The following is a 135,518-nucleotide window of genomic DNA, read 5'->3' on the forward strand; positions in this document are numbered from 1 at the left end:
GCCACTCCTGCTGGGCTATCCAGAGCTGGCCATGGAGGGTGAGTGACTCATGGTCACCTCTGCTCACTGCAACACTACTGGCAGTTCATTCCACCCTGTCCAACCCTTTTTGGAAATGAATGCTGAGGCAGGCAATTCGTCTTCAAGAGAAAGAGTGCAGCTTTTGAGACTAGCTGTATATTGGGGGCTGAGATGCAATGAGCAGAGAAGACTGTATTTGGGGGTGCAGAATGTGTAAGCCTTTTAGGAAGCAGGGTGCAGTATTACATCTTACATTCTTACACCGCGATGCAATACTTCTGGGGTACAGCAGGGAAATGCTTGACTACCAAGCAGAGGGTTGCCAGTTCAAATCCCCGTTGGTACTATATCAGGCAGCAGTGATACAGGAAGATGCTGAAAGGCATCCTCTCATACTGCACGGGAGGAGGCAATGGTAAACCCCTCCTGTATTCTGCCAAAGACAACCACAGGGCTCTGTGGTCGCCAGGCGTCGAAATCGACTTGACGGTACACTTTACCGTCAGAAGAAGGAGAGATTGAAAATAGGGCTGTATTCTGGCTCTGCCCACCAATAATTGTTGCTCTAGGTGACACCTAGGTCCGCCTAGTGGACACATCATCACCTGAAGGGCAAAAGCCACAGAAGCCCCCAAGTTAACTGAATTATTTTGGAGGGAAAGCACCACTCAGCAGCTGCCCAAATTAATCTCTCCTGCACTCAAGGGTTGAGGAATACTTGTCTGCTCCTCCACTCGTTCAGCTCTGTGGTGGTTTTTTAAATGCCACTGAGATCTGATGGGCCTGTTGAAGTTGGATGCTGTTGAATACTGAAAGGGCAGCCAGCCTGTGTGGCTGAAGGACAGAAAGGAAACAGGGTTTCCTTTGTCATGCGAAAGAGGGCCATTAGTTCAGTGATAATCGACACTTGGAATCCGCTCTGCAGTTGCAGTCAATTATTGTCTGGGGGCCTGGCTGTGTGCAGGAAAGGATCATAATATCCTCTTTGTGTCTGTGAAATAATCTGTGAACTAATAAGTGATTAGCACTGTCTGGATTCCACATTTCCTCACTCAAGCAAACCAGGTATGTATACCTGGCAATCCTTGGAAATCAGAATGTAATGCATCTCCCCGCACACGCACCCTCCCCTACAGCAACCTATTAGGATAGGAGTATTTCGGAATCAGACTATGGTTCCTCTGGTCTAGAGGCTCACAAGCACAGCATGAAGGCGAGTCCCCAGAATTTGGTATTCAGTTATATTGCCCCTATCCTTGGAGGCTTTAGTTTGCTATCAGGCTAATAACTGTTGCTAGCCTTATCTTCCTTGAATTTGGCTAATCCTTTAGACACGTTGATAGTGCTTTGTTTTACTAAGCCACCTGTGCTTTTAAGAGTTGTAGGGCAGGCAGAAATTCAACCAGTGTAGCATTTCCCAGCACAGATGAAATGCTGTGAATTTCAGAAATTCAGCTATTGAATTTCTGCCTTGGCAGTCAGCAACAACAGTGTTTAAAATACGAGAACCCTGAAGCAGAGAGTTAAATAATAGGGATGCACAGGCCTCTGTTTAAGAAGTCTGTGTTTTATGGCAGTTACTATTCTGTCTGCAGATAAATGTCCCCTGCTAACTGAGCAAAGAGGCACTTTCTGAAAGTGGTGATTCTCTTTATTGAGCAGGGGGAGAGAAACTGGCCCAATCCATCCCCAGCACAGCCTCCCTTCAGTGTCTCTTGCTAGTGACTATCTTATGTTTCTTTTTTAGATCGTGAGTCCTTTGGGAACAGGGAACCTATTTATATGTTTATATGTAAACCACTTTGGGAGCTTTTGCTGAAAAGTGGCAAATAAACATTCATCATATTCGTAAACTGGACATAGGAGATAATGCTGAGAAAGCAGTTTGGGGAAAGTTGGATAGAATTGGAGGACAGGGTTGGAACATAGGAAGCTGCCATATACTGAATCAGACCATTGGTCTTTCTAGCTCAGTACTGTCTACACAGACTGGCAGCGGCTTCTCCAAGGTTGCGGGCAGGAGTCTCTCTCAGCCCTATCTTGGAGATGCTGCCAGGGAGGGAATTTGGAACCTTCTGTTCTTCCCATAGCGGCTCCATCTCCTGAGGGGAATATCTTCCAGTGCTCACACTTCTAGTCTCCCATTCATTTGCAACCAGGGTGGACCTTGCTTAGCTAAGGGGACAGGTCATGCTTGCTATCACCAGACCAGCTCTGCAACCAAGAGGTTGCCTTGGTTGGTTATCTGTTCTAGGAACTGGAAAGGAAGGTGTATGTCCTTGTTGATACTGCTGGACTCCTCAACACCTCTCAGTACCATTAACCAAGGTATTCTCCTGGAACATCTTCCTCTGATGAGTCAAGGGGTGGGGATGTTACTGTGGTTCTGGTACTCCATGGTAGGTAGGTTGCAGAAACTGATGCTGGGGGCATGATGCCACCACGTGCAGAGTTCCCTTCTCTCCCCCTTATTATTTAATGTTGTAGGACTACAATTCCCATCATGGCCATTGTGGCTGTGGATGATGGGAGCTGTAGTCCAACATCATCTGGGGATCCAAGTTTTAGAATCCCTTTTTCTACTATTCTAATTTTATAAAACATATTTTAATTGTATATGAAAATTACATGTCATACATTATTATTGTAATTGTACATTTCCCTGCCTCTTTGGGAAAAAATAATTACCTTCCTATACCCATATTATGGGTTTTACCATAGAACATATACCGTATTATATGGTGTATACTATAACACCGCCACCTAATGGTGCAGCAGGAAAGCAACCTGCCTAGACAGCAGGTGGCTATTGGTTCGAATCCCCGCTGGTGTGTTTCCCAGAATATGGGAAACTCCTATATCGGGCAGCAGCAATATAGGAAGGTACTGAAAGGCATCATCTCATACTGCCAATGGTAAACCCCTCCTGCATTCTACCAAAGAAAACCACATGACTCTGTCACCCCAAGTCGAACCAACTCGACGGCACAACCGTTCAATTATAACACCACCAGTGCATAGTATACAGTACTTGAATGATACCTTTTTGAAAAACTTTATGGATCACAGCACTCCTACAGAGAATAAATCAAGCTTTTGCTGCCCTCTCCTGCCTGAACAATTAAATACATCACTGACCAAACCCCATGTTTTAACAAAAGCATGAATTGTGGGGTGTAGGAGGGCATGCAATCCTACATTTGAAGGCATCATCCAGTAAAGCACCATGCAAAAAAATAGCACTAGATAAATGAATACATGAATATATCAACATAACAATTCTTGGGAGGTATGTACACCTGTAGGGAGATTGGAGCAAATTCACTACAAAATGTGTTTTTTTCCTGCTGTACAGCAGAGATGGGAAGACTTCCGGGCTGTGGTATCGGCTTAAAAAAAAAAAGAAAGAAAGGAATATTGAGGTCCACCAATTGGAGCAAAGCTAATATGGAACTTACACTGGAAAAAAATGTAAGTTCAATAAAAAAATTTTAAAAAATCAATAAAATAAATAAGTTGTGCTCCTGAAGTAAAGGTAAAGTGTGCCATCAAGTCACACCACTGACTTGAGGGGTTCACCATTGCCTCTTCCCATGAAGTCTGAGATGATGCCTTTCAACACCTTCCTATATCGCTGCTGCCCAATATAGTACCAGCAGGGATTCAAACCGGCAACCTTCTACTTGCTAGTCAAGCATTTTCCCCCTGTGCCACTTAAGGTGACTTTCCTGAAGTACTAGTTCACAACTTTAAGTAGTAAGTTTTTGCACTCTTGCATAAGATCGCTGGTGCTTCCTGAGATGCCTGCGTGACTGTGGGCTGATCGAACTCCAGCAGGTCTGCAACATGTGGACCAGGGGCGTAACTACTATTAGGCAAGGGGAGGCGGCTACCTGGGGGCCCCCATGCCTCGAGGGGCCCCCCAGAGGCAAGTCACATGACTATATATTGTGAAGTGTGTGTGTGTATCTGCGAGGGGCCCATTTAAAAATTTTGTCTCTGGGCCCACTCCAGCCTTGTTACGCCCCTGATGTGGACTACTATCTGCATCTTGAAATCTCACCTGTAGATATTCTCAAACGAATTTGGAAGATGCGGAAAGGGACTTAAAGACTTATTATGAAGATTTTAAGACTTATTAATTAAAGACATTTGTTTGTTTGTTTGTTTGTTTAGTTAGTTGATTTATATACCGCCCTTCCAAAATGGCTCAGGACGGTTTACAATTTAGAAGAGATTAGGAAGATCATTCAAAGAATCAGGTTTTTTACACTGTTTAAATTAGTACAATATAATGACAGACAGGCAGTGAGATTTCAAGATGTGGATAATGTACTTTCTGAATTGAGTTCTAATGAAGATATAAGTGAAGCACAGGAGCAATGGAAAGACAGAGAGGGAAGGATCCGGCCAAACCTGTGTGGGCCAGAACAGCATTTTAAGAAGTCCCACTATCTTGAACTAACTGCCCCTGCTTAAGAGAAATGCTGATGACGTCCAGTTTACACAAGCAGCAGCAAGACATGGTAGAATTGACTGTACCACTTCAGATGGCCTTGTGGTAGCAAGCATGCATTGTCTCCTTTGCTAAGCAGGGTCCAGCCCTGGTTTGCATTTGAATGGGGGATGTGTGAGCACTGTAAGATATTCCCCTCAGGGGATGGGGCTGCTCTGGGAAGAGCATCTGCATGCTTGCATGCAGGAGGTTCCAATTTCCTTCCTGGGCAACATCTCCAAAATAGGGCTGAGAGAGACTCCTACCTGCAATCTTGGAGAAGCCGCTGCCAGTCTGTGTAGACAATACTGAGCTAGATGGGCCAATGGTGTGACTTCCTATATTCCTAACTCCCTGAAAAAAGAAAACCGGCATGGTAGGCAAAGGTAGAACCTTTCTTCTAGGGATGTACGAAACGTTTCGGATACAAAATGTTTTGTACCCAAAACAGCCTTTCGGGTGTTTTGTAGACAAAACAAAACACCCACTTTCCAGATCCAAAAGTTTTGTATACAAAACAAAACGTCCCTGTTTCGGCTACAAAACGTTTTGTTGTTTCGGACCTCCATTTTGTGGTGATCTCTGAGTCAGGCTCCATTTTGTGTTTGACATCTCTTTGAATTTCCCACCCTTCCTGCCTTCTGATCAGTGACCTAAATCATGGGCTGACCTGCTGACAATTCCCTCCTTGTTCCCCATTGGCTCTTTTACTTCTTCCCACTCTTTACTGACCCCACATTGGCCAGGGGAAGGGTTGCTAACCTATGGGGTGCTGGGTTCTGCTGTTTCTGTGGTGTTCTGAGTGTAGATTCTCTGGTAGCATATGAGAGTGGATTCTTGTTTTTCACTGGAAATCTCATATGCTACCAGAGAATCTACAATGAACACCTCAGAAACAACAAAACCCAGTACCCCACAGGCTTGTGGGTGTGGGGGTGGTTGGCACCCTATGTGCACTACACAACCCCTCGCTCTGGGCAACCCCAGTGCCCCCCAAGTGGAATTATGGGGCTGCTGAAACCTCCATTATTCCCCATGGGAGAAATCTTAAAGACGCGTAAACTTCAACAAATCACAAAAGATCAGCCCTTTGCCCAATTCCTTTGAAATAATTCTGGAAGTTTCCTTGCCCCCATTGGGCACTACCACCCACCACACTCTGCTGTGGGTCATCCCTTTCCCCTTGATTTGAAACGATACATTTGCTGGAATCCCCATTATTCCCTATGGGAAAATTCTTAAAGATGTGTAAACTTAAAAAAAATTCACAAAAAAAATCAGCCCTTTGCCTAATTCCTTTGAAATTTGGGTGGTAGCTTCCACCCATTGGACACTACCATCTCCACCCACTCTTTTTGCCCTGGGACCCTTTTTAAAAATCCAAATCGATTTGGAAAATTTGGCTACAAAACAAAAAAGGGCTGATTCGGATTCAGAAAATTTGGGTACAAAACAAAACGGGGATGTTTCGATTTGGATACAAATCAAAACAAGAAAATTCCAAAATGCACACCCCTACTTTCTTCCAATGGGCAGGTTTTCTGTTTGCAGGGAGTTATAAGGGCTAGGAAGCAGTTAAAAGATAAATGCACCACCTGTAGCTTGAAGTGGTACAGTGCTTTCCACATGTGTAGACCTAGTCTTAAAGAGTAAGATCCATCTGAATTTGGCTATCAGATAAGATCGCTCAATAGAGCTTCCATGTTCATGGCAGTATACCTCTTTGATCCAGATGCTGGGGACAAGATGTTAAATGTGAGCTCCCCAGTCAACTGTATGTGGAAAGTCCCAGCCATCTATCCACTTCTCTTCCCATTAAACAACATGAAAGGCTGTTGTTGGACCCACCTGAATAACTTTCATCAGCCTCTTGCCATTCCTGAACAAGTTGTAGGAGTGCATAGTGGTGCCTCAGCTTCAGACTCTGATTGCTTAAACCAGGGTTTCTTAACCTTGGCCCCCCAGATGTTGATGGACTACAACTCTCATCATTCCCAGCCATGTCCATTGTGGCTGGGGGTGATGGGAGTTGTAGTCCATCAACATCTGGGGGCCCAAGGTTAAGAAACCCTGACTTAAATTCTTCCAGTCCAGCTTCTGGCTGATACGAGATGGAAACTGCCTTGGTTACAACCTATGCTAGGAGATAGGCGTCTGTGACCCTACCGATTCTCCTGGACCTCCTCAGTGGCTTTCAACACCATCAAACATGGTATCCCTTTGGGTTGGCACCACTTGGGGCTGGGAGTTGAAGGCACCGTTTTGTGGTGGCTCTAGTCCTACCTAGAGGACCATACCCAGAGAGTTGAGGGGCGCCTGCTCCACTCCTTGGCCATTGGCCAATGGGGTGCCGTGGGACCCTAATCTTTTCCCCATGCTGTTCAACATATACATGATACTACTGGAAGTGGTCATCCACAGGTATGGACTTTGGTATCATCAGGGTGTTGACGACACCCAGCTCTACTTATCTTTTAAATCAGCCGATACAAGGGAAAGAGTTTACATCCTGTATCCAGTTCTGTTCCGGTAGGACCATGAAAAAGTCCTGAAGCTTAGTCCAGATAAAATAGAAGTGCTGTGGGTCAATAAAACCAGTAATCTAAATAGTAACTTTGGTCTTGGATGGGTTCGCACTCCTCCTGAAAGACCGAGTTTGCAGCTTGAGGGTCCTCCTGGACCCAACACTGTGCCTGGAGGCCTAGGTGGCAGCAGTGCCCAGGAGCGCCTTTTCACCAGCTTTGGTTGGTAGGCCCATTGTGGCCCCCTTGCCTAGAGAAACCAGACCTGACTTCTGTTAGCCATCCAGATTGGACAACTGCAGGGGCTCCCAACCGGTGGTACTCCAGACGTTGCTGAACTACAACTCCCATCATCCCCAGCAACAAGTTGTAATTTAGCAACATCTGGAGTACCAGTAGTTGGGAGCTCTTGGACTATTGCAATACTCTTCACACAGAGCTGCCTCTGGAGATGTTTCAGAAGTGAGTCGGCTGCTTCAGAATGCTGCCGCGTGGATACTTGTGGGCCATAGTTGCTACACAAGCATTACACCTATCCTGTGGCAGCTTCCCTGGTTGCCAGTTTGTTTCCAGGCTAGATTCAAAGTGTTGGTTTTTAACCTTCAAGGCATGTACCTGTCAGGCCGTATGTGCCTGCATGAAATCTTTACTCTTCCTCTTCCAAGAGGAATTTTAAACCTGGCTTTAATCGGTTTTTCAGTTATCATCCATTTTAGTCTTTACATTGTTGCTTTTAATTTTTGTCATTTGTTTGAATTATTGGTTTTTGTTGCATTCTTGTTTTTATGAGAACAAGCAATGTGTGCTGGACAGGCAGGGTAGTATTTTAAATAAATGATACATATGTGCGTATTTTGCATGTCCTTTGCTTGCTTGGAGAGATCTAGTTCTATTGAAGGTCAGGTTGTTTGCCCACAGAAAGGTGGCTCGGGGGAAAAGCAAGAGTCGTGAAGGTGCAAAAGACATCATGGGAATCGTCATTCTGCTACAGAAGCCCAGAAGAGGAAGGAACTCATAGCTGTGACTTGTCACCTAAGGGAATATGGAACCTGTTCATGACCTTGTGGTAAAGCATAGAGCACAGAAGCGGGTTGATATTTTAATACCTGCAGGAGTAGCTCATTAAAAAAAAAAAAAAAGCAGGTGATTGGGCTGAGAGCAGGTAACCTTTGAGTCCTTGAGTTGCATTCTGGGGCAGTGTTCGGAGTCAAGGACCAATACAGTGAACTTCATGGCTGAATGGGGATTTGAACTTGGGTCTTCCCAGTCCTAGTCCAACTAATACTCAAAACAGAGATTTCGGGACTTTAGGACCATAGGAAGCTGCCTTCTACTGAGTCAGACCATTGGTCCATCCAGCTCAATATACACAGACTGGCAGCAGCTTCTCCAAGGTTAGAGGCAGGGGTCTCTTTCAGCCCGATCTTGGAGATACTAGAAAGGGAACTTGGATCCTTCTGCATGCATTTGCTCTTCCTAGAGCAACTAGACAGGGTTGAGAGACAGACTCATGCTAGAGATGATGGGTGTTTTAGTTCAACAATTGGCCAGGTTTGCTCACCCCTACCCTAAGGGGAATACCGTACACGTACAGTGCTCACAGAGTAAACCTGGCTTACAAATGGGACAATGCATGCTTGCTACCACAAGGCCAGCTTATCAACTTAATTGATGATAAAGCTTAAAACGGGAAATCTCATATAGTGGAAGTCTGGAACCAAACATCCAAAAAACCTCCAATCAGTACACTCACAACTAAAACATGCAGCCCTTGAAAAAGTAATGTTATGGTAATGCACTTTACACATAAACATGGCATCCACATTAGAAAAGCTTAACCCTTCACACCACAAATTCATATACAGGTTTTTACAACTGTAATGATTTTTAAGCAGAAGTTTAAGGAGAAAAAGTGCTATAGGGGTTAGAAACATAGGAAGCTGCCTTATACCGAGTCAGACCATTGGTCCATCTAGCTCAGTATTGTCTACACAGACTGGCAGTGGCTTTTCCATGGTTGAAGGCAAGAATCTCTCTCAGCCCGTTCAATTAAAAAATCTTGTCCTATTTTTAAAAAATTTAAAAAAATCTTGTCCTATCTTGGAGATGCTGCCAGGGAGGGAACTTGGAATCTAAATGCTCTTCCCAGAGAGGCTCCATCTCCTATCGGGAATATCTTACAGTGCTCACACTTCTAGTCTCCCATTCAAATTATTATTATTATTACATTTATATCCCACTCTTCCTCCAAGGAGCCCAGAGCAGTGTACTACATACTTATGTTTCTCTTTCACAACAACCCTGTAAAGTAGGCTAGGCTGAGAGAAGTGACTGGCCCAGAGACACCCAGCAAGTCTCCTGGCTGAATGGGGATTTGAACTCATGTCTCCCCGGTCCTAGTCCAGCACTCTAACCACTACACCATGCTGGCTCCAGGGTGGATCCTGCTTAGCTAAGGGGACAAATCATGCTTGTTGTCATAAGACCAGCTCTCCTCTCTGTACCCAACAAGAGTGAGAAAACATTTAATGGGTTCGTTCTTCATCCTGCTTTCCCTCCCCTCCATTCATCATTTCATACCTTGCTTCCCCCAGCCCTCACCCCACCCCACTTCCTCATGATCTCCTCCTCTTCCCCCCCCCCCGGTTTTCTCAATTCACATACACACACATTGCACCAGTTCTCTCTCCTGCCTGCATGCTTGCTTTTAAAACTCCCAGTTTATCTTCATCTCCCTTTTGCTGAGACAGTAGCCACCCCAGCCACCCCTTTCCTCATCTCCCTCGTTTTCCCCATTTGGTTTCTCAGTTCACAGTTTACCTTGTATCTGTTCTCTCCTGCATGCTTGCTTTTAAAAATCCCATTTTATTTTATCTTCATTCCCTTTTGATGGGTGGGTCAGTGATCAGCCTGCCCCTCACCCCCCACCCCCTTTCAGTCTCATTTCTCCCTCCCTCGTCCTTTTTTGACTACTCAACACTGTTGCTTACTTTTATGTTGGTTCTTATCTTTTGCCTGCCTTCTTTGTCCTCCTCCTCCCTAGTCGTCGGACTCAACACAGCAGTTAACGTATGCCGCACTCCAGGCGCCAGCCCAGTCCACCACTCCCTCTCGCCTGCCCAGCCCGCCCGGCTGCCTGCCTCGTGTATCTTTTTCACGGGGATGGCTGCATGCAGACTAGTGACCCCACTCACTTTCATCACGTGAGAGACTGGAGAGATTGGCTGGGAGCAACAACTGGGCTGCCTGGGACTGAGGAGGAAGGCAGAGCCCTGCAGCGAGGGTTGCCTGCTTAGAAATGAGCTCCAGAGAGTTCCCGGTGGCCCCCACTGGCTCAAAATTGTGTGTGTGTGGCCGGGGGGGGGGAGGTTAATTCCTTAGGGACTGGCACCGCTCTGCGGACCAGTGGTTGAGAAACACCGCTCTGGGGGGCCCTTTGCCTTTCCTTTGTGCCACCACACAGTTCAAAAGCTAAATAACCTTAGGCAGATTCTGAGGACAGAGGTGGCCCTCTCCTATGGCCTCGGTGGAGAGGTCTCCCTTATCTGGTTGGCAGGATTCAGCCAAATGTTTGCAGACGACATTCTGTTCCACCCAAGGGCCAAGTGATTTTATATGGGAAAGACCAATAGAAGCCTCTCCCTCCCATCTTTAGTTGCTGGGAGGAGAAACCCCTGGGAGCCTCTAGTTCCCTGTTAACAGGTATGGACAGTGTGTCTGAGAAAGCCACACACAAGTTAATTCTGAAATCTTCAGCAGAAACAAAAGACTGGTCAAAATCAAGACGGTCTAAGGGATACGATTTGTTATAAATTTATTTCATCTTCAGTATTTCAGCTTGCACCTTTGCTCCAGCACTTTTTTTTTTTTAAAATAGAACGTTTTACCTATGGCAGCAGATGCCAAGTTTACATTGAGTCCCAGTCAATGTTCTTAAAAGAGGCTTAGCTTTAATCCCATTAAACCATGTTGTGTTTGGTGTTGCATATGACTAAGTTGACTTCTGAGTTTGTCTGTTCCCCCCCCAGAATTAACAGTGTCAAGTTTTTACAAAGCCGTTGGGTTTACAACATCCATCTGCAAAGACTTGTATGTACAAACTGTGACCTGATAATCCCAAAGCAGTAGTCAGTCAGAAAGGGGATTTCTCTCCCGCTCTCTCTCTCTTTTGGCCTGGAAACAAGAAAACCTCAAATTCTACCAAATATTTAAATGGCAGGAAGAAAAATATACAAGCTTGTATTTATACTGTACTTCTATCAATGGCAACAGGTTGTAAATTCATGTTTGCAACTATCACAAAAGACTCATGAACACCAACTCAGCTTTATACTGTAAATACTGCTGGATCAATGGTTTAGGATTATCAATTCATTGTTGTCGTATGTTGTCTATAACAGTTCAAAAGCATCCTGGAGAAAAATCCTGAAAAACACATACCTTACGGTATATAATAATGCACCTGCATTAGCTAAATATATACTGTACACAAGTCTTATCAGCATTTTATCTACCAAAGATGTGAGATTCCACTTTTAAATACAAAGCAGATAGCCAGTAATGTATACTTATAATACAGCCCTCTTTTTTGTTTTGTTTTTAATCTTAAACAATTTGGTCACAATGCACCTTTGATATAAAATCATTTTAAATTTTATTATTAATACTCAGGATATTAGGATTGCCAGACTTGGGATAATCTTGTTTTTCACCCCTCAGTAGCATTTTTAGGACCACTTTTGGTAACAAATACAGTAATTAGGAATGAGCATTCAAGTTCAGAATGCTGAAGTATGTTATCCAGAATCCATTCCAGCTCAAAACCAAAAGGATGTTGCTATGATGAAAAAATAGTATTAGACTAAGTTGCAAAAACACCACAGCATCTTTCCTCTTCAGAGGCTACACCCTTTTTTCTTTGTTGCTGGAATGTTTAATAAATACTCATTAGAAAGGTAAGGCAACAACTTCAAACAATCCAAACTGTTTGCTCAACTCCCTCCCCCACCCCCTTTAGATCCATGATGACCATATGAGATCAATTTCATAGATGTACTCTTTAGCTTTTTTTTTTTTAAATTCCAAATGGCCTAAAGAAAATGTATAGCAATACAATAATTTAGTTTCAGTATTACTAACACAAATCTGGTCATATTACCAATGGTGTACGACTAATACTGGTCGGATACTGAAGTCTGCGCTGTCGCCACTGCACACTTTGATAAGGATTGGTGAAATGATCTTGGATTTGCAATCAACTGATTCGTTGATGAACCCAAAGCACACTTCCCAATTCTGTTTATAACTTTATATTTACTCGTAAAGTTCACACTGAAAGAGCACCAAAGCTAGTCTGGTTCTCTAAAGTTGCTTATACCAGAACAAACTCGTAGCATTAAGGACCTCTATTTTTTTTCTTTTTCATGGCCCTGATCTGTATAAACATTCAACTCATGAAGATGTGCAAAAAGGAAAAAAACCAAAGTCAAATTACATCATAGTTATCCAGAGGAGAAAGATGTTACACAAACTCATAAGAAAATGACAATCTTTTTTTTTCTCTTTTACTATAAATACATTTAACAGTTTAGCAGAAAGACAAGCTAAATTTAAGATTGTTCACATTTGAAGTTGTAGCACTCTCTGCTAATGATAAATAAGGAACAGGTCCTGACAATGGAATTTGGACATAGCAATTTTCATCAACAGATCTTTTGAAGACTGGTTTAAAGAAGGGTTAAAACAATGATTATTTTTGCAGAGTTCTGAGAAGTCCATCTGTTGTCCAAACTTTGGATTGAAGTCCTTATTTTTTTTCCTTTACTTAGAGACAGATATATACAGTGCTCTTGTAATAATGAAACAAATGTGAAATCTACTGTAAAGTTGCACAATACAGAAAACTGTTGCTCCATCTTCTACTACATACATGTGTGACTCCACAGGTTAATTAATGCTGCTTTGTTTCTTTTTGTTAAGTTGGAATTATTCCATCGCGTCTAAGACCCCGCTTTAATTCCAAATCCTCCAGTTTCTTCCATAGCTCCTCACGTTCCTTCTCCTTTTTCTTCTCACTATCAAAGGGGGGGGGGGGAAGCATTAATGGCAAAGTAAGATTTTCAAGAGCTTTTTTTCACCCTGTTTGCAATAGCACAACCAAAAGAACACTGTGATGCACTACGTATTACAAGGTTTTCATTCTTTATGAAATATTCCAACACTAAAAAACCCACAGCAACTCCATAGGGCCATGCATCCACAGTACAACCTAACTGGCAGTGCCTTTTAGTACCCAATTCTAACACAATCTTAGCAACTCTTGGCAAGACTTCAGAGTATGTGTGATTCACACTGCTTGCTCAATTTGTTAGTTGTTCTTGTCCAGTACTTACTGCTTTATCCGCGTTAATAAAATCTGCCTTGTGCAACAGAACAACTCTGCAAAGTTTTGGGGGAAGGGTTATATTAACCCTCCTATATTTGAAGTAATTAAAACTATATTGTCCATTTTGTTACTTCCAAAATTACGAAGAGGGTCACACTGAAGTGATTGGAGTCTCCCTTGATAATTTCTTGTCCATACCCAACACACTACTTTTTAATGCAGGACTTCATGTGTTGAATGTTACATTCAGTTTTTGGTTCTCTCCTTTGATATCAGTTTCAATGTTTTATTGTTAATTGTAATCAACATCCAATCATTATGATCAGACTCAGTTATACCACTGGAATTGTGGGCAGCTAGTGAACAAAATTCCAGCCCCCCAAATTGTCACAAAACAATTTAGTTTATAAACTTTATTTCTGCATTATTTGCAACCTGCTAGAAACCTGATGCTGTACAACTCTGGCCCTCCTGCAGATGCTGGACTACAATCCCCATCATCCCTGACTATTGACCACTGTGGCTGGGAATGATGGCTGTTGTAGTCCAAAAGTAGCCAGGGGGCCAAAGTTGTGCAGCCCTGAACTAAGGCCTAGTTTTCAAATTAGAATATATTTGAGTTTTTTAAAACCCTCCCTATATTGCTTTAGTGGTAATAAATATGACACATAGTGAAGACCTGTGATCAAATGAATTCAAGTACAATCCCAGACTGCAATCCTACAGCTACTGATTACAGAGTAAGTCCCAAGGAAAACAATGGAGCTTACTCTCCAGTAAATACTCTGGAATGTGCTCTCTACAGAAAAGAGCCTCCCCATCTCTGACAACTAAAGTACTTTAAGATCTCTTCACCCAAGCATTTTTAATTTGACTGTAGTTTTAAATTGTTTTAAGGTTTTTTATTTTCTGTGTTTTAACTTGCTTTATATTGTTGTAAACAGCCCAGAGACAGACGTTTGGGGTGGCGAACAACTCTGACTGATAGATAGAGAGATAGATAAAATAAAGTGTACTTTTCTAGAGCTATTATGGCTGGGACCCAAGAATTCTTAATCATACAACTACTTCTGTGAAATCAGGAAAAAGGACTTTGGGCTTGTGTTGCTTTAACAGTCCTCATTCCGATGGCAAAACAATTTTGAAACTGAGGTGACCTTCAAAGTTGATTATGAAGTGGGTATGTGCTTTTCAAAATCAAAATTCCAACAGGAAATATATAAGCCCCGCAAAACCTCTTTGGATCCCATCCTCCAGATTTCTAGGTGAAGCTTTATTTTGACCATTTGAGGTTAGCAAATACCAAGACTCCTGATCCCGCCAGGGAAATTCAGCTACAATCAATGAATGCATCACTAATGTTCTAGAGTTCACCAGAGTCTTAATGAAACTTGCATAACATTTGCAATCAGGTCTACATTATGTCAAAATCAACAGCAACCCTCTGATTTCCAAGATGGCCCTTATACAAGCTGCCGAGCCTGGTTTAAATGGAATGTTATTACATCAAGCAGAAACCCCGACTGTGTATACCAGGCAAAAAGAATATAAAAGTCAAGGGCAACTTGGTACTCCTCCAATTACATTTCTTTAAAACAAAAAAGTTCAAGCAACGAGCTGTGAGCCTGGTGATGGAACTGAACAATATTATGGCCTCCAAAAAAGTGTGAGAGGCTATACTAACCTAACAAGGCTTGATGACATACAGTACCCTTCGCTTTGCTTGTGGGAACCCCGAGTCTCACAAAAGACACGACTTTCACCAAGTCGCAAACTGCCCGGAGTTCCCGAAGTTTCCTCATTAGTTTCACCTGCTGCTTTGGATAAGCTGAAATTTCAGACAAAAGATGATGCACTATAATTGGAGAAGGATGATTAGGGAAAAGACAGAGAAACATTTTAACTAGGGTGCAACTAATGACTGTATGGATGGCACTTCTTCTAGATCCTGCAATGTCAAAGCCTTGGATGTATCAAGGTATCTGAAGAAGGAAAGCAAGAAAGACTGACAAAGATGTCACTTTGCTTAGAGATTTCAATAAGATCAGCTGCAAGTCATGAGGGTTAATGGCAAAGGTTGTCCCGACTTGCCAAAAGGTCCTGTGTATTCTGGACACCATCTTCAAGCAAAGTGATGGCTAGATTTTTTTTAAATTTCATTTTTACTACTGGAACTCTTGATACATTTAAGCCTTTAAGAACATAGAGCCAAAAGAAGTTCTGTGAGGAATGCAAGTTCACAAGCTACGCAATGGGTACTGTATCTCATAAAGGGGGGGAAACAACCATTTATACATCTTGCAAGGGCCAGGCTAATGAGCATGCAGGGGGAAAAATATGAGGCATTGCAATTAATTGTGTGTGGAAATTATGCAATTACTGCAAAGTGTAAAATAAAGAGAGAACCAAAACCAAAAACAGTGGGTTTTATGCACAGCTGACAAAAAAGCTTTAAAAAGTTACCGCTGGCGATCTGACTTGTAAGTGGCTGTCAGCTCGTCAAACATGGTGCTGTTCATTTCCATAAATGCCTTCAGCACGTTGTATACTAAAGCCACAATAGCCCTGTGAAATATGAAAGAAGAGGGAAGAGTGCATTAATATGCAGCTCAAAGAGAACGTTCTGACAAATTCTTGTTCTGAGCTCTCAGACTTGTGATGATCAAATTCCATTGCTAAGAAAATGATAATCCTGGCATATCATCACATTTAAGCAGTTACAGCAGTTCCCAGTCCTACATATTGATGCTAGGAAGCTGCTACGTATACTTGCAGATTGTCTAATCTATACAGTATGTCACTTTAGAGTACCCCCCCTTCCCATCCAAACGTACCATGTAACCATAACAGGTCCCATGGTTCCTATAGTTCACAAGTATCCTTGTGCTGTGAAATCATGCCAGCAGTAAAAATCCACAGGAGACATAGTTCCCATGGATCCTGATGATCCTTCAAAGATGAGAACTGTCACTCCCACAGATGCTTGCATGTCTCAGGGCATTGACAGAGCACTGAAGATCTAATGGAGGCTTCCCTGTATGCCAAGTAAGTTTCTGGAGAGGCTTCCAGGCCCTGTCACACTTTTGAAGACATTATCAGGCCTTAGTTCAGAATGGGGCTAAAGTTCAATGTGTTTAATCTGTGCACCATTCAAATCAAGTCCAAAGAAAGCATTCAAGGTGAGCCTAATTATGAACTGAGAGAGGAGAAGCTTGTCCATTATTATTTTTAGTGTTCAGAAACTTATAATATGGATACTTTAAGACGCATACCAAATGGATAGCCTTTTGAGAATAGATGCTTTAAAAAGAGCTTTTTTGTTTTGTTTTGTTTTGTTAAGGTATTGATACTTGAAGCAATGCAACAGCTTCTGCTAACAAAACACTGCATATCCAGCTCAGTGACACTCCTTGCCTCCCTCCCTAAAAAGAACAGAACTTCCCAGAATAAAGACCACTTGTTCACATGTTAATTTACAGGTAGAACTCTTAAACAGTCTCTCACTTGAGCAGAACCAGATGCAAAAGCTAGAGGACAACATGAGCAGCTAAGAGTGCACACCTAAACTCCAAGACCATTGTAACTTTCAAGTAAAGATAGTCAGACATATGAGAGGTTATTTTTGATAAGCAGCTCAGCTCAAGCCTCCAACAGGAATTCTTTTGTCTGTGCTAAATGACTGCAAACATAGCAATGCAGGTCAAGAATATACGTTCTGATCATTCACAGGAACACCCCCTCTCTGCAGTTCTGAAGTCTGTTTTTTAATTTCTTACATTTCCATCTCAACATCCTTTAAGAATCTCAGTGCAGTGTCTCTGGGTTTATTCTACTGTACAATACAGTACTGTCAAGCTAGTACTGTATAGAGAACAACCTTCCCATTTGTAGTATGTTATATCATAAACATGTCCCCTGCAAACAGCACAAATAAATATCTGAACTGCTTTCATACACACTGCTAATTGCATACTTCCACACTGAAAATGATTCAGTGCCAAGTTTAGTTATGCCATAAACCTCGGGAGATGGTGTGTTAAGGACAAAATATAGATTTTACAATGCAGATTACAGTATTCTGTCTTCAGAATAAGCAGCAATGGCAGCAACACAACAAAACAGATTTCTTGTTGTAAACCACCCAGAGACTTAAGTTTTGGGCGGTATAAAAATATGTAAAATAAATAAAAAATAAAATTAAAATAAATAAAACAAAAAACTTACGGATTCCAGTGTTCTTTGGAAATCCTGTACAGACTGGAAAACATGATGGGAAGTATTACATTGGAATTCTCCTCTATCAAACTCATGATGTATTCATTATTCCAATAGTACAGAGCTCTTTCAGCCACCTTAGAGGAAAGGGGAAATGGTACTGCGTTATTTTAAAAAACCTGTAACATTTTCAAATGTGCGCACGCGCACACACACACTGACCATGGAGCAAAGATTTTCTGGAGGCAAGATAAAAAAAGTTCAAAATGCATGAAGATTATCTATGAGATAAAAAAAAGTTCTTAATTCGCTGTGTATTTTTAAAATTCTTGTGAAAGCTGAACCACAGATATTTATTTTTCTTCAAACAGGTAGTTAAAAGCAGCACCATGGGGGCACAGATTTCTAGATATTTACAGTGCAAATAATTCATGCCAGATTATGTATAACTCCAATATCTAATAATCTAATTACTACCTAGAATACCTCTAATCTTCAATACAAACTAGTGCAGACAAAGCCTAACCACAATTTCATTACATTTTTAGGTATATCCCTAAGAGGTTTTAGGCACACATTTAAAATGTGAAGTGTGAATGAGCCACACACATATTTGCCATCTCTTGAACTGGAACTATTAGTATGTATTTGTAGACATAAAATTTGAAACATGCTGCACAACACTATTTTGTATATCCTCATAATAAATGTAGACTAGATTAAGTGGTGCAGCAGGGAAATGCTTGACTAACAAGCCGAAGGTTACCGGTTTGAATCCCCACTGGTGTTTCCCAGACTATGGGAAACACCTATATCGGGCACCAGCGATATAGGAAGATGCTGAAAGGCATCATCTCACACTGTGCGAGAAATGGCAATGGTAAACCTCTCCTGTATTCTACCAAAGAAAACCACAGGGCTCTGTGGGCGCCAGGAGTCGAAATCGACTCGACGGCACACTTTACCTTTAGATCACTATTCCCATCTTACAAGGCAAACTCAAGAGAGCAGTATTGACTTGTTATACATACTAAGGGGATAACTGTTGCCTAGCTCCCCAAACCATTTCTTAATATAAGAAGCCACTTCAGAAGGGGGGAATCTATAGTGGAGAGTGGATGGTGGGAGTACTTGCCTTTTTCCCTGCCCTGCCATATCTCCACTCCAGATCACCCTCACAAATGACTTTCCCCATTGAAATATTCCAGTTGTAGGTTTCCATGCAAGTTGAATTTCTCAGAGGGGTGGGGGAGCCTATAGGAGGGCAGTGCTTTGGAATGGAAAAACCACCCCGGTAACTAAAGAAAGAGGCACCTTTTAAAGTGGTGATTCTCTTATACTGAGACTTGCGTTTTGGGTGGTATACAAATGTGTTAAATAAATGTGTTGAATAAATTATATTTAGCAAGGGGAAAACAACAGGCAATCCAGCCCCAGCACAGCACCCCTCCAGTGGTTATTTTATGGTGTCTACCATACGTTTCTTTTTAGATTGTGAGCCTTTTGTGGGGAGGCAACTTTTTAATTTCTTTATTTTTCTATGTAAATTGCTCTGAGAATTTTTGTTGAAAATCAGTATTTAAATATTTATAGTATAAGCAGCAGCAAAGTAGGGGGGGAAAGAGTCAAACAACCCTCTCTCCCCTAAGATGTTTTGCTGCTTCAAACTGCCCTTGCTTGAAGCTGAACATAATATGGATGTGCCTGAAGCATGGTTCGAATGGACACCCTGTGTGTGATGACAGTGCATGGGCTTTTTTGGATATGCACTGCTCAAGGAAGAAGCACCTGCTCTGTTTTCTTAAGGTTCCCCTTTTAATTTCCCTCAAAGTGCTTGAACCAGGCTTTGAAGCGGGCTTCAGGAACATCCCTAGAACATAAGAAGTTTTAATTTCTTATTTTAAATCAAGCTGTTCTAGTAAGAATTAATCTGCCTCCTTTCCTTTCACTATCCCTAAAACTGAACTAAATGATCAGAATCAGGCAGTTCACAAGTTACCCCACTTGTGCTTCAAACATTCATGAGTCTCACATCTTGAATTGGAGTGGAACTGTACCAAATTTGGCCCAAACTGGTTCCCACTTCCAACTCAAGTGTTCTCTTGTCCTCCATCTTGAATCAGAATGGATGACATCATTACAAGCTATGTGCTTGAGGTGTCCCTATGTGTCCCTACCTCTGTAGCAAATGTGGTTCAAATTGGTTAGGCAGTTCACAGGTTGGCCCAATTGCACCTCAAATGTTCATGCGTTCACCATCCTGAACTAGGGTGGATGACATCATCACAAACCACGGTATTAAGGTGTCCCTGTGTGTCATTCAGTATAACTGTACCAAATTTGGTTCAAATTGGTTAGGCAGTCCATAAGTTAGCCCTCTTGTGCCAAAAATGTTTATGCGTCTGCCATCTTGAATTGGGATGGATGACATCATCACAAACTATGCCATTGAGGTGTTCCTATAACAGTACCCGATTTAGTTCATATTGGTCCAGGGCAGGCATTGCAGAGTTGATTTGGGGAAGAGGGGCGAGGGGACAAACACAGAATGCCAGGTGATCTCATAAACCTGCTGGAAAGTAGACTAAAAATGATGTCAGGGCTTCACACTTTTTTTTGCAACATTAGTTAGTTTCTGGAGTTCTGGATGTAATACTGACCTGAAAGTGAGGGCTAGAGACACATTTAGCTATTTGCTTAAACAAAGGTTCTTGAATTTTGACAAATTGTGAAGGTTCAATCACATCCAATATCTCCTCCAGCTCCCCAAGGAACATGACCTAAGAGTAACAAAAGTAGGATTAAATACAAAACTCTTTTGTTATTTCCCAAACAAATGTTGAAGGAAGCATCAACTCCATTTCTAGTTGTGCAAATAAAGATAATGCAACAGAGGTAATAATATCTTTCTTTCACAGATACTGGTTACAATTACACACACACTTCTTAGGAAACAAATGCAATAAGTGGCATATTTTACTGACTTAAGAACATGTAAGTGTCAACTGTGTAGGAGTCTGCACCCCAAATTAACCACCAGACCATCAAAAGTCACACTTAAGAGCTTTTGGGTGGTGGCAATTTATAGAATAGCCTCCCTAGTGAGGCTTGCCTGGCATGGTCACTTTGTTTGTTTAGACACCAGGTTCTGTTCACTCAGGCTTTTAAAAATAATTTTTAAAATGGTTTTTAAAAAAAGTTTTCAAAATGTTCTTGTTCTGTACTGTATTGAATTTTGTACTTTTTGTTTTGTGCTGTGATTTGTTTGTTATGTTTCATCTATTTTTATTGGATGTTTTTTTTAATGCTGTGTTGTGAGCTGCCCAGAGGACAATTTGTTTTGGGGTATCTAACAAAATTGTTATTATCATTAAAAGCTGGTGCAAACATTTCCAATAGCTCTTTAAAACATTTACGCTATTAAGAATGAAGTAGGATGGGTAAGCTTACTTTTTCCGGATGGCATTAAGAATTTAACCATGATTTTACTCCTACAACAATGTGCAATGTACAACTGTTATTATTCAAAATCCCAAATTAGGCTTTTGTCAGACTTTGTGCAAAACAAAGGACTTATTACAAATGCCAAAAAGGTATGCATGTAAAAATGTTTAGCATGAATGTCCTGCTTTTTCATCTACACAGTTCACTGCTAAGTGTTCTGTTGCAGTGCGAAGAGCTACAGGTGTAGGATTCAGACCATTATCTATTATCATAATTTTATAGCACTTCTCAGTGATGTCTGAGTGCATTTATAGAGTGTGACACCTACTCCCAAAGAGGTGGATAGGATAACATTAATGGATGGGAGATTTTGTGGGAGAAGTGATGCATACTTTCTAAGCTGCTCATATTAATATGATATTACAATGATATGATTTCAATGTCTGAAGATGGCCCACAGCTCAGTGCCTGCAACTGGAGTACACAGATTGCAGAGACTAGGCCTTCACACACCTTGGCTGTATACATGCCAAGGATTCAACCTGATGCTGCTGGACTGCCCCTTCTTGGTCCAGATCCAGCTGAAGCCCATTAGGCTAACTATTCCTTCATAACTTACCTCTTTTTGACTGCAGGTTTTCGGCCAGAATTTCATTAAGCCTCTAATGACCTACATTAAAGAAGAGATGGTAAACAATTTAGATGGAAAATTAAAAAGCTCTGCAAAGTTAATGTTCATGGTTTTAAAAAATGTATATAGTTCATATATTTACAGGCTCTGTGAGTGAAGGGTCTTTCTCCAAAAACTGCACTATGCAATACGCCAACTGCAAAGAAAGAGGAAAACATGCACATTAAAGTGTTTGATTGAAAAAGCAAAGGGAATCAAAATATCATTAAGGTGACTAATCACAATTTTAGTCTAATCTAGATTTAGGCTTGGGTTGCTACTACCATGGGTGGGCTTCCATTCGCAGTATAGGGCTCTTTCACCACAGTCCAAAAAAGCTACTGCTGAGAATTTGGGGGTCCCTCTGCAATGGCACAGGGTGTGTGTGTGTGTGTGTGTGTGTGTGTGTGTGTGTGTGTGTGTAGAAACTGTAGCTGTGAAAATTAGGGTCCACTATTGCATAAGCAGACGTACCTCCTATTTGCACAAGACCAACTTTAGATCTAAGCCATATTCTTTTGGGAGCAATTTGCATTTTCAATAAGCACAGAAAGAGGTGAAGTTATCACAGCTGCAATTAAATCAAACCACTTAATTCCTCAGTATACCAGAACAATTTGAACAGGACTGTACAACTTCAGCCTTCCTTTTGGACTAAAGCTCTCATCATTCCCAGCCACAGTGCTCAATAGTAAGGTATGATGATAGTCCAACATCTGCAGAAGGGCCTAAATTGTGCAGCCCTAAACTAGATAAATGTAAGCTTGAAAACATCTGAACCACAGTACTGAATGCCTAATTGTCCTGTGGCAAAATGTAGAGCATGCTGCTTTCCTAAATCACGGGAATCTTTTCCCCAAGTCAACTTTCCCTAAGACAAAGAAGCACAGCAGTCCCGTGGGAAGACAGGTTAAAGACAACTAAGCAAGCAAGAATACCGCAGAACCCAAAATAGAGCATCTCATTCACAATTTGTGCAGATACTCAGAGCAGCAGTAGGCAAACTGCTACTGGGCCAGAACATGGGCGTGATCTGACACACGGGCAGTCACTAGCTGGCCAACTCATCCTTTAGAGCAAGTAAAGCAACTTTTAGTCCTAGGCAAGGGGTGGGATGAGGGCAGGACACTTTTGTACATACTTGGCAACAACCCCCGCCCCATGCTTTCTGCAGTGTCCTCCTCTACTATAAAGATAAGAGCATTTGCCTAGGGCATTTAGCACCAGCCAGCTGCAGGTATACTGGCAGCAGCAATCAAGAGAGGGAAAGGGGAGAAAGGCATTTGGCCCTAGTTTGGCTAGCAGGTCACGGATAGCAACTAATCCAGCAACTTCTCTCTTATAATATTGGTCTAACTGCTGACTACTGACTAGGAGACAGATACATAAGAGAGGGAATGCCAGGACTAGTACCATCAGTTATCAAATCTCATTCTATTCTGTCCCGCACTACCGAGAGCCCTATGTGAAACTGGTATTGGTATTTTCACAAATTGTAGAAACTTCTCAAGACAAAACTAATTGCTGCAGCTCTGCTTCAGACATCCCCAGAACTTTACTAGACTAGTTTCTTCTGCCCTGTGCAACAGGCAAGTTTAGTTAGCTACTTGATGGAATTCTTGTGGAATTCTCTGCCATGAGATGTGGTGACAGCCAACAACCTGGATGGCTTTAAGAGGGGTTTGGATAACTTCATGGAGGAGAGGTCTATCATCGGCTACTAGTTGGAGGGCTACCTAAAAGGCAGGATGCCTCTGAGTACTAGTTGCAGGGGAGTAACAGCAGGAGAGAGGGCATGCCCTCAACTCCTGCCTCTGGCTTCCAGCAGCATCTGATGGGCCACTGTGCGAAAATGGAGGCTGGACTAGATGGGCCTTGGGCCAGATCCAGCAGGGCTGTTCTTATGATTGTGGGTCAAATAAGAGAAATCACTAGAGATCCACATGATTACTTTTTTAAAGCAACTATGTGGGGGTGGCAATCGTATCATGGCTGCAATGCCGGGTGGTGGCATTATCCACTGCACCTCAGTGCCATTTCCCTAAGGCACGTCTTTCCCTTCAGCTGCTATTTGCTCCATTAGAGAAAACACATGTTTTTCCTAGTGGGCTAAATAGCAACTTGCAGAGGACAATTTATATCAACACAAATTTGAGCCTACCCAAGCATAATTAAGGAGGCAGGATTATTAAAACAAAAGTGAGAGAGGAGGATTTAACAAAAACAAGGGAGGAGAGCTGGTCTTGAGGTAGGGAGTATGAATTGTCCCCTCAGACATGTGAACGCTGTCTGCTGGAAGATATTCCCCTTAGGAAATAGGGCTGTAGCTCAGTGGTAGAACATCTGCTTGCATGAAGAAGGTTCCAGATTTACTCTCTGGCAGCATTTCCAGGTGGGGTTGGAGAGACTCCTGCCTAAAACCTTGGAGAGACTCTGCCTGTCAGTGTAGACGATAGTGAGCTAGATGGACCTATGGTCTGACTCAGTATAAGGCAGCTTCCTATGTATCTCCTCCTTCTCCTCCCACCCCAAATCCTTACAAAGTACTAACCAACTCAAGCGGATTGAACAGTTAGGAGAAAATCAAGGAGGTTGCTGCCAGAGAGTGGACCTGGAACCCTTCTGCATGCAAGCAGAAATCAGGGAGGCATCAAGGAGAGGCAGGGCAGTAATAATGGGTGACTTCAATTACCCTCACAAAGACTGGGTAAATTCACAATCAGGTAATTTCAAAGAGGTCAAATTTCTAGATATGCAGAAAGACTGTGCCCTAGAACAGTTGGTCTTTGAACCAACCAGAGAGAGCAACCTTGGACTTAATTCTGAGTGGCACCTAGAACCTGGTGCGTGATATCAATGCCATGGACCCTTTAGGGAACAGTGAGCATAGTGTGATCAAATTCAGCATAAATGCGGGAAGAAAATAACTAAAGAAGTCTAACACAGACACTGAATTTCAGCAGGGGGAACTTCTCCAAAATGAGGAGAATGGTGAAAAGAAAACTGAAAAGGAAAATCGGGAGAGTTGCTTCGTTGCAGAATGCATTGCGTTTACTCAAAACCACAATACTGGAAGCCCAGTTAGATTGTATACCCAAAAGAAGGAAAAGTACCACTAAGTCCAGGAGGCTGCCAGCACGGCTAACAGCTAAAGTCAAGGAAGTCATAAAAGGGAAGAAGACTTCCTTCCAACATTGGAAGGACTGCCCAAATGAAGAGAACAGAAAGGAACACAAACTATGGCAAAAGAAATGCAAGGTGACTATAAGGGAGACGAAAAGAGAATTTGAGAAACATTTAGCTAAAAGAATCAAGCGAAACAACAAAAACTTCTTTAAATACATCAGATGCAGGAAACCTGCCAGGGAGTTGGTTGGACCATTAGACAATGATGGAGTGAAAGGGATTATTAAGGAGGATATGGAGGTTGCAGAGAAGTAAAATTTTATTTATTTTATTTATTTATTGTTGAATTTTGTTATTGTTATTTTTGTTATTTTGTTGTTATTTAACTCATTTTAAAATGAGTTCTTTGCATGCATCTTCACGGCAGAGGATACGGAGCATACATCTGTTCCTGAAACAGGCTTTTCGGGGATGGAGGCTAAAGAACTGAGTCCGATAGAAGTGACAAGAAATGATGTTCTAAACTATCTGGAAAAACGGAAAACTAGCAAATCGCCAGGGCCAGATGGCACCCACCCAAGAGTCCTCAAGGAACTCAAATGTGAAATTGTCAATCTCCTTGCTAAAATATATAACTTATTCCTGCAATCAGGCTCTGTACCGGAGGACTGGAAAGTAGCCAATGTGACACCGATTTTCAAAAAGGGATCCAGGGGCAATCCGGGAAATTACAGGCTGCTTAGCCTAACGTCCGTTCTAGGCAAATTGATGGAAAGATTCCTCAAGGATAAAACTGTAAAGCACATAGAAGAACAGGCCCTTCTGGGAGAGAACTAGCATGGCTTCTGCAAAGGGAAATCTTGCCTCACCAACCTTCTGGACTTCTTTGAGAGTGTCAACAAGTGTGTGGATCAAGGTGATCCAGTTGACATAGTCTACCTGGACTTCCAAAAAGCTTTTGACAAAGTTCCTCTTCAAAGACTCCTGAGGAAACTTAGCAGTCATGGGACAAGGGGACAAGTACATGTGTGGATTGCTAACTGGTTGAAAGACAGGAAACAGAGGGTAGGTATAAATGGAGAGTTTTCACAATGGAGGGAAGTAAGAAGTGGGGTCCCCCATGGGATCTGTACTGGGACCGGTGCTTTTTAATTTATTCATAATGATCTAGAAGTTGGGATAAGCAGCAAGGTGGCCAGTTTTGTAGATGGTATCAAACTTTTTCGGGTAGTGAAATCCAAAATAGATTGTGAAGAGCTCCAAAAGGATCTCTCCAGATTGTGTGAGCGGACAACAAAATGGCAAACGTGGTTCAATGTTGGCAAGTGTAAAGTGATGCACATTGGGGCAAAACCCCCCAACTTCAAGTATACGTTGATGGGATCTCAGTTGTCAGTGACTAACCAGAAGATGGATCTTGGGGTCGTGGTGGACAGCTCGTTGAAAGTGTCGACTCAATGTGTGGCAGCTGTGAAAAAGGCCAATTCCATGCTAGGGATCATTAGGAAGGGGATTGAAAATAAAACTGCTAATATTTTAATGCCCTTATACAAAACTATGGTGCAGCCACACCTGGAGTACTGTGTACAATTCTGGTCACCACATCTAAAGAAGGATATTGTAGAACTGGGAAAGGTGCAGAAAATGATCATGGGCTTAGAACTCGATGACCAAGAAGATCAGGGGCCTAGAGCACCTTTCTTATGAGGCAAGGCTACAACAACTGGGTCTATTTAGTTGGGGAAAAGTGGATAGTGAAAAATTATTTTCCCTCTCACATAACACTAGAACCAGGGGTCATCCCAAGAAATTGAATGCCGGGAAATTTAGGACCCAACCAACCGAGGTACCTTTTCACACAACACATAATCAACTTGTGGAATTCTCTGCCATGAGATGTGGTGACAGCCAACAACCTGGATTACTTTAAGAGGGGTTTGGATAACTTCATGGAGGAGAGGTCTATCAACAGCTATCAGTCAGAAGGCTATAGGCCACCTCCAGCCTCAAAGGCAGGATGCCTCTGAGTACCAGTTGCAGGGGAGTAACAGCAGGAGAGAGGGCATGCCCTCAACTCTTGTCTGTAGGTTTCCAGCGGCATCTGGTGGGCCACTGTGTGAAACAGGATGCTGGACTAGATGGGTCTTGGGCCTGACCCAGCAGGGCTGTTCTTATGTAACTGCTCACAGTTCTTAAGGAAACGCCAGTCTCCACTTTGTGATATTATGTTGTTAATATACAGATTCAAATTTATGAGAGCCTACAAAAGTAGATGTTTGACATCTACAAGTTTTAGTTTTGAGGGGGAGTGGTTGATGGAAATATTTTCAGTTCAGTACAGAGGAACTGCACAGCTCTAACAAAACATGAGACACAGAAAATAACTATATAGGTTTCTACCTGTGCATGGAAGAGCGATAAACTCCTAACAGTATGTAGAGGAATCAGCACTTTCACCAAAAACTGTTTATGCTCTGCTTTAAGAGGTAAAGCAAAGCCATTGATAATACTGAAAACAAAAAAGAGAAACCTTTTTAGTATCACTATTAAAAACATTTTCTTGAGAAACCAATACTCTGTAATAACAATAAGACACTTGTCACATTATATTGCTCAGGCTGAACAGAAACTAATCACAACTATGTCAGAGTCAAATTTTGGCATAACTGAATACATAACTGAAGCACGGTCAAAAATCACTCAAAATCAGAGGTTATATTTTATATATTTATAAAGTAAATATATTTTATTGTATAAAATATACAATATTTTATATTATATTGTATCCCTAAACTGCCTCCAAGAAAAACATATTCATTTGATTTACTGATTCATGCAAACAGTGCATGATATGTATTAGTCTAGGGGCATTGCTCATAACAGTGCCATTAGAAGTGGGCTTTGGACTTGCATGCGTCCTCCCTTGCTGCAGCTAAAATACTTAGCATCTATTGGGTGTGTTCACATGAATTATCTTGGTATAATCCTTACAACCACCCTGAAATTTAAGTATTATCCACATACTTTTAAATAGCCTACATTGATATGACCTTGTATTTAAACACACACACGCAAAAGAACATAAGAGCTGTTTTGCCAAAACTGAATATCCAGTAAAATACAGACAGTCTGGCAACCTCCACTAACAGCCCAATCCTTTAAATCTATTTTTCCAGGGGTAACATAGAGACTTACACTAGCACAGATAAAGCAGCAGCCCAACCTTGGAAAGTAGTTTTGTCCTATATCTAAAAAACCAGTATCTGGCCATAACACCTGCACTCAGAATTGTGGTATTATTTGTGTTTTTCACAGCAGTGCTGTGTGCGCAGGGGAAATGGACAAGCAAAACAGAGCTGACAGCTGCTACTGTACTAGTGCTGTGAGTGGCAACCAAGCTTCAACAAACAGGTGCCCATCTTGCCAGAATCAAGGCTTCTCATTTGCAGCATCTTATATGCAACACAATAATTTGTACTGAGTTGTATGGCAAACATAATCATACTTTTTTGGAAGCAAGTGCTACTTCCTTTCAAGCAAATGTTTTGTGATTACCACAATGGACTCCGAAACTCAAATCAAAAATTTAAAACTCTTCCCGCACCATATGTTGAGTTCAACACCACATCGGAGTGTTTTATGTGTTATCATCAATACCTGCCAATCTACTGCTCATGCACTGACAAGCTGAAACATGGAACGAGTGGATTCAAGACTTTCACCCATTAAAACTGAGAGTTCATTACCTTCCTAATATTTCCAGCAGTTCAGCTACACCATTGAAGTGTTCAGTTTCATAAACAAACCTGCCAAAACCAATTAAATAGATTAAATGCTCACATTTATTCAATTACATAACCCAAGGCAGCTTACTTAAAAACAAACAAAACTAAGGGTGGGGGGAACTTACCGTAGAAAAATATTGTTAATCTGTTTTCTGATAAATGCTCTAAGACCAAGGAACTTGCCATAAATTCTGTGTAAGACTGTTTTTAGATAGTCCCGCTCTCGAGGGTCTTCACTGTCAAATAGCTCCAAAAGCTGTTTTAAGAAAGCACAGAGAGTCGAGCACTCAGATATGATGCCAAATTCTAGCCTTTGCATCTAAGGATCTGTTGTATGTGACCCTTGCCTCTTTGCTTGCTTACACACACACACACACACACACACACACACACACACACACACACACACACCTACCTCTCTATCATCTGTCCTGTATATTTGTCTCCTACCTACTCTGTGTCACTGATCAACAACACTTTCCTCCCAAGCACCAACCTACCAGGACAAAACTACCAGCATATTGCACATTTATTTATCTTGTTTATATCCCACTCTTCTTTCAAGGAGCCCAGAGCGGTTATGTTTATCCTCACAACAACCCTGGCTGGTTGTTTATCCTCACAACAACCCAGGCTGGTCTCTGGGTCATCTAGGAGAGACCATATTACTCCTGTATTGAAGGAGTTACACTGGATGCCGATATATTTCCGGGCAAAATACAAGGTGTTAGTTATAACTTATAAAGCCCTAAACAGCTTGGGCCTTGGGTATTTAAGAGAATGTCTTCTTCGTTATGAGCCCCACCACCCTTTGAGATCATCAGGAGAGGTCTGTCTGCATTTGCCACCAGCTCGTCTGGTGGCTACTCAGGGACAGGCCTTCTCTGTTGCTGCCTCGAGGTTTTGGAATGCCCTCCCTGCTGAAATAAGAGCCTCCCCATCTCTGACAATTTTTTAAAAGTCTTTAAAGATGAATCTGTTCACCCAGGCTTTTAACTGATACTGTTTTTTGATTGTTTTTAATGTTGTTTTATAATATTGTTTTTAAAATTTTAAATTGTCGCTTTAAATTTCTTGTTTTTGTTTTTAACTAATGTTTTTTCTTGTAAACGGCCCAGAGACGTAGGTTTTGGGCGGTATAAAAATATGTTAAATAAATAAATAATAAACAAACCCTGTGAGGTAGGTTAGGCTGAGAGATATGTGACTGGTCCTGAGTCACCCAGTGAGTTTCATGGCTGAATGGGGATTTGACTCGGGTCTTCCCAGTCCTAGTCCAACACTCTAACCACTACACCACATTGGCAGGCCTAACAGAGAAGTTGATTCAGGACTTCTGCACAACTGGAACTGGCAATGCGTTTCAGCACAAAGAGAAATGCTTGGCCTGCTGCCTCCAAGCCATCTTTCCCCATCTCTCCCTGTCTATTTCTGAGCACATAATTCAGAATGTCAGTATGGAGTTTAGGTGCTGGTTACATGACGGGACATTTGTTCCCACTTCAACTTGCTTGTGCACTAAGGTAATATTTGGATAATCTCTTCTGGATGCCCCCCACCCCCATCTGAGTTAAGACCGGTGGAAATGGGAGAGAGACCCTTCTTGGCTATGGCGTTTCACTTGTGGAATTTTCTCTCCAGGAGGGTCACCTGGCACCCACCCTGCTGTGTTTGCCTTGTGTCAAAAAGACTTAATCTCCCAGGGCTTTTAAACTGTTTCAACTGCTGCTCTGATTTAACTGTAATTGTGTCTTTTTGTAAAGGGACCTGGAGACACTGTTGAAGGGCAACATTAAACTTTTTAAGATGAGTGTTTTCGTCAAATTATCTATTCTTGATGCTACCACTCCATCCCACCTTCTGCCCTCCAGCCAATATAAGAGGCAATTCTGCAAAGTTATTTTTATTCATTTCAGTGCGAGTTTCTCATGGGCACTTATGCACAAGAATGTAGCCTGAGTCTAAGAGACTCTTAATCATTCTAATAAATAAAACCTAAGTAATATCAAGTCTTATCCCAAGTGTTGAAGAAAACCGCTTTACATACCTGTAATACAAATTTCTGATCTATGTACTTTTTGGCAATGCTGGGCTGGAATTCTTGGCTTTCCAAAAATCGTATGAAAAATTCATATACAAGCTGCAAGAAATCAACACACAGTTTAGGACTGTTAATTGACCTAAGCTTTCTATAAACTACAAAAATATTGTTTCTGTATAAAAAGAGTGACAGGCAGCTGAAGGCACCCTCTAAATAACTGCTCCTGGATCAGACAAGAAAATTGTCCCTTCTGCAGCTTCCCACCCCACATCCTGTCCCCAGGAGTTAAATGTGTGGTAAGGTTTTTTGTTTAATTCAGCACTTAAAAAAGAATTATCTCTCCCCCCGCCCACCCACATCTAATTTAACTGTGACTACTTTAAGGGACATGGACCCCATACAACACAACTGTTACATACTCCAAACTTTTGAGATATGGTGGGAAACACATCCAAATATGTAATCACATATTTCCATATATACATTTTAAGCTAGTGTGACACAAGCAAAGTGCCCATTAGTTTCTCTCATTTAGCTGTAATTCCAGCTCACGCTAAGAGCAGGCATTGCCAGCCCTGTAATGCTTGCTCACTGGCTTGTCAAAACTCCCAGGGGTAATCAACAAGCACATTCCCTTGCCCTCCAGACTCTTGAAATCATATAAAATAAAGCAATTATGATGTTGACAAGAGTTGGTGAAACAGTTTGGAAACATTTAATATTAATTAGAAAATGTTCAGGAGCATTCTACAACAATGCACATGGCTAATGCAGAATAATGTGATTTAATCAGGAGTCACCAAGGTTACGGAAAAGATTTTGCCTCTTGTTTGAAGCCAAACAGCCCCCACCCCCCATTTTATTTTATTTTATTTGCTTTGAAGGCCATTTCTAGAGGGCATCATTGATAGCAGAAAAAGGAAGGGGAACTTATCTATTCCTTGCCCCATATCCTCAACTTCAAATCACCCTGCCAAAGCAACCTCCTCTCCCTCACGATAGAGTTTTTAATGTGTGGACATCATGGGTCAAAGAGTCAAAGGAGTTGCAGTTTGGAGCACAAAGGGGTTATGTGCCTGCTCATCTCCTATTAATCATACCCTCCCAAAGCAGCTTTTAAAAGGAAATAATGTGTGTGTGTGTCTGTGTGTGTGCTTGTGTGCACACATGTCCATGCGCCAGGCCCATTGCATATATTTGCATACACACTCACAAAATTTCTTTTCCATATTTTTATATAATATTTTTACATTTCAGTCTATTTTTGTATTCTTCCTATGAATAAGTTAGTGTACACTTAAAAAACAGAAGAAGATTTAAGAACAACAAACCACCTGTAAATGTGGCCATGATGCTTCAAGGGTGGGTTCATCTTCTTCTGGATCAAACTCATTGCTATCACTAGGAGGAAGAGTTCGGAATATATTGCAAGATACCTATGAAATAAATAACAAAGAATTAAGAGCTGTTCTTGCACAAAAATAGTGAAATTCAGAGGATTGAGTTAAACATGCTGCTCAGAAGATTCAGTCTTTCACCCTCTATATCACTGGTATTCCTATAACCTGTTCTGTTGCTTGGCTACAATTACTCTTGCCTATCAAGTCTATTTTTATGCTCTTCTGGAACTTTTGTGTATGTTTTAACCTGAATTTAATGTTGCTCGTTTCCTTGTGGCTCTCAGCCACTGGGCGAGCTGCATCTGAAGACCTGCAGCAGCCCTGCCTGGAGGGTCAAGGAGGGGGTGTGGCAGTCATCTATCGAGAGATCCTCTCCATTCCCAGGTGCCCAATCAGGAAATCTCAGAATTTCAAGTGTCTGTCCTTGAGGGTGGGCATCCGAGATAGGCCGGGGATTCTGCTGGTGTACCGACCACCCCACTGCACTTCAGTCTCCCTACCTGAGCTGGTGGGGGTTGTCTCGGAAATGGCTTGGGTTCCCCCAAGCTTACTGTTTTGGGGGATTTCAATGTCCACGCTGAGGACCCCCTAGTGGATGCGGCTCAGGATTTCATGGCCTCTATGGCAACCATGGGCCTGTCTCAGTTGGTATCGGGCCCTACCCACACAGCAGGACATACTCTGGATCTGGTTTTTGCAGACCGGGGAATAAATGATCTGGAGGTGGGGGAGTTTGAGATAACTCCCTTGTCATGGACAAATCATCATCTGGTGGGGTTTAGTTTGACTGCTCCGTCTGCCCTCTGCAGGGGTGGTGGGCCGATTAGAATGGTCCATTCCTGGAGGCTTATGGATCCACTCGGATTCCAGACGGCCCTCGGAGTTTCGAGTGTCCAGAGCTGGTGACCCTGTTGAGGCCCTGGTTGATCTCTGGAATGGAGAGACGGCTCAGGCTGTTGACACGATTGCTCCTAAATGCCCTCTTTGGCTTGGTGGAGCCTGTTCGGCTCCTTGGTTTTCCTTGGCGCTTAGGGCAATGAAACAACTCGGGCGAGGGCTGGAACAACGCTGGAGGAAGAGTCGTGACGAATCTGACCGGACAAGGGCTAGAGCCCATTTTAGGGACTACTCCATGGCAGTGGGGGTGGCGAAGAAATGCTTTTCTCTGCCTCCATTGCATCTGCTCAGTGCAGACCAGTGGAGCTGTTTCGTATAGCAAAGACATTGCTGCACCCCCCCCCCCAGGTAATGGGGGAGGAATCATCTACAGCCCACTGTGATCAGTTTGCGTGTCACTTTGCAGATAAAGCTGCTCGCATCCGTGCTGATTTCGACTCCAGAGTTTTGGCAATTCCGGCAGACAGGTCTCTGGTACCATCTGGTCCTATTGTGTTGGATTATTTTCCTTTGGTGCAGCCTGAGGATGTGGACAAGATCCTGGGCAGTGTGTGGGTGACATAATGTGCTCCTGACCCTTGCCCTTCATGGCTAATAAAAGCTGCCAGGGAGGGTACAGGTAGATGGTTGGAGGTGATTATTAATGCCTCATTAAGGGAGGGCAGGATGTCATTGTGCCTTAAGGAGATGATGGTAAGACCATTGTTAAAAAAGCCCTCCCTTGATCCCTCCAACCTGGACAACTATAGACCGGTCTCTAACCTGCCATTTTTGGGCAAGGTGATAGAGCGTGTGGTGGCGTCCCAGCTGCAGAGGGTCTTGGATGATACAGATTATATGGACCCTTTTCAATCTGGCTTCCACCCCGGGTATGGGACTGAGACTGCCTTGGTCGCTCCAGTGGATGACCTACGCTGGGAACTAGACAGGGCGAGTGTGTCCCTGTTGGTTCTGCTGGACCTCTCGGCAGCATTCAATACCATCGACCATGATATCCTTCTGGGCCGCCTCTAGAGTATGGGAATCAGAGGTACTGTGTTGCAGTGGTTCTGGTCCTTTCTTGGGGGGACAGTCCAGAAGGTGGTGCTCAGCTCTGTGGCTGTTGGCTAGTGGGGTCCCATAGGGTTCGGTCTTGTCCCCCATGCTGTTTAACATCTACAGGAAACTGCTGAGAGAGGTAATCTGGGGACTTGGACTGAGTTGTCAGCAATATGCTGATGACACTCAGCTCTATCTCTCCTTATCACCTGATCCTGAATCGGGGGCTGGAGGCCGTGAGGGGTTGGATGTGGGCTAATAAGCTGAAATTGAATCCAGACAAGACGGAGGTAATGTTGGTCAGTAGGAGAGCCAATTGGGATGAGGAGATTTTACTGGTTCTGGATGGGGTTGCACTCCCCTTGAAGGAGCAAGTACACAGCTCGGGGGTATTACTGGGTACAGCTCTGCTTTTGGAAGCTCAGGTGGAGGCGGTGGCCAGGGATGCCTTTACACAGCTTCGGCTAGTACGCCAGCACTAAAGTAGATAAACTTCCCTTTATCGAGAAGGCAGATCTGGCCACAGTTACCCATGCCTTAGTCACGTCACGGCTGGATTACTGTGATGCACTCTATGTGGGGCTGCCCCTGAAAAATATCCGGAAACTGCAGCTAGTGCAAAATGCGGCAGCTAGGGTTTTATCCGGAGCTGCCCGGTGGGAGCACGTTACACCCATTTTGAAAGAGCTGCACTGGGCTACCAGTTTGGTTCCGGGTCCAATTCAAGGTGCTGTTTTTGACCTTTAAAGCCCTTAATAGTTAGGGCCCGGGATACCTGAGGGACCATCTACTCCCAAGGGTTGCTGCCTGCTTGATGAGGTCAGCTGAGGGGGCTCTGCTCCGGGTACCGACAATGAGGGAGGCTCGGTTGTCGTGCACACAGGACACGGCCTTCTATGTTGCTGCCCCCAGACTCTGGAATGCTCTCCTGGTGGCTATTTGCTCCTCGGTCTCCATCACAGTTTTTAGAAAGCATGTTAAATTCTGGCTTTTTACCCAGGCTTTTATATGATTGTCTCTGCTGTTGCTCTTTGTATTTTGTACTATTTTTATGCTTGTGTTTTAAATTTTTAATCAGATCTGTTTTATGTTTTTAGCTTAATATTTTCATTGTCTTTTTTGCAATCTTGTTTTTAAATTCTGCTGTGAACCACCTTGGGGTTGTTTTAATGAAAGGTGGTATATAAATGTAACAATAAATAAAATAAAATAAATAAAAATAAATAACACTAGCATATGACTCTAAGATTCATCTGTCCCTCCCTTGGATTATCATTGGGTTCTAAGCAAGTTATACTTGCTTCACACCATTCTATCATCATCACCATCTTAAATATTTTATTATTAATAATGCTACTACCACTAATATTAATACCAATATTACTTTTAAGACTACAACTAATAAAATAACACATTAAAACACTAGAAATAGCCCAATATAGTGACTACCCACTGCTATAGTTTGCACCTAATCTGGCCCAAGCAAATTTAAAGGAGCTATTTATGAAGACCGAATAGGCGTGTTTTACTTTAACAGCCCAGTTGAACAGTAGCTAAAGCTTTGTGTCTAGGCCACTGCTTGAAGCAGGGATCTGAACCTAGATATACCAAGTCCAAGTCCAAAATTCTAACCACTAGCAGCACTAGCTCTCAAGCAATCATCTAGTCCAGGGGATCTCAACCTTGGGTCCTCATATGTTTTGGGGATTTCAACTCCCATAATCCCCAACCAAAGGCCACTGGGGCTGGGGATTATGGGAGTTGAAGTCCAATAACTTCTGGAGACCTAATGCTGAGAATCCCTGATCTAATCTCCTTAATACCTTTTGCTTTCCAAGTAATTAACTTAAGGAGAGATTTCCAGGATAGGGAACTTGGAATAAGCTCTCTCCCTGTGTGAGTTTCAAAAACCCATTTTCATATTACATTTCAGCATAGTAATAATGCAATAGGCAAACCTACTTCAATATTTAAACAAACAGATACAGGGTAACAGCAGAATTCATATGAACATTTAGGATGTTGACTGGTTGAAAGGTGGGGCTGGGAAAACAAAAATGGCAGTTGTTTGTAGGAGTCATTTCTATAGCACTTTTCAGTACTAAAACAGGGTACTACACCAGGCTATAAAGAGAGCTTTAAACAGAATTCCATGATAGATAAAAGCTCATTATCAAGTATAAAACCAAGAGAGAAGAAAACATGAGCCAAAGACAGAAGCAAAATGAGGGAGGGGCATTCAGTAATTCAAATGTCACTACAGCAAGGATGCCAAAAAACGGCTATACGCACGGTCTCCAAGATCTATACACTAATGCACAGAATATGGGAAACAAACAGGAGGAACGTGCAGTCCTAATGCAGGAAGGAGAATATGATCTGATAGATAACAATGCAACTTGGTTGAATGAGACTTATAATTGCTACATAGTACCTGCTCAGTGGAGAAATGACTTAATTAGCAAGCCAGAGGTTGCCGGTTCGAATCTCTGCTGGTATGTTTCCCAGACTATGAGAAACACCTATATTGGGCAGCAGTGATATAGGAAGCTGCTGAAAGGCATCATCTCATACTGCACAAGGATGGCAGTGGTAAACCCCTCCTGCGGGGGATGTCAAAAACTACATAAAAATATTTGATGAACCCAAGTCTGTTACCTAGAAAAGATTTATATAACTGACTTGGAAGAGTGAACAGAGGGGACACGTATCAAATTTACAGATGAGATGTAGTTGCGAGGGAATAGCTAACACCTTAGAAGACTTAATTATTTTATTGATTTTATTTGTTTGTTTATCGCCTGACACCAAAGGCTCTAGGTGGTTCACAAAAAGAACTGCCAAAATAAAACAAGCTGTTAAAATAATTTAAAACATGTAAAACATTCAAAGATTACTAAAATCTGGCTTTAAAAAATGTATATCTATAGGGAGCGCATTCCAGCCAGGAGAGACTACAGCAAAGGCCCTCTCCCGAATCACCACCAGACATACTGGCGGTTTACAGAGACAGACCTCTCTCAATGACCTTAACGTGCAGTGGGGATCATGCAGAAGGCGGGGCTCTCCCAAGTATGGTTCCCTCTAACAGGGATTCCCAGACAATGTTGACTACAACTCCCATAATCCCCAAGCAAAAGCCAATGCAGCTGGGGATTCTGGGAGTTGTAGTCAACAATATCTGGGAATCCCTTAGACACTGTTCCCTCTAAGGCATGCACACATGCCTGCGCTCATAAGTTTTTTTTAATATATGCTCAGTTAATTTTAGATCTCACTCAGGCTGAATCAGGAAGGCCACATTCTGAATGCATGTGTGCACACAGTGCCTTGATACTCCCACCCAGAACAAAACTCATTCCACACACAGACAGAAAAAATTAGAGAGAACACTGCCCTTAGAGGGAATACTGCTACCAGATAACCCAGCCCTAAGCCAGGGCTTTAAAGGTAATGACCAGCACTTTATATTTCACCCAGAAACCTACTGGCAGCCAATGCAATTGTTTTAACACAGGCATAATATGGTCTCTCCGAGAAGCCTCAGAGACCAATTTAGTCACTGCATTTTAGACCGACTGAACCTTCTGAACTACATACAACGGCAGCCCCATACAGAGCTCATTGCAGTAGTCAAGGTTACCAGAGAGTGCACCACACTTCTGAGATCATTATTTCACAGCTATTCAATCGACAGTCTCAAATATTAGACCAAAACCAGTAAGATGTTCAACAGGGACAAATGAGAAGCCCTGCAACTGGGTAAGAAAAATCAAGTGCAAAAGTAGAGGATAGGGGAGACCTGGCTAGGCAGTAGTACTGTGAGAGACCTAGGTGTCTTAGTGGACAACAAACTGAACACAAGCCAGCTAAAGCCAGCTGCTAAAAAAGTGAATGCAATCTTAAGCAGAAGCATAGCATCTAATCATGAGACAGAATCATTCCACTCTATTCTGTGATGGTCAGACTTCACTTGGAAGCAGTTTTAGGCCAGCCACTAGGAAGAATTTCCTAACTATAAGAGCTGTCTGACAATGGAGCAGACTGTCTCATGCAGAAGTAGGCTCTCCTTTGCTGGAGATTTTCAAACAGAGGCTAGACAGTCATTTGTCAGGGATGATGTAGCAGTCGCAGTGGGTTGGACTAGAAGACTTCCACGATACCTTCCAACTCTAAAATTCTATGAAAATCTAATTTGAAAGATAGAAGAACATAGGAACAAGGAGGAAGTATGAAACAGAAGAAGGGAAGGATTAAAATATAAGCAAACATTAGCCAGGAAATAAAAGGCTTTAAAATTAGTCTTTATTTTTCTTACCACAAGAGGGTGTATTTTGCTACAATACTAGTAATGTAATGCTGACTTTTACTGAAATGTTTGGCATGCATAAATATATTCCGTCTCATAAACATTGCATATTGACTGTTGAGTCTATTAGCAATAGAACACAAAAGAAGCCCATGGATCATGTGTGAAAATGAATTGTCCCCTTTGCTAAGCAGAGTCTGCCCAGATCTGCATTTGAGTGAGACACATGTGTGAGCACTGTAAGATATTCTCTTCAGGAGACAGAACCACTCTGGGAAGAGCATCTGAGTGCTTGCATCCAGAAGGTTCCAAGTTCCCTCCCTGGCATCTCCAAGAGAGGGCTGAGAGTCTTCCTGCAACCCTGGAGAAGCTGCTGCCAGTTTGTGCCAACAATAATGAGCTAAATTGACCAACGGTCTGACTAGGTATAAGTCAGCTCCTATGTTCCACCATCACCCACCCTTGATCCTTCCAACAAGGAGCTCAGGGCAGTGCAAATGATTCTTCCCCCAGCCCCTTTTCATCCTGACAACACTAAGGTAGAAAATCACAGATGGCAGTGCTGATCCATCAGAAGAAAACTCATAATCCAAAGTAATGTTTTCATTAGGATTAGCCAAAAGGTAACAAGGCATCAAAGAGCAAGCTTCCAACTCCTACAGAACTCTTCATCAGACTAGATCAGGGCTTCACAATTTTGGCCTTCCTGCAGATGCTGGACTACAACTCCCATCTTCCCTATTGGTCACTGTGGCTGGAGATTATGGGGATTGTAGCCCAAAAACAGCTGGAGGGCTGTTGTGCAGCCCTGGGCTAGATGGTAAGCAAAAGAATGTGGAAGGTGGGGACCAGAAGGGAACATTGTTGGAGATTCCCCAACAGTTTGCACTTTGAGGGTTTTATGCAGACTTGCACCAGCCTTTGAAAGGTGTGAGACTCAACACACATGGGGCTGCTTGGATAAAGGATGCAAAAGACAGGTGTATCCCTTCTGAAAATACAGAATCTGGAAGTTTACACAGTCTAAACTCCAGCGTTTACTTAAAATGCAAAGGTTCCTTTCAAGGCATGAGAGACCAAAGACTGGACCAAGGTCACCTGTTAAGCTCCAGCATCAACATAAGAACATAAGAAAAGCCCTGCTGGATCAGGCCCAAGGCCCATCTAGTCCAGCATCCTGTTTCGCACAGTGGCCCACCAGATGCCGCTGGAAGCCACAGACAGGAGTTGAGGGCGTGCCCTCTCTCCTGCCATTACTCCCCTGCAACTGGTACTCAGAGGCACCCTGCCCTTGATGCTGGAGGTGGCCCACAGCCCTCCGACTAGTAGCCATTAATAGACCTCTCCTCCATGAAGTCATCCAAACCCCTCTTAAAGCCATCCTGGTTGTTGGCTGTCACCACATCCTGTGGCAGAGAGTTCCACAAGTGGATCACGCGTTGTGTGAAAAAGTACTTCCGTTTGTTGGTCCTAGACCTCCTGGCAATCAATTTCATGGGATGACCCCTGGTTCTAGTGTTGTGTGAGAGGGAAAAGAATCTCTCTCTCTCCACTTTCTCCACACCATGCATGATTTTATAGACCTCTATCATGTCTCCCCGCAGACGTCTTTTTTCTAAACTAGAACGCCTCAGGTGTTGTAGTCTTGCCTCATAAGAAAGGTGCTCTAGGCCCCTGATCATCTTGGTTGCCCTCTTCTGTACCTTCTCCAGTTCAACAATGTCCTCTTTAAGATGTGGTGACCAGAATTGTACGCAGTACTCCAAGTGTGGTCGCACCATAGTTTTGTATAAGGGCATTATAATGTTAGCCGTTTTATTTTCAATCCCCTTTCTAATGATCCCTAGCATGGAATTTGCCTTTTTAACAGCTGCCGCACATTGAGTCGACACTTTCAACGAGCTGTCCACCACAACCCCAAGATCCCTCTCCTGGTCCGTCACCGACAGCTCGGATCCCATCAGCATATACTTGAAGTTGGGGTTTTTCGTCCCAATGTGCATCACTTTACACTTGCTAACACTGAACAGCATTTGCCATTTTGTCGCCCACTCCCCCAGTTTGGAGAGATCCTTTTTGAGCTGCTCACAATCCGTTTTGGATTTCACAATTCGTTTTGTATTCATGAAGGTTACATCTCAGAGAACTTGCATTTTGGGTGTTATAGAAATGTATTAAATAAATAAATAAATAAAAATAAAAATAAATAAGCACCCAATGCATGGTGTGCTTTTGGCACACTTATTTCTAAAAGCTGGTACTGCATTTCCTATCTGTGGATAATTTTATTGGGCAATACTGGGCAAATATTTGCCTTCAATCAAGATGTACAATATACATAACACACAACAGTAACTAGCACAGATAACAACTTAGCTCAGGATGAGGCTATGTAGCTCAGTGGTAGAGCATCTGCTTCACATGCAGAAAGCCCCAGGTCCAAGCCCTAGTACATCCAAGTAGGGCTGGGAAAGACTCCTGCCCTAAACCTAGGGAAAGGACTGCCAATCAGTGTAGACAATACTGAGCAAGATAATGGTCTGGCTTGTTATAAGCTAGCTTCCTATGTTGCATCTCTGCAGCCAATATTTGTAGGAAAGTATAGCAAAGTAACTGGGCACTAAAGCCAATAAATACACAAGGTAGAGATACTTTAATTACAAGAAGCATATTGTACATCTTTGTAAAGCTGAACATTAGAAAATTAAGACTATCACTGACTATTCATAAACACTACCATCCATGTCAGAGTAATAACAAAAACAACATAGACTTCTGGCACAAATAAAATGTTTTGCTAGGAGCAACCTCTATTTCAGTGTGTCCTGCTGCTGGGGAAGGGAAGACCCTGGTTTCACTGTGCCTGAGCAGTCATGAAATCAGAAAAGAATGTATGCAAGTGGAAAGTCCACAGCACCCTCCCTTGTTTTGGTAAAGGGTTAAAAGGATTTCTGGCATGCAACTGACAGAGGCATGAGTCAATCTAACTGTTGGTTCAAGGAAAAGCTACCTTGATATGTATAACACGCTTTGAGTATTTCCAAATTCTAATCAAAAAGCTGCTCCACTCAGAATGATGGCCACTATACAGTCACTGCAAGGTTTAGAGTAAGATAAGCAAAGACCCCAAGGCCTTTCCCAGAAGGACAGGAACTGTGAAAATTCCTCAGTCAAATAGCCTATCATAAACCGTGGAATCAACCCAGGAGAAGGGATAACACACACACTTTCCCTATCTATGAGCCATCTACAAAACAATGCAGGCTTCCACAGAGAAAAGGCTACCCCAACTAGGCTTATGGACAGAGAAAGGAAAGGCTTTTGTCTAAGCCTGCTCATCTCAAAAGATCTTCCTTTGAGGAACAATCAGTTCTTCACAAATCTCACTGTGCAGAACTATCAATTTGAGCACAACCACTCCAGAATACCTCCACTCTCAGTTTTTCACTGTACAGCCACAAGACCCAGACAGTGTGTACACACCAAGGATCACAGGTGGCTTACCTGTAAATACCGATCCTCGTGTATTCACCCAAGCATACCCTCTCCCTGTGTTGCTCCCAGGCCTCTCTTCACAAAAACTGAACTCCACCTCTATAAGTTAGGATCTGTTTCCCGCTCCTCTGTTCTTTTACTAAACTGAGACAGAGCTAAGAGGTTTCCCTTTTGTTCCTAGTAGACATGTGCACGGTCCAGAGCAGTCCGGACCGGCACCGAAGGGGGGCCTTCCTTTTAGGGCAGGGAGGGCTTGCTTACCCCTCCCACCTCTTTGCCCCCTCCAGCGCCCGTATTTAACAGAATAACGGGGCGCTGGAAACCAGCCCCCCCCACCTCCGCCCCCCCCCGCCGCGAGCAGATTTAGCCGAAAAACTGCCAATACCACTGCCCCCGCCGTCGCCCGCCAGCCCTCCCTCCCTCCCAGCCGCCCGCCCGCCCGAGTCCTCACCCGATGCTTTGTAAATAACGAGAGGCGCTCCTGAACAGAGCTCCTCGCGCTAGGAAATCCTTCAGCATACTGAAGCTTTGCGCGTGCGCGCATGCGCGCGCCGCAAAGGAAGCCGATCGCCGGAGGCCCGGTCTACCCGCCGGGAAAAGGCCGGGTAGACCAGGCCTCCGATCACCAGAGGCCCGGTCTACCCAGCCTTTTCCCGGCGGGTAGACCGGGCCTCTGGTGATCGGCGTCCTTTGCGGTGTGCGCATGCATGCACGCGCGCGCGCGCAAAGCTTCAGTATGCTGAAGGATTTCCTAACGAGAGGAGCTCTGTTCAGGAGCGCCTCTCGTTATTTACAAAGCATCGGGTGAGGACTCGGGCGGGCGGCTGGGAGGAAGGGAGGGCTGGCGGGCGACGGCGGGGGCAGTGGTATTGTTAGTTTTTCGGCTAAATCTGCTCGCGGGGGGGCGGCTGGTTTCCAGCGCCCCGTTATTCTGTTAAATACGGGCGCTGGCGGGGGCAAAGAGGCGGGAGGGGTAAGCAAGCCCTCCTGCCCTTAAAGACATACCCCCCACCCGGACCGGGACCAGCCAGGGCCGAACTGGTCCGGCAGTTCGGCCATTCTTTAGAATGGCCGCCGGACCGGTTCGGGCACACCCCTAGTTCCTAGTCTCTCCTCCTTAATCCTAGCCCCACTAAAACCTTTAAATGTGAAGTGTGTCCTCGAGTCGGTGTCGACTCCTGGCAACCACAGAGCCCCTGTGGTTGTCTTTGGTAGAATACAGGAGGGGTTTATCATTGCCATCTCCCGTGCAGTATGAGACGCTGCTGCCCGATATAGGTATTTCCCATAGTCTGGGAAACATACCAGCCGCGATTTGAACCAGCAACCTCTGGCTTGCTAGTCAAGTCATTTCCCTGCTGCGCCATTAGGTAGCTACTAAAATCTTTACATTCTCCCAAAGAACAAGCTCTTCATCAAGAAAAAAACCCTCTCTTGGACTTGTTAACCTATTCCCCAGTTCATGTAAACTCCTTTCATTCTTTTACTCCTGTCACTCTTCTGCTTCATTTCCCTTCTCTGTTTCTCTTAAGACTCCCCCCTCCTTTTCTGCCCACAACTTCAAATCATTTCCCCATAGCTCAGGTAACTCATATATCTTGCTCCAAAGTATTCCCATTAGATATTATTAGCTTCCATAGTAGGTCTAGGAATTTCCTCCCCAAGAACTCTATGATGTGATGTATTTCTCTTCATTGCACTGCTACCCTGAAAATTAAAAGCATTATTATTTATTATTTATTTATCTATTACATATATATACTGCCCCATCCAGAGGCTCTGGGCGATGTACAACTAGTTTAAAAAACAAAAACAAACATCATTTAAAACACACTACTTAAAACGATATAAAAACAATTTTAACACAATTTAAAACCAATTAAAATACTTAAACACAATTTAAAACCCTTAGAAGGCCAGGCCAAACATGTAAGTCTTTAGGGCTCCCTTAAAGGCCAACGGTGAGCCTAGTTATCTGCCGGGAGTACATTCCATAGGCCAGAAGCAGCTACAGAGAAGGCCTGGTTCCGAGTCGCCACCAGACGTGCTAGTGGTAACTCGAGACGGAACTCTCCTGATGACCTCAACATGATCCAGATGATAGGGATCATACAGAAGAAGGTGCTCTCTAAGGTAGCCTGGACCCAAGTCATTCCAGGCTTTAAAGGTAATAACCAGCACTTTGTATTTTGCCCGGAAACTATCGGCAGCCAGTGTAACTGTTTCAAAACAGGCATAATATGGTCTCTCCGGGTTGCCCCAGAGACCAACCTGACTGCAACATTTTGAACTAACTGAAGTTTCTGAACTACGTACAAAGGCAGTCCCATGTAGAGCGCATTGCAATAGTCAAGCCTGGGGGTTACCAGCTGATGCACCACTGTTTTGAGGTCATCCTCTTCAATGAATGAGCTCAGCTGTCGAATCAGCCAAAGCTGATAGAAAGCACTCCTGGCCATGGCCTCTACCTGAGATACCAGGGTGAGGCCTGGGTCCAGGGGTACATTTGCTCCTTCCAGGGAAGTGTAAGCCTATCCAGCACAGGAAGATCTCTCATTCCTCAGATTCTGAGCCCCTACAATGAGCACCTCTATTTTGCTGGATTCAGCTTCAATTTGTTTCCCTCAACCAGCCCATTACTGCTTGTAGGCAGGCATTTACAGAATGAGTGCCATTTCCTGATGATGGGGGGAGAGGAGGAAGAGAAGGATAAATAGATTTGGGTGTCATCAGGATACTGATAACACCCTGCACCAAATCTCCTGAGGACCTCACCCAGCGGTTGTATGTAGATGTTAAAAAGCATTTGTGACAGAATTAGTGCTAATTCCCTCACTGATTCATGATTATTGCATTATAGCCGATTCCTAAGCTTAATCATAGTGTACACTTTAATTCTTCTTGTCTCCGTTTCCTTCGTACCACTTTGTTCCAACACATATGTTGGTCTCTCTGGTTGAAAAGATCCCCTAGACACATGCCCTTCCCACAGATGTCCTGTGACAGTATTTACTTCTATAACATAAAGGTAGTAAGCTTAAACTTTCTAAAAGATTTGCTATGTAAATCTACTTGAGGACAACATCTGCAGAAGAACCATACATCAGTTAACAAGGATCTGTGACAAGCACATTTATTTATTTAACACATTTTATACCGCCCAAAACGCAAGTCATAAGAACAGCCCTGCTGGATCAGGCACAAGGCCCATCCAGCATCCTGTTTCACACAGTAGCCCCACCAGTTGCCTCTGAGAAGTCCACAGGCAAGAGCTGAGGGCATGCCCTCTCTCCTGCTGTTGCTCCCCTGCAACCGGTATTGAGAGGCATCATGCCTCTGAGGCTGGAGATGGCCCACAGCCACCAGATTAGTAACCATTGATAGACCTGTCCACCATGAATCTGTCTAAGCCCCTTTTAAAGCGATCCAAGCTGGTGGCCATCACCACATCCCATGGCAAATAATTCCATAGATTAATTATGCACTGTGTGAAAAAGTACTTCCGTTTGTCGGTCCTAATTTCCCAACCTTCAGTTTCATGGTGTGACCCCTGGTTTTAGTGTTGTGAGAGAGGGAGAAAAATTTCTCTCTGTCTACCCTCTCCACTCAATGCATAATTTTATACACTTCGATCATGTCTCCCCTTAGTTGCCTCTTTTCCAAGGCAAAGAGCCCCAGATGCTATAGCCTAGCCTCATAAGGAAGGTACTCCAGGCCCCTGATCATTTTGGTTGCCCACTTCTGCACCTTTCCCAGTTCTACAATGTCCTTCTTTAGATGTGGTGACCAGAATCTTACGCAGTACTCAAAGTGTGGCCACACCATCGTTTTGTATAAGGGCATTAGAATATTAGCAGTTTTATTTTCAATCCCCTTCCTAATGATCCCTAGCATAGAATTAGCCTTTCTCACAGCTGCCGCACACTGAGACGACACTTTCAATTAGCTGTCCACCATGACCCCAAGATCTCTCTCCTGGTCAGTCACCGACAGGTCAGATCCCATCAGTGTATATCTGAAGTTGGTGTTTTTTGTCCCAGTGTGCGTCACTTTACACTTGCTTACATTGAACCGTATTTGCCATTTTGTCGCCCAGTCCCCCAGTTTGGAGAGATCTTTTTGGAGGTAGTCTCTGGGAGGTTTATAACAAAATAAACACAACAAATAAAAAGGTTAAAACATAACAATTTAAAAGTTAAAATGTTAAAACTATTAAAAACACAATTAAAACAATATCTATTAAAAGCCTGGGTGAACAAATGCATCTTGACTACCTTTTAAAAGTTGTAAGAGATGGGGAGGCTCTTAGTTAAGCAGGAAATGACTATTGGCAGGAAATGCTTGCAGCACCCAACTTCTAAGTCCTGGGGGCTTGAATTCTAAAGTACATTATCACCCGGCATTCTCTGTGTGTGTGTCCAGATGCATAAACTTTTGAGGCACAAGTGGGCTAACTTGTGAACCGCCTAACCAATTTGAACCAGATTCGCTACTGCTGTGGGGACACATAGGGATGCCCAAATGGCGTGGTGTGTGATGATGTCATCCACTCCAATTCAAAATGGTGGCCGCATTAACATCTGAGACACAAGTGGGCTAATTGGTGGACTGTCTAGCCAATTTAAACCAAATTTGATACAGTTGCAGTGAGTGACACACAGGGGCAACACAATGGCATAGTTTTTGACGATGTCATCCACACTGATTCAAGATGGCGGGCACGTGAACTTTTGAGGCACAAGTGGGCTAACTTGTGAATTGCTTAACTGATTTGAAACAAAATTTGCTACAGCTGTAGGGACACCTCAACAGCAAAGATTGTGACAATATCATCCACCCCAATTCAAGATGGCACGTAAAATTTGAGGTGCAAGTGTACTAACTTGTGGACAGTCTAACCAATTTGAACCAAATGTGCTACAGCAGAATGGACACATAGGGATGCCCCAATGGTGTAGTTTGTGATGATGTCACCCACCCCGATCCAAGGTGGAGGGTGGACAGATGAACATTTGAGATGCAAGAGAGCTAACTTGTGGGCCTTAATTTGTACCCAATTTAGTCCAGATGTAGAGACAGTGAAAGGAAAATAGGCTGATTAGTTCTTACTAGAACTTGTTAAATGCTTCAGTGGATACATTAATTTTTGTCAAAAACCAAGAATGACAACTTTTGCTTGATCATGAATATACTAAAGCAAATTCTTTTAGGGAGAGAGAGAAAGAAAATGGTGGTGATGCCTATTAATATTATGTCTGATAAACCATTTACACACAATGTCCTCCACTCTCCATGATCAACATAAAGGAAAACCATTATGAGATATTTTTAAATCTTTAAGGTGTCACAAGACTTTGTTGTTTTTGTTGCAACATCACAATTACGCCAAAGGTGTCACTGGCCCAATCAGCTTCTAGGGACTGAATCTATTCAAGATTTTAATTTCAGCCCTCAAAGTTCACCAGGTTCCCACAGTCACATATGAACCAGGCCAGGTATTTCCTTTGATAGGAATCTCCACTTAATATGCTAAAAGGATTCCTCAGTAGAGGTCTCTATAGGAAGAGAGATTACTAGACAGTAGTTTATATCACTTCAAGGAATTGATATAAAGAATACAGAAGTGAATGGATATAAAGACTACAGAAGGGAAAAAGCATTTTGCATGGATGGTCACTTTGCAGCCAATAAGTACTTCATCAAGGGATTTCCATATCAAAAGCCTTTTGAATGGTTACTGGGAAAGGCATTTCCTAAGACTTAAACCACACATACAGGTTTCCATCAGTCTGGCTCCATGAAGGCAGTCTGAAGTTTCATACAGACTTATAATAACTACAACGAAAAAGAGGAAGATCAAGAGAAGGTTCTTCCTTCACAGTAGCACATTGCATAACAACACAAACAAGCCAAGGACAATGAGGTGCCAACTGGGTCAAGATATCCAATGACATACTAGGATATATAGCAGCAACTACACTACATAACATTGCAGCCTGTGGCATTGTTTGCAGATTTGAGGTGTCATACAAGTGCAGAAGTATAGGTCAGCACCATTATACTCTGAATGGGGCTAGAGTGATGCAAAGCACAGGATCAGAGCCAGTTATAGCAGTGCAAGGCTGAGCCCCTGGTATCTGTTAGCAGAACATTAATCTTCCATTATTATATATATGTATATATGAATGCCTTGCTGATTTAGCTTTACTGCTAATATTGATATTTCTGGTTTTTTTCTTTTAATCCTGTTACTCTGCTTTGACTCCTGTTAGTATATCAATTCCATTGACGACCTAAAACTTGAAAGGAAAATGAATTCTCCAAAATAAGTAAATATGTGCAAGTATGTTTAATGTACATGTTAACTCTGATTACAAATTTTGGATACCTTTAGAATGGAAATGGTAAATGCACAATACACAAAACCCTACATACAAAGCCCTACAAAAATCTGGACAAACCTCATCTGCTTCTAATTATGGGAGTCTTTCGGTGGTATATTTGGGGTTTTTTTCAATGCAGAATAATTTTAATGCAGTATTAAAAGGAAGGAAGAATTTCCCAGGGGTAAATCTGCCACTGGTGATGTTATTAGACAGAGACTGCTCAGCAAGAAAGGTAAAGCTCCAGAGCAGCAGAGAGGACAGATGAGACCTGAAGGGGAAACTAAAAAAAGGCAACCATTTGTGTTGCTGGTGCTGCTTTCCCCATACTGCCAGAGTCCAACATAAATTGCTAGTAAGCAAAATTAGTTAATGAATTACATTTTGCTTATACACATCTCTTTAGTAAAATCATTTTTACATTTTTATTTATTTATTTTAATTATCTTTAATTAAATCTGTAAACTATGGATGCATGTACTGAGCAGTGGATAACGAACATTTTATATTTCCTGTAAACATGGTCCAGGCAAACTAAATGGGATGTGATACAAGCTTCTTAATGCAGTTTTAATCTAAATTGTCCTTGCACATATGCCCAATTTGCTCAGCCAATTTCACTTTCTTTGCTGCCCTAGGAGCAGCACCTACTGAAGACCAGAGTATAAATTCCTTAAATACATTAAACAAACACTGCTTACAAACTTAAGCTTTAAGTCAGGATATATTCAGAGGCTCAGGGTAGGAAACGTTCATTTATCCTGTTATTCTAATGCATGTTTTATTAATATCACAACCCAAGACTCTGACATGGATTAACTCCATGTCAGAAGAGCAGTCTTGTGACATCCAAGGACTCAAAGAAGGGGCAAGATCCTTTTCTTGGGACCATCTCAAATAATAATTGAGGCAACAACCTAATTTGTTGAGGCAACACATAATAATAGAGGCAACCCTCTCTTGCAGAGATTTTTTCAGATGAAAAACCCCAAGGGATTGTGCTTCTTCCATTCCTTTCTCCTGGGAATGATTCTTTGCCAACATAGAAACAGGTAAGATTTGCAATAATGTCCTCAGGCTCTGGGAATCCAGCCTTGCCATCATACCAGTCCCACAGAGGCAGGAGAAATACCAGCTTCACCAGATCTCAGCTACAGAGAGCTGGGGCAACAGGACAGAACACATGCCTCCCTGCAGGGGACCAGCACTAGAAGAACTCTCCAAGCTACCTTCTCTTTGGCCCAGGCAAACTGCTGAACTTTAGTCTTGCCTGCATTTCCACAGAGTGCTGTCCAGTCAGACTAAACACTGCATGCCCTTTACTACTGCCTGTCTGCTGAGTTCTGCAACACATCTGCAGATGGAACTGTTAAGTACTCCAACATCTGGGCTGTGGGCAACCAAAGAAATAATCTTCTACTTGCTATAAGCTGTCCATGCAAGAAAGCTTTACAGTGCTTTCTAAAATAAGATTAGACTAAAACTCTGGAGAATCTCCACAGGAAGAAAATTCCATGAAAACTGATCACCCTGTCTTAAGAGTCCTTGATGCTTACAAAATGTTTTTAAATGGAGACAGGAAAGATTTATCTTAGTCCCTCAACTAAATCATATTTTAACATGCGAACTAAAGGTAAAGGTAAAGTGTGCCATCAAGTCGATTTCGACTCCTGGCACCCACAGAACCATGTGGTTTTCTTTGGTAGAATACAGGAGGGGTTAACCACTGTCTCCTCCCGCGCAGTATGAGACGATGCCATTCAGCATCTTCCTATATTGCTGCTGCCTGATACAGCAGCAGCAGGGATTCGAACCGGCAATCTTCTGATTGTTAGTCAAGCATTTCCCTGCTGCACCACTTACGGTGGTACAATATATTTGAATCCCAGAGACAGTACCAGGATTCCACTTCAAGTTTTTAGAACATTCTTGCACAGACACAGCCTATACATAATACAGCACATTTTGCAGGCTAACATGACATAAAAGTACGTTTTGTTGACTCTGAACAATGTTCTGAGTGCAGCCACAGCATGATTTCTGATCACTCATATCAGTACAAAAGCAAAGAAACTTTTGTCCAGAAAGCTAGCTGTATCTCCTGGATGAATACAATATTCTTGATAGTGTTTAATACACTTATTGTATCAGAAACAAAGTTCAGTTAATATTTATATTGAGGTCTACAGTGTTGACCATAAGTATATTAGCAATTAAATACTAGGTACAACTTCAAGAATGCTTTAAAATCCTCAATTTGAAACATTTCCAACCTGTTAGGAGAGTTCATCAGAAGTTTCTTCATCCTGCATGATAAAATTATGTTTTATCTCACCCTCTTTCTGAGGGCAGTGTACATGGTCCACACACACCATTTTATCCTTACAACAACCCTGTAAGGTAGGTTAGGATATCACACACACACACACACACACACACACACACACACACACACACACGTACATCTAGGGTCATTGGGTAAGTTTTATGGCTATGGGGATTTAAACCAGGGTTTCACAAGTCCTAATCTGATACTAACCATGCCATCACACTGGATCTTTTCATTCTGCACCTGAAAACTAGTATTGATATTTTCTCCAAACATCAATAAGTCCTAGAAAAGCAACCTTTAAACAATGCAATGGATGATAATTAATACAGCTAGCAATGTATGGATACAGGGATACTTTGAACAATAGAAAGGAAACCAAACATTTAAAAGCTCTGAGTGTAAATGAAACAAGACATCCAAACCCTTCAAATATAATTACACAATTTGTTCCTCTTTCTATTAGGCACCATAATCAATTTGGCAGTATTTCATATTGTGAATTTTCACATTTTAAAATAGTATGAGTTTATAGATCTTATTAATGAAAAATGCCTTGGAAAGACTAATATGAGGACAGACACAGAATATTCCCATTTACCCAGCTAGCTCAACAGATATATTGGGCACATAACACAAAACTAGTCAGCCCTCTTGGAATTTCCAGTGTCCAAGATAATGAAGAAAACTCACCATTCTAACTACTTCAGGGTAAGTCTGCTCTGTCAAACAGCCTCTGCTTATTGTAATGTAATCCACAAGTTCGTTAAGAGTTGAGCGCTTATATTCTTTCATTTTAAGATCTGAAAGTGTGTCCATGAAGTCAAAAATGACACAGCACTGTTGAAGCTTCTTTAGGAATAATTCAGGCTGCTCTGAAGATGGAACGTCTGCAAAGGGAAAATAAGGAATGCTTGTGTTAGTCCAACATCCTTCTTATATGGAACAAATTGTATTTAAAGGGCAATTTCAAAGATTCAGCCAAGTCTGTAAAATAGCAACCCAACAATTGTGCTTTTTGGAGAAACTAAGAGGTTGGTTCTTGAATATAGAATCATCACCCTAGTCAGCACTCAGTATTAAATCTAGAACTGCAACTTTATGTACAAGAAAACCTTGCATCCTCTCTCAAGAGTAGACCTCTCACAAGTAAGGGTGAGGTGTACATAAGGTTGGAGTACTATTTACAAGCAAAGCGGAGGGGCTACTCATGAGTAAGTTTCAGGTTGCCTGGAAAGTAAGAATGGAAGATCTACTCAGAAAGAACTGTGCTTTGCAGAGATGCAGACAAAAAACCATTAAGTGTAAAACAAGAAGTTTTTGTGGCTGGATTGGCAACTTCTCTGTAAGAAAGCTATTTGTGTCACCATTTTAAAAGGTGCCTCTTTGCCTAGTGAGTAGTTCAGAGAAAAACTTATTCTAGCATTTTCAATGATATATTGTTAACTATATATACACAAATCATACAGCCTCAGGTGGGAAGGGAGAGTTTTGATGATTCACTGTAGCTTTATAGATGCCCTGTGTCACCCAACCCTCGCAGGGACATATTTTGGGGCAACACAGAACACTTATGGAGCCAGAACAAGTTGTCAGAATCTGCTTCCCCCCCACACCACATTGTGCACCCAAGACTGTATGGCCCCAGTACACCTTGGAAAGCTCTTCCTGGTGCACTACCAGAAGGCTATGCTGTATGTCAGCCAATGAACCTTACTGTAATATTACATCTTTACTGTAAATGACAACACACTATTGAAAAGGTTAATATTTTAACATTTGACTGAATATCTTCTTTATATATATTTCTCTAATGTATACCTGTCACTAATCCCATGCGTGCCAGCTCTCACGAGAGTATGCGAGCAGCTGCCAAGATAACGACAGGGAAGAAAACAGTGATGGCGGCCAGCGGCGGGCCAGAGGAGGCAGCAGGCCGCATGGTCACCGGGAGGAAGCAGCGAGCCAGCCAGCGGAAGAGAAGAGGCAGCCACCGGCAGGAGGAGGTGTCAGGCCAGCAGGGAAAATAAGTGCCAGCAGAGGCAGCAGTGGGGGCGGGGGGGGAGAACAGCTGCGGCAAACCAGAGGCACAGATGCTCTGCACCCAGCCCAGCTAGTAGACATTATTGCTACTGATTAATCATAGGGACTTTTTTCTACATTTGTCTCTAGAACTATGAGTTTCTTCTGAACAATGCTGAAGTCTGCATGCCAATTCTGAGCTCAGATGATAAAACTTTCCTTTTGCTTGCTACTATGTTCATAGATTGTATTTTCAACTTTTATTTATTCCTGTTTTTCCCAATTGACAAAAACTAAGCTATGACTCTCAGGGATGTAGTCTGGCGATGCACAGTGGACTTCAGAGACAAGGGAAGACAGGTGAAAATAACTCCTTTCCCCCACTCCAGCGATAATCCAGAACTTGCACTGCTGTCTGCTGCTAGAACTTGCACTGCTACTTTGTGGAAAATTTTCCACCCCACAACTTAAGAATTGTGCTTAAGTTTTCCCCACATTTTCTGGTTTTGTGGCAAAAGCTGTGGGTGGGAGACATATTTTGAGAAATGTTACATCTCTAACATCAGCATGTATGATACATATCTAAACCTTGCAGAAAAACATGTAAAAGTACATCTCTGAAGGAAGCAATGCTTTCCCAACCAATGTACTACAGTAGTACAAATTAACACTTTTCAGAATCTTTAATATGCAAATTACATATGTTGTACATATATCAGACAGTGCATTTTTAATAGCCATACATACAGAAAGCTCTTGGATTCATTGTTTTGTATTTAATCAGTTGCTTGGCACAAAAATATCATATGAAGGTAACCATGAACTCTGCAGCCAATCTATAAATCTCCTCAAACAGTTGACAGTTTCTATTTTACTCACAGTGGCAGGTTAGTTACTCTATAACACATTTTCAAAGGACAGACATAAGATGTAGATTAACCTGCTTCACAAGTACCCAGCAGGCTAATGATAATAGGCAAGACACAGAAAAACATTGATCTTGATATGAACAGCAGGCAAAGACTTCTCCCCTACTTTGCAGTTTGATTAGAAACAGCAGCTTTATTCTCAATGTTTAAACAGCATTATTAACCAAAAGAACTGTATTTTAAAGCAATACTTCCATTTAAACAGGTTGCTTACCTTCACAATCAGCCTTGAATACCACAGGCAATTCACACATCTTCCTATCCTGGAAGGACTATCAAGACACAATGCATTCAAAAAAAAAGGTTGTCTGGGCTTCCCTGTTCAATAGAGCAGGACAAAAGACAAGTGCCCTCAAGGCACATTCCGGGATATAAGTATCCCTAACTCCATGACTCAGTGTGCTTCCTCCTGTAATTACACCAGGGACTCCCACTGAGAAACATCTCAGTGTTCCCTTGTGCCTCTCACTCTGTACCCCAGCAGACTGCAACAAGAGACTCCAGCAGACCACCTTAGTGTTCCTCTCCAGGACAGGTGATATAGCCACTTGCCCAGCTTCTTCAGGGCTAAACCCATCCCTTTCTCTTATTTCTGAAATCTTGCCCCTCTATCTTAAAGTACCTCTGAAGTGTTCCCCACGAGCACTTCAGTGCTCTGCAAGAGTGAAAATACTTCACTGGGAATCAGCAACAGGTTTTCCCTCTTGTAGAGCCCTTTCTGGATGCTCTGGAATTTTGTGCAGCTATGCACAAGGGGACAGAGGGAGTTCATGCCCCCAAAGCCCCTAGATGCACAAGAGCTTTATTAAACAGGATGTCAGTCAGTATTAATTCAAGTGAATCCTTTCCTTCTAATAATGACCAGAAAGCCAAATTTCCCAAATTTTTATTAATATTTTATGTCAAACAGAGTAGTGAGTACAGTCGCCCCTCACCAACCCTCGCAGTTGGCGAATTCACGGTAGACAAAGCATAGAAAGCAATGGGAAACAGGGGGTATGGGGAATCGGGGTCACAAAAAGACCAAATACAGTTTAAAATAGGAAAAAACCGCCCCCTGCCCCCCCCCGGAAATGTCCCCCTGACCCCGGAAATGACCCTCTGACCCCAGAAATCCCCCCCCAAAACGGTTTTTTTTTTAAATTCGCCAAACCGCAGATCTCAGGTCCAAATTGGTGAGGGCAATCACAATTTCACAGTCGTAGATAGTCAAATCCACAATTGGGAAACCAGCGATAGACGAGGGATGACTGTACATTTAGCCCTGGCAATTAGGAATATTAAGATGAGCCTTGTCAGTTATCAATTTCAGTAAATATTTAAAAGAACTAGTCTGATTGTTTCATCAATCCCTCTGTCCTCCCTCACTGCGTGCACACTTTTGTTGTTGGCTTCCAAAAATCATGACAACATATGTGATATTGCTAACGCTATCAAAATGTGACAATTTCCATAGCAACAGCAACAGAACAGAACTTATGAAAGCTAGTATACCATACATTTTAACGTGCACAGTAGAGATACTTTTAACGTGGATTAAGTATAATACGTGGACATGAAGTGATTTTTCTAAAATAAATAAATAAATCATTTATTTGCTTGCTTGCTTGCAATCATGCTGCAGGCTTTCCCCTGCCTAATGGGGGTGACTTTTTTAGTTATAAAGTTAGAGCTGACTATGTTAACAGTTAAAAAAGCAAACAATAAAAAGTCAACCATTTAAACTTTTTATTTGTTAAACAATATTTACATTCCTACTGGCAACTCAGCAGGAGGGGGAAAGAGCATAAAATCTCCTGCCAAGAATCCTTTTCTTTGCTTTATTGGCAACTACCAATAAAGCTGACATATATAGAGGACTACCTGCAAATGAACCATTGACATTTGTGGGGTGGGGGGGGCTGCGGGGGGGGGGCTGCATCCTCAGACTGTATATGTTATTTTATCTTCCTCGTTAAAAGAAGAAGAAGAGTTGGCAGACATAAATTAATTTGAAGATAAAATTGCAACTCACTGTAGTAGGAAAGTACCATTGTCAAATTCTAGTGCTTTACTTAATCCGGAGAGATGACTTTGGAAACCTGAGATACAGTAGTTCTTAGGCCCAGAAAATATCGCAGCATGCTCTGCATAGGTAAACTAGGTAAACATTTAATAAAAACACCCAATAAAGAATATTTGCTTTTCATAACTGCAATTCAGAACAACACAAAATCATTCAAATGTTATGAGAATGTCAATGTAAGCTCCTAACATTATTTAGATGTCTGAGATAAAATATGCTTGGTTTTCTAAAATTAGTACTGCAAAGTAATGATTCAGCATGATCCCATATCGTTATTTCTTTTCTACATGCAAACTGTATTGATTTTCAAATGGTGAGGGAGATAGATAGATATACTGTGTCTGTACATGTGCGCACACACACAGCGCACATGTGTAGATAGATAGATAGATAGATAGATAGATAGATAGATAGATAGATAGATAGATAGATAGATAGATAGATATTTTATACACACACGTTCAAATCTATGCTTTTCCTCCCACCCCACAAAGTTCAAATCTACCCTTCCCCACCCGCAATGAACCAATGCTCCTTCAACAATAAAGGAGGATAGAAGAAAGAAAGGGAATTAAAAAAGGGGAAGGTGAATGTTCTGGGAGTAACCAGGATCACAGTTCAAAGTTGCAACACAAATGCTTTGATCTCTTTCTTATTCACCTAGCTCCAAGAATTTCTCCCACATCTAACTATGTTTATCTGAGTTCTTGCATCTAATAGAACCTCTCTCTCTCCCCCCAAAATGTGTTCTTATTTATTTTTTGAATTTCTTTAGGCCCAGTGTTGTACAACTATACTCTAAGTCTAAGTAGCTTTAGAAATCCTGTCTTTATATTTTTTTCAAGGCCCAGACTGCAATGATATGGCTTAATATGGTTTAAAGAAATACAGGCTGATAGAACCAGGCTTGTCCACCTTTCTACTTCATACCATAACAAGTTGCAATTCAAAGGCAATGCCAAAATAGGGGAACCAGATGCAGCATTACATATTTGCCATTGAGCTGGTCAGAAATTCCACATCTGAAGGATCTGACTGGATGGCAATACAAACTATGCCGTTGGTTGCCTTCTTCCTCAGCCACATCCAGAGGAGAAGGGCTGGGGATGCCACCAACAGCATATGGGCTGCCAGAGAAATGTGGGGTCTTCCCAGTCCATGTGTATGGCAAAGAATATCTAGGAGTTGCAGCCTTTTGTAACCCAGTAGTGCTATTTTTCCCTACCCCCACCCGCCAGCGTCTTGGTCCATGCTGCAGTTACAATTCTAGTTCTCAAGTCTCAAGTAATAGGGTGGAGTGTGGAGAACAGTACTTCAAAATTTAACACAAGACAGTTTAACACAAAATAGTTGACTCCTTCTTCCACTGAGAGCTGGAGAAGTGTTTGGTGATGGTTGGTTTTTTAAAGAAAGATATAAAGGCTCTTGTTAAATATGTTATCAATTTTATTAAAGTATTTCCCCACAAATACTTAAGATAAATGAAGCATTTTTATGGATGCTAATATAGTACTGTATGGCCTTCATACTGGGCAGCATCCAAACCTTTGACAAAGCAGAATTCTGTCATGGAAAGCTCCTTCCACTTGCAGAAGGCCTCCTTGTATAAGCAAAATTCTTCTTCCATTGGGAGAAGGAGCTTCTGATGACAGAGTATCAGTTCTCCAAAGACAAACCTGTCCACTGAGTTTTACCATATTTTAATGTTCATTGGCGCAAAAAGACTGAAGTGTTGGCTATTATACATAATTCTCAGCTGTAGGAACAGGAAAATGTATTTTTGAACTGAGGCAATCACTTTCCCCATTGACCCTATTAATATATTTTGCTAGACTTTGTCATTATCAAGGCAGAAAGCAAATCTGCTGGGTTTGATAACAATAGCAGCAAAATTATTTATTTAATGTATATACAGCCTGACTCCAAAGGATCCAGGCAGTTCACAAAAGCAAAAATCTAACAAAAGCAGCAATTAAAACAAGAATTAAAAATTTTGCAACATTCAAAGATTAATAAATGGCTGGCTAAAAAAATGTGTCTTAATCACATGCGTACAAACTCCTGACCTTGAATCCAGACAGAATATGAGAAGTGCTTAATAGAACTGATCTCCAAAACTATCATATGAATTAGATCTGCTCAGAGGGATCTATATTAGCTCTATCAAATACAATCTAAATATTTTATATTTTTAAAATTACATCAAATTAATATAAGTATAAATCTATAATGTGCAGTGGCAATTTATCATTAACCTAAAATACATCTAATTGTTATGGTAATGCAAGTTATACTTGTTGAATAAAAAGACAATTACTGAATAAAAACTGAGACGAATGTTTTGTTTAGGAATAATCTTGAATGCTTCATCGGGGGATGGGACGGGACGGGACGACAAATATATATCTTCAAAAGAGGCCATCAGCTATAAATAGCTATTCATGCAGCACATCTCTGATTCATAAATAAAACACATTTTAGCCTGCAATTAATTAAATGGTTTTTCAGTCTTAGCAGAGATGACCAGCATTACTAATCAAGACATACTCTTAACTTTCTACTACTTCCTACGTTTTTGTCCAGTAAAGTCACTTCTGGAACAGAGGTCATATAAACCTGGATTGCAGGGCAGCAGGAAGATGTACAAAAATCAAGTATTTATAGACTGGCTGTCATGAGGCAAGGCTAAATAACTGCCCTACATTTTGCAGTTATAGCATTATAAATCTAATTCAAGAGAGACACCACAAAAGTCTGACCTTTCCTGTCACTAACAGCTTATCATAAGGCACTTCCTGTCATGTTCTCATTCTTCTCCCATTCTAGTGTTTAAACAACCCAAATCTACCAAAACAAAAAACCCTCTTAGAGCAACTCCAATTCCATTTTAAACTACGGTCAACACAAGTATTTTTAATTAGGAACTGCATACCAAGGTTTCCGGGCTGCTAATCCAGGTCCAAAATTGACTTGCCCCTTGCCACTACTGTCCGTGGTCTCCAAGCAGAAAGCCACACAGTATTTCTGCAACTCCATGAAAAACAGATAATCTGACAATAAACACAGAATTCAGCATCTTGAGAAACTCGCTTTCCGTTCTCAAAGAACAAGTATGTAGCTCTTATTGTGGCTGCAAAAAATAAGCTTAAAGGATGTGGGTAACACTGTTCCCTCTAAGGCGCACGGCTGCGCACCTGCTCAAAAATTCCAGCCCACAGTGTAGAGGATTCCAGCAGCCACAGTTACATGATGCGCTCCAATGGCTGCTTAAAATGTTGGCAGTCTCCCCCAACACCTGCAACTGTGTTAGCTCTTGTGGCCAGAGCGGGGAAATCAGCTTTCTCATGGAAACGAGAGAGCCAATTTTCCCGCTCTGGCTTTGGCAAAAGCTGGAAGCCCACGCCTCCTCTTGCAGTGGCTGGCAACCACTTTTTGTGCTCCAAGAACCTCCAGCTGCAAGAAAAGAAACTGCAGCACTGGCTGCCTGTAAGATCTTTCCTGGCTTTCCCCAGCTTCTCACTTGGAGCTCCTTGCAGTTGTGGAAACCAGTGCTTTGAAATCTTTTCCTGACATCTGGGTTATAGCCCAGTTGTTGTACTACAACTATAGTTGTTGTACACCACCCAGAGCCTTTGGATGGGGTGGATTATAAATGTAATTAATTAATTAATTAATTAATTAATATAGCCATAGTAAAATGACTTCTGTTTCCTGATTAATTAATTAATATAGCCATAGTAAAATGACTTCTGCTTCCTGATCTAGAAGGTTGGGGGAAATCCCATGTTTATAACAGCCATTTCAGAGTTCTTCCTTAAGGGTGTATCTTCTCCAGTCTAGAAGTAGTTACTAGCAAAGAACTGTCCTACTTATTCTTCCTTGCAGCCAGAGGCTCCTGGACCATGGAGAGCGGCTGGCAGCCAGTACAAGAGGAGACACAGGCTTGCAGGCACATGTACACTCTCCAGCCGCCGCCACCTTCAGCAGCTTTCTCCACTCTGTCAGAGTGGGCTGGCTCTGTACTCCCGAGGTGGATGTTTTCAGCTTGGAGAAGCCACACAAGCAGCTTCCCTTCCCTTCTACCTCCCCCGAACCCCACCCCCCCCCCGGTTCCCTACAGGCTTCCTTGTCCAATGGGAAAACTGGGGAAGGGACTTCTGCCAGGAGCTCCAGTGCACCAGCACTGGGAGAGAGAACAAGAGAAAGCGTGTGCATGGCAATGTTTGTTTGATTGATTAAGTGCCATCAAGTCAGTGTCAACTCTTAGCAACAAAGCCAGTATAAAACTTTAAAGGAGACAGAAGTGGAGGTCATGGGAGTGTTGGAGGAGAGGAGATAAGACACTGTGTGTGGTGTGCAGTGTTCTCTCTAATTTTTTTTTCATCTGTGTGAGGAATGAATTTTGTTCTGGGCGGCAGTATCAAGGCAGAATGTGCGCACATATATTCAGAGTAGGACCTTCCTGATTCAACCTGAGCAGGATCTAAAATTAACTGAGTGGACATCAAAAAATCTGTGAACGGATGCACGTGTGCACACCTTAGAGGGAACATTGGTGGTGTATAAGGAGATATGTGGGATGGGAAGAGAAGGAGTGTATGGGTGGGGTGGGGTGGGGTGGGGTAGGGACACAAAAAATTGTGCTCTGCACTCTGCGTGGTGGTGGTGGTGGTGGTAGGGTGTGTGTGTGTGTGTATGAGAGAGAGTGTTATGTGTGCACACTGCCTTGATACTGCTACCCAGACCAAAACTCTTTCCACTCACTAATGATAAAAATTAGAGGAAAGGTGGAATTAGAATTTGAGGGTGGTCAAGACAGGCCTGAGCAGTATTACCAGTGGTTATAGGAGAGCATTCAGTGTCCTACATATGTCCTATGCCTCTTTCCTAATGCACAAAAGCAGAAAATAATTGCATACTTGTTCTCTGCATAATGTTCTTAATTTCCATATTTTTGTATGTCGGGAAATTGTGCCAGCAAAAATGCACAGCATTTTTTGCTAACTTGGTACAGCTTTGTTCACTTGTTTTATGTAGCACGCGCACACAGTTTTCAACTTATCTTGGTTGTTCATGGACAAAGTGGCACTCAAAAATACTTCTTACTGAAAACACTAATGTACACTGCTTTTAATAAGTTTTAAGGGCCTCCTTTATCAAAGACATGCAATGTCATGCATTCAGTTCACTTCTGAGTATATTCTGCTTTTAAATAGATACAGTGGCTATCTGTTCAGAAATCCAATTGAAATGAATTTGGGAGAGACTTCAACCTGAACTATTTTTTCTTGCTTTGAAGTTTTTTTATAAAGAAGAAAGAGAGGAAAAGAGGAGAGGTATGAAGTGTATGAAGTAAGTTTATTTAATACCATAAATATAATTTTTATTAAGTATTTTCTGAATCCTTGGGATGCAACAGCTTACCAGACAGAATCAGACTGTGAGTAACTGACATTTTGTTTCAGGAACAAAGGTAATGACAGCCAAGGAAGAAAAGTACAGAAACAATATTCCAAAACTATGCATATTCACAAATCATTGGAAAAAATAGGTAATTCAAGCACAGTCTATACCACAAATATTCCAAATTAAACATGCATGCTTGTAGATAATGTAGAATATTCAGTCTATCTTGTAACATCTCTTCCATCTTGCACATCACATTCAGATAAAAGCTCAATCTTCCGAACTAAAGGAGCAACTCTGCTTCAAAAGCGGGTGGCACACATTTTCCGATTATTTAAATAAGAGAATATATCAACACACATCCATCCAAAATTGTTTTTGAAATGTCCAATCAATTGTAAGTTACCTAGTAACCTAGGTTATTAACTGCAAAACCAAAACTCAAGAACAGTAATTATGCAAGTTGCATGTTTCTGATTTCGAACACCTCATAGGATAAAATGGAAAGAAGTGGTAAGCCGTGTTCGTCAACTGACATATTGCTTTTAACTGATATTGTTTTGATTGTTATTTTTAGATATTGTTTTAGCAGGTGTAGCAGGAAAGGGCATCTCTCGGCCGAGATACCTACTTACAGAGGAGTACGACAAAGTTGTATTCTTGCCCGTTTTATTTAATTTTTATATAAATTCAATAGTTTTACATATGAATGACCTTGCTCTTCATCCCCCTATTATCTCAAAACAAGATAGGGCTAAGCCGTGCCTTAACTTCCCTGAGTTCCTATACTGTGAAGGAGGCCTTGGAGGTAAACTATACCAAGAATAAGGTGATGGTTTTTGCAAAACGCCCCCAAACCCATAAATGGTCCATAAATGGACATAACATTGAGCAGGTCAAGGTTTTTATGTATTTAGGGGTTGTATTTCATTCCAGTGGATCCCGGAAAGCTCATCTTAGCTTTGTTTCTCACAGTGCCCAGCAGACGGCAAATGTGATTAAATCTTTTTACTTCTAGAGAGGTGCTCTTTTTGTCCCAGCGGCTGTCAAATTATTGAAGGCTAAAATATACCCCCAAATTCTTTATGGTGTACAAATTGGGCTTTTTGATAACTTTACAATCTTAGAAGCAGTCCAAACTAAATTCTTAAGGGCTATCCTTCAAGCCCCTAGAGGCACAGCTAACGTGGCTCTCCGTAGAGAGCTTGGGGTTACCACCTTGAAAATGAAAATATGGCTTTGCATAATCAAATTCTGGCTGCATTTGGTTTTCTTCCCAGTCGGTTTAGCGCCTTTAGTGTTAACTGACAGCTTTACATCTAAATGGGAAATTGCTCTAAAAACGAAATTACATCAACTAGGCACGTCCCAAGAAGACCTTATAGCGAGGGGTTTAGATCAGGCGTTATGTGTTGTTAGGCAACGACTACTAGATATAGATCTACAGGAGGAGTGTGCTCGACTACAAAGGGGAATTTACATAGGTTCTCAAAATTTCAGCCACAAACCGGCTGAATACTTAGATCACATGTTTTTACCAAAGTTTAGGAGAGCATTGACCCTTGCTCATTTGAATGCCCTTCCCTCCGCACTCCTAGACGGGAAATATAAACAAGTCCCATATGCACTGTGTCATTGCCCTTGTGGCTCAGGGGATATAGAGTTAGTTCTTCATGTTATTCTGAACTGTCAATTTTATAGGGATGCTCGTAGTAAGTTTATTGCTCCTCTCTTAAAGAACTATCCTGGTCATACAGATCAATTTTACTTAGATGTTTTATTGTCAAATTTTAAACTTGTTACTTCTATAAACGTGGCCAAGTTCTGTTTTGTTGCATCCAAACTTCATACAGCTTGTATTAGCAATCTGAATATTTTGTAAATTATAATTGTATTACTTTACATGTTACGCTGGTCTAAGGACCATAAAATTTACTACTACTAGCACAAAAGATGGACAATGTTCCCTGTGCAGCCCATTGTTGAACTTCAGCTGCCAAATTGTCTTCTTCCATAGGAAACCATTATCATAGTTATGAAGAAATAGTCAATCTTTACAGCATGCAGAAATGGCATGATAGGATTACCGATGCTTCAACAGTTAGATTTTATTTGGCAGAAAAAAGCTTATCAGTACAATCTGATTTACTTATTTATTTACATTTATATTCCACTCTTCCTCCAAGGAGCCCACAGCAGTGTATATGGCTATGTTTATCCTCACAACAACCCTGTGAGATAGGTTAGGCTGAGTGAGAAGTGACTGGCCCAAAGTCACCCAGTGAGTTTCATAACTGAACAGGGATTTGAGCTCAAGTCTCGAGTCCTAGTCCAACATTTTAGCCACTATACCACACTGGCTCTTCCCATAAACAAGGCCCCTACCTACTATAATATTTGTGTGTCTACTGGCAAGTCAAAATGTTCTCTATAAACAATGTTATGAATAAAATGTGTGGCGGACAAGCTTCTATAAATATGTCATTTTATAAGTCTAAACAGGTATAGACGTTTATTACAGTATAAATTACAACATTACTTCCAGAGTTCAGCATGCTTAAAGCTAATTTATTTCAATGGGCTTAGGCATGCCTAATTCTGCAAAGGATCAGGCTGTTAGTCTCTACCTCCTGCTGTCGTAGAGTTATTTGCAGCCAGTGCCTTTGCATTGGGAGGAAGGGAAAGAAGTTGCACCCTGCCTTATCAGAGCAATAGCACCACCAGCAGAGGCCAAGACAGGAGGGAAAAGCCTCAAAACTGGAGTATTTTAAAGAGTTCTGCAACACATGCTTGCTGGTACCAATCCTTCCTTTCCACAGCAGAGAAAGCGAGAGAGAGCGTGCGTGCGTGCAGAGGTGATTGGTTGCAAAAGGAGGAAGTGCCTCATTCTTTGCTCAACACCCTCTTCTAATGGGCAGCACAGTAGTGTGAAGATCTGACCCAGCAATCCCAATCATCCTCATCACACTGCCCAGAAAGAGGATGCAGGCAGGCAAGCAGAGTTGGTGGGCGCTGTTTGCTTTTGCTCATTCTGGGTGGCCCACTGGGCCCAACCCCACCTGTGGCACTGTCCCAAGAAAGGGCGAATCTCCCAGAAAGAGAGGTCTGACAAGCAATCAGTAGCAGCACCTTATAACTGTCACTCACCAAATCCACACTGCCCACAGGAAGAGCACAAGTGAGCTAGAGAAGATGGGACCGATTTACCAAATTTCAACTTAAAAGGATCAATTTGTACTTTTAGCCAAGAAAAAAACATGACTCCCTTCTCACCCTTGCACACAGCAGAAAAGAAATAAAAGAAGGAAGGGAGAGATATAAGAGTAAATAAAATATAATAGTAAATCTGAGGAGCTCAAGCCAAGAGCTGTCTAGAGCAAGACAGGACCGGAACTGGGGATTGGTTGACAGATTCCTTACTTGGAACTAGCCTGCCTGAATTTTGATTGGCCCTGTCTCGGAGCATGCAGATGCTTATAAACCTGCCACATTGAGGATGACCTCCCTTTACCATGGAAAATGACAGATTAAAAGTAAAATAATGATGAATTCATGAATCTAGACAAAATGATTAATGCGCCTATAACTTCATTTTAAAATGTTTATAAATTTGTTATAGATTGCAAGACTGTACATCACAGCAAAAAAAGGTCTTTAGTAAGCCATAATCTGTGAGCCCCTGGTAATCACAGTTATTAGGAACATAGCAAGCTGCCTCATATGGAGTCAGACCAAGCATCCATCTAGTTCAGTACTGTCTACACTGATTGGCAGCAGCTCTCCAAGATTTCAGGCACACCGCATGAGTTTTTCCCAGCTCTACTTGGAGATGTCAGCAATTGAACCTGGGACCTTCTGCATGCAAAGCAGGCACTCCATCACTGAGCTATGTTCCCATCCCTTTAAACTTCAGTATTCTCTAATTAGACTAATATGCCCTTCGGCTAGAGTTTTATCCTGTTGCAAAAATCTTCTCAAGTCAGTCCTAATAAAGGCAGACCTATGGCAAGACTAAATCAGTTTCCCACATTCATATACAGATGGCCCAAGTCCAAGATAATCAGGCAATAAAAACACGAGCCAAATCATTACCATGAGTGTGAAAGAATCAAGGAACTCACACATACACATTAATAATTATCTACTGTAAAATAAACTACTCAGCTATCACCCAAGTGCAGAGAGTCCATTTGAATTTGAAATCTGCTCTTAATGAAATCTATTTTTGAGCACTGCTTAAGGACAAGGAAACAATTTAAATACCAGCATATAATTTAAGTAAACTAGTGGCTAAAGCAGTATTTCCTTTCAATGGTTAGGAAGAACTAATATATTTTCTTTGAGACTAACAGCAAAGACAGGATACTTCTCTAAGTGTTAGGGTTGCCAACTGTACCGCATTGTGCATGGTGTCCCTCTTTCCTGGGGAGAAATTCTCATCCCATTTGGGACTCCATTTCTCCCGCTTTTTTTTTCTTTTAAAAAAACTTTTAAAGATGCCCTTGTGCAGAAGTGGTGATGGATGGCGGCAAGAGCTCCACTGTGCTCCAACCTGTCAAATCATGACAGCAGGTGGGTCACAGCAGGCAGCCAAGCACACTAGGAGCAGGGCCTGTTTAATAATTGTGGCTGGGGATGATGGGAGTTGTAGTTCAACAACAGACTCAGCGTGGTGAAGGAGCTCCTCCCTCCCTTGGCCTGGCCTTTCTCCCAAATGAGGCAGAGCGACCGATTTCAGGCTTCTGTGCATGAACATGTGTGGCCTGAAATGGGCCCGCTCTACCTCATTTGAGAGGAAGGCCAGGCCGAGGGAGGGAGGAGCTCCTTCACCACGCTGAGTCTGCCTGCTCCCTGCTCCTAGCGCTCTCGGCTGCCTGCCACGACCTACCAGCATTCATGGTTTGACATGTGGGCACAGAGCTCTTGCCGCCATCCATTCCCTGCTGCTGCACAGCAGCATCTTTAAAAGTTTTGTTTTAAGTAATAAAGTGGGACCACCGCCGGTAAGTATGCTCCCTTGCCACCTGGGACCAAGTCCCACCCCCAAGACTCCCCGTCCCCTCGACTTCTGTCTCGTTTTTGGCCATCACAATGTTGGCAACCCTACTAAGAGTGGAACGACAAATTATAGCCAGGGAAGATAAGCTAGAGGACAAATGGATAATCCAAGTGAACCCAGATAATGCAAGTAAGACACTCAATAGCTACTTTCCTGAAGTGTACTTGAAATACAAACTAAATATTATGGAACATTATTTTAAAGCAGGGGTAGGGCTGTTTAATAATTGTGGCTGGGGATGATGGGAGTTGTAGTTCAACAACAGCTGGAGGGCCAAGGTTCCCCACCCCTGTTTTAAAGGCATAAAGTAGTAGCAGAATCCTAAAACATTAGGATGTAAATTAAAATTATTTAAATACATAAACTACACTTAAGCTCATCAAACCTGAAATTCCTTTTAGAACTTAGATAGGGCCATAAGCAATCTCTGGCTAGAAGAAGGATACGGAAAACCTACAGTTGTCACCCAAACATCTAAAAGATCCAAGCAGGTCAAACCTGTTTCTTTGGTCTAACATCCTACTGCTCCCTGCCTCACTCCACACCCACCCAGGCTAGCCAGTTCCTTCCTCAGACCTTATCACTGCATACAACTCCTCTGACTAGGTGCCAAAGTGTCAATTAAAAGAAGTTTATTCAAACGCAAGAATTCTGCTTTTAGTTCCTCAACACTATAGAGAACACTAGAAGAAATATACCACTTCCATTTATTGGTCCAAATGCTCCTAGGTTGATAATTGCACACCTAGTAGTTTATGTATGGCTTGTGTCATGTATGGCTTGTGTGGTTGATACACAAGGCTGATATGACTGGGTCACATGTGACTATCTTTAAAATGTTCCCAATGCAACGAGTCATATCAATTTACAAATACTGGACTCAAACCCACAATCAGAGATGTAGCAAAGTGCCTAACCACACAAACATCTCAACTCTTGATTATTAGGCAGCATCTTCAAATAAATAATTTATGATGGAGTGCATAGCATCTAGGGAAGAGCTGCATTTTCTTGCACATAAACCAGAGAAAATCTGACAAAAAGCACTGTAAAGCTAATGAGCCAATGTACACCCATTTGTTTTGTAACATCATTTTGTGCTGCATAAAGACAGGTGAAGAGCTAGTCAAAGGTGTTTCTGCCAGAAGCGTATACCCTCATGCTCATTCCCATAAGGAAGATAGACAGATGTGTGTATTTGGGTTTTCACAATAAGGAGAAAACCTCTCTCTCAGCCAAGATACTTTTAAAAAGGTGTTTTCTATTTTATGGTGCCAAGGAAACATTTTAAAGAGGATTTCTGTTGCATTAATTAAATTGATGACTTCCTCCTCTCTTGGCTGTGCAAATACACACCCTTTAATTAGCAGTGATTGGAATGCAAGTCCCACAACTGTCTTACTTCATGGCATAGTAGCTTGCCAATAGTGATGTGGGGTTCATGCACAGGTTCACCGCCAAACCAATTTGGCGCCACGGGGGGGAGGGGCACAGCGAGCAGGATCTTTAAAAAGGGGGAGATCAGGTCCTTCTCTCCGCTGCACCATGCAGCTTCCTGTTACAGCTGCACTCCTCCCGAGAACCCGCGTACAGTGCCAGCATGCACATGGTGTCTGCTCATGTGCAAACTAGCTCCTCCTTTTTAAAGAGCCTGCTCCCTACTTGTCAATGGCCCCTTCCAGCAGTTGAAGAAATCTCTCACTATTTTGGAGAAACAGCACTGGAATGTGAATAACTGAAACTACAATTCACTGGGCACAGACAATCTCTTATGAGTACAGAAGCTAGGAGTGAAAAATACCTAGTACTAGGTCCACCTGGATGACTAGAAATGTTATTTTAGTGTGGAAATTAGAAATATTTGATTCCGAATCAAATCCTACGTGGCTCTTGTGCACATGGCATTTCCAGTCATGTAAAGTAGCTCAGAGGTAGAGTATTTGGTTAGGGTACCTGCCTGAAATCTTGGAGAGCCGCTGTCAGTCAGTACAAACAATATCAATCTCGATGGACCAATGGTCTGACGATATAAAATAGCTTTGTGTGTTCCTATTTTCTTTTTTAAAAATAACAAAAACCCTCCCCCCTGAAGTCTTCCACATCCTATACCATCCTGTTCTGGAGGGTGCCCCAACCTTCAGGAATGGATATTCAGGTGGTGCAGGAGGCTGCTATGTGGAGGAAGGGGCAGGGAAGTTTCCAAGTTTTCTTCTGCTTGCACTCCTTAAGGATCCAACCCTTTTTTCTGCTTTAAATGAGCTCAGATCTAAACATTTTAAATGAGCTTCCAAAAATGTCATCATTTAGAAGGCAATGTGTGATATTTCACCAAATATACTCTATGGGTGCTATTCAAAGAACATGGTAATTCTTTTGTGAGCCCATGAGGAATTGTGTATCAGGAACAAAAGCTCCTTTATAATCCATATGTATGTATTAGGCAATGATCAAACAATATTTAATATAATGTATAATGCTACCTTTTAAAAGTAAAACTCCTTAGACAGCAGTGAATAAAAACAAGCTACCATCAGTAAAAACAAAATTAAAAGCACAGATAAATACTAGAACTGGGCTATTGGAACTATCAGAAGCCATGATAGCGTCATTCGCTCCCTCCAGCACAGGAGGAAGGATAGCGCCATTTTTCCGCTACCCCTGATAGTGCCATTCCCCCTCCCATGGGAGAAGCTCTGGAAGGAACTACAGCAGTGTTCCCTCTAAGGCATGCACATGTGTGCATGCTCAAAAAATATTTGTTCTCCACGCAGTTGCTGCTGCTCACTCCATGCAGTGAGCAGCAGCAGCATCTTGGTGCCCAAAGGAAAGGGAGGAGAGCTGCTCTAGTGGTAGCAAGCATGAATGGCCCCCTTTGCTCAGCAGGCTCCACCCTGGTTTGCATTTGAATGGGAGACTACATATGTGAGCACTGAAAGATATGCCCCTCGGAATGGGGCCGCTCTGGGAAGAGCACCTGCCTGCTTGCATGCAAAAGGTTCCAAGTTCCCTCCCTGGCAGCATCTCCAAGATAGGGCTGAGAGAGATTCCTGCCTGCAACCTTGGAGAAGCCACTGCCAGTCTGGGTAGACAATACTGAGCTAGATGGACCCATGGTCTGACTCGGTATAAGGCAGTGTCCTATGAAAGATGCAAAGAGTGCATTTTTTTGTCCCCAGTGCACAGGTTTTTAAAAGAACTTTAAAAAAACCTATAATATGAGGAAACAGCTTTTATTTCAAAGAGCAACCTCTTGAACTGTAGCTATTTTTAATAACCTAAGGATGTCCTTTTTTTTTCTTGTCTCTGAACACTCTCCCCTTTAAAGGTGCATGTTGTTGGCTAGCAGTTGCCTTATTTCCACAAGTGGAACGTGGCACCGAGATTGTCCTCTTGTGCAAAATTCAGTGCTGCCTCTGTTGTTCCTTGCCCTCTCCTCCCAGACCTTTTCAGCTCTGTGTTCTTTGCAAACCTGTGTGCTAGAAACACAGACATACATTGATATACAGGTGAAACTCGGAAAATTAGAATATCGTGCAAAAGTCCATTAATTTCAGTAATGCAAATTAAAAGGTGAAACTGATATATGAGACAGACGCATTACATGCAAAGCGAGATAAGTCAAGCCTTAATTTGTTATAATTGTGATGATCATGGCGTACAGCTCATGAAAACCCCAAACCCACAATCCCAGAAAATTAGAATATTACATGGAACCAAGAAGACAAGGATTGTAGAACAGAACAATATCGGACCTCTGAAAAGTATAAGCATGCATATGTATTCAGTACTTGGTTTGAGCCCCTTTTGCAGCAATTACTGCCTCAATGCGGCGTGGCATGGATGCTATCAGCCTGTGGCACTGATGAGGTATTATGGAAGACCAGGATGCTTCATTAGCGGCCTTCAGCTCTTCTGCATTGTTTGGTCTCATGTCTCTCATCCTTCTCTTGGCAATGCCCCATAGATTCTCTATGGGGTCAGGTCAGGCGACTTTGCTGGCCAATCAAGCACAGTACACTGTATACTTTTCAGAGGTCCGATATTGTTCTATTCTACAATCCTTGTCTTCTTGGTTCCATGTAATATTCTAATTTTCTGGGATTGTGGATTTGGGGTTTTCATGAGCTGTATGCCATGATCATCACAATTATAACAAATTAAGGCTTGACTTATCTCGCTTTGCATGTAATGCGTCTGTCTCATATATCAGTTTCACCTTTTAATTTGCATTACTGAAATTAATGGACTTTTGCACTATATTCTAATTTCCCGAGTTTCACCTGTACAGGTTAAGTAAATTTCTCAGTGGCAGAATTGGGAGTGATCTTGGCAGAAAACATGGTTTCTTGTAGGCTCACAAGTCAGTTGTGTTTAATGGGATCAGTTTTGTGGAGAGGAGAGCTGGTCTTGTGGTAGCAAGCATGAATTGTCTCCTTAGCTAAGCAGGGTCTACCCTGGTTGCATTTGAATGGGAGACTAGAAGTGTGAGCACTGTAAGATATTCCCCTCAGGAGATGGAGCCGCTCTGGGAAGAGCAGAAGGTTTCAAGTTCAATTTTAGGAGAGGAGAGCTGGTCTTGTGGTAGCAAGCATGACTTGTCCCCATAGCTAAGCAGGGTCTGCCCTGGTTGCATATGAATGGGAGACTTGATGTGTGAGCACTGCAAGATATTTCCCTCAGGGAATGAAGCCGCTCTGGGAAGAGCAGAAGGTTTCAAGTTCCCTCCCTGGCTTCTCCAAGATAGGGCTGAGAGAGATTCCTGCCTGCAACATTGGAGAAGCTGCTACCAGTCTGTTAAGACAATACTGAGCTAGATGGACCAATGGTCTGACTCAGTATATGGCAGTTTCCTATGTCCCTATGTCCCAGTTAATTTTAGATCCCGCTCAGGTTGAATCAGGACTGCCCCACTCTGAATGCACATGCCCACACACTGCCTTGATACTGCCACCAGTGTTTCCTCTAAGGCGTGAGTATGCGCTCACACTTTTTAAGCGTCCACTCAGTTAATTTTAGATCCCGCTCAGGCTGAATCAGGAAGGTCCCACTCTGAATGCATGTGCGCACACACTACCTTGATACTACTGCCCAGAACAAAACTCATTCTGCACACAGATGAAAATTTTTTAGAGGAAACACTGAACTACAATCCCCAGGCATCCCCACACTTTCCCCTGCTTGGCTCCCTGCTCTCCCTGTGGATGCTCCCAGAATTCTCCCCACCTGCTCAGCCTTCCCCACACCAGTGACGGTTTGAGATTTAAAAAACCCACCACCACACTACCTGGGGCAACTGTCCAGCAATCAGCTGCCTCCCTGTGGTGGTGGGAGGGAATGGTGTTAATACTCCCAAGAGAAAGACAGCACACTGCCTCCCACTAGTTTTACTATTAATAATGGGTAAAAGCATTTGCCTTTGTTGGTTCTAACAAAATACTATTTGTGAAACCCCAACCCACTTTTCAAGTCTAACTGAGTTGAATTATATGAAGGAAAAGAACTATAAAAGGCAAGTAAACAAAATTAAGCTAGCAATTCAGTATTTCAACTCTGACCAGTGGCTAAATAACCAGCAATCAGCTACTGACAAAAAGAATGAGTAACTTGAATCCTGAGAAAACTTTTTAAAAACCCTACCGTAGGCATCACTATCAGAATTCAGAGGATTATGCATGGTGTTCTGTGTGAACACCAAAGCTTCTCCAGTACCTCCTTTCTACTACAGTCCTTCACTCCTTCTCAAAAGCTACTTGTGAAAGTTAGGGACACTTCAGAGTACCATTCAATGTAACTTGAATTGATGCAGTCAGGAGCGGGTAGGAGAGCCCCGAATGCACTTATGCACTGAAGTACTTCCAAGTCATGGAGAGGATTATCTGGACACCAGGCTGGGCCACAGCCAATGTAGAAGCCCATCTTCTGTTGGAGGGCTTCCCTGTGGCATCTGGTAGACCACTGTAGGGTGCTGGACAAGATATTTATTTATTTATTATTAAAACTTTTATACCGCCCTTCCAAAAGGCCCAATAGGTATTGGGCTTGATCAAGTAAGGTTTTCCTTATGTTCTCTTGATTAATGCCTACCCATTTTAAGAGTCTCATTAGAAATGCCACTTTGGGAATTCCTTCCATCAAACTTTCCAATGCCTCACTATTATTTCTAACACATTTCATTAAAAGTGCACATAGCACTTACATACATGCAATTTGACAAAATCATCTTCCTATAGAGATTAGATTGCTATGCGGTATATTTGCACACAATTATGTGTACCATGAACTTACTTTGGATTAATTTATAAAATATGCATGCAGCATTTGGTACATACCAACTTTTTACAATAATTGGTACATACATGCATACATACATACATTACATGAGAGAGATTGCTGTAAAGGATTTGTACACCACCTAGAGATTTATATATCAGGCGGTATTTTAAATAAATAAATAAATAAATAAATAAATAAATAAATAAAATGATGAGTAATATAAAAAATACCTGTCACACAAACAGGATGACATACAACTCTTCAATTAACAAATCATTAAACTGAAATGTTTTGAACTTTATCATATGCTGCCTCAACTTCCTCCATATTCATTTTACTTACAACATTTTTTATTCACACAGTAACAAGAGGGTTTCTGAATGTTTGGTTTAAAAAAATCTTAAAGTCTGGATTATGGGGGATACTAGTACTGACACTAACTACTACTACTACTACTACCTCCTCAAACTCTCCTTAGAAGAATTTAAATAACATTTTTTTTTCACAAATTCAACCTTCCTTCTTTCTCTAGGCAGAAGACCATTTGCTCTGAAGGTTCTATTAGGCAAGCTTGCATTTCCTCTGGAGACAAGACCATCACAGTGGCAGCTAGAAAAGGGTGTGACTGGGAACTAAGATGGGACAGGGTGATGCAAATGTGCTCTTCCATTAATTTGGCAAGTTGGGGGTACATATGAATTTCAGTGTATTTTTCATTCTAAGATTTCAGGAAATACAGCTCAAAGCAAATCAACCTCCTTAGTTTTTCAACCATTCTTTTTGTATCATTTTGATACCTTCCCCCCCTCCCACCTTTAGAATTGACATCTTACAAATAACTACAACAAAACTCTCCCCTATTTCAAAGTAATACCACCTAGCCCACAAACAAATATATAAAGTAATGGTCAAACATATAAAGAAATTGGAAAAAGCTACACCTGTTTACACAATTTAAACCGACTCTATTCAGTCAGAGTCTATTAACTTTGTTTCAATACGTGTTCAGAAAAACAAAACTCCCTTAACACAAGCTTAAGACATCAACTTCTAAAACCATATTTTCTAGCCCATTTTAGCCTCTTTTTCAAACTAATCAATTCTAACACAGACACATAAACACAAACATCCTCTGTCAAATGTTATCTTAGCACAAACAAGTAATCACGTTTCCAATTACCTTTTTAAAAAGTTCTTTACACAGCTAGCAACAGTGGAGAGAAAGGACATGGCTTCATCATACAGAAGACTGCCATGAGAATAATAAGTTACTGTTTCTAGTTGAGCTTTCAGAGCATACATGCCAAACATAATCCTTCTTTGACAGCACAGCTCCAGCCCATCTGTAACTCTCATGAGTGTAACCAAATTCCATTCCATCTACATTGCTGCATATTAAGCAAAGGGGCAGTGCTGAATCAGACAATTAAGAAACAACAGACAAGACATGAACAACATTAAGATGTGCATAGTAAGCTCTAGACAGAAGGAGCAAAGTCATAAATGTAATAGGTATTTGAAGCTCTTCATTTTAAAATGTAATTAAGAACTCTGGTTTTCCTTTTCACTGTGTGAATGTACAGATTAGAATGTTTTTATATAAAACTTACATGGAAAATAAAGAGGTAGTTCTGTAGTGTTAGTGTGAGACAATGGTCAAAGTAAATTCACACCCATTTGATGCCTAGTTTATTACTCATATTATTTATTTATTTTATTTATATACTGCCCTTCCTAAAGTATCTCAGGGTGGTTTACATTAAAATAAAAACACATAAACAATTAAAAAAATATTTTATAGCAGAATAAAATTTAAAATTAAAACTAGATATCATTAAAAGCCAGGCCCAAAAGATAAGGCTCCCCTGAAGGCCTCCAAGAAAGATAATCCTCTCATATCCATGGGGAGTACATACCACAACCTGGGGCGACATACTGAGGAGGCCCAATCTGAGGTCATCACCAAATGAACTGGTGACACCTGAAGACAGATCCCTCCTGATGATCTCAGTGAATGGTGGGGATTTTGTAGGGAAATGCACTTTCTCAGGTAAACCAGACCTAAATGATTCAGGGCTTGAAAGGTAATAATCAGCACTTTGTACTTTGCCTGGAAACATATCAGCAGCCAATGCAACTATTTAAGAACAGGCATAATGTGGTCTCTCCAGGATACCCTAGAGACCAATCTGGCTGCCTCATTCTGAACTAACTGATGCTTCCAAATGATGTACAAAGGCAGCCCTACATAGAACACATTGCAGTATTCCAACCTGGAAGTTACCAGCTGGTCTACCACTATTTTCAGGTCATTCTCCTCTAGTAGCAGCGGAGTTGCCAAATCAATTGCAGTTGATAAAAAGAATCCCTAGCCACAGCCCCTCTTTTCCCTGCTAGGAGCCAACATGGTTCCCCCTGAGAGGGAACCCTCGAGCAAATCCCCAGCATGAGCGGGATTCATCAGTAGATCGGGAGGGAGGCCAGTAAACAAAAGTAATACAACTGAATACAATGGAGCCGAACAGCTGAATTAAAGAACAGAAAAAACGTTTGGAATTTAGGCAAAGTAACTGAAAAATGACTCCCCTCCTGCCCTTGCACACAAGGAAAGCAAGAAAGGCAAGAAACAATAAGAAAAACCAGCCTGAATAGGTAGTAGAAACAGAGCTCTCTCAAGAAGCGTGTTGCCTGAGGTGAGACAGGAATGGAACTGGAGTATTGAGCGCCGCCTACCTAGCTACCGGATATTGCCTGCAACTTTGAACACTACTTCCTGTCTTCCTGGGGCATGATCTGGAACACAACCCACTTTATAAGATAAAATCAGACAACTGCATAAAAATATATATTATAAAGGTTGTTCTCTGTCACAAAGCATTTTGTATGATCTAATGCAATCTTTAAATGACACTTTTATTTATTTGTTTGTTTGTTTTATTAAAGTTTTCCTATATACCGCCTACTCAAAGACTCTAGGCAGTGGACAACAATACCAATAACATTAAAAAAAAAAATTAAAGGGCAAACATCTAGTGAAACAGGTAGGTCTTAAGAAGGGCCTTAAAAGCAGCTAGGGAGGGGGCTGAACAAATCTGAGGGGGAAGAGTGTTCCAAAGAAGAGGGGTGGCCACAGGGTAGGCTTTTCTACAGGCCCAGGCACCACGCACTACACCAGGGCCTGGGACGCTAAGGGGGGCCAGCTGAGAAGACTTCACAGGACGGGATACAACCGGCCGAAAGAGGTGATCCTGGAGATATACAGGTGCTAAACCCATAAAGGTTTTGTAAGTGAGAACCAGGACTTTGAATTGGACCCAGAAGCAAACAGGCAATCAATGCAGCGAGCATAAAAGAGGTGTGACACTATCAAATCTACGGCCACCCATGAGAACATAAGAACAGCCCTGCTGGATCAGGCATAAAGTCCATCTAGTCCAGCATCCTGTTTCACACAGTGGCCCACCAGATGCCACTGGGGAGCCCACAGGCAAGAGGTATGTGCATGCCCTCTCTCCTGCTGTTGCCCCCCTGCAACTGGTATTGAGAGGCAGCGTGCCTCTGAGGCTGGAGATGGCCCCCAACCCCCAGACTAGTAGCCACTGATAGACCTATCCACCATGAATCTGTCTAAGCCCCTTAGAGGAGGCGGGCCCTTGCACTGTGGACTAGGTGAAGCTTCCAAATCATTTTCAAAGGCAACCCTAGGTAGGGCACATTACAGTAATCCAAATGAGAAATAACAAAGGCATGAGTTGCCAGGCCGGCTGGTCGAGAAAAGGCTGTAACTGGCGAACCAGCCGAAGCTGGGCAAAGGCACTCCTGGCCACGGCCTCCACCTGCTGTTCAAGCAGGAGCCACGAGTTCAGAAGGACCCCCAGATCACGAACCCTCTCTCCCAAGCGAAATGCAAACCCATCAAGAAAAAAACTCACATATGGCAACAGGCCAGATCGCAAACTGAACTAGAGCAATTCGGTCTTGCAGGGATTAAGCCTGAGCTTGTTTTGGTGCATCCAGGTCCTGACAGCCTCTAGGCACTGAGCCAGCACATGGATGATATCACCTGTTTGGCCAGGGGTACAGATATAAAGCTCAGTGCCACCTAATGGCACAGTGGGGAAATGATACCTAGCAAGTCAGAGGTTGCTGGTTCAAATCCCTGCTGGTATGTTTCCTAGACAATGGGAAACACCTATATCCAGGCAGCAATGATATAGGAAGATGCTGATACGCATCCTCTCATACTGCACGGGAGGAGGCAATGGTAAACCCCTCCTGTATTCTACCAAAGACAGCCACAGGGCTCTGTGGTCGCCAGGAGTTGACACCGACTCGACAGCACACTTTACTTTTATTTTATCATCAGCATATTGATGAAAACCTACCCCAAACAGATGGATGACCAGGCCCAGAGGCTTCACGTAGATGTTAAAAATAATGGGGGCAAGGACCGAGCCCTGTGGAACCCCCCAAGAAAGGGGCCAGGGAGAATACTTACCCCCAATTGACACTGACTGGAATTGCCCAGTGAGATAGGACTGGAACCACTGAAGAACAGTGTCGCCAAGGCCCAGCCCACTTAAGCACTCCAGAAGGATAGCATGGTTGATGGTATCAAAGGCCACTGATAGATCAAGGAGAACCAAGAGAGATGTGCTTCCCACATCAAGGTTACAATACAGGTCATCCCAAAGGGAGACAAATGCCGTTTCAGTTCTGTGCACTTTTATAGCGTTTTATTATGGTCTTATTTTATTAATTTTGAACCTGTCTTAGATCTGTGTTTTAGAGAAATTAGCACTCTTACAGAAATACAATCCCAAGGAGATGATTACAGCAAATTATTCTTAACTGCACTTACAGCTTCCCTCTCCATTATTTATCATATTTTTATACCGCCTGATATATACCACCTGATCTCTAGACAGTGTACAAAATTTAAAAACAATATAAGAGTCAAAGATTAAAATCCACAACACACAATAAAAACAATAGCATAAAAGTTATTAAAACCAATTATTAAAATTAATTCTAATTAAAAGCCTGCAAGAACAGGTGAGTCTTGAGAGTCTTCATGAAAACAAACAGAGAAGAAGATGCTCCTATTTCAGTAAGAAGCATATTCCATAGACCTGGGGCAGCCACAGAGTAAGACCAGTCCCAGGTCGCCACCAGACGAGCTGGCGGCAACCATAAGCAGACCTCTCCAGAAGATCATAACAGGCGGCAGGGTTCATGACAAAGAAGCCATTCTCTTAAAAACCCTGAGCCCAAGCAAAATGAGGATAACAACCTCATTTTTCTATCCCTCATCCAGCCCATTACCACCTCCAGGCAGGCATTAAGGGAAGATATGTCATTTCCTGATGAGGTAGACATGGAGAAATAGATCTAGGTGTTATCACCATAATGTTAACACCCTGTACCAAACCTCCTGATGACCTCTCCCATCAGTTTTATGTAGATGTTAAAGACCATTGGAGACAGCGTGGAGCCTTGTAGAACTCCATATTTTAGTTCTCGCTTTGCAAAACAACAGTCTCCAAGCAACACTTCTGGAATCTACCAGGGAGGTAGGAATGGAACCACTGTAAAACACTGCCACCCAATTGGAGAGGAGAGCTGGTCTTGTGGTAGCAAGCATGACTTGTCCTCTTAGCTAAGCAGGGTCCACTCTGGCTGCATATGAATGGGAGACTAGAAGTGTGAGCACTGCAAGATATTCCCCTCAGGGGATGGAGCCGCTCTGGGAAGAGCATCTAGGTTCCAAGTTCCCTCCCTAGCATCTCCAAGATAGGGCTGAGAGAGATTCCTGCCTGCAACCTCAGAGAAGCCGCTGCCAGTCTGTGTAGACAATACTGAGCTAGATAGACCAATGATCTGACCCAGTATACGGCAGCTTCCTATGTTCTTAATCCCACCTCCCTCAGGCAGTCCAGAAGAATACCATGGTTGATGGTATCGAAAGCTGCAGAGAGATCCAAAATCAGCAGAGTAACACTCTCTCTGTTGACAGCCAATTAAAGATCATCCATCAGGCCGACCGAGGCAGTCTCGACCCCATAGCCCTCACGAAAGCCAGTCTGAAATGAGAGGCCACCACCACTCAATCACCTTGCCGAACCATGGAAGATTAGAAACAGGTCTGTAACTAGCTAACTCTGAGGGATCCAATGCAGGTTTCTTCAAAAGTAGTCTAATAGCAGCCTCCTTAAGACAACGAGGCACCTTGCCCTCTCTCAGAGAAGCATTTATAATATCTACCAGACCCTCTCTGATAATACAATTACCATGTGAGATAAGCCAAGTTGGACAAGAGTCAAGAGAACCGGTCCATTGGACACACAGTCCAAAGCAGTTTGTCCACTTCCTCAGGAGTCACAAACTGAAAATGATCCAATCTAACCCATAAGAGGAGTTGATGGACACCTCCACAGTAGACTCTGAAGTAACTGTGAATCCAGCTCAGCCCAAATATGAGAGATTTTATCCACAAAAAAGTCTTTTAAAATGTCATAGCGAGTAACTGACGGTTCCAAGTTTAAATTCAAGGGAGAGGGGGCACTTACTAGCCCCCTCACAACCCTAGACAACTCTGCTAGATGTAAATTTTCAGAAGCAATGTGAGGAGAAAAGAACTGCTTCTTTGCTGCCCACACTGCCAGAGAATAGATCTTCAAATGTGCTCTGTGTTATGCCTGATCAGACTCGTTCCAAGTCTTCCTCCACTTGCATTCAAGATCTACCTCTTTGCTTCAACTGCCGTACTTCATCCGAATACCACGGGGCTATCTTTAAAGTAGGTTGGAGAGGACAATTAGGAGCAATTATTGTGTCCACTGCACTAGTGAGTTCATTATTCCATATTTGCAGTACAGTATCGACAGAATCACTAGCAGAGCCAACCCTAAACCCTCCAAGGCTTCTTGGAATCCTATCTGATATAATAAACTCCTTGGGCGGACCAATCTAATAGGTCTTTCACCCCTGCAGAGGTGTATTATGACTGTAAGTTCTACCTTAACCAGATGGTGGTCCATCCATGACAAAGGGGAGATGACAGGAGTCATCTTGCTCTGATCAGGAACACCACCCTTATCAGAACAAAAGACCAAATAGAGTGTGTGACCAGCATCATGTGTTGGCCCAGAGACCAACTGGGATAGGCCCACAGTCATCATGGCCGCTATGAACTCTTGAGTTGCTCCCAACAACCCTTTCCCAAAATCAACACTGAAGTCCCCCACCAACAACGTAGGCCACTCCAATGCCAACTCAGCAACCAGGTCCATCAGCTCAATTAGGAACTCCACTGGGTATGATCACCGGGGTGATCAGTACACCAGCAGAAGTCCAAATCCATCCCTGGACCCTAGACTTAAGTTGGTTGTGCCATCGAGTCAGTGTCAACTCCTGGCAACCACAGAGCCATGTAGTTCCCTGATGCCTTTCAGCACCTCCCTATATCACTGCTGCCTGATATAGGAGTTTCCCATACTCTGGGAAACACACCAGTGGGGCTTCAAACCAACAGCCTCCTGCTCTCTAGGCAGGTTGCTTCCCCACTGCACCATTAGGTACACACAGACAATATAGGCCAAATTCCTGAGAGAGATCCTGGTAAGGGAGATGATATTCTTACAGACCAAAGCCACCCCACCTCTCCGCTCACATCTTTTCACCTGCTCCACCATGAAATAACCATCGGGGAGAAGCTGGGACCAAACTGGACCACTAGCCTCTCCCAACCAGGTCTCCATGATACATACCAAGTCGGCTCCTTCATCCACAATCAAGTCACGGACTAACTCCGATTTATTTTGAACTGACCTAGCATTATAGAGTAATAAGATGAGGTTCTGTGTGTGGGTGGCATTGCTTTCCAAGGTTATGGTAGGCTGCTAGCATTACCCAAGCCTGCTGGTCAATAACAAACTTTCCGGGAAGAGCTATTTCCCCTTTGAGAAATTAGGACCTGACAAAGCAACAGCAGCAACAAGAGAGCTAAGAGGAGGATGTTTTACATTACTGTTCTTCCAGCACCTCCAAATGTCACCACAGCAGAGAATTCTGAGATACAGAAGGCCAAGAAGGTCCACAAGACTCAAGCAACTCCCCATTGAAAGAAGAGTGCTGAGTGTAGCAAAAACTTGAGAAAATATGTTTTAGGGCAGAGCTCAACAATTCCTAGGCACCAGCCCCTTGTAGCACCTGGGTCAGGTGATGGATGGATGTCACCAGGAGGAGGAATGAGCAAGGAAAGGCAGGCAATCCCTCTTCTGGTGCAGTCCTTAGAGTGGATGGCATTGCTGTTGGCAAATAGCAAATCTCCCCACTGCCCATGGAGCACAAGGTAATTCCTTAAGCCAAAGAAAATTTGTCAAGGAAAATGTTTAGGGTGTTTTAATTCTTGTCTAATTTTATTGTGTAAACCACTTTGAGAACTTATTGAAAGAGGTTATATAAATACTATTAATGCATAATAGATGTGTACAATGGATGGTAAAAACCAGGGTTGCTACCATATAATGTGTGGTTCTTTCTCTGGTTCTCATATTCTTCAAATACACCTACACCTCAACCTACACCACACTTGGAACAGACATGGCAATTTTAATCTTATTTTCTCTCATGTGGTAGGGGCAATCTTGCACACTGCTGTCCCTAATGATATTTCAGACCACATCGCTAGCTCACCAAAAGCACATCATCTTTTTCAACCAACAAGGATATTCCATGTTCTAGGGAAAGTGGCATAATGTTCACCCACAATGAATGATCTCTGAAGAGACTGGATTCTGCAAACTTACAAGTATGAAAGGACTTTCAACTGTGTCTTCAAGATCAGCCCCTGACCACAAAAAACTTCTAACTCTCTTCGGCAATTAATGAAAGCAGTATACACAAATGTATAAGGAACATATATATATCTGCTCTCTTCACAGAACAAACCCAAAGAAACGTCTACCCTAACTTAAGAAGAACTCTGCCCAAGGCAGTGATCTTCACAATTTTCCAGGCAGGGGGCACTTTGAAAAAGCTATTTTCCATCATGCTGGCTTCCATTTTTCCCAGAACCATGGATCCCTTTAAGAGAAACTGAGCCCTGTCAAGCCCCAGTGATGTCTATTAAGGTGTGCGCACAGGGCTTCCAGACACTTCAACATAGAGATCTCTGGGGAAAGCACTGGGATGGATCACACTTCCTGGCACTCTGTGCATGCCTTCCAAGATGGCACTGGGGCTCGAGAGGGCTATTTCCCTTAAAAGAGCCCCACCAGCACTGGGAATGGTAGTGTCTATGTGGTGTCAGGAGGGCTGTGTGGAGCATTCAGCTGAAGCTTTGCATAGGTCTAACCAACAATTAGTTAGAGATATTTAGCATTCATGGGAGCTGCCACCAGCTCCTGGACCTCACAGTGAAGAACTCTGGCATAAGCCAGTGCATTAATCACAAACTTCAAATGCCAAAAAACATCTGGCATGCTTAAAACAGGTACATTTTTCTATACAAATAAATAATTGGATAAACTCAAGCACTGTAAACACTCATCTATTCTAAAGTAAGACTATAGTAAACACTTACTTCACTGTGCAAAGAAAAAAGCAGCTACTTGGTATATCAGACATTTTCCAAAGAAGTACTCGATTAATCTGAAAATATATTAATTTGAAAAAATTTAATGGTTATAAATATCTCTCTCTCTAGTTGCTGCAACTGATTGAAGGTGCTTACCATGAGAGTATGTGGAAGGTGTTACTATGAGAGCATGTTTGGGGGCTCCCTGGAGCACCCCTCTATCTAGTCTGCGGCTCCATGCCTGTAGTTCCCACATTTCCTGCTCAAATTCCCCAGGACCGCGAGATCTCCATTTTGGTTCACATGAGCTAACTCATAGGGCATGTCACTTGACATGCAGTCTGGGATTATAGCTCTCAGGTGAAGTTTAATTTCTGGACCGCAAGTGTGTCTCCTTGTGCTCACCTCCCTGATTGCTTTCAGGTGAGGAATGCCAGAGTAAACGTGATTGAATCAACGCTATTTTTTTCAAGAGTTAGCCAAGTATTCTCCCAGTGTTGACAACAGATCAGGTCACAATATCACTTCCTCAGGAAGGTGTGATAAGGTAGTAGGTCATCTCTTCTACTAAGGAGTATGCTAACGTTTGGCTCAAGGTGCAGGAAGCCAGCTTGTTTACATTTTAGTTACTCCCAGATATTCTAAAAGACACGAAATAAATCCTGATGCATCCATTTTGTTTCTCCCTACATGGGTCTTTTAGACCTATCTCAGCCTTTTTTCAAGAAGAGGTCCACTCCTCACAATTGAATAGGACAATGCTTTGTCCTGTCCTTTGTCCCTATTGTCCATCTTTTCAAGGTGCAATCATCATAATGCCTTTGGGCAAGATTTTTCCTATAAGTGATCAAGACACAATCAATCTGTCTCTCTACTCCAGATTCACCAGGTGTTTCTTCCTCAGATCCACCAGCTGCTTTTCACTACGTCTTGGCACTGGCACCTCCAATTTGCCCTGCCTTGACTCTTGCTGCTGCTTCACTTTCACCTCCACACCAGCCCTTTTTCCTAACCTGGTCTGTGCAGCACTGTCGGCTAAGAGATTCTGGTCTGGGGATTTTTCCTGGCTCCCAGACCTCTGCCTGATTCCTGGGTTCCCGCTCCCGTCTTCCTGCCTACCTCGGAGAGAGTAACGACCGAGCTACAAGGGTTTCACCTCACCCCTCCAGAAGGCTCAAAGTAGTATTAACTCCTGCTCTCAAGTCTCTCTCTTCTTACTCCTTCTAAAATCCAAAGGCTGTTTTTCTCGCCAGCCTTGAGTGTAGGGGTGTGCACGGAACCGCCAACTGCGGTCCGGCACTGGGGTGAGGGGTAGCTTTAAGAGCGGCGGGAGGGTTTACTTACCCCTCCCGCCGCTTTCCCGCTTTGGTGCCGTAATGCTAAGAGTAATTGGGGCGGCAGGCTACCTCCCTTGTGCGCACACACGTCACAGAGATGTGAAGCGTGCGCACAATGTGCGCGTGCGCAAAGGACCGCTGGGAGTTTTTTCCAGCAACATCGGGGAAGGGGCGGCAGGGAGATATCCTGCCATCCCAATTACTCTTAGCATTACGGCGCCAGAGCGGGAAAGCGGCGGGAGGGGTAAGTAAACCCTCCCGCTGCTCTTATAGCTACCCCCCACCCGAACTGGACCGCCCAGGTCCGGACCGGTCCGGAGGCTATTTCAATGGCCTCCGGACCAGTCCGGGCCCATCCCTACTTGAGTGAACTTAATTTGGAAACTCAAGCAAAATTGCCTCCTTGTGAGTGGTAACATAGTCTTGTAAGTCTCTTAGTCTTGCTATTTAAATATTATTGCTCATTAACCATTGTTTTCTCTTCCTCTACCCCTAAAATATCCCTTAAATAAACCTCATTCTATATTTGAACTTTAACCTCTGTTCAGTTCTTTCCATGACCAAAGCTCTGCACAAATTTATTCTGAAAGTGGGACTGCTCCATTTCAAGCTAGCTAATTCCCCCACACAAGCCTAAAACGTAGAATGGGGTACCTGCCAATTCTCTAGGTGCAGTTCTATTAACAAAGGAGAACCATTTAAAGCCCTGGAAAGGGCAACGTTAGGGTGAAGAAAGCTGATGAGTGAGAAAACCTGAAATGTAAGAATGTTTAACACCTGCCTCTAAAATACCCATCAAATATGCTTAAGAGAAAATACTGCTCTTACAAAGTAGTACAGGTGGCCCTTGTTATCCACAGTCCTGGCACCTGCCATTTTGCATATCTATGGTTGGGTGATAGGGACCCACTGATTTGGGGGTGAAAATAGGGTTATTTTAGCCTATCTGCAGGTCTTGACTGGATGTCATTTCCTACCATCATTTTGGAATGCTGAGCCATTCTGAAGCTCTTCTGTAAGCCAAAACAACAACATTCTCAAAAAAGAACAAAAATCAGAGGATTGGTAACTTTGAGCCGCACTGCTGGAGAGCAAAGTACTATGCTTATTTTTGCACACACACCCCTTTTTCTGGTGATTTTCAGCACACATCAATATGCTGAATATGTTAGGTTAGGAACCTAACCCCCCAATCCCCATAGGGTTAAGGTCTCTTTATTCACAGTTTCATCATCTGCAGAAACAGGCGGGAACAAAAACCTCACAAATAAAGAGGGCCTCCTATAATATTAGATTTGTAACAGGACTGGCAACTCAATGCTGTTGCTTAAGATCAGGTTGGACATTTCTCAATGACAACTCAACATTTATCAAAAACATAACAAACAACTTAAGCCGGCTGAGCATAAGATTGTGGATGTATCACTATCACAAAGGCGGTAACATTCTTGCGAGAACTGGGGGCGAAACGTATGAGACAATGGAGATCCATTATTGGACCACTTATCAGTTGTTGTGTGGAGGGATTCAGATTGGAACAGTAGCACTGAATGTTCTTTGCTGGTCAATGACCGAATAAACTTATAACTTATAACTGAATGTTGTCTTCGTGGTGAAAACTGGCTTCCTGAAGTTGCCATTTGTCCACTAGGAAAAACTAACAGTTAGTGACTGATGCTATATCCACAACTTGATGTGTAGGTAGGTAATTCTGTTTTTCAGTATTTTGACAGATGTTGAGTGGTGTAGTTGTCATCAACTAAAAACAGATTAAGTTCCTGCCTATTGCTTCATCTACAACTAGGAATAGAGGCAGCAATTATTATGCCCTTCATTACTGCTGCAGTCTAAATTTCAAAGAAGCAAAGATGGGATTTAATACAATATAACCCATGTTCAGAAGTTCAGCCTGAATGAATGGTGTTTTGGTGGGCAGGCACAGACATAAAACTAGCTGTCATCCTGTGCTGACACACATCATGGCCATGTCCCCCCAAACATCTATGCATTCAGATGTTCAGGGGATGTGGCCAGAGAATTTATCAGCATAGAGGGGATGGCTAGCTGGAACATTCCCACCATCTTCAGGCGGAACACAGGGATACAATCAACAGAGGGCTGCGGCCTGCTGGAGATCAGTAAAAGATACCACACTACATAAAGTATTTCTCCCCACTCCCACTCAGGCCTCCCTAATTTACTCGAATTAAACACTCGCATTGGCTCAATCCAGATCTCACTTTTCCCGAAACCAAGGCTTGGAGATTAGACATGTGCCACAGACTTTCCCTGCCCTTCTATGGTTTGCTATAATCATGCTTTGCACACTCACATCAAGCTGTGGTCTGGAGACAATTCTGCTTAGCACTAAATATAGTCCAATTCAAATCTCACACACAAAAAAATAGGTTTATAATCACAGAAAGAAGGGAGGTATCCATGCTTGAGACCACAACACATACCCAATCTTCAAGCCATCATTTAGAGATTGGGAAATTGTATCTGAATTGAGTCACACAAGAAAAAAAAACACTTCATGGAATGTTCCACGAATGACACAGGCAGCAGAAGCAATCCAACTCTGTCATTATGAGAACTTCACAAATTCAAAATCTCATATTATGTTAGAAACTGCAAGGTCTGAAAAAGTCATCTATGGTACAACATAGGAAGCTGCCTTATATTGAGTCAGATCATTAGTCCGTCTAGCCCTGTATTGTCTCTATGCTGACTGATAGTACGGATGTGCACAAAACCAGATTCAAACCGAGCTGGCATGTTCGGTTTTGGAACCTCCAAAGAGGAGGCCCAGTTCGGTTTGGATTCGAACCAGTTTGGGGGACCCAGTTTGGGGGTGCCAGATACCAATATTTTTTTTTAAAGTTGACTTACCACTTCTGAGGGCTTCTGCAGCCTCTGGGGGTGCTGCTGCAGCCGTGTGTGTGTGGGGGGGTGTCCTCCGGAGGCTACCCGTCCCCTGCTGGCCTCCCCCAGGGAAGTTTCGGCCCTGTTTGAGCATGTGGTGGCCATGTTTGGGCTGCTGTGCATGCACGCGGGCCAATCGCATGGCCTGGGTTGTAACCCGGTCACACGAATGACCCGCACGTGCAAACAGGGCCAAAACGGCCTGTAGGGAGATGGGAGGAGGCAGGCAAGGGGAAGGGGAGCCTTCCAAGCCCCATCACCACCACGGCCGCAGCAGCACTCCCTGCAGAAGCCATCAGTGGCGTTAAGTCAATCTTAAAAAATATATATTGGCACCCGGCACCCCAAAACCGGGCCCGGTGGCTTTGGTTCAACCCAAACCAGGCCTGGTTTGAGCCCTCAAACCAAGCCAAGGGATATGTGAACTGGCTCGAGGTCGAGCCAGTACACACAACCATAACTGGCAGCAGTTCTCCAAGGTTTAAGGCAGAAGGCAGGAGTCTTTCCCAATCCTACCTGGAGATGCCAAGGAATGAAATTGAGACCTTCTGCAAGCCTCAGATGCTCTTCCTCTGAGCTACAGCCCCATCCCCTAAGGGGAATATCTTACAGTGCTCACATGTAATCACACATCCAAATGAAAACCAAGATGGATCCTGCTTGGCAATTCATGTTCGTTACCACAAAACCAGCTCTCTTCCCCTTTTTATTGGCCCTGGAGTTTCCCAAGACATCACATTTTAAAGCTTATCTTTAAAATGGCAGTTTTTAAATGAAAGCTGGGATTTCCAAGATTTTAACAGGATATGAGCTACACAGAATCAGAAAAATAAAACCAGCCAGAGAGGCAGTAAGACGGGCAGATGACAAAAGTTTAAAGAAAAACTAGCTGGCCCTGCACAGAACATCTGCACACTAGGACATTATTGCTCTCCTTAAAGTCCTGCCACAGCCCCTACTTTATTGCACAGTGTCAGCAACCCCCTCCCCCACTCTCAGTCACCCCACTCTCAGCCACGCCCTCCCCTCCACCACTTGCAGCCACTCCCTCTCCCCCACTCTCTCAGATCACCCAACCGCCACTGACTCCCTCAGCTCCAACTGCTGGCCTCTGATGCCCTGCCAGGTCTCCTCACAAAGAGGATGGCCAAGCTGGGGCGGGAGAGAATACCAAGGGCCATCCGTGCAGGCTGGATAAGAAAGGCCCAGCTTTGCCGTCCTCCTCGTGAGGAGACTCCCCAGTGAGGAAAACTGAGGGTGGGAGGGAGGGAGCGATGCCACTGCTCTTTCTTCGACCCTCCTCTCCTCAACAGCATCTGCCCCTCCATCTGCCCCTCAGCCTCCTCCTCCATGCCCCCCCCCACGAGTTGTCAGAACTCTTGCAAGATGTGCCACATACCACAGGATATGTTACATACATCCTAAGGCTTTTAAATATAAAAATATATTGAAAGAAAATGAAATTGTAGAGAAGTTAAATAAGTTATTCTGCATCAGTCTTCATTGAAGGAGATATCCACTCCTGAATCATTGTTACAAGGAGTGTATACAAAAACCGATGTCAGACAGGGGATATTGTTTTTTAAAATGATTGACAAATTTAAAAGCAGCAAGTCAGCTGGGCCAGGTGGCATTCACCCAAGAGTTCTTAGCTCAAATATGAAATTGTTGATCTTTTAACTGAAATATGTAAATCAGACCCCTAATCAGAACAGACTGGAAGGCAGCCAAGGCAAAACAAAAAACAAAAAAAACCCACCACCTTTTAAAGTATCTAGTTGTATCTAGGAAGCTACCGTCCTGTCAATCTGAAGCTTGTCCAAGCTAAACTGGTAGAAAAGAAACCTTGCAATAAGTACGTTTGAACGTTGTTTTTGTCTCCATTTCCAGAGTTGATAATCCTGCTCTGAGGCTCCGTTTATGCGGACGCCTCTGCTGAGCGATATCTTATTGTCTCTGATTAGTATTATTTAGAAACCTTGTTGCTTTGTTGCTCTTTATTTCTCTTGTAGAAAGATTTGCTGTTTTCTCTGACACGAGGAGCCTAGCCGAGGTCTAAGCGCTGTGGCGGTCAAAAGGAAACTGACTAATGAGCGCCCAACCGCCGCATATAAACAGAGAATCGGCATGAGCAGACAGTTGGGCGAGCGCGAGGAGCTATCTAGTCAACCTGAGAGGTTCATGCGCAGGCAAGGAACCCATTATTCTAATAAGCCAACGGATCACTATCCAGATAGAAAAGTTCAGCATGGCTCCTGCAAATAAAAGTATTAACTCAACAGGGTTTTAGATTTTTGAGAGTGTCAACAAATGTATAGATATAAGTGAGTGGCAGACATTGTATATTTGCACTTTCAAACAACTTTTGACAAAATCCTTCACCAAAGGCCCCTAAGAAACGTAGTAGTCATGGGATAAGTAATATCTTATGGTTGTAAACCGCCCAGAGACATTTTGGGCAGTATAAAAATATGTAAAATAATAAATAAATACATACATACATACATACATACTAAGGATCATTAGTAAATTCAGGACACAGAATTTAAGCTAACTGGCCTGAAGTTTCCCAGATCACCTCTGAATCTCTTTTTGAAAATCAAAGTTACATTAGCTACTTTCCAGTCCTCTGATACTTAGCCTGACTGGAGGGACAAGTTACATATTTTTGCTAGGAGATCAGCAATTTCACATTCGAGTTCTTCAGAACTCTTGAGTGGATGCCATCTGGCTCTGGTGATTTGTTAATTTTTAGTTTTTCAAGACAATTTAGAACATCCCCTCTCAGCACCTCAAATTGGCCCAGTTCTTCAGCCTCCAAGCCTGAGAAGCTCAGTTCTGTGGTTGGTATCCTCCGCTGTGAAGACAGACAAAACCAATTTATTCAGCTTCTTTGTATTCTCATCCTCCCTTTCACACCCTCATCATTTAAGGGCCCAACTACCTCCCTGGCAGGTTTTCTTCTGCTTCTGATATACTTAAAGAAGTTTTTGTTATTCCCCTTGACACTTCTAGCAATATGCTCTTCAAACTCTCTTTTGGCATCCCTTATGGTCTCTTTGCATTTCTTTTGCCAGAGTTTATATTCCTTTCTTTTCTCTTCATTTGGGAAGGACTTCCATTTTCTGCAGCCTTCTTCTAGGGATGAGCCCGGACCGGTCCGGAGGCCATTCTGAAGGCCTCCGAACTGGTCCAGACATGAGGGCGGTCTGGCGGTCTGGCTCTTTAAGGGCGGGGGAGGGTGTACTTACCCGCCACCCTGCCGCGTTTCGCCCGTCGGCACGTTTGTTTTGTAAAGCTTTTGGGGCGGCAGGATACCTCCCTGCCGCCCCTTCCCCCAGTCGTCGGCAAAAGGCTTCAAAAAGCTTTTTGCGCGTGCGCACGTCGCACGTGACACAGAGATGTGGCGTGCGCGTGCGACATGCGCATGCACAAAAGGCTTTTTGAAGCCTTTTGCCAGTGACTGGGGGAAGGGGCGGCAGGGAGGTATCCTGCTGCCCCAAAAGCTTTACAAAACGAACGTGCCAGCGGGGGAAACGCGGCGGGGGGGGGAGTACACCCTCCCCCACCCTTAAAGAGCCCCACACACTAGTGCCGGTCCGCAGCTCCGCGCACATCCCTATCTTCTTCCTCTTTATAGCTTCCCTGACTCTACTTGTTAGCCATGCTGGTGTCTTCCTGGACCTGGTGGTACCTTTCTTCCTTCTTGGTATGCATTCCAACTGAGGTTCTATTATTGTCATTTTAAATATTCCATGCTTTCTGGAGTGTTTTGACCCTCCTGACCTTCCCTTTCAGCTTCTTTTTAACCAGTCCCCTCATTTTTGAGAAGTTTCCTCTTCTGAAGTCCAATGCATCCGTGTTGGACTTTCTTGTTAATGCTCCACTCACATATAAGCTGAATTGGATCACACTATGGTCAGTGTCGCCCAACAGTTCTACAACTCTGACATCTTGCACCAGGTCCTGGGCACCACTCAGGATTAAGTCCAAGGTCACCTTCTCTCTGGTTAGTTACATGACCAACTGTTCTAAGGCACAGTCTTTTAGCATGTCTAGAAATCTGGCCTCCCTGTCAATACCCGTATGTGAATTTGCCTAATTTATGTGTGGTTAATTGAAGTCACCCATTATTACAGCTCTGTCTCTCTTTTTCATGTCTAGAAATCTGGCCTCCCTGTCAATACCCATATGCGAATTTGCCCAATGTATGTGTGGTTAATTGAAGTCACCCATTATTACAGCTCTGTCTCTCTTTGACACCTCTCCAATTTGCTTCTCCAACTCCAGGTCACTCTCAGAGCATTTTGATCCACAGGGCAATAGCAAGTCCCTAGTAACACAATTCCTTTCAGTCCTTGTATTGTCACCCATAATGATTCTGTGGAAGACTCCAGTCCTCCGAAGTTTTCTAGCTTGTTAGACTCTATCCCTTTTTTAATGTACAGTGCTACCCACCACCAATCCGCCCCTCCCTGTCCTTTCTGGAGTTTGTATCCAGTGTTCCCTCTAAGGTAGGTGTGTGTGTGCGCGCACGCGCGCTCACATGTTAGATATCTGCTCAGTCCGCTCAGTTAATTTTAGAGCCCGCTCAGGTTGAATCAAGAAGCTCCCACTCTGAATGCATGTGCGTGCGCTGCGTTGATGCCCAGAACAAAACTCATTCTGCATACAGATGAAAAAAATTAGAGAGAATACTGTTTGTATCCAGGAATAACAGTGTTCCACTGGTTCTCACCATTCCAACAGGTTTCCATTATGCCCACTAGATCTATGTTTTCATTAGCAACCAAGCACTCCAGCTCACTCAGCTTGGCTCTGGCATTGGTATATAAACACCTATACACCCATTCTCTTACCTGAAGTATCTCCCTTACTGTCATCTGACCTTTCTGACCAGCTGTCATGTGTTTCTGTCTGCTCTACACCTGGTTTCACTCTGTCCCCTTCTGGTTTATCTGAAAAATTTTCACTCTCACATCTTAGGGGATTTTGCTTGCTGAACCAGATACCACACAGTTGTCGACAATCCCCCAAGTGCCATTTTAAAAGCTGCTCTGTGACCTTTTTCATTTTAAGCGCCAGCAGTCTGGTTCCATTTTGGTTCAAGTGGAGCCCGTACCTTTTGTACAGGATTCGCTTGCCACCAAATGTATCCCAGTGCCTAACAAATCTAAACCCTTCCTCCCAGCACCACCATCTCACCCACGCATTGAGACCCCTCAGCTCTGCCTATCTCAGGTAGCAGTTCAGAGAATGCTACCATGGGGGTCCTAGACTTCAATATGCTAACTAGCAGCCTAAATTTGGCTTCCAAGACCTCCTGACTGTATTTTCCAACATGGTTAGTGCCGATGTGCAGCACAAGAGCTGACTTCTCCCCAGCACTGCCTAAGAGCCTATCTATTATTATTATTATTATTATTATTATTATTATTATTATTATTACATTTATATCCCGCTCTTCCTCCTAGGAGCCCAGAGCGGTGTACTACATACTTAGGTTTCTCTTTCACAACAACCCTGTGAAGTAGGCTAGGCTGAGAGAGATGTGACTGGCCCAGAGTCACCCAGCTAGTATTATGGCTGAATGGGGATTTGAACTCGGGTCTCCCCGGTCCTAGTCCAGCACTCTAACCACTACACCACGCTGGCTCTCTATCTAGTCTATCTATCTATCTAGATAGATAGATAGATAAGCGTCTAGACGCTGCTTGACATCCGCAACAAAATAGAAACATTGGGCTTACCGTAAAGGGTTCTTTTTCCCTGACGTAGGAGGTCCTCAGACAGGTTACCAACTGCGCATGCTCAAGACAGGACTGGAATTCTTATGATTTGAATGTAGGCATGGTCAGCTCCCAGCCTCCAGTTCCAGTGATGACGAGCGAGGGTCATGATCTAACGGGAGAGAGCTCATAAGGAAGTACAAAGAGGAAACAGGAAGGTTAGAGAAAGGTACAAAAAGGAAGGTCTAGGAAAACTATGAACTCTGAGAGCAGCTTCGTGTATAATCTAGAGAAAACCCCCCACGTGGCAAGGAAGGTAGAGGCAAACCTGCCGTCCCTAGGTCAGATAACAAACCTGCTGCCCCCCACCCAGATAGCACATCCGGGCGGGGCTGAGGACCTCCTACGTCAGGGGAAAAGAACCTTCACGGTAAGCCCAATGTTTCTTTTTCCCCTGAGCAGGAGGTCCTCAGACGGGGACGTGCCCAAGCAGCGACTATACGTGGGATGGGAGGATGTGCTCAGACAACCTGCTGCAGGACGGTGCGACCGAATGCCACCTGGGCCTGTGTGAAGTCCAGGATTTTGTAATGCTTTATGAAGGGCGTGATAGACGACCAAGTGGCCGCTCTACATATCTCTGATAGAGGAACGTGGGAGGAGAAAGCCACCGAAGCGGCCGAACTTCTTGTGGAGTGAGCGGTAATCGCACCCAGAGGAGGAAGATTAAGAGATGTATACGCAATGCGGATACACGATTTGATCCAGGATGCAAGAACCACCCTAGACACCTTTTCGCCTAGAGTGGACAGCCAGAAGGAGACGAAGAGTGCATCTGACCTACGGAAGTCCCTGGTACGCTTGATGTAAGCCCTGAGCGCTCCACGAACGTCGAGGTTGTGCCACAATTTCTCTCTGGGATGCGACGGGTAAGGACAGAAGGAAGGCAGGACCAAGACCTGGGATCTATGAAAGGTGAAGTTTGATTTTGGTATGAACATCGGATCCAAGCGGAGGACGACCGAGTCCGGTTGAAAGGTGCAGAACTCCTTTCGGACAGAAAGGGCAGCTAACTCTGAAACTCTACAGGCGGTGGTGACTGCCGCCAGAAAAAGCACCTTTATGAAGAGAGTTTTCAATGGAATCGAGGAGATAGGTTCGAAGGGCTCTTTGGTGAGGGCATTAATTTAAGTTCCAGGAGGGGAAATGACTAAGAGGTGGTGGAGCCAAGTTCGTAGCACCCCTCAGGAACCTGGACAGGTGAGTGTGGAGGCGAACCTGTCCCATAGATGAACAGGATAGCTGAAGGACGGACGATAAGGCAGATGCCTGGCGCTTAAGAGTACTAGGCCGTAACTTCAGCTCCAGACCCGCTTGAAGGAAATCGAGAACCTCCGGGACTCCTGCCGTCAGTGGCTCCTTACTATGAACCCTAGCCCAACGAACGAAGGCTGCCCACGTTGACTGGTACACACGAATAGTGGACGGCCGTCAGGAGGCTAAGATGGTGTTCTGGACGTTCTAAGAGTATCCTGACTCCATTAGCTTTGTGCGCTCAGCCTCCAAGCGGTTAAGCGGAACCACTGGGGATCCGGATGAAGCAGGGGTCCCTGGTGCAGCAGGTCCGAACGGTTTGGTAGGTGCCACGGTGGGGCCGTTGCCAGACCTAGGAGGTCTGGGAACCACGGACGGCGAGGCCAGAAGGGGGCCACAAGGATCATCTCCGACCTCTCCAAACGCAGCTTTTGAATAACCTTCATGATGACAGGTACCGGCGGGAAGGCATACAGTAACACCTTTGGCCACCGAGTGTGGAGGGCGTCTATCGCTTTCGCCCGAGGGGAGTGGTATCTTGCAAAGAACCGGGGCAGTTGGTTGTTGCCCGGTGCAGCGAATAAGTCCACCAGAGGCGTGTCCAGAACTCGAGAGATCTGTTGGAAGACCTCGGGATGCAATGACCATTCTCCCGGATCCACCGACTCCCTGCTGAGCCAATCCGCTAACTCGTTGCTGTTGCCCTTGAGGTGTTCAGCTATCAGCGACTGGAGGTGGAGCTCCGCCCAACTGAAGAGTAGGTCGGCCTCTTGCATCAGGGATGGTGATTTGGTTCCCCCTTGCCGGCTGACATGAGCTTTGACGGTTATATTGTCGGTGCGGAGCAAGACGTGTTGGTTTCAAAGTATTGGATGGAATTGCTGGATGGCTAGACGGGCAGCCCGTAATTCCAGCCAGTTTATCGGGTGAGACGCTTCCGTGGTCAACCAAGTGCCCTGTATGGCTTGACCCCGACAATGAGCCCCCCAGCCGGTCAAGCTGGCGTCTGATGTGACAATGATCCTCCGTGGCTGTGTCAGCTGTAGGCCTTGGCAAAGGGCCGGGGAAAGCCACCAGTGAATTGATGACTGGACCACTAGGGGAATGTCGATGAGCTGATGTTGCGCTGCCATAATGTGATCCTGCCACGGTAGGAGGAGCCATTGAAGGGGTCGGGAGTGCCACCTCGCCCAAGGGGTGCAATCTAAACAGGCGATCATGGACCCGAGGGCCTGGGCCAACTTCATGATGTCCTCTCATGGCTTGTGCGCGATCGGGAGAAGTTGCTTGGCAATGCGTGCCCTGCGTTCCGGTGGTAGTGAAATCTTGTCCCTGGCAGTGTCGAAGTGTGCCCCCAGGTGGGTCAGCTGTTGTGAGGGCACAAGATGACTCTTCTGCCTGTTGACTATAAATCCGTGATCCTGTAACGCACGTAGAGTCGTGTGGACATCCCTGGATGCTTGGCCACTGGAGGGCGCTCTGATAAGCAAGTCGTCCAGCTACGGGTGGAGCCCCACCCCCTGGAGACGAAGGAAAGACACCAGGGAGACCATCAACTTCGTGAACACCCTCGGGGCCGAGGCCAACCCGAAGGGGAGGGCACGGTACTGATAGCATGCTCCATTGTAGGCGAAGCGCAGGTACCTCCGATCGTCGGGTCTGATTAGAACATGGAGGTAGGCCTCCGAGAGGTCCACAGAGGCCAAGAAGTCCCCCTTTTTGACTGCCTCCTTGATGGTCTTGAGGGACTCCATTCAGAACTTCTTCTTGCGCACGAAGTGGTTGAAGGACTTGAGATCTAGGACGGCCCTCCAAGAGCCATCCTTTTTTGGCACCAGGAAAAGGATGGAATATACCCCCTGGAACTTTTGCAAAGGGGGGACATATTCTATAGCCTTGATCTGGAGCAGGTGGCGCACTGCGCTCAGCATCCGACGGTGTTTCGCTGGAATAGAAGACCTTGGTGTGGGAATGAAACGGGAAAATGGGGGAGATAATAGATCTATCGTGTAAGCTTGAGAAATTGTCTCCAACACCCACCTGTCTGTTGCTGTCGACCACCAAATCAATTGGAATTGTGACAGCCTTCCCCCCACCGGAGCGGAGTCATTGCTTACGATATTGGGTAGAGGAGGAGAAGGAGCGGGATCCTTGTCCACGCGACTGGAATCTGGTACGTTGTCTCCAATGTGGCCTAGTGGAACCTCTGGAGTACTGTGGACGGAAATCTCTGGATTGAAAGGATTGGTTGTGGTAAGGTTGGAAGAAATGATGTCGGAACGGACGAAAGGAGCTATGACCACCCCGAAAGGAGGGCCGGAACTCCCTCCTGGTTGTAGGCATGACTTTTTTCTTGTCTTTGGTGTCGATGAGGATCGGGTCAAGGGCAGCTCCGAAGAGGGAGCCACCGGAAAATGGCACTGATGCCAATGCCATCTTAGATTTGGGATCAGCATTCCAGGACTTCAGCCAGAGGATCCTACGAACCGCGACATCCGCTGCCAGCGCACGTGAGGATTGCTGAATGATGTCAAGGCTGGAATCCGCCGATAGGGCTGCTGCCTTGCCCATCTTGTTGAGCCCCTGGCGTAACTTTGTCAATTCCGGGGGAACCAGTTGCACTAGCTCTTTTGCCCAAAGCACTGCTGCCCGGGCAAAGATAGAATTGGTAGTTGCCATCTTAATGGCTGAGGCGGAGGCCTCATGGGCCTTCTTTAGGAGTACATCACAGCGCCTATCCTCCTGTGACTTGAGTTGTTCCTGATGTTCGGAATGGACTAGCACCCCCGAGACCATTTGTACCACCGGGGGATCCACCTGAGGGGTGGCGAGGAGATCCGATACATCTGCTGGTAATTGATAGTGTTTCTTGGGAACATTGCCAATTGGCTTAGCGGAAATCGGCCTCTGCCACTCAGCGCACATCACCCTATGGAACAAGGGGGGGAAAGGGGACCACTGGGCTAACCGGGTCTAAGGACAGGAAAACCTGTTGGTCGAGCGTAGCAGTCGCTGACTCGGGAGGAGGTTCTGTAGAGACATCCTTGATAGTGCACTTAGCTTTAGTCAGTAATACATCATATTCTGTGCATGAGAAAAGTCTCGTAGAGCTAGAAATGGGTGGAGTGATATCCTCCCCTGACAACTCCCCCTCCTCCTTCTCCGATTCTATGGGATCCCCGGGATGCAGAGGAGGCGAACGGGAGGAGTCCTCCCCAGACGATGATGGAGGAACCACCGGGTGAGTGGATCTGGCCGGATTTGCAGGAGCGGGAAGAGGGACCGTAGAGGGGGGAGGGGCGGGAACAGGTAGGGGCGGGTTTGGGAGACTCGGGGGAGCCAACCAGGGTGGAGCCCTGTCACCATCAGATGCCTCAGCAGAGGAGGAGGAATGCCTTCTGCGCCAATGCTTAGATCTGTGAGCTGGAGGTCTGGGTCTAAAGAGCCCCCGCTCCCAAGATGGAATTGCCCTACATCTTGGACTGGAATCTGGGGACGATGAGGAGAGCCTTTCACTACCTCCCCTTCTATGCCTTTTGCGACCCCTACCCCTCTGTGGAAGGTGTGGGTCCCCTTGAATTACTACAGAACCGGAACCCAGCGCTGGATCGGGACCATTGGGAAGGATCAGGACCGCTAAACCAGCCACTTGGTCAGATTGAGGAGGCAGAGGTGGTAGAACACTATGACGCGCCCCCTGGGAAATGCACGGAGCCGCAGATGGCTCTAACCCAAACTCCCTCGAAAAGAAATCCCTAAGCCATTGAGTGGCCTGCGGGGAGAAAGGGTCCCTACTCACAGTTGCAGCCGATTGCGAGGGAGCGCTGTGGAAAATGGCGGGAATCTCGCTGGCGGGAACAATATGCTGAAGCGGGGGGGGGAAAGCGCGGGCTAGCCGGTTCCCTCTCAGCCCCTCTATCCCCTGTTGGGGCTGTTGCCTGTGCCGGAAGATCACCCACCGGGCTCCGTGCACCACGCTCACTGCTAGTCTTCTTCGTGCCCTCCTTAACCGTGTCTCTCCTTTTAGCGCCATTTTCCCCCGCTTTAAGTTTGGACCGGCGGCAAACCGCCTGTATTAAAAGTCGCTCACTCAGCCGCTTTTTACCTTCCAAAAAAAGGACCGCCTCCTTGCATTTCTTCCTCTTTTTAGGGGGAGAGGACTGGTCATTCACATGCTTAGCCTTTTTGAGAGCTTTGGCAGGACGGTGCCCAAGGGACTGAGAAGTCCGGGGCTGATCGGGAGCAGCAGAACATGGCGGTGGAGACAAGGACGCAGCAGTAACTGAGGGAACGTCTATGACTAATTGGGCAGTGGAAACCGAGCGCTCGGCTTCAGCAGCCCGCCTCGACTCTGAGCTACCCAGGGACTGCGATAGCTGATTGCTCTCCGAAAGGGAATCCTGCATCAGGTCCTCAGCGTGAGCCGCCTCCATACTGAAGAACCCGCAATAAAGCAGACAAAACGGAACAAATGGAATTTGTCGGTCAGATTATAAATTAGAAAAGAAAAACTGCAATTTAGGCAATGGAAATTTTGCAGTCCAATCGAAAACTGCTCCCTTTCCACCCTTGCACAATAAAAGGTAAGCGAAGAGATGGAGGGAAGGGAATAGCAGAGGAAATTACAGCAAAGCACCAGCTAGACTGACCAGAGCTCTCTCTCCTAGGACCTATCTCGAGCGAGACAGAACTGGAACTGGAGGCTGGGAGCTGACCACGCCTACATTCAAATCGTAAGAATTCCAGTCCTGTCTCGAGCATGCGCAGTTGGTAACCCGTCTGAGGACCTCCTACTCAGGGGAAAAACAAAGGTATTAAACTATACAAATGTGCAAAATTCTCTCCTTTTATGAAAACACTGATAATCTCTAATCTCCCTAACGATCGAAAGTCTCATCCACATACCTCTCTGCCTCCCTGAGCTTCTCCAGGCCAGCCACCTTGGCTTCGAGGGAGCAAACTTGTTCCTGAGAGCCAGATCTTAGAACCGAGCACACACCCACAACTTCTGCCCCTCAGGCAGACAGTCATACGTGCAACACTCCATGCAATATACTAGGAAGCACCCCTTCCCCTGCTGGCATTCTATCTTCATTACTAATTTTATTGGCTATTTAGAATATACAGAACTTGTTTACTTGAAAGCTGGGTCTTAGCTGCAGTTGTCAGCTAATCAAAGGTTTAAGCTCTGTCTTCCAATAAAATTACACAAGTGGGGTAGTGTCCACCTTCTCCTCGTGCTAGGTGTCTCCTTTGTGAAGGGGGACCACTTGTGCACCTCCTGGCACACTTTGCCGCTAAACACTACATAAAACGTGTTTGAAACCTCTTAGCAAATTCCTGTTCACAAAGCTAAGGGTAACAAAGTTCCCCTGGTCTGAGCATTGTCTTCTCCAGAGCTGTTTCCAAACCAAGCTGGCTCAGGAATATGGCCCTTCACACAAACTGTGTGACTCAGCTGCTACTAATCCCCACCCACAGTCTCTTTAGGCACAACTGAAACAAACTGCCCTATCAAAAACACCAGCCAGAAATCAAACCATAGAAATGACTAGCCCTAACAAACTTACCTTGTCCTCTCCCCCTTGTTTTCTTGCTGGTTTATTTGTTGATTTATATGCTTGCTTGCTTTGTTCTTTAGGAAAGAAAACAAATGTTTGCTTCCTCCCCTGGTCTAAGCCTTGTCTTCTCAAGAGCTGCTTCAAAACTTGATTCTATTCTACATGCTTACAAACTAGTACAGTTGTTTTAATTTAGTTCTTATGATGCTTTATGTGACTTTATTGATGTAAGTGTGATCAATATTTTAATGATTGTTCTGAAAATATGTAATATGTTTTTGCAACAACCAATAAATTATGAATAACTTTAAATCTGAAGCATAAACAAATCCTGAAATAGAGGAAAACATTGTTCTAATCCCAAAATGCATATTTGGAATCTTTCATTATTCCTACTACTTGATATAGCGCCATTAATAGGGGTTCTTTTTATCTGTGCATTCAACATTTTCTGTAATTATTTTCACCTAACATGCAAAAGAAACGTCAGCTATCTGACCTCTGATCAAGAATTCCAACTATAAAGCATCCTTCAAATATTCAGTATACAGAGTAGTCACCATACTGGCCTTAGAAATTAAGAAGGAAAATAAGGAACAGCTGGTTAGAGAATAAACTGGGATGAGTTAATACACATTTGTGTTTAGTTCATAATACATGGAACACTAATATGTTTTTACACAGAGATGAGCCATGCAAACTAATTGCTTTGGAGTTTAATAATACAATACACAGATATCTCTGATCCAGCATAAAGCTCTTTGTATGTGGAAGCAGGTTTCTGATCACTGATGCCTAGCTAGATGGAGAGAATTATGCACACAAATAAGGGTTACACACCCCAGCCCAATTCAGCAGCAAGGGCTATGCATATGTTGCTCTGTAAAATAATTTGAAATCATGACTATTGGCTATTTGTCAAAGGTAGCTGGACTTACTTATCTTACTCACACTCACGCCCCTGCGAAGGAGTGGGACAACGGCAATTTATCTGATGGGGCCATAGTCAGAGAAGTTGTACATGCACACAATGGGTAGCATCCACAGCAGCACCCATGTAACAGAGGTAAAGGAAAAATGTGCTGTCGAGTTGGTGTTGACTCCTGGCAACCACAGAGCCCTGTGGTTGTCTTTGGTAGAATACAGGAGGGGTTTACCATTGCCATCAGCACAGTATGAGATGATACCTTTCAGCATCTTCCTTTCAGCTGCTGCCCAATATAGGTGTTTCCCATAGTCTGGGAAATATAACAGTGAGGATTCAAACCAGCAACCTCTGGCTTGGTAGTCAAGCCATTTCCCTGCTGCACCATTAGGTGGCTTTCAGAGGTAGAGGAAGCAAATTCCTTCTTCTAGTCCTCCTGCTTGCAGTCCCCAGAGCTTGTGAAAAAGCCATTCCAAGATAATCAGGCAACCCTTTGCCAAAGGTGTGGGAAGCTGCACAAGTGGCTGCACAGGGAGAGGAAAGACACATGTAGCTGAAGGCATCTCCCCGCTCCCCTCAAGTCACTGGCATAGCATCCCATGCCACTGGCATTTATGGCTGTTAATTCTCAAATAATGAAATTACTGCAGAAATATGGAATCTCATTTCTCCACGAAGTGAGAACACATCCTGAAGCAATTTGAAATTTTATTTTTACAATTCAGGATTGAACTAGGGATTCAATCCTATTTTAATCATTTACTTTTGACAGATGAACTCTTGCAAACTACAAACTACTACGGACTACATAATAATTTCTATTTCTAACACAATTATTAGCTACTCAATTACCAAGAGTTCCACCTCAATCAATGAGCTCTGGCAGGAGGCCAAGGGCTCCACCTGTGCAGATCCATATTCAGACTAGTATGCTAACACTGAGAGGTAAATTACTACAAAAAATCCTAAGAAGCTGTATAAATCACCTAGCGAGTAAATCACAGCCCTAAAGGCAAAAGCTATGTAAATGCTATTCTCAACTGTTTCTATCATGTACTTAGTCTCAAATGAAGGGGAAACCATTGACAAACTTTAGGCATTCCACATGTGTATATGCAAAGACTCCCTATGCCCTTCAGCAAACTGGGATTTCCATCCTAGTCCCTCAGATGAACAAACCCTTCCCACCACAAGGATCCCCCTCTAACCCTCAAAGGTAGTTGTGCACCTACCACTCCCTTTTAAGACAATCTTGTAATTAAGCAAAAACATAACTCACCTAGGAAAAAACCCTCTACTTAGAGGGTTACAGTTGCCAGTTCCTACCAGTAGCCATTTATTTTCCTGGTAGTGACCCTACATCATATCATATGGCCATTTCATGATGTGTTTTAGGGAAATAAGAAAAGGCAACTGGCAGGAGCTGGCCAATGGGAACATTCTCAATGTTTCCAGGTACTGCTGATGTCACCACTACCAGCAAGGTGACAGTGATTTTTTTTTTTAAGATTCGCTAATACCGCTTGCCCAACAAATTCCAGATCACCTATTTATTTATTTATTTATTTATTTATTTATTTTATTTACAATATTTTTTTTATTTATTTAAAATATTTACATCCCACCCTTCCAGTGCACTACTGCTCAGGGCAACAATGGCAACAAGGTAAATGGTTAGAGACAATACTGTTTTAAAGACATAAACTTTAGTTCCATGAAAAGCGGTATATAAATATTTGTCATATTTGGATTCGTATAAAGGTTGGGGGGAATCATGCATCTTTCACAAGAAGGTGTTTCTACTGGTTAAGAGCAAACCAAATAGGCAGAACTTTATTATTTATATACATACTGCTTTTCAACAAAAACATTTTTTAAGAAGTGGTTCACATAGAAAAACAATAATAAGTAGAAGATGGTTCCCTGTCCCCAAAAGGCTCAAGATCTAAAAAATATATATAGGCTAGACACCAGGAACAGCCACCGGAGACTGGATGGGGTCAATTGCTCTACCTGTGCTAATTATAAAAAGAATCACCACTTTGAAAGGTCCCTCTTTGCCCAATTAGCAAAAATAAACTGAATTATTTCCATTCACAAGCCAGTGCTCAGATGACTAAGGCTCATTCCTGTACTCCAGTCAAAAGATTTATGGGGCAAACAGACCATTCTGAAATTTGATATTATTTAACAGACATGATTATATTATATATTATTATAATTATATTATATATATATGATTATATGTTAACAGACAAATTTAACAGACATGAAAGTTCCTCTATATGAAGTTGCTGGTTGATTACTTTTTATGGGCTAACTTCTGGTCACTACCCACCACAAGCAAATCAAGTAATATCAATGAAGTAACCAAGAGAAGTATGTTTGGTTATTAATTCTTTCTACTATGGTCCCAAAAATGTTGAGCTTGTGTGGCACTAGCAGACTATATAAAACCATGGGTTGAAGCACATTCAAATGTTAACTGTAGCATTTTTGCACCAATGACACAAGACGTCAGCACCACAACGTCCCAAACGACAGATATTAATCTGCACACCATTACTTCCTACTAGATCTTAGTGCACATTATACTAAACAACCAATTAAAAAAATTACTATACACATGCCTGTCTACACGTTGCTTGAATCCAAGGTATTTAAGAGAGCACCTTCTTCTTCATCAACCCCACCGCCTGTTAAGATCATCTGGATAGTTCTGAATGCGATTGCACCAGCTCCGTTGGTGGCGACTCGAAACTGGGCCTTTTCTAGAGTTGCCCCAGGACTCTGAAACACACTTCCTAACGAAATTAGAGTTTCCCCTACTCTGAATGTTTTTAAGGAGGACCTAAAGACATACCTGTTTAGTAAGACTTTTAGTTTATAGTTTTAAAACTTCGATTTAGAGTTTTTATTGTATTTTAAATTGCTTTAATTATGTTAATGTTTTAGTTAAGAACATAAGAACAGCCCTGCTGGATCCAGCCCTAGTTGGTTTTGTATTGTGAACCAACCAGGGTCCTTTTTGTACGGGGAGGTATATAAATGTACATAAATAAATCCAGAATTCTGGACTTTCTCTACACTCATTATTTCTTCTCATATACATGATGTCCCAGGTACTATTTAATGCCTCAAATTGATGACTAGCAAAAAAGCTTAGTTAATTTACTATTCACATATTGGTCAAACATTTAAATATGTATGAAGATATGATCTGACACATGCAGGGCTGGGGGGAAAGGGGTTCCTCCTCACAATGCACTTAAAAAAGTAGGATGCCACTTACATAAGAATATTCTTGACCATGAAATATCTGGCAATATATGGATGACTAGTGTCTCAACCTTAATTCAAATCAATTGTAAGGCAGCTTCAGAAAAAGAAAAGGACATCCTATAACCTTGCATTAATAATGTTTACAACTCCTCACTATATCCCTCGAATTTCTAGATCAGTCACACAAGGACTGCTCTGTGCTAAAGGTATTGATTGCCATACCTTTGGAGCAAGATGAGAGCACCCACTTGCTGGCTCAGAGAGAATGAGGCCAGCCATTTGAATAGTTGGGCTAGCGGCTGCTGAGGCTGCATGGAGGACGAAATTCTGGGCTGCACATTCCTTTTCCAGTGGGAAACAGCTGCTGCCCCTTTTTTGTTCCCACCAACCTCCAGCTCCAGGGGTGTGTTCCAACATCCACTACTGCTGCTGTTCCAGCTTTACACACTCGATGATCCACTGGCTCCAGTGCTGCTACTGCTCGAGCAGCAGCAACCAGCTCACTCATTTGCTGACCCATCCACTGCCACCACTTTCTGCATTTTCCTGGGTTCTTTTTCAAGTAAGGCACCGATGGGTCACAGGTGGTACGAAGCTAGAACAGTAGCAGCAGTGATGGTGGTAGTGACAACAGACAGCAGAGCATGCCCCGAGGAGGGGTAAATTCTTACTCAAGATAATTATTTTAGCTCCACTTAAAACAATCATTATTTTGTTGAAGCTGAGACAAAGAGAGGTGTGAACACTTTTTCCTTGGACAGAAGATGCCTTTCTTCTACCTTTCCCATGGTTTATATTTTAAGCTTTTTGAGGGGGGCATGAATAATTAATAATGCAATTTCAAAATATGGTATTTATAGAACTTACTTAAGTTGTTAAAAGGTAAGATGTGTCTCCCTTCTCCCTTTCTTGGCGCGCGCGCGCGTGCGTGTGTGTGTGTGTGTTTTGGCACTAGTCCTCTGGACTGGGATACTCAGTGGTAAGTTATTTAATTACATATTTGTCCCAGGCAGCCCTGTTTCTGTTCTGAATGTGTTAGTGAAGGGGAATGAAGACATCCTTCCCAGGAGTATGGAAAGACCAGTGTGCCTTGAGAGGAAGGCAAGAAAGGATGCACCCAGGCCAGGGAGCTCTTGTCCTCAGCTCCTGAAAAGTCCAACAGCCTGAGACAACCTTTTTTAATCTTCTGTAATTTCCGTCTTTTAATATTGTAAACCGCTTTGGGTGCCTTTGTAAAGGCAGAAAGGCGGTATTAAAATGTAGTAAATAAATAAATACATAATCCTTCCACAATGTCTGTCACTAAGTCCAGTTATTTCACCAAGTATCCATTTGGCTCCTAAATGTTCGGGCTGGCTCACAGATCCAAAGAAAATTTGTCAAGGCCAGTTTTATTATATATTTCAAGATTTCCATATAAAAAATTAAGAGATTAAACAGAATAGACCTGGAGAAAATTCCAGGCACTTGGAAATGTCTTGCTCATGCCTAAGAATTTGAAAGCTAGTGAAATCCAGTGGCTAAAAGCTATGGAAAAGGAGGTACAGTGCCGGTTCATATTTCACCTCAGCTATGAGATTACTAGGTATCCGTTGCTAAAACACTAATTTTCCAACCTCAGCATCCCATACACAATATGGGGTTAATAGTACTAGTCTACATTATTTCAACTGTCTTTACAACAGCCCTGCAAAGTATGCAAAATGCTTTGAACACTCAATAAATACTGTATATAAATATCCAGCCTATGCACTGCTAGTACTTTAAAATACAGTGCTGAGACCAAGACATCTAAAATACCTTTTCAGCCTTCTAACTCCATAATGAGGTTTTCCATTACAGGGATCTGAAAAATTATATGTTTATTTATCATTTATTTATTAGAAATATTTCTATACCACCTAAAATCCGCGTCTCTGGGCAGTTTACAATATACCACATGAAGCTCAGTATTCATATTACATGATTAAAGAATGATTTTTTGAGAAATATCTTGAACACAGTTCCACCATAAACAATGGGTTGGACCCTGACTTGCACAAGCGGAACAAAGCAAAATGGATTTCCCTTCCTCATTGCAACCTTTCAAATCCAAAAACCTGCTAAGATTCAGGGACTAGTACTCCCTGTAACAGAGATTCCCAGATATTGACAACTACAACTTCCACAATCCCCAGCCAAATGTCATTGTAGCTGGAGACGCTGGGAATTGTAGTCAACAACATCTGGGAATCCTTATTACAGGAAACACTGTCAGGAACCCTTGGGATGTTGGGAGGGAAAAGGAAAAATTAGCAAAGATTGGGCAGAAATACCTTGCACAAACTTCCTTCCACTGCAAAAAAACCCCACCCTCCAGAAAGCTCATACAAAGTGCCTCCACACAGTTTTGACTGATCCTGCCCTCCCCTTGTATCTTTCAGAGGCTGACTGTATGCTGCTCTGGAAGGTCCCGCAACCCTCAGGTGCAGCTCTCCAAGTTACAGGGGTACCTCACTTAATAAGTGAGGAAAAGGAGTGAGAAAGTTCCAATTTGGGAGCTTCCTCCCGCTCACGCAGGATCCAGGGGCCATTGTGCTTCTATGAATATGGACTTCAATACTAAGGGTAGATCGGAACACTTACAAATTATCTTCTTCCAATAATTTTATCAACCTGCATTTACCTTAACTCAAAATTCATATGAATTTAATGCTCACAGTTTCAAACGGCTTAAATTGGTTACCGGACGAAATACAAAATGCTATTATAACTTATAAAGCCCTAAACGGCTTAGGCCCTGGGTATTTAAGAGAGCATCTTCTTCACTACTAGCCCCACCACCCATCTGGGAAGGTCCGTCTCCAGTTGCCGCCGGCTCGTTTGGTGGCTACACAGAGATGGCCCTTCTCGGTCACTGCCCCGCGATTGTGGAATGTGCTCCCTGCTGAGATGCCATCCTCCCCAACTCTCGCAAATTTCAAAAAACACTTGAAAACCCATCTTTTCGCCCAAGCTTTCTCAGCTTCCTAAATTTTTAGGTTTTAATTTCTGGTTTATTTTTAAATTGTTGAATTGTTTTTAGTTTTTGTATATGTTTTTAAACTTGTTTTATGCTATTGTTAACCGTCCAGAGACGAAAGTTTGGAGCGGTGTACAAATTTGATAAATAAATTTTTTAAAATGATAAATAAATTGGCATTCTTTGTTGTTACAAATAATTTTTTTAATCATACGAGAAAGAGCATCAAGAGTACTAGACAAGGGAAATTTCTAGTTTTTTCAGCATCAGCATTTGGTTTTCAACTGCAAGTTCTGGTTCAGGACAAAACACTTTAAATTCCTAGGCACAAGTTTCAAGTTTTGAAGAATGCAGAGGGACAGACACCTGAGGAATTTCAAGTCTTCTTTGTAGGTCTTGGAAATGAATCAATTCCCTGAATCAATATCATCCATAGGCAAATATTCCAGCAAGAGAAGAATGCTGTTGTGTAGTTGGCAGGCTACTTTTTAATTGGTGTCATCCATGAGCTAAGGTAGAAGTCAGGGCTACTTGCTTCCCAGTCCTATAGGAGAAACCTATAAGTCCTAAAAATATCTACAGTCCTACAAATATCCACTCTCTCTTCAGTTTTGTGAACTTCATCCACATTAAAAAACTAAATTATTGTCCAAGTCTGAACTATCCCTGGGGATCCAAATAAAAGCAAAAATAACTGTTTAATTCCTTGAATATCATTGATATCAATTTAAATTTTCATAAAAGGGGGCCATAGCTTAGTTAGATCACACACTTTGCACGCAGAAGGTCCCAGGTTCCATTCCTGGCATTCCAATTATTTATAAATAATTGATTACAATAGCTTAGAATGTAGTTTCATTGTTTAATAGTTAAAAACTTGGGTTTTGTAATTAACATAAGACTCTCTCCTTGCTAGAATTTTAATGAACAACTTTACCATAACCTGACCTATCATTCTATGACCTGTCAATTGAGGAAATTATTTTTGACCAGCCAAATGGCCAAAGTTTCTCTTCTTGAGAATGTGCACTTTCTATTCCAATATGCATATGCAAAAACATAGCTTCCAAATGGAGCTTTAGGCCCATCTGCTTTAGATACGTTTTCTTAATATTCACATGCAACACTTATGTGTTTATCAGAACGTCACAGGGACAGACAAAAACATTTGCTCTCCAAGTAGGCATCCACTCCTCAGTCTCCATTACAGTTTTTAGAAGCCAAGTAAAATTTGGCTTTTTATCAATCAAAGCTTTTAGATAAATGTGCTACTTACTTGTTGCTGCCGCTCTGTATGGCATTTTACTTGTTTGTATGGTGTATATATTAAATTTAACATTTATATTGTTTTAATCATCTAGTTGATTTGTATCATTTTTAACTATATTGTAAAACCACTTTGAGATTGTCTTAATGAAAGGCAGCATATAAATTTAACAACAGAAATAAATAAATTTGTGAGGCCATTCAGCATACAAAGGAACTCTTATTGCAGTGTTAACAGCACCATGAGCACATGGTGAGTACAGGTTACTGGGAATATTGGAGACCAAAACTACAAGTGCTTGTATCAAGGATTGACAAGGGTTCATGTGACTGCTTGGCCTGCATTAATGCAAATTAATGCAAATGATTATTTTCCTGCCACACATTCTATTGTATGGTAAAGTTTCAAGATTTATGGATGAGTTGGTCCAACAACAGCTGGAAGGCCACAGTTAGAGACCTTTGTGGTAAGGTTTCTCTACATTTAACACTTAGTAAACTGCTAGTCTGTTTTTGTAATCTGTGGCAGCTGACATTGGGTAGAGAAGGCATGGCTACAGATTTTCATAGTTAGAACAGTCTTAAAACAGCTTGTCTTCCCTGCTTTTTCTCCAGGGCTTTGGATCTAGAGTTGAGACATACTTAAATATTTGCTGTTATGATGACTTCTTTAGTTCTAACAAGATATGGTATTTATTTATTTATCATATTTCTAAATTGCCTGATTTAAGCATCTCTGGATGGTGTATACATTTTGCTGGTATTGCTGGAGAGAGAGATTTTAATGAGAAACTATAATCATATTTGAAATTATGGTTCTGTATGCATTGTGTGATTAGAGGACTGGGTGGCATGGCTTATATATGACTAATTTTGCATAGCACAAATGGGGAAAATTAAAATAAAGCTCACTTCATAACTTAGAAGCAGCAGAACTTCACAAGAGCAATACAATCTGCTTTTTAAAAAGCTGGAAATCCAAACTTATTAACCATCTACCTCCCTAAGAAGAGAACCAGGAAGTAACACAGGGATACTTAGTTCTACCTATCCTTCCAGCATACATGGAGGAATAGGTAGAATCAGGGTGGATTTGATTTAAATCAAACTGATTTAAATCACGATTTAAATCACTAGCAGGGTGGATAAAAATCAATGATTTTTTAAAAAAAAAATCAAAAAAATTGGATTTTTTTTATTTAAATTGGATTTTTTTGATTTTTTTTAAAAAAACATTGATTTTTATCCACCCTGCTAGTGATTTAAATCATGATTTAAATCAGTTTGATTTAAATCAAATCCACCCTGGGTAGAATGAACATCTTCATTCCACAGCAAAAGAACTAGTTTCTAACTAAGGATAGGGCAACAAAAACAGCCACTGTCACTTATATTGCTGCCTTTTAACACATAATTAAGAAGTGGACAAACTTCTCCATTTTTACCAGATAGTAAGTTGGTCTACTCACCCACTGTCCTCCAAAGAAAACCACCAGACTAAGAGCTGAATATTTCCAGTGTAAGGAACTGAGGAGCTCAAGCCAGGAGCCCTGCAGGAACAATTCCCTACTCCATGTGAAACCAGGGCTGCTCTTCACACAAGAAATTTCCAGACACTACTACTAGATCTCTACAAGTTTGGGAATCAGGTCATCCAGGAGAGCCAATCCTAATCCTTGATATTCAACTCCCAAACCTGCTGCACAACCTCAGTATGGGCAACTTTTAACTAAGAAGACCCACTAAGCTGTCACCAAGAGCTACCAGATTGTTCTGTGTACTTTCTGTATTCCTGCTGCTTGCCTCCACAATTGCTTACTAATCATGTATCTTAAAACTAAATCCAGTTTAAGCTATGAATTTCCATAGCCATTTCCACTGCTTCATCTGTAGCTTTCCCCACTGCTGGTACCTGACCTTGCAAGGAAAGAGGTACTGAATGCCTGACGCACCTAGTACATTGTAATAATCAATTACTGCAATGGAAATAAGTATTCAAGTTCACAACACCTATCCAAAGAAACTGATAAGCCATTCAATTTTTAAATTAAATGTTTCCTGAGCTTTCTTATTGTTAATCTTTTTTTAGAGAAAACGAGCAAGCTTGCTCTGATTAGGCCTTGGGCAAGTTGCATGGCACTAGCCAAGGATGAAATGTTCTCTAGACTTCTGAAACCTTGTCTAAGGTTTGTTTAAAATCAACTAAGAATACTATGAACAACCTTCTACCAACCAAACTCTGTTAATGCAGTTTGCCCTTAAGGTTTCTTTCAACGTTTGCATGGGGGAGACCTCACTCGCACTTTCAATCTCATTGGACATGCCCACGTACTCAACACCCAGCTCTGCACATGCTTGATAAACTGCGCTAACTCACTACCAACCTAGAACATTTGCATTTTCTCAATAATGAGCATATGCAAACATATTTGTTGTGTATGTGTCTAATTCAAACAGAGATGCATCATCCTTGCTATGTTACTGTTGAAATATTATATTTCTTCCTATTTGCAGAACACACAGAACTAGACACACAGAAGGCAGGGAAAATACAAGTAGCTAAAGAACGAAACAAAGCTGGCAGGTTCAAAATTAAACATTCTGCTATAATATTTTACCGGAATTATCCATCAACAACCACAGCATCTATTTTTCATGCTTGCAAAACACCCTTTTCCTTTGCATGTGTTGAGAAGCACATTTTTGGTAGGCTGAAAATATCTAACAGTGAAAACATGTCAGGAAAGAATATATACAAAAGCCTCCCAGATTTTTCAACCTCCTGATTCATACTGAGGCTGCAGAGGTTGTCAGAGCTTCAGTGCTGCTGAAGATGATTAGACCATATGATCAAGCACTAAATTCACACTTCCTAGTAAAACTGCAGCTACATTACAAGCAGTACATCAACTGTAGGTCTTCAGTATCTGTATTAGAGGTTATCTAACAGGCATTCATAGAACCTGCACAAGTATTACATACCTAAGCACAAGTATTACATACAACTCTACAACATGTGAACCACCTTTCAACAAAAAGCAAATGTCATCAAAAAATATTGTCAACAACTGGCATTTTTAATTAAAACATTGTTTTGCAACTGATAAGATTGCTATAGCGTCTTACCTTTTAACAGAGGCAGTGGAGTCAACTCAATAGGCTTGCCCTGAGACCGAAACTGAGAGGAGCTTTGCGACCTCTTCTGCCTGGCTTTTCTGACGGACTTCCGAGAAAATCCGTCAACTTTATCCACTGATGGAGGAGTGGTTGGTGCTGAGGACATATCCCTACTGAAGAGAATACAAATTATTAATATTCCCTAGTAAACAGCACAAGTTTAGAAGAAACCTTTCTTAAAGATCATACTACGAATAAATGTTCTCACTTGCACAATACAACTTGGCATGTTGGGTTTTGGATAACTCCATGTTAGCAAAATCAATTGGTACAGTTCTAGTTCAGCTTTGCTGCATATGACCAGGGGCCCCAATGTGGTGCAGGTCCCCATCTATCTCCAATGCATCCATCACTGCTTAGAGCCAGGTGAGCATGTGTGCATCTGAATGTGCAGCTACACAAGCCACGTGTACAGATTTCCCATACTGAAGTGTTTTGTTTTCATTTTTCTTTATTCTCTCCCTGACTCTCATTTTCCATCTGAGGAATCTTTATAGTTCTCTTTCATGTATCATAGCAATCCTGCCAGCAACACAGAGAAAACAAACTCCTATCATTTTTAATTGAGCAACAAGTACTCTCATCCCGCTATTAATGTTTCTGCAAAGGTATAGTGTATTTTCCAGTCCTTGAATTATTAAAATATTCAAGACACACCTACCCTATCAATATATTGTGCTTCTATTTACATTTAATGGGAGTCACATAAAAGCAAGGCAAATCTGACAGTAAGTTCAGTGGTGCACTCACTCAGCTAAGGCAGGGCTGCACAACTTCGATCCTCCTGCAGATGTTCGACTACAACTCCCATAACTCCTGACATGGGCTACTGTGTCTGGGAATGATGGGAGTTTTAGTTCAAAACCAGATATAGGGACAAAGCTGTGCGGTCCTCGGGTATCATGTCCATAACCTATTACACTAATTAGCAGTGTATCACTTTTTTCTTTTGCTTTCTATTTCTAAAACAACAGAATTTAAGAAGAGCCCATTTAGGACAGTTCCTTGCCCTATATGCCAGGATACCCTAACATGTTGTATCCCTATCTGATCTTTCTTAAAGACCTCCAAGAAAAAGATCTCACAACCTCACTAAGTAGCTTGTTCCACTAATGAACAGGTCTTAAATTTGGAAGTTTTCCCAATGATTAACCTTAATCTACCTTCGTCTAGTTCAAATGTACTACTTTGTGTCTGATCCTTTTTTTTAAAAATCCACATCTTGTCATCTCCTTGTATGCTGAAAAACTCAATGGAGGAAATTTGACTTTATAGATTTATTAAACAGGCACTATTAAGTGCTTTTAACAATAAATCATCTGCCTATAGTGGATTTTAAAATAGTAGTAAACATAATGGCCAGATTTCATCATGCACAGAGTCCCACTAAAATCAATATAAGATACATTACTCAAGTCAATGGGGCCATATACACAGTTGGGTATCTACATAAATCATTTCAGGACAATGTACTGTAAGTTAATGCAGCAATGATAAAATACATTTGAAGACAGTTTTAGTATTTCTTGTCATATATCATTCTAGAAATGGAACTCTCATATTTAAAAGCTACATGAGGATTTTTTTAAAAAATACAGTTGAAATTTGCTGAAGTTTAGTGGGCACAAAAATATTTGCAAGCACAAAAGCTACTCACAGCCTTTACAAAGAATCACATGAGTCCCTGACACTAAGCAGAGGAGCTTTATTTACAACAATCCCTGCATTATCAACTCATCGTTCTCATGGCCATTGCTGCATTGTTATCCCAAACTGTACAGCCTATGCTTAAAAGATTAATGATTTGACTTACAATAGCTACCAATTTAAATATGATATCTACCATGAATATGTGAGAGTTCTGCCCAAGAGTGTTATTACTATCCATACTTGAGTTGTATGAACAAACACATTGAAAGGAGGGAAGTGAACGCACAGAAAAAAATTGTGTTACTTGTACTCCAATAGGACTCTGAAATTCTCAGAAAGCATCACTACACTTACAACTAGGACCCATACATGCTTATTCAGAATTAAATGCCACTGAGGTTGGTAGATCTTACTTCAAGTAATAGTAACATAGGAAGCTGCCATGTCAGACCATTGGTCCATCTAGCTCAATATTGTCTACATAGACTGGCAGTGCCAGGGAGGGAACTTGGAACCTAGATGCTCTTCCCAGAGCAGCTCCATCCCCTAAGGGAAATATCTTACAGTGCTCACACATGCAGTCTCCTATTCAAATACAACCAGGGTGGACCCTGCTTAGCTAAGGGGACAAGTCATGCTTGCTACCATAAGACCAGCTCTCCTCCCTTCATGTATAGGATTGCATTGCTGTCTTAGCTTTGGGGCCTGTTAGAACCAGATCAGTTCATCTCATCCACAGGATGGCTTACCACTGACATCCTTAGAAGTCAATCTGTCCACAAATGTTTTCATACAGTCTCAAAATGGAACTGCTAACTGTAATAAAGGACAAGTCCTCAAGCAGATCATTCTGACTGCAGGATCAGTGTCAGCAAGAAGCTTCAGCGACCCCTCTCCACTGCAAATTTAGTAAGTTTATCTCCTGCAGCTTTGAACAATTCAGGTCTAACTCAACAGGCCTTGGCAACACATGACAATAAACAATGATCATGGGTGCAGGATCCCCCCTCCCTCCAGATCTCTTAAGTGACCAGTTGCTTCTGTGGAAACCGAAAAGTCCAAACAACAGAAGGGGTGGGTGGGTTTATTTACCTACTGTGGGGGGTATAAGTGCGAGACACGAGACTGTCTCTTTCCCTCCCCTGCAATGTTTTATAGAGAGAGAGAGAGAGAGAGAGAGAGAGAGAGAGAAGATATAGAGGGTGTGTGTGTGTGTGTGTGTGTGTGTGTGTGTGTGTGTGTGTGTGTGAGAGAGAGAGAGAGAGAGAGAGAGAGAGAGAGAGAGAGCCGAAGATCAGTGACAGATCTTTTTTTTTTTGGTCATTATAAAGCAACAGACTGGTTGCTGTCAATAAAAGGCCAGTGGGTGGACTTGTAAGAAGACCAACGAACAAGGCGCTGGGACACCGAGGGACGTCAGGAAGGAAGGGTGTCTCTCGGTCACAGGGCCAGGCGCTGCCCCGCGAGCCGGCTTGCAAGATGTCATTCATCCCCTGTCCCGGGAAGGGGTCAAATCCTCGCAGAGACAGCGGGCTGGATTCGGTCCATAAATCCCTAATGGTCGCCCGCCCACTGCCCGCCCTTTAACGCGCTCCGGCCTCCCTCGACGCTGCCTCCCCCCCTCCCGCCATATATCCCCTGACGGCGGCCGCCGGGTCATCGGCTGGCTTCGGAAGTTACCTTGAACCTTCCTGGTAGAGAATCCAGAGACAAGGAGGAGAAAAAATGAGGCGGCGGCGGGAGCTGATGAGGATCCCTGGCTGAGGCGGCGGAGAGGGCAAGCCGGGCCGGCGTCTCTCTCTCTGGCTCTCTTTCCGCGGCGCGGCCCCTGCCGCAGGAACAGCAGCGGCGGCAGCCTGGTCGGCCTCCCCCAGCGCAGGGTGGCGGCGTCAAGAGCGGCTTCAGCTCGGTCCCCTGCACGGCTCGGCCCTCCTCCTCTTCTCCCGCCTTCCCCCTCAACGAAACAGCGGCTGCTACTGCTGCGGCCGCCTGCGAGGCCTCCTCCTCCTCCTCCTGCTGCCGCCGCCGCCGCCGGTGCTTCTCTCACATTCCCGGCGAGTCGGCCTTGGGGAAGGAGGGGCGCCCAGCAAAACAGCGAGCGCGGCCCGAGCTGCCTGCGGGGTGCGGTGAGCAGGAGGAGGAGGAGGAGGAAGCGGCGGCAGCGGGTGGCCCTGAGGGGATTCGGCGGCGGCGGCGGCCTTCTCCTTCCGTTGCTGCGACGGCGGCGGGCGTCCCTGCAGCTCGCGCTTTCCTATTGTCAGTCCAGTCAGTCAGCGAGCTCCGGCCATGGCCCTCTTCCTCACTCGCGCTTGCGCTCTGGGAGGGTTGGGGGGGGAGGGAGTGTGGAGAGATGCGCGCGCCCTCGCTCGCTCATAGGCGCACGCTCGCGCACCGCCTGCCGCTCGCAACCGAGCTTGCTGCCCGCCTCCCTCCCGCACGCGCCCACACAGGAGGACGCCGCGCGTCGCCGGATCCACCAACCGCCGCAGCCAACGGAAGGCCAGCGCGCCTCCCCATTGGTCGGCGGGAATCCGACCGCTGCCGCCGTCCATTCTGCGCTCGCCTCAGTTGCCACTAGACGGACGGAGCGCGGGTTGAAAAGACGAGACGTGAGCAGCAGGACCACGGGAATTGACTGAGGGGGGGGACAATAAATCCCCCCCCCGCGTTGCTGGAGAATACGCTGGAACTGAGAGTTGCCGGGGGAAGGAACTGCTGCTGTCTTGCGGGTAGTAATGGCATTTCTGAGGAGAAACTGACCAGCATACTAGCCCGTCTAACCGGGATTTGCTTGAGAAGTGGGGCGCTCCGGGAGCGTGGCGAGGACCTTCCCCGAGGAGCTGCCCGTTAATCCTCATGAGGGTTTGCCAAGGTCTGGAGTGGACGATTCACACGCTGCTAGTTTGCTTCAAGGAAAGGCGCCCCCTGCGCGCCGCCGCTGACGGCAGCAGAGCTGCTCTCTGAGTGGCTGGCGCTCACACGTTCGTGTTTTCATTTTAAATTTTATTTTTTGAACGGACTTTTTAAAAAAAACCTTAAAATTGTTCTGTGGTGTGTGTGTGTGTCCGCGCGCGTGCGTTGTGATTTCATGTGTTCTGTGTATTTGTAAAGGTAAGGTTGCGCCGCCAAAGCCAATTTCGACTCCTGGAGCCCACACAGAGCCCTGTGGTTGTCTTTGGTAGAATACACGAGGGGTTTACCATTGCCATCTCCTGCGCAGTATGAGATGATGCCTTTCAGCATCTTCCTATATCACTGCTGCTGCCCAATATAGGTGTTGCCCAGAGCCTGGGAAACATACCAGTGGGGATTCGAACTGGCAACCTCTTGCTCTCTAGGCTTACTCGATGTCTTAAGGCTGTATTGGGAGCTGACTAGAGAACAACTTATGGGGCAACTAACAAAGATTAATTTTTATTTATTTATTTCTTGCTTGCTTGCACTGGAGAAACAGCTTTCTGGATAATGCCTTTCACGTTGGAAACGTCTGGAGAGGTTTGACTTCACTGTGCCTGGTGTCCACTCTCAGAATGATTTCTTTGTATCGGATTGGCTGGAAAACTCCACGCTTTGAATATAGCAGCCTGAGGTGCTGCTGTTTGAAGATTAGTGTGATGGGAATGTCTTTCCATATGTAAAGGAAAGGGAAATTCTTGTTGCAAACTAGCATGTATGGGAGAAGAGGTTTTTGTATGGAGGAATATTCTGTTCATGTTAGCATCCATCTTAAGTGGTGCAGCCCAAGTCAGATTCAAATATTATGCTGTACAAGTGTACAGATGTCTCTGTTCATACACATTTTCATTTTAAAAGTCAACTTGGATGCAGGCCCTTCAAATCAAGGTATAGATAGAACGTATACTTCTGTACCTGTGTTCAGCACAACACACGAATGACTGCACCTTTTTACACATCTGTACCTGCGTACACTGTGCACTCATATTTATTTTATTTATTTATACCCTGCCCAAACATACGTCTCTGCGCGGCTGTGAGAGTTGAACATAACATGTGAATGGGCCTCCAGACATAGGCTTACCACTTGAGAGAGATTTGACCTTTCAGTTGAGGCCAATGGGGATAGCTACATTTAGAAATCCATTTTAGTCTGTCTTCCAGCCCAGTTTTGGGATTGAGAATGCCTTGGTAGTTTATCTAAATCAAGAGGTGGGCAAGGGGAGTGTATTCTTGTTCTGACCTCTCAGTAGCTTTTGATACAACTTACCAGTATCCTTCTGGAATGTTGGGGTGAGATGGTGTTTGGGTGCACCATTTTGCTGTGGTGCTGGCTCTTCTTGGAAGGCCGGTATCAGAAAGTGATACTTAGGGTCAGCGACACAACAGCTTAGTCGCCTTAAGTGGCACAGCGGGGAAATGCTTGACTAACAAGCAGAAGGCTGCTGGTTCAAATCCCTGTTGGTCTGTTTCCCAGACTATGGGAAACACCTATATTGGGCAGCAGCGATATAGGAAGATGCTGAAAGGCATCATCTCATACTGCACGGGAGGAAACAATGGTAAACACCTCTTATATTCTACCAAAGAAAACCACAAGGCTCTGTGGGCATCAGGAGTCAAAATCAACTTGACGGCAAACTTTACCTTTATCTTACTCTACAGCTTGGCCCTTGGTTTTTGATGTCCTACAGGCAGGGCCTTAGCCACCATTGGGTGACAGGGTTCAAAGAACCTGGGCCACTGCCTCTCGGGCTGCACCTCGCGGCCCTGACATGCCCCCCACGTCTGATATCAGGTGCTGGGGTGTGTGGTTTAGCTCCCGAATGAGGCCGTGCAGCCCCGTTCAAGAGTTAAATGGCCAGCGCTGCGTTCACAATGCGACCAGTAGTGACTCTCCCTGCCTTAAAGGCCGGGAAAGCCACTTCTGGCCATGCTGCGAACACAGTGCTGGCTCTGATCTAGGTCCTAAACGGGGCCACGGGGCCCTGTTCGGGAACTAGACCACACCCCCACATCTGACATCAAATGCAGGGGCTTGGCTTACTGCCTGAGTCTGACGTCAGACCTAGCGGGTGGGGCGAAGGGGGCTGCTGCTCGCCTCCCTCCACTAGTGCCTACAGGATTCTGTTTTGTCCTTCATACTGTTTTGCCATTTGTAGGAAAGCACTGGGAGAAATCAATTAGTATGGTGTCGTCAATGTTCAGTGACACACATCTTATCTCTCCATTCCAATCCAGGGAGAAAGTTGAGTTTCTGAACTGATGCCTGAGGTAAAAAATGGATTGGTTGTGACAAACTGAAGCTTAATCCAAACAGCAGAAGTTCTTCCTGGTTAGCATGAATTGCTAATTCATAAACAAGGGTGCATCTTGTTTTGGATGGGAATTATGGTTTGTAGTCATTCAACTACCCAGAAATGGAAACCATGATTTGAAGTGGATTGTATAAGCTATAGGTTGACATGCTATCTGAACCAACAAATATTATTCATTAGCATTGCCTGCTTGCATATGTAGATCTTTCAGGATGCAACAGGTAGAAATGAGACTTACATTGTACTTTGTCTTTGGACCAGCAAATGTTGTCCTGATTTCTTTCTCTTATTGGTTGATTTTCCTTTTCTTTCTTGGACATTTCCCATGAATTCTTGCTTTTCTGTTTTTAAAAGATGAGAAAAATTAGAGGGCTGTCTCAACTATATAGCTTGACTAGTTCTCATTATTCTTAGAAGACACTGTGGCCATCTTAAACAGCAATTTGACTATTGCCATTTTATGCTTTATTTTCATTTTGGGAAAATTTATTTCTGACCAACAGGTGACAAGACTTGCAAACTGTTCTGGAACTGACAATGGTGTATTTATCTGTTAAACAAGTTATTTAGTAAGTGGTGGGTGCCAGGGGCGGGTGGAGAGGCACTACCAAGAATATGCTTGTGGCTGTTCTCTGGCCTTCCAGTGTATCCTAGTCTAAGACATCTTCGTTTTCTTGAATCTTTTTTTACTGATGTTGTTGAACTTCAATGAATATCCTTCAGTCTCTTAAGCAGAAGCAATCCTATTGATACCCTCTGAAAAAATCAGGCCTGCTTAATGTTAATAAATTAGCAGGAGTAATTTTATCAAATACTCAACAAATTATTCAGAATTTTTTAAGGAACTTTTATTTAGGAACATCTTAACAGGTCTGTATGGAAGCAAATTCATTAAAAATAAAACAATTTTAAAAAACAAATGAGGATTTGTTTGATCCCCTGCTAACTTGGCAAAGAGGCACCTTTTAATGTGCTGATTCTCTTTATTTAGCAGGGGGAGAGTAACTGGCCCTATTCCACCCCAGCACAGTACCTCCAGTGACTGTTGCTGGTGTCTATCTTGCGTTTCTTTTTAGATTGTGAGCCCTTTGGGGACAGGGAGCCATCTATATTTATTTATTTATTTCTCTATGTAAACCGCCCTGAGCCATTTTTGGAAGGGTGATATAGGAATTGAATAAATAAATAATAAATAAATAAATAAATAAATAAATTTGAGTGCCCACCAATCCAAGCATTTCAAGCTCAGTCTGCCTCTGCCATTCCAGTGTCTATGTCTGTCTTACTGAGTTTATGACTTAGCTTGTGACACAACTTGTGTCATACAGAACAATAAAAGCAAAAACACTTCAAGGATACAAACTGTGAGTTAACTACACCTTTTATCTACTCTATTGAATTTGATGTGATAGCTGTAATTTGGGTTTGGAGTTGTGTGCGTGTGTGTCTGCTTCTTTATTGGTCTGTAATAAATTGAATTATTGAATGGTATTTCAAAATGATGAATTTATTTTATCCATGAGCACACCTCAAAAAATATAAAAGTGGAGTTTCTGATTAACTTTATGTAAAATTAGGATGTAACATTGGAACATAAATTGTTCCAATTTAAATTGCAATATAAATAGTTTTGATATTGTTTTAAGTAGTGTTTTAAATGTGTTGTGTGTGTGTTTTAACTAGTTGTACGCTGCCCAAAGCCTCTGGTTGGGGTGGTTTATAAAGGTAATAAATAAATAAACAGGGTAGAATCTTTTTTAATCAGCTTTAAAATTAAAGCTATCTTGAGTCACCAGAAAGTTCATGTGAAAAGAACTTGACTTACAGAAGTCAGCCAAACTGCTGCATGTTTGCTTATACTGTCCTATAAAGGTAAAGTGTGCCTTCTGTCCTGTACTTAGTGGACTTAAGTAAGACTACATAATCTTCCTGCAATTATGACTTCTCTTTTTTTTTTACTGTGTAACCAATTGTGCAGTATATTTCACTGTGCTGCTTTACTTTGAAAACATTCTAAGTGGCAAAGTTAAGCATAACTATGGAAACAGACCATGTACCATCATCCTGGTCCTGAGTCAAAGTATGAAATGATAAATTGATTTCATTAAAATAATGCATGCCGCTGCCATGCACGCACATTTTGGGATCAGATGCATAGCTCCCAGGATTGTGAAACCCAGCACTATGCATTCTTGGTTTAAAAACTAGACTGCTTAAAACGCATTTCTAAAGCCAAAGTAGATAGTCAAGAACTTGCCTTCCTGGATAAAGGTTTCAAGCTGAACTATCTATGTACAAATGTGTTTAAGAGCACTCGAAGGCGGCTCCTCCTCCTTGCTGGAAAGCACTGTTGGGAGGAGGTAGTCTTCAGTGGAGAAATATGACTAATATTTATATTCCTATTTTCAACAAAAGTTCACTAAGCGGTTTACAGAGATATAAATTTAAAAAATGGCTCCCTGTCCCCAAAGGGCTCACAGTCTTAAAAAGAAACATAAGATAGACATCAGCAACAGCCATTGGAGGGATGCTGCGCTGGGGATGGATAGGGCCAGTTGCTCTCCCTCCACTAAATAAAGAGAATCACCTTTTTTTAAAAGGTGCCTCTTTGGTCATGTATTTATTTATTCTACATACTTCTATACCACCCAAAACTTGCATCTCTGGGCAGTTTACAACAAGATTAAAAACAAACAAACATTAAAACATTAGTTAAAAACAAAAAAAATAAATTTAAAACACAATTTTAAAAAAATTAAAATAATATTCTAAAACAACATTGAAAACAATCAAAACTGTCAGTTAAAAGCCTGGGTGAACAGATGGATCTCTAAAGACTTTTAAAAAATTGTCAGAGATGGGGAGGCTCTTATTTCTCTAGGGAGCACATTCCAAAGCCTTGGGGCAGCAACGAAAAAGGCCCATCCCTGAGTAGCCACCAGACAAGCCGGTGGTAAATGCAAATGGACCTCTCCTGATGATCCCAATGGGTGGTGGGGTTCCTTTATACTTTACCTTTATAGGACAGTATAAGCACACATGCAGTTAGCAGGGGACAGGAGTGGGGTACTTAATTTCTTTTCCACCCACTTCTGTGCCACACACAGACTCCTGTTTCTCTTGCCTCTCCCTTCCAGGTGGGGCTCTGTGCATGTTTGCAAGGGTAAACATATCTGGAACCTCACGAGTGGGAGGTGATGGGGGAATTAAAAGTAGAAAAGTTGCTGGCAGGGAAGATATACCCTCTTCCATCACTGGAAATTGTCTCCTCCCAGTTGCCCATTTTTTTAAGCAAAGAAATGGGCTGTCTGATCCCTCTCCCCAGTGCATTTCCATCCATGCAATGTGACCTTATTTATTCTTGTTTTCTCTGTTCTTCATCCAATTTTATTTGGTTTACTTTTATTCACTTCCTTATTCCTCATCACTCACTCTCTGCTCATTTTCTTCCCCTTGTTCTTGCTCTGCTCTTCAGCTGTGTGATGCTTTCTTCAGAATCCTTTCTCTTCCGCACTCCAACTGTCATGCCCAACTTCTTTAGAATACTCCAAGACAGAAATTCTGACCTTTCATCCAGCCAACTAGTCATCTCATTGAAGGTTCCTTTTTAGAGTTTTAAAATTAATATAGGAGAAAAACATTGTTTACCATGTTTTCTTAGTACTTCGTTCAAGGAGTCAATCTGGAACTTGGTAAGTACTGAACTAATATTTTCACTTGAAACAAAACTGAACCACACACAAAGTGTAATTTTGCTCCATTTACTGGATCTCAATCAACTTCCTATGGAACCCTTCACAGGTTGTCAACTAGATTTTGACCTATTATGATGCCACAACTGTAGTAAACAGGGTTGGAACAATCCCAGGCACCTAGTTGTCAGCTGCCTACAAGTTTGTGTTTTGTTTTTGTTTTTTTGGATGCTCAATTTTGCAACATTTTTAATCCCTCCACAGTGTTTTCACTTATAATAATTAATACCAACTACTTAAACATTCTATCAGCTAAAAATTTGCAGTACTCTTCCAAGTTTTGTTTGATTGCTATAGTTTCAAAGCACCATGTCTTCAAGGTCTTTCTTAATAGACCTGCTGAATGTTCAAATTGCTTTGAACTACAAAGATGGATATATGAAGCTGTATTTTACTGTGTCAAACCACTGGTCCATCTAGTCCAGTATTGTTGCCTCTTGACTAAGGGCTTTCTCTATGCCAAGCATTTGTTTTACAGAATATGGCCTCTCTCCCAGTTTAGTTTTCTTAAACTTAGTGGCATTGGCGTGGGGTGATGGGAGAATGACACCAAGGAGGTTGCAGGCAATTTCACATGCCTACTCAAAATTGGGTTATGCAAGCAAGCTTCCATCTCAAAACGGTGGCTTATAAATTATCACAGTGGGATTGTTGAGGATGGTGTTATGTTCATAATTAAGTAGTGGGGAAAGAGGATGTAGAAAATGGCGGGGGGGAATGGAATTGCAGAGCTAAAAGAAGTAAGCTAAAGTAGGACAAGCATAAGAACCAGGCTGAATTGCCACTTGCCAGGAGGCTTCTTGGGTGACCTTGGGACAATTTGCATCCTTTAGCCTCACAAGGCTGGGTGCAGAATTCAACTTCTGAGAAAATGGTCTTTCACTGGAAGCGGGGGAAGCAACTTTAGCCCTTATGGGCGAGAGAGATGCTTGTGGGCAATGCTACTGAAATCTTGGAAGCCAGAGTGGGTGACTGGGAAAAACTTTCTTTATTAAAATGGAGTTTAAGTGCCCCACATGGCCTTTTACTTCTCCCCTTGTAACAATGATAAGGGGGGGGGGGATACACAATCCCTCCTCTAGCTTTGAGAAGTCCCAGGTTGGCGGCCACCATTCACTTTTTTAATATGAGCAGATTCACCCTACCAAGGGAATATTCTGGGAGAGTAAAGTGGAAAACCCCTCCCTACAAGAAAGACTTGAGCAGGCCTTCAGGAGCTTGTGACTAGGGCAGGACTCAATAAGGAGTGGCATTCTAATAATTTATTATTATTATTATTATTATTATTATTATTATTATTATATTAAATATTATTATTAAATGTATTAATAACTGAATGATAAGGAAAACTACAGGCATCAACAATCGCTGCTTCCATTCAAGTAAAATCCTTCCCCGGGAACTACAAGAACCATGCAGTCAGATCCAAGCATGTAAACAAAAATAAATTCCCTGACATGTGTAGCTAAACTGGTCCATATCTTCCTACTTCCAGGTCAGGAACTCCCAGTTGATTCCCAGCCCAAGGCTATTGGACCCCTTTGTCCTATAGTAGTTGCTGATCAGACCTTCAGAGGCCTCCAGGGAAGAACTGAACTCTTAACACACCCTTCCCTACTTCTCTATAGGCTGTTGTTCAGTAAAACCTGTGCATCACTGAGTTGGGCCAAGCGATTTGATTGTCCTAGGTTTTCTTCCTTATTTGAAGAGACTTACCTTCCAAGCAGTTACTCTGAGACCTAGTCCTCTCTCAAGACTGTCACTACACCCCTTGATTCACAAACATGTAATAAATTCTTCCAAGTCATAGAAATTTTCCAAATCTCTTTGACTTGCTTAATTTCTACAGGTTACAGAATTCCCATTATCTGGTTAGAATGGCAGGTTGCTTACCTGTAACTTTGGTTCTTCTAGTGGTCCTCTGTGCTCTTACACCCTCGGTCTTTGCACCTGCGCATAGACCAATTTAAAACATTCCAAGCTTCTTTTGGAGTTCAGGCGGGAGTCCTGCCCCTATCCCCTTATGTGCCTGTGCAAGGCTCCTATTCCTCAGTCTGAGTCCACTGTAATGAACCTTGAGAAAGAGGGGAGGAAGGAGGGTGTGGAGGAGCACAGAGGACCACTAGAAGAACCAAAGTTACAGGTAAGCAAACTGTCATTCTTCTGAATGGTCTTCTGTGCCTTACATTGTCAGATGCATCGCAAGCTGAGGCTTACCTGGAGATGGGAGTCAAGCAAAGAGTGACTATAAAACAGTTTTCCCAAAGGCAGACTGCCAGTGAGAGCTGATGACGTCCAAGGGTACCAAGTGGTTGAAGGCTGCAGAAGTGGATATAGCTCTAGTGAAATGGGCCTTTATTTGGTAAGGGAAGAGGCACTTTAGCAATTTGATAGGCCAGGTGGATGGTGTTCACAATCCAGCAGGAGACTTTGAGATACTTGTTTGCCCTTGTGTGGCGTTGAAAAGGAGACGAACAAGGAGGTAGAAATGAGCCACAGGGCCATTTGGTGAACATAGAAGGCCAGTGCTCTGTGCACATCAAGAGCATGCAGTTTACGTTGGGCAGAATCCCAGTAGCTGAAAGAAAAAACGTTGGGAGAACTAATGGCTGAGAACAATGAAAAGAAGATACAACCTTTGGCAGAAAAACGACATCAAGTCACATCACAACTTTGTCCCTATGGAATACTAGATGCGGGTTCTACCTGGAGAGCTCGAAGCTTATTCGGCAGGCAGATGTAATTGCAACCAGGAAAGCTGCTTTCCAGGAGAGGAGACGGAGATCAGCGGTTGCAAGGGGTTCAAATGGCAGATTCATTAGACAAGAAAGTGCTAATGAGAGGTGCCAAGACAGTGCCATGATCAGAGCGTCCGGAAACTTGTGTTGAAGCCCCTTCGGGAACTATTTAATTGTCAGTTTCCGGAATCATGAAGATGTAGTGGGTGACATATGTGCCACGATCGCTGCCAGGTGGACCTGGAGCGATGAAATTTTGAGGCCCTTCTTTAGTTAAAGGAGGTATGCACAAATAGTCACAGTGGTCAACAGATCGGCAGGTCGAGCCGTCGCTCTTAGGAACGATCGGAAGCGTTTCCATTTGGATGAATAGGAGGTGTGTGTTGACGGTTTTCTGGCTATTGAAAGGATTCTTGGAAGTTCGAGCAGAAAGGAGGTTATGTCCTCCAAGCTGTAAGTCTGAGGCTGCATAAATCTGGGTGCAGGATCTTGCCATCTGCTTATGTAAGGAAATGGTTGTCTAGTGGAAGAGGGACATGGACCCCGGCTGACAGTTTTAGGAGGGTGGGGAACCATGGGTGGCGAGGCCACCAAGGGGCCGCAAGGATGCAGTTCAGGTCCTCTTGTTGTATCTTGAGGAGTACACATGGTAGGTGTGAAGAGGTAGGCGAAGAGGCCTTTCCAAGTGATAGCAAACATGTCTCCCATTGAATCTGGGCCTATGCCCACTCAGGAGCAAAAGAGGGCATTGGGCATTGAGTGAGGTTGTGAAAAGGTCTATTGTTGGCATCCCCCGCCTTTTCAAGAGGGACAGTAGGACAGATCTTTACAAATGCCATTCGTGTGTGTGTCCATGCGGAGTCTGCTTAAGGCGTCTGCTTCTGAGTTGGCCGCGACTTGAATGTGGATTGCATGTGGCCATATGTTGTAATGCACCATATCCATAGGGTCATAGTAAGGTACATAAGGGTTCTGGAACCCATGCCCCCTTGTCTGTTTATATATGCCTTCGCCATGGTATTGTCTGTTTGAATCACTACCACCAAGTTGTGAAGGAGGAGAAGAAACCCCTTAAGGGCTTTGTAGATGGCTAGGAGTTATAGAAAATTGATATGGTGGCAGCCTCGTTTGGGGGACCAGAGGCCGCTGAGATGAAGGTCTTGCATGTGCACTCCCCAGCCTGCTTCTGCGGTAAGTATACTGGTAGGTTTTATGGGGTGGAAAGGGGCACCTACTGAAAGTGGTCCACCAGTGTAGAGTGTCTCACATGTGGAGGTAAGCGGAGATGTTGGGCGGGGGTGGGGTCATTCTGGTGATCGAAGTTGAGAAGTAACCAACTTTGGAAGACCCAGCATGGTGTAGTGGTTAGAGTGCTGGACTAGGACCCGGGAGACCCAAGTTCAAATCCCCATTCAGCCATGATACTAGCTGGGTGACTCTGGGCCAGTCACTTCTCTCTCAGCCCAACATACTTCACAGGGTTGATGTGAGGAGAAACTCAAGTATGTAGCACACTGCTCTAGGCTCTTTGGAGGAAGAGCGGGATATAAATGTAAAAATAATAATAATAAAGTTGTGTGTGAAGGAGAACATATGTAGTGGAGGCCATGTGGCCAAGGAGGCATTGGATGGTTGTCACTGAGTGGTGTACCCTGGAGGTGACTCTGGATGCCGAGGTTAGCAAAGTGTGTATCCTGCAGAGGCTGGAGACTCATGGCCAGATGTGAGTAAACGAGCAGTCCTAGGAATTCTATTACCGTGGTGGGGACCGGTTGTGACTTCACATAGTTGATGGTAAGACCAAGGTCGTCGAGGAGGTTGATCGTGAGGCATATGGAGGAGGTGACCTGTGCTGGCAAGTCTGCCACAATCAACCAATTGTTTAAATATGGGAAAAGTTGAATGCCAGACTCTTGGAGGAAGGCTACCACTGGTGCCATACATTTTGTAAAGACTCAGAGCACCAATGCTAGCCTGAAGGGGAGAGACTTGAATTGATAAGTGGCATCTCCGATCTTGAAACCGAGGAATTTCCGATGTCGAGGCCAGATAATCAGGTGATATGGGCGTCTAAGGCCGTGAACCACACTTTGCGTAAGAGAGTGAGGATGAACAGGATAGTCACCATACAGAAGCATTTGTAGGTGATGCAAGAGTTAAGACCCCTGAGGTTGAGGATGATACATACGCCTCCATCTGGGTTGGGGATTGTGGAGTATGGGGACTAAAAACCTGGACTGACCATAGGAGGTACAGGTTTGATGATGTCTCTCACAGAAAGACACCATTGTGTCTTTCAAGAAATTGATTCTGTTTGAAAGGGTTTCTGTAGGGGTGGTGATGAGGGGAGGAGAGTTGGGGGGGTCATTGGAGAATTCCAGCGCATAGCCTATCCTGATGATGGTAAGGACCCATGAGTGAGAGGTGAGTACCGACCTGGGTCGACCAGGAGGAGTCATTGTTTATTCGGATAGGTAGGCTGCATGAGTTTGAGGCAAAGGTTTAGCGTATTGGAATTGTTTCCGTCCGTATTGAGGGAATCTGGGAGAACAAAAGGAACGGTCAGAGGAGAGGTAGGAAGGACTTTAGTGTGAGCTTTGAGCCGAGGAAGCAGGGTGTCCTTTTGGCAACTGGCCAGCCTCGGGTTCAGCAGGCAGCATTGTGCAAGTCAAGGTGGCCAGGGGTGGGTGCATTTGGGGTCAAGGTTCCTGTTTATACAGGGTACTGGTTTGACCCCTAGGATTTGGAGGGTCATGAGTATGGCTGTGAGGTGATCGAGACTGAGGATGGTAAGTTCTAGAATATGGCCCATAACGATCCTCCCAGGGGTCTTCATATTATCTGCAATAAGGATCCCTGGTCTGGAAAGCGAGTGGTATCGGATGCATCTTCAGATTGTGCTGAAAGGGAACCCTCAACATCTTCCTCTTGATGTGCTGCTTCATCATCACCTGAGTCGTAAGCAGCAGGGTGTGAGCTTTGAGCCAAGGAAGCAGGGTGTCCTTTTGGCAACTGGCCAGCCTCTGGTTCAGCAGGCAGCGTTGTGCAAGTTGAGGTGGCCAGGGGTGGGTGCATTCGGGGTCAACTACGAACAAAGTCTCGAAGCCCTATTTTTACGGGCTTGTTTGGTAAAGTTTAGGCATTGGCCACAGATGTCTGCCACATGCAATTCTCCCAGGCAAAATAAACACTATCTATGGCCATCCATCGATGGAAGTTTGGAGACACGGCAAGTGAGTACACCTTTTAAAAGTGCCTTTTGGTGCCATACGCAGGATAAAGGCCCTGGGGCAGGGGGTGGGACTGAGGAAAATAAAAATGCAGACGAACAGGAGAGGAACTCTGAAAGGAAAGTGAATAAGATTGGGGGGAGGGGACTGGGGATGCAACAAAAACGATAGCGGGAGAACTGAACTGCTCTGAATGTTTGTCGTTTTGTTCGTTAAAAGCTCAGAGAAGTGTCTTCTAGCCGGCAGACAGAGAAAAACTGAGGAATAGGAGCTTTGCACTGGCACATAAGGGGATGGGGCGGGACTCCTGCCTGAACTCAAAAGAAGCTTGGAACGTTCCGAATTGGTCTACGTGCAGGCGCAGTCCGAAGGTGCAAGACACAGAAGACCATGCAGAAGAAAATTGTTGTGACGTGGAATTGATTTACATTTTGTGCAAAGTACACAATGCTTTGAATATATTTAAGGAATATACTTGGTTGTAGGGAAAACACAATAATATGTTTTAAAGCAAATGTGATTTCACAAAGCTTGACAAACTTAGTTTTATAATTGCTGAAACTGATCCAAAATAATTTTTTAGATTCCTCGTTTAAAAGATAATTTAGATTACAATCACAAGCATGTATCCCACTGAGTTCTTACTCCCATTCTTACTGGCAGTTCACTTCATCTGTGTTTCCTATACTTACCAACCAAATGAACAGAAGTCTTTTATAAAGAGACATTGGCCTACATAAGGAAAATTTCTCAGTGAAATCCCATTGAAAAGGACAAGATAGGCATTACATAGACCAGGGATTCTCAATGTTGGGTCCCTAGATGTTATTTGACTTCAACTCCCATAATCCATAATCCCCAGTGGCCTTCAGTTGGGGATTATGGGAGTTGAAGTACAATAACACCTGGGGCCCCAACATTGAGAATCCCTGACATAGACTATTTTGATCATATCATGTCAACCATTTATTTATTTTATGCATTTATAAACTGCCCCATATAAAATCTCAGGGTAGTTTACAACTTAAAACAGCAGCTAAAACCTAGAAATCATATTAAAAAGATTAAAGTTACCATAAATAAAATGTGAGAACCCTAAAACCAGGTGTAAACAACCAGAGATGGGGAGAGTCTAGCTTCATTTGGGCTACTCTAGACAAAGGCCAATTTTGAGTCACCACCAAGCAAGCCTGTGGCAACTGCACCTCCCCTGATTATCTTAGTAGGTGGCAGGGTTCATGAAGAACCATTATATTTGTTTGCAGGAAGCTGCAGTTTCAATGTTCCTCAGAAATCCAATCCTGCTGTGATCAAAAGCTGTAGCAATACTGCTGTTAGCCTCAGGAGAAGTTCCCAAGGGTGTGTGGTGTGTTTTTAAAATCATGTTCATGTCGCTGTAATAAGAAGCTTACTTAAGAGGTCCATTAATAAATTGCTAATTAGCAAGCCTGTAATGTGGGAGGTAACAAGGTTGCAAGAGTCTGAGATGCTCAAGATCATCTTGGGTGTTTGTGCGATGGAAGGGAAAATAGTCTGACCTGCCTTACAAACCCAAGACCTACTTGCTAGATAATATTCTGTCATGATTGTTAAGCCTAGGTGTGGTAGCATTGGACACAGAGCAGACATCTAGTAAAACTGAAGAACTTGTACAGGACAACTTCCAGAGCAGCCATAGTCTGTTGCCGCAAAAAACAGACTCTTGAGGCACCTCAAATGCTGAGGTGGCATCAGCTTTTGTGGAATACAGGCCACTGCATGGGAGCTATGAAGTTATCCTCAGCTGCTACAGAGGATAATATTACATGGCTGTGCTGAAGTAGACCATAGTCCACAAAGCTGATGCCAAAATGAATATGTTTGTCTTTAAGATACCACAAGATGCTAGCCTAATCCGATATTCTGTTGTACAAATGAGCAGACAGTAAATTCAGGTACATGTTTTTGTGTGAATGAGTGTAAAATGACCTGTGTTCATTTTAAAAGTGAATCTGGGTACAGGCCCCTCAAATGTATTGTACAGATGGGAAGTGTACTACTGTATCTATACTTGGTCAGTCAATCTTTATTACAGTCAGTGACCAACAGGATAAAAACATTTTATACAAATCATACATACATCACTATAGTTGATTATATCATTTACTCATATTGACTAGACAAGCATACAACATGCCCTAGATGCTAAAAAATGAAATTTAGCTACTTTATAGGTGGTATGGAATATCTATCCTCTAAAATAAATTTAACATAGTCCTGGGAATTTCACTAAAAGTGAAAAACTAAGTGTCCTGGGAATTTCACTAAAAATGGTAAAATTAAATCTTGATAGAAACAACATTGCAAAAGAACATGAGTTTTATTGTTTCGATCTCACTAGTGTCACAAGGGCATTGTTGCTGTGAAACAGTATAAATTGAAATCCACCTTCCAGTAATGCCAAAGGGAAGGCATTGAAACAAGCCCTAGAAAATGCCCAGCGATATTTGGAGTATGTCAAAGATGAAAGATAGGGCTCTTGTGTGTTTATAGAGGATTCCCTCAGTATCTCATAGTTGCTAACAGGGATTCCCAGATATTGTTAACTACAACTCCCAGAATCCCCAGCTGCAATGACTTTTGCTTGGAGATTATGGGAATTGTAGTCAACAACATCTGGGAATCCCTGTTAGCAACTATGAGATACTGAGGGAATCCTCTATAAACACATAAGAACTAGGCAGCAAATTTATATCATTCCTTGGTTCAAAGATATATGCTGTTGAAGAATTTCCATTGACGGCTCATACCCAAGGAAAGTAGAAAATTGGAAGAGAAACCATAAGAAACAACTTATCCCCTATACAACTCTGCCAGGCAGATTGGAAATTATCCACCAATATCAAGGCTGTCAGTCCTACAGGAGTATAATTAAGCTTAAGTCAGAAATTAATAATGGCTGTCCAAATTCTGGCTTCTACTCTAATCAAGCCTGTTTCCAGCCCTAGTAAAGCATTGGCAACACATCTCAGTGTTATAAAGAGGGCACTTAATCCAGATTGGACCCTCTCAAGTAGATCAAAGTTAGCATAAGTGCCCAATTTTGCCCTGTACAAGAGTTACATAAGAACATAAGAACAGCCCTGCTGGATCAGGCTCAAGGCCCATCTAGTCCAGCATCCTGTTTCGCACAGTGGCCCACCAGATGCCGCTGGAAGCCACAGGCAGGAGTTGAGGGCGTGCCCTCTCTCCTGCCATTACTCCCCTGCAACTGGTACTCAGAGGCACACCCTTGAGGCTGGAGGTGGCCCACAGCCCTCTGACTAGTAGCCATTGATAGACCTCTCCTCCATGAAGTCATCCAAACCCCTCTTAAAGCCATCCAGGTTGTTGGCCGTCACCACATCCTGTGGCAGAGTGTTCCACAAGTGGATCACGCGTTGTGTGAAAAAGTACTTCCGTTTGTTGGTCCTAGACCTCCTGGCAATCAATTTCATGGAGTGACCCCTGGTTCTAGTGTTGTGTGAGAGGGAATCTCACTTTCTCCACGCCATGCATGATTTTATAGACCTCTATCATGTCTCCCCGCAGACGTCTTCTTTCTAAACTAAAAAGCCCCAGGTGTTGTAGTCTTGCCTCGTAAGAAAGGTGCTCTAGGCCCCTGATCATCTTGGTTGCCCTCTTCCGTACCTTCTCCAGTTCAACAATGTCCTTTTTAAGATGTGGTGACCAGAATTGTACACAGTACTCCAAGTGTGGTCACACCATAGTTTTGTATAAGGGCATTATAATGTTAGCCGTTTTATTTTCAATCCCCTTCCTAATGATCCCTAGCATGGAATTTGCCTTTTTCACAGCTGCCGCACATTGAATAGACACTTTCAACGAGCTGTCAACCACAACCCCAAGATCCCTTTCCTGGTCTGTCACCGACAGCTCAGATCCCATCAGCATATACTTGAAGTTGGGGTTTTTGGTCCCAATGTGCATCACTTTACACTTGCTAACATTGAACCGCATTTGCCATTTTGTCGCCCACTCCCCCAGTTTGCAGAGATCCTTTTGGAGCTGCTCACAATCCGTTTTGGATTTCACTACCCGGAAGAGTTTGGTATCATCTGCAAATTTGGCCACCTCACTGCTTACCCCAGCTTCAAGATCCTTTATAAATACATTAAAAAGCAGTGGTCTCAGTACAGATTCCTGGGGGACTCCACTTCTTATTTCCCCTCCATTGTGAAAACTCTCCATTTATACCTACCCTCTGTTTTCTGTCTTTCAACCAGTTAGCAATCCACACATGTACTTGTCCCTTTATCCCATGACAGCTAAGTTTCCTCAGGAGTCTTTGATGAGGAACTTTGTCAAAAGCTTTTTGGAAGTCCAGGTAGACTATGTCAACTGGATCACCTTGATCCACATACTTGTTGACACTCTCAAAGAAGTCCAAAAGGTTGGTGAGGCAAGATTTACCTTTGCGGAAGCCATGCTGGCTCTCTCCCAGCAGGGCCTGTTCTTCTAGGTGCTTTACAATTTTATTCTTGAGGATGCTTTCCATCAATTTGCCTGGAACGGATGTTAGGCTAACCGGCCTGTAATTTCCCGGATCGCCCCTGGATCCCTTTTTAAAAATTGGTGTTACATTCGCTACTCTCCAGTCCTCTGGTACAGAGCCCGATTTCAGGGATAAGTTAAATATTTTAGCAAGGAGGTCGGCAATTTCACATTTGAGTTCTTTGAGGACTCTTAGATGGATGCCATCCGGCCCTGGTGATTTGTTAGCTTTCAGTTTTTCCAGACAGTTTAGAATATCATCCCTTGTCACTTCTATCAGACTCAGCTCTCTAGCCTCCATCCCTAAAAAGCCTGGTTCAGGAACAGGTATATGCTCAGTATCCTCTGCCGTGAAGACAGACGCAAAGAACTCATTCAGTTTCTCTGCAACCTCCATATCCTCCTTGATAATCCCTTTCACTCCCTCATTGTCTAATGGCCCAACCGCCTCCCTGGCAGGTTTCCTGCTTCTGATGTACTTAAAGAAGTTTTTGTTATTCCCCTTGATACTTTTGGCTAAATGTTCCTCAAACTCTCTTTTTGCCTCCCTTATTGTCACCTTGCATTTCTTTTGCCAGAGTTTGTGTTCCTTTCTGTTCTTTTCGTTTGGACAGGCCTTCCAATTTTGGAAGGAAGTCTTCTTCCCTTTTATGGCTTCCTTGACGGTACCCGTTAGCCATGCTGGCATCCTCCTGGACTTAGTGGTACCTTTCTTCCTTTTGGGTATACAATCTAACTGGGCTTCTAGTATTGTGGTTTTGAGTAAACTCCATGCACTCTGGAGCGAAGTGACTCTCCTGATTTCCCCCCTCAGCTTTCTTTTCACCATACTCCTCATTTTGGAGAAGTTTCCTCTTTTGAAATTTAAAATGTCTGTGTTTGACATCCTTGGTGATTCTCTCCCCGCATGTATGCTGAATTTGATGGCACTGTGGTCACTGTTCCCTAAAGGGTCGATGACAATGACATCACGCACCAGGTCCTGGGTGTCACTCAGAATTAGATCCAAGGTCGCCTTCTCTCTGGTCGGTTCCATGACCAACTGTTCTAAGGCACAGTCATTTAGCGTATCTAGAAATTTGACCTCTTTGTCCTTACTTGAATGTGAATTTACCCAGTCTATGTGTGGGTAGTTGAAATCACCCATAATTACAGCCCTGCCTCTCCTTGATGCCTCCCTGATTTCCTCTTGCAACTCCCAGTCACTGTTGGCATTTTGATCCGGAGGGCGATAGCATGTCCCCAGTAGCACGATTCCTTTCCGGCCTTGTATAGTCACCCACAGGGTTTCTGTGGAGGACTCCAGTCCACCTAGGTTTTCTAGCTTGTTAGATTCTATCCCTTCTTTAACATACAGTGCTACTCCTCCTCCAAGGCGCCCCTCCCTGTCCTTCCTATAGAGTTTATACCCAGGGAGAACAGTGTCCCACCGGTTCTCACTGTTCCACCATGTTTCTGTTATGCCCACTATGTCTATTTCTGCATTAGCAACCAAGCACTCCAGCTCACCTATCTTGGCTCAGAGGCTTCTGGCACTGGCATACAAGCACCTATACACTGAATCTTTCCCCTGATGTATGCTATTCCTTTGACTCTTTGACCTGCTGGCACAGCCTCCCGTCTGCTCTTTATGCAGTTCTGCTCCGTCCCCATCTGTTTTATTTGAATTCTTTGCAGCCTCACACTTTAAAGGATGGCTTTTGCCAAACGGAATACTGCCCAGCTCCCATTGGCTGTTCCCCAAGTGTCATTTTAAAAGCTGCTCTGCAACCTTTTTGATTTTAAGCGCCAGCAGTCTGGTTCCATCTTGGTTCAAGTGCAGCCCGTCCCTTTTGTACAGGCCTTGCTTGCCCCAAAATGTGTCCCAGTGCCTAACAAATCTAAACCCCTCCTCCTGGCACCAACATCTCATCCACACATTGAAACCCCTCAGCTCTGCCTGTCTCACTGTACTTGCGCGTGGAACAGGTAGCATTTCTGAGAATGCTACCTTGGGGGTCCTGGACTTCAAAATGCTACCTATCAGCCTAAATTTGGCTTCCAGGACCTCCCGACTGCATTTCCCCACATCGTTGGTGCCGACGTGCACCACGACAGCTGTCTCCTCCCCAGCACTGCCTAGGAGCCTGTCTAGACACTGCGTAATGTCTGCAACCTTCGCACCAGGCAGGCAAGTCACCGTGCGGTCAACACGCGGGTCACAAACCCATCTCTCTATCCCCCTAATGATCGAATCACCAACTACAAGGAGGCCCCCACCCCCCAGAGGAGTATCCCCTGTGCGAGAGGATATGGGCTCATCATCCACGGAAGGGGTCCCTTCTAAAGGAGCATTTCCCTCTTCCTCAGACCGATGTCCTCCTCGCCCAAGACCTTCATTCTCCCTGACAGCAGAGGAGCTACCAGCCCTGGAGTGGGATGCCTCTATCACATCCCTAAAGGTCTCATCCACATGCCTCTCTGTCTCCCTCAGCTTCTCCAGATCCGCCACCTTGGTCTCGAGGGAATGGATTTGTTCCCTGTGAGCCAGGAGCTCCTTGGACCGAGCACACACCCATGACTTCTGCCCATGGGGCAAATAGTCATACATGTGGCACTCTGTGCAATACACTGGGAAGTGCCCCTTCCCCTGCTGACCTATCTTCATACTGTTTTAGTTGGCTGTTTACAGTATTTAGGGAGCTTATTGTCCATTTATTAGATAGTTTATTAGGATAGGTCTCAGCTGTAATGGTCAGCTATTTAACTATCCAAACAGCCTTTCCCAAGAATATGAGAGATACGAGGGAGGGATATGTACTTACGTTCTCTTCTCCACCAGGCCCCTTGTGATCCTTGTGATCACGGGGACTTGTTCCAGGCTCCCCCGCACACTTCCCGCTAAACTCCTGCAAAACTCCTATGTCCTGTTTGCTATCCCTGTCCGCTAAAGTTGTGCTAAAGGTTTTGCTAAGAACAATTTGATAGCCACAGGCAGGCAACCTCCTCCCTGGGCACAATGAAATTTCAAATAGCCATAGCACTTATGAACAGCCCTGTTGGATCAGGCCAAGGCCCATCTAGTCCAGCATCCTGTTTCACACAGTGGCCCAACAGATGCCTCTGGGGAGCCCACAGGCAGGAGGTATGTGCATGCCCTCTCTCCTGCTGTTGCTCCTCTGCAACTGGTATTGAGAGGCATCGTGCCTCTGAGGCTGGAGCTGGCCCACAGCCACCAGGCTAGTAGCCATTGATAGACCTGTCCTCCATGAATTTGTCTAAGTCCCTTTTAAAGCCATCCAGGCCATCACCACATCCCATGGAAAGGCATTCCATAGATTAATTATGTACTGTGTGGAAAAGTACTTTCTCTTGTCGGTCCTAAATTCCCCAGGCTTAAGTTCATGGGCTGACCCCTGGTTCTAGTGTTGTGAGAGAGGGAGAAAAATTACTCTCTGTCCACCCTCTCTACTCCATGCATAATTTTATACACCTTGATCATGTCTCCACTTAGTTGCCTCTTTTCCCAAGTAAAGAACCCCAGATGCTCTAGCCTTGCTTCATAAAGAAGGTGCTCCAGGCCCCTGATCATCTCAGTTGCCCTCTTCTGCTTTTCCAGTTCTACAATATCCTTAAGATATGGTGACCAAAACTGTACGCAGTACTCCAGATGTGACTGCACCATAGATTTGTACGAAGGCATGATAATAATAGCATTTTTATTTTCAACCCGCTTCCTAATGATCCCTAGTATGAAACTGACCTTTTTCACAGCTGCCATGCAGTGAGTTGACACTTTCAATGAGCTGTCCACCACAACCCCAAGATCTCTCTCCTGGTCAGTCACTGACAGCTCAGATCCCATCAGAGTATATATGATATTGGGGGGTTTTGCCCCAAGAGGCATCACATCATACTTGCTTACATTGAACCGCATTTGCCATTTTGTTGTCTACT

At 43.3% G+C, this 135,518-nt stretch overlaps 1 protein-coding gene across 8 annotated transcripts; it reads right to left on the minus strand.

The window, feature by feature from the left end:
• Positions 1 to 10,835: 10,835 nt before the first annotated feature.
• On the minus strand, positions 10,836 to 120,899 carry PPP2R5E (protein phosphatase 2 regulatory subunit B'epsilon). 8 transcript variants are annotated; one of them, XM_053287437.1, is made up of 16 exons: positions 120,762 to 120,899; positions 117,568 to 117,670; positions 110,356 to 110,516; positions 51,249 to 51,445; positions 32,039 to 32,140; positions 30,711 to 30,803; positions 28,789 to 28,919; positions 28,625 to 28,684; positions 27,279 to 27,387; positions 21,856 to 21,909; positions 21,702 to 21,752; positions 20,299 to 20,418; positions 17,648 to 17,775; positions 15,887 to 15,988; positions 15,108 to 15,251; positions 10,836 to 13,112 (listed from the first exon to the last, which is right to left on the minus strand). In XM_053287437.1, the coding sequence occupies exons 2-16, from the start codon at positions 117,654 to 117,656 to the stop codon at positions 13,013 to 13,015; spliced, it is 1,641 nt and encodes a 546-aa protein (XP_053143412.1). In that variant the 5' UTR covers positions 117,657 to 117,670; positions 120,762 to 120,899; the 3' UTR covers positions 10,836 to 13,012. The 8 variants fall into 8 exon arrangements, with proteins under 8 accessions (XP_053143412.1, XP_053143410.1, XP_053143413.1 ...); XM_053287435.1 differs by having other exon boundaries at positions 110,356 to 110,519; XM_053287438.1 differs by having other exon boundaries at positions 120,680 to 120,810.
• Positions 120,900 to 135,518: the final 14,619 nt, after the last annotated feature.

This window comes from Hemicordylus capensis, chromosome 1 (assembly GCF_027244095.1).
Source record: "Hemicordylus capensis ecotype Gifberg chromosome 1, rHemCap1.1.pri, whole genome shotgun sequence".
NCBI lineage: Eukaryota > Metazoa > Chordata > Lepidosauria > Squamata > Cordylidae > Hemicordylus > Hemicordylus capensis.

What these genes read in the sequence shown, in the direction of transcription:
- PPP2R5E (XM_053287435.1), bottom strand. Translation starts at nt 117,656, where the DNA reads ATGGGAAATGTCCAAGAAAGAAAAGGAAAATCAACCAATAAGAGAAAG. An exon ending in CATCATGGCCACATTTACAG is followed by an intron (nt 30,804 to 32,038) that starts GTGGTTTGTTGT and finishes GATTTCTTGCAG; the next exon opens with CTTGTATATGAATTTTTCAT. An exon ending in CTGCTGGAAATATTAGGAAG is followed by an intron (nt 27,388 to 28,624) that starts GTAATGAACTCT and finishes TTTTGTTTTCAG; the next exon opens with TATTATCAATGGCTTTGCTT.